This window comes from Anopheles gambiae, chromosome X (assembly GCF_943734735.2).
Source record: "Anopheles gambiae chromosome X, idAnoGambNW_F1_1, whole genome shotgun sequence".
In the NCBI taxonomy this organism is placed as follows: domain Eukaryota; kingdom Metazoa; phylum Arthropoda; class Insecta; order Diptera; family Culicidae; genus Anopheles; species Anopheles gambiae.
In genome coordinates, this window is record NC_064600.1 from 11,968,749 (window position 1) to 12,090,644 (window position 121,896).

The 121,896-nt window shown below is 47.5% G+C and overlaps 1 protein-coding gene across 9 annotated transcripts; it reads right to left on the reverse strand.

Moving 5' to 3' along the window:
• Positions 1-33,907: 33,907 nt before the first annotated feature.
• LOC1272454 (transcription factor Sp9) lies at positions 33,908-121,687 on the reverse strand. Of its 9 annotated transcripts, none has more exons than XM_061646713.1 (5): positions 121,450-121,687; positions 120,827-121,091; positions 39,532-39,902; positions 37,324-38,213; positions 33,908-37,263 (listed from the first exon to the last, which is right to left on the reverse strand). In XM_061646713.1, exons 2-5 carry the CDS (start codon positions 120,893-120,895, stop codon positions 36,509-36,511), a joined length of 2,085 nt encoding a protein of 694 aa, XP_061502697.1. In that variant the 5' UTR covers positions 120,896-121,091; positions 121,450-121,687; the 3' UTR covers positions 33,908-36,508. The 9 variants fall into 9 exon arrangements, with proteins under 9 accessions (XP_061502697.1, XP_061502674.1, XP_061502642.1 ...); XM_061646690.1 differs by lacking the exons at positions 120,827-121,091; positions 121,450-121,687 and adding exons at positions 61,138-61,928; positions 63,307-63,439; XM_061646658.1 differs by lacking the exons at positions 120,827-121,091; positions 121,450-121,687 and adding exons at positions 61,138-61,928; positions 63,286-63,438.
• Positions 121,688-121,896: the final 209 nt, after the last annotated feature.

The following is a 121,896-nucleotide window of genomic DNA, read 5'->3' on the forward strand; positions in this document are numbered from 1 at the left end:
TTGAGTGTGTCGCGGGCCGTTTGACGCCCACCTCGGTTGTCGGTACGCGCGCCCTTGATCCACCTGGCCATACTTTGTTCGCGATCGTGTGGGCATCTTTTGTTGCGAGTCTATCCCAGCAATGAATGAAAAGGTTTGATTTGTATTGTGGAACAACAGTGCCTAGTCCCTCTTAGTCTCCTATATCTTAGTGATGTGACTAATGTACTTTTTGTAGACAACCATGTTCTTAACGCAGACGATAGTAAACTTTGCTATCCTATTTATTACCTCTACCTCTAATTGTTTGCCTTTTTAACTCAAGCAACTGTTGCATTCGTTGTTCCAGTGATGTGTATCAAATCTGCTATCTCTGTATTCAGATAAATGGTCATTATTCTCGTTTTCTTGTTCTTCTGTCATCGATTTCGATAACTCTTTACAAATGTTTAGACTTAACCGAGTGTCTTCTATTTGTAGTCTTGAAATACCTTTGGTAGTAAGCTTTCTTTTAATTCGCCCATAGAGAGGCTTGTTGGAAAGGCAATGAAGACCTTAGGCATTCTTCGTAACATCAGCAAAGATTTTTCTAATCGCTTATGCCTAAAGACGCTCTATTCCAGTTTAGTGCGCTCTACTCTCGACTATGCCAGCATGGTTTGACATCCCACTAGTAATATTCTGATAGACAGAATTAAAAGCGCTCAGGCAAAATTTGCAAGATGTACATTCAAATGTTTTCTTCGTGGATCTGCTACTTCTATGCCGTGTGCCAAAGCCTGCTGCATGACTTTCGAAGATACTATGATCAGGAGGACAACACTCCTCCTCAAAAATCAGCAGGCTCTAAATTCGTAGGCGCATCTTTTGCACCTTAACATGAGCCAACGGTTTTGTCACAACAACGGCCACTATTTGTTCGTTGCAACAGTAGCGAATGTCCATTACACTATTGTTTACTCCAACTTCTTTACACAATTGTACCGAGTGTCGATGTGTTTCGTCCTGTTACTACCACTGGCAGATTTTAGCATTCCTATGCAACTCTGAGTGTGTTCGTATCACTATTACTGGGGTCGGAACTAGTTCGCCGACGTCCTTCAATAGTTTCATTAATCACCATAACCCTATCAGCATGGACGTACGCCTCTAGTTGTTCCGGTGAACCTATTCGCAAACTCCAATCCACGGCTGACTGAAGATTTTTCTCCAGTCTAGTCAATCCAGCCTGCTTCCGTTTGAAGACTCACTTTGTGACCTAGGACCGAAGCACTGATGGCGATGTCCGGTCTCGTATTCACCACGACGTAAAAAAAAGTGCCTCTGGAGCTCGTTGCTTCTAGGCATGTCTTCCCCATAACCTGATGGAAACATTCTATTAGTACTGAAATAGAAAGCAGGCCTACTATGACTTTCTAACTTCAAATGTTTGATCCCCAAAAAAATGTTGGGTGTCATTTGCTGGACCATGACACATTAGAATGCCGACGTAATACAGTTGCAGCTGTTTTCATTGCTGGTCTGCTATCCCTACGCGAAATTGATTATCCCAACTTTTTAATCAATTTACCTCTCGTTCGTTGGTTTGAGAACACCCCGAAATCCCTTATTGATTCCCGCTCCAAGTGTTATGCTCAAAAAGATCCTTTTGCGTTGGATATTACGCATCCCTCTTTATTATAACAGTTTATCGTTTTTTTTTCTCTTAGTCTGTGACAGGGTCTACTGTCTTAGTTTTTAAGCTTTTATGTACGAATAACATTAAGAGTTTTTAACTAAGAATACATAATTCACTTTAATTATTCTAATAAATAAATGTGAAGTGTTTGATTGACTTTGAGCATGTCCATAGAGATCTTAAGCTTTTTTCCAAACTGCTACCTAGAGCAGGTCTCCATGTAAGGTCCAAACTATCAGAACTATGATTCCAAGAGCCTGTAACTTAAAAAAGACCTGAAATTGAGATTCGAACATAGCCAGAGTCTATATCCAGCTGTTCTTACATGCCAAGCTGTGTTGGACAGTACATACCGTGTGTCGGAGACGCACGGACCACGCAGCTTACGAAAATCGGCAACCTTTACCTGCGACACCCGGAAACACATTTCAACGCGCACACAATACTTGACATCTTACCTTACAGGATGTGACGGGGATACATCCTTGCTGACGGGGATTACCGATCAGCATTGTTCCAACTTTTGTGCAATACTCCGGGGCACACTTTCCGTCGCGCAACCGTCTCCGGCCTGTGCTGGGAAGGAGGATTAGTTTTCCAAACGCCTCCCAGCGCGCTGCCCGTTTGTTGAATAGTGCGTAGCACCTGCTCGGGTGATAGGAATAACACTCGAACGAGCGAGCTGTCGCGATTCACAGCAGCACCCACACCGGCCGGGTGAACGTTCCGTTTGGTCCTGGTACCACCCGAAATAAAGCACAGAAGAAAAAAAGCATAAAGACAAACCCACCGACACATTACACCCCGATAAATCATCCACCCAAGGGTTTTTGTGGCCAGTTTTCCGAACGATCCTTTTTTTTGCCTTCTTCCCTTCTTTCTCTCTTGGCCGGTCTTGCGGCTTTCTCGGTCGGCATGTTTGGTGTGTGACCGTGTGTGTGTGTGTCAGCATCGATTAGCTCTGTGCAGTGCGTTGTTTTTTTTGCGATCCCTTTACTGGAGGATTATTTTAGTTCCGGTCAATTAAAAATTTGTCCAAAGCGTTTTACCAAAACTGGTGCCGTGCCGGTCCTGCTGGCTGGAGTGCCCATGGCGAACGGGTCGTCCGTTTTGCCCCAGCGGTCGGCATCAATAATCGGGTCGATATTGGGTTTGCCACGTCGTCGTTGTTGTTGTTGTTGGTAGGTCGGTCGGTGTCCACTGGCGCCAGCGTTCGCTGCGTTCATCTGTCATCCGAACCCTGGAGGAAAATTGGGTCGTCTTACTGGCCGGCAGACTGATTTATCGCTTGGCAGCAAAGGCACCGAAAGGGAAAAATATGTAGAGAGAGAGCGAGAGAGAGAGAGAGAGAGATAGAGAGATAGATAGAGAGAGAGAGAGAGAGAGAGAGAGAGAGAGAGAGAGAGAGAGAGAAAGAGAGAGAGCGAAGAAAACACGCTCTTAAAACGCTCATCGACAGGCTCCGTGGTCCTTCCTGCCAGGCCCCGGGTACTAATAGGTCGCTCATAATTTTTCCACCCTTATTCCTTTCTTTTGCCCCCAGGATCACTATTAACAAATGTCTAGCAACAGTTCTTAGCTGTATACGTGGGTCTGTGTGTTACGTCCTTTGTGAAGGTTTAAAAAAATGCTACTACAATGGGGCACACGCTTCGTACGTGGAACAAAAGAAGACGACCAGACCAGAGCAGCGAGTGCAAACAAAATGTCCGTTAAAAGCGCACACCAAAGCCAACTCTTGGGTGCTGGCTGCGAACCACCCTGCACCGGAAGCTGCACCCCTTAGCGCTTAGCGATTGGAGATGTTGTTTTTGAAAAGGATTCTATGCCCACTTTTTTTGGCGCACCACAGGTGAACCATCCTCAGGCGAAAATGTCTGTGTTACTACTGCAAGGACCGCCCGGCTCTAGGACTCAGCCCACTCGGAAGCGCTGTAACAAAAAAAAAAAAAAAAAAAAACGGGCCCAGTGAACCGGCGTGCTATTTCCATTTTTCGCCGCCTTTTACCAGCAAATTCACCAAAGGAACGTGCCTGCGTGTGTCTGTGTATCAGCACTCCAGGGTCAACAATTATGGGTTCTGGGACGGGAGGGAGGAGATTTGCCATTTGCTCCCGTGTCGATGGGAGGGATGCGTCCGGGCGTCTAATCAGGGGGCTGGAAAACGCAAAATGAACGCTCCTGGAACGGAACGGGCAAGCAAACGCGTCGCTGTGTGTGACTTCGTTGGAAGTTACCGCTGTGTGCTGCCCCCTGTCGAGGCTTACAGAAGAGGGAGCTGCAAACACGCTACCGGATGCTGGAGAGCACGTGCTTCGTCGTGAAGATCGCGCGGGAAGAGTTGACGGTGATATTTTTTTCTTTTTTTTTCCTGGCAGAGAAAGAGAGAGAGAGCCCGCGGGTTGCGAAATAGTACAAAAAGAACCGATTTTTCGCGCTAAGCAGCGAGGACTTCCCCTAGCCCCAAGCCGGCCAGAGTACCGCCGTCAGCAGGAAAAACACATGACAACCAGGCCTGCTGAAATGGGTCGTAAAATGGGCGATTTCGCACGTGGTTTGCCTTTAATGTGTGCCGCCAAACCAAAGAGTGGCACGGCACAATCTTGCAAACGACATGCACCGCAACCACTACCGCACTGCTACCCGGGGCAACACCGGGCGGACACGCTAAAGAAGTGTCATAAGTGCCCGACCGATGCGTCCTATCAACGGCCCGTGACCGCGACAAACGGTGCCGCGCGCCCGAAGTAGCTCATTTGTCATTCGGAAAAAGCTTGGCTTGGCCGGAGGTGCCGACGCATTTGACAGTCTCGGTAAACCGACATGTGATGTGTCACCCCCTACGTTGGGGGATGATTGAGGTCAAACATTGGAGATGGTTTCGTTTTGCATTGTCGCTAGGACAACAAAGCTAGACAAAATGCCGAAACGCTGGCGCGAATTGTCACAACGCCCGTTTTGCGGTATGGGACGGACCGCCATATTGCTTTTACCTTCAAGCGCGCGCGATTGCAGCGTGCTTATCACGTGGCAACAAAGACCACTACTTTCTTCCATGCTAGAGCGGAGCTCATTTGTATTTCGTGCAAGCTCCAAACGCGTTTATGCGTTTCCGTTACAATGAATGCCTGTCATTTCGATTCGGTTCGACTCTTCTTTTCTAATCATTTTTAATCAAATGTAAAACATCGTAAAAGCAAACTATGACTCCCTCTCTCCCCCCCTCCCTCATCGAGCGTGTTGTAATGTTTTTTTTTCTTCTTTCTCTCTCTGCAGTTTGTAGTTTGTGAGCGGTAGCTTCCTCCCCTAGCATTGTGTACGCTTTTCCCCTTTTTCCTACTTGCGTAACACACACAAAACAAAACAAAAAAAAAACGCACAACAAAACATAGGCTCCTCCCTCTTTTTCGGAAACGGTTTTGGCGTGTTGTTTGCGCCGCTGTGCCTGTTTGTTGTTTTCCACGGGCTTTGTTTTGTTGTCGCTTCATCTCGCAACCGCGGGTGACACATTTCGTGCACGTTCGCTCGGTACCAAAGTTTCGTTCGAGGAGCGCTGTGCGCTCCTGCCCCTTTCTAAGCGGCCGGGGAGGCTGGAAAGATGCGCCTACGATTTTGTTCTTCTTCCGTGCTCTTCTCTTTGTTTGTTGCTAAATTATAATAATCCGATTCGAGTACAAAATTAAAAGCAACCAAATTTGCGAACCCCGGATGCGCCGAGCAGGGCCAGGGCTTAATTTAAGCTCATTTTTGCTGGAAATCATTTCCCAGCAAACACACACACACACACATCCAAAACACATTATTAAAGTAGGACAGGAATTTTGGCAAAAGGTATTTTTGTGATTGAGCTAACGGTGCATGGCGGTTGGCCAAGGATCGCTGGTACCGACAGCAACAAAAAGCACGAACGGCCATCGATCCTGGCGCCAACGATCAATTTTATCACCACATTCGGTTCTCGGCAGGCTGCACACAGGCTGCCCTAAATTATCCTAAATATCCTTCCAAAACGCTGAAATCGGTCACCCTTCGGTCACGGCCCGCCAGCCCAAACCCCTCACGCGGGACGGGCGGGCGTTGTTTACTCACAAATGTATTAGATTATTCATGAATCGCAACGCAAACAAACCGAAGCCCCGGGACGGGGCTAGCAATAACCGACATCGAAAAAGCCCATTAGCCCGATGGGTCATCATTAGGCGGGTTTTACGGGCAGCGTGCGGGGTGGGGGTGGGGAGACCAGCGGGACAGATTCTTTCAAGTCTAGCGCGACGATAATCGATTCGGGGTGCTCAATCATCGATATCGATAGGTTGAATTGTTGTGTTTTTGTTGTTGTTGTTGTTGTGGTTGTTGTTGTTGGGAGTGCTTTCGTTTTGTTTCGTTACCCTTTCGAACTCTGTGTTTGATTGTGGGGTACAGGCAAAGTTTGGAAGTTTTTTTTTATTTTCTGCTAGGACATATTTAAGCGAATCTTTTTGTTTTGTTTTGAGGAAAGAACATCATTTTCATTTGATTCGATTTGTCTCAACATTCTAGGCGCGGGAGTAAAAAAAAAGTCTCTTCTTTTAGCGCCCAAACGCGCGCCGAGCTCAATCTTAGCACGAGAATCGATCGGGCGAACCGTTGCCGGTGACCTGCGCGCCGAGAGCATGAGTCGACAGTTAATGCAACATCGCAGCGGCCTGCGATCTCCAGACCCCGCTCTTCGGCACGGCAGCCGGTAGCTTCTTCGCCCGGGCTCCAAACATTCCGTACCCGGTTTCCAGCGGCACAACAATACGGCGCTGGAATTATGATTTTGTGTAGGGCATCATAGATCTCGGGACCCGCCAGCGGAGGCAGGGCAGGCAGCAGCAGCAGCAGCAGCAGCAGCGGAGAAGCCAAAATGCTTAACCCTGGCTCCGGCACAGCTCCCTAATGAATGCCTTCGGGAGCCGCCGGATGAAAGTCTCCAACCTCATCATCGCGCCCGGAGTTTCGTCGGTCCCTACAAGCCCGCGGGTGAAAGAATCGAACCAAATCGATCGCAAAACGCAAATCACCCTCCATGTGTGTGTGTGTGTGTGTGCGTGTGTGTCTAAGACACCGTCCCCATGGCTCCCTGAGCCTCCACATCGCTCCCTACTGGGGGCTACAGCTTTACCGAACCAACAGCAATAATAACAATTTTGGGAAAATATGCGCACCAAGGAAAATGGGAGCGCCCGGCGTGGCGCGCTAGCGAAGGCTCCCTCTATTGTGGCCTTCTCTTTTTTTGCCCATCCTTTCTTCTTCTTTCCCTTTGGCGAGAGGTTTTGGCGGCGGCGGCGTCGGGTGAAATTGAGAAAATGTTGATGAGTGAAAATTAGAGTTCTTTTGAGTTTCCCAACGCGCCAAGTCTCTACTTTCCCCCCCCCCCCTCCCATTCGAGGTTTGGAGCTGGCTCCGGGTCGTGTGTGTGTGTGTGTGTGTGTGAATGTGCGCGTCACCTAGGCGCTGTCTACAATTTTGGAGCTCTCGTTCCCAATTCCCGGCAGCTGCGCGCTGCCCAACCGTTTCGGGCGACCTCTGGGCCCTTTTGTTTGTCCGAGTCCAAGTGGGGTGGGCGAGGGGGGTTTGGGGGTAGGCTCCCGGATCGTTAGGCAGATCAGAACGTGAGCAGCAGAATAATTTACCACACAGTGGAGGGTTTGAGTGGGGACTGGCAAAAGCGTCGCCGCGGTGCCGAGTGATACGCCGAAAAACCCTGGGCTGCGGCTGCCAATCGGGTGGACTACTGCGCGTAAATAATAATTGCGTGGGATCCTGGTGCGCTCTGCCGCGGGAATCGAGTGGCGCTGGCTATTTGAAAATTTGCCGCCGAATCAGTGGCGCTGGTGGCGCCGGGCAGCCCCGTCTCGCTGGTGCGCCTATTATTGGTGCGGCGCGCCTTTTGCAGCTACCAAAAATAGCGCAACCGGGTGGTGGGCATGCGAGCCGCGCTCTGGAAAGGGGGGAGGGGGTTGGGGGAGGGGGGTGGTTTGATTTTTATTTGACCACGGTGGGAAAGCCGCCAACGAGGGCAGACTTGGAATGTGTGTGTGTGTGTGTGTTTTTTTTTTGGGTTTTGTTTGCCATTAATTGAAGACATGTGTTCAGTTTGTATCGTTAGATTTATTAGAAATAAAATTATTTGCCATTCGCCAATAGCTGCTTTTCAACCTCAATGGGTATAATGTTTCAATGTTGTAACTGTTCTTGTCTGTAGCTCAGAATACAGAAAAGCTAGAAACAGTACGAGAATTAACATGTCAGTGTCATTCTAGCCAAATAGTGTAATTGGTACATGTACGGTTTCCACCCAGTCAGCAATGGATCAAATCTACAAAATGAATCCGAGAAACTTCTGGTGTGTGGTTGACTTCATTTATGACGCTAATTTGATTGTTGTAGATGGGTGTCATTTGATGCGCATTTCGTTTATTTGTAAAGTTGTTTGGCTTAAAAAAAGCCTGTTGGTGAAATGAAAGTTTGAAGCAAAAAGTTTGATTCAGGAAAAAAAAACAAAAATTAAACCGCCCCTCCGGATGATGGCTACATCTGTTGTTAGCTGCGATAAATTACATAATTACAATGCTTTTACCAATAAATAACTCAATGTAGAAAGCTGAAAAATTGAATTTCTTCATCCCTACGCTTGGCAGGATCTCTCTAAACCCGGCAGGATCCCGGCTCGCATCTCTCCACCCATCAATCAGAACCGTCAAAAAGTACGCACCGTTTGCCGGTTTGCCAAGCTCAGGTATATTGTTACCATTTCCCGCCCCTAACGACCGTATCCTCCCGGGGTCGCTGGCAAGGACTGTGAAAAAAGGGAAATGGCGAATGCGCGTTTCCAGCTGTAGAAAGCGTTTGCCTCATCTAGAGGGCGCGCGTGCCTACCGCCCGAAAGCACACCTAGCGAGCGCACAATTAGTATGTAATGCTGCTGCTGTATGGGTGTGTGTGTGTGTGTGTGTATCCTCCAAGCCGAAGGTAAAAACGGGAATGCTAATGAAAAATGGCATTTGAAGTAAAGCATTATTTAAAACCATAAAAGTAGCCACACATTAAGGAACGGAGACGCAATCAGAGGCATTTGTCAAAGTCATCAGTTTACCCCATTTTATAGCGCGAAGAGGTAGGGGTTTTTTGTTGTTTGGGAAAAAAAGGAAGTTAATAAGGTTGATCTAAGCCGAGCGATAGTTCCGGTAGCCGTAATCCTAACCATTGCTTACATGGCTTGCTGGTATAAAACAAAAGTTCCATTTTGTTTCACAACGAGGGAGAAAGGATATAAAAAAGGCGGTGGCGAGAGAGAGAAAGAATATAAAAAAGCCAACGGTTAACGCGATGTAAAACAATGCAATTGAACAAGGACTCCGGTCTGCCATACAGCTCAAACTCCGTTCGTGCGAAAAACCTCCAACCACGGCAGCGCCAATCGGGAAAAGTGTTTTCCAGAGTCCGCCCGCTGTTGGCCGATGCTGTCGGAGCACGATTTCCCACGATTCTACGAGATTTTTTTTTGTGTTGGTTTTTCCGGTGCCTGGACAGCCAAACGATGTGTGTTTATTCCGCCGTTACACTCTACGCTTCCTCGAAATCGGTTTCGGCGCTACAGCGTACACTCCACCCGGGGAGGTGAAGTGCATTTGTGTCCATCAGTTGTCAGTTCGGTTCGGAGAAGGGGCAGCAGCAGCAGCAGCAACACGACACCAGCAGTACATCGAATGTATGACAAATGACAGGGATAATAAATGTACTCGACGGGTGGGCCCTGCTGCTATTTTGCGCACACGGCATTTGGCGGAACTCCCGGTGTGGGAAAGCTCGTGTGGGACTGCACTCCATGCGCATCAACCAGCCCGGGATCATCATTCACTGCAACGATGGCCGTGCTTATTAAGGTTGTTGAGGCGACCGATAATCGGATAATTTGGCCGACAGGATAATGCTGTCGGGATCAGCGCGTAATCTGACTGTTCGCTGGGCGAAAAAGCGAGAGAGAGAGAGAGCGAGAGATCGATTGAGTGCTTCCGCATTGTTGAGCTGAATAGGTCCTGATGTACTGATTGACACTGTTAAAGGATGGATGTGTTTTTGGTGCGAGGACACAGCAAAGGACAATGTTTGTTGACACTGGATTACAAGTTTGTGTTTGGGATTTGGGCATTGAATAAAGGATACATAAAAGAGAGAGAGAGAAAAAAAAACTCCCAGTAAGCCAACAAGCAGCTTAAGCGAAATCTCACGTAGAGTTGAGTACTTAAAAAAAGTAAAAAAAAGGAACAAATAACAATCACCCAGCTACTAACTTTTGTTTGTGAGTGTGTGGTGTTTTTCGAGCCGTGACAAGCAAATGTCAATTCTCATTATGAGCAGAAAATTGAATTCTGTAATCAGTTACAATGATGATGGTCTGTCTTATTAAATTCGTAACTGACAACCGAAAACGACATGTTTTTAAAGAGTGCTCTAGTATCTGTCGTGCAACATTGTTTGTTAAAATTCTTAAAATAAAAGCTAAAAACACTTTTATAGTATGCACCAATACGTATTGTTCAGCGCATGAAATTGATTGCTCGATCGATTTTTGGAAGTTTTTAAATAATATTTTCATATCATATGTTGTAAAGATGCATAGATGTAAACATCCACATGTTTTACGAGGTGTATAGGATAAACACAAACTGATTTGTGCTAGAGCGCTCCCTAACCATATTTTGAAGAAATTATCAGTAAAATAATAAGCATTTGTACAAAACTGTTCATGTTATTATCATCCTTTCCTGCAGTATGTAGAAGATTTGAATTTCAAAATTCCTTCATAAAATTTTAAAACTAAATAATGTCGTAAGTGAATTGAATCAATGAAATTAATATTAGGACAACGCACAGCTAGTAAATTTCGATGGTTCGTTGCAGTTAATTAATGTTGAAGTACAGTCTACAGCTCAAATTTAAAGCCTGTGTGAATGGTTTAATCGTCAAGCTACACAATTAAGGATTATCCCACACTACACCCACGAGGCGCACAATAATTAGATGTCTATTCTTTATGCGACCGAATAAATATCACATTACCATCCTGAAGGTCGATCAAACCCACCCCTCCTATTGCTGTGATTGCGTTAGTACTCGCGTGAGGAGAGGAGTTCCTTACGAGCCTAATTTGATCATCGTTTCGAGCGTAATTGGAAGTAATTTTAAGGATGACATTTCACGCCACCATTAGCGCCCCCGTTACCGACGCAAGCCGAATTTAGCTGGCTGTTTCGGTTGATGTTTGCGAGGGTAAAACGAGAAGCCTATTTTCCGCAACCCGAAGACACTCCCGGTATCAGCGTTTCAAAGAGTTGCCCGTTACGTGCAGCAACCCTTTGCAGCAAATCGCCAGTAGTTTGACGATGGACACAACTGAGCGTCATGGAAAGCGAAACAATTTGCTCCAGAATTTTGCGAAAAAAAAAATAATGGCATAAAAGGGCAAAAGACTAACAGCGAACGGCCAAGCCAGCACCGTTGGTGGGATAGCGCACCGCATCAGGTGCCGGGACTCCGATCCCCGGAAATCGATGCCACCGCCGGACAGGGCAGCTGGGGGTTAGAGTTCGATCGCATAGAACAAAAAAAAAGCTAGATCATTTTACGTATAATTAAAGCAATAAATCTTTATCTCTTATTTTTCGGCGTCGTCTATATTGGGCATTCGGACTTTCAGGTCCCGGGCGGACCCCGCCGGAAAGAGTCGTTCGAAATGAAAGAAACCGAAACGGACATTAAACCTTCTTCCCCTAAACCCCCACCCACGTACACCGGGTCTTCGATTGTCTTGCCGACTTCCGCTCACGGGGGCCGGACCGATGGTCGGCTGGTTTTTGGGTTTGGCGTAGCGCGACCCGTCTTTTACCGTGTCCCCGTCCCGTTTCCCGGATTCGAGGAGACTGGTGGTTGTTTTTGCTACCCGCCACACACACACACACACGGTCAGTTTGGTTCCGCGGTCTGGTTTCCGACGATAAATTTCAATATTTTACAAATTAAGATAATTACACCCGGAGCTTTGTTCGGGCCTGGGGAGAGATGGTGGGCATATTTGCTCTCTCCGCCAGCGCCCTGCCCGGACACTAACAATGGAGTTTTCCATAAGAGAAGGAAGGGCTGAGAGGTGTGAGTGGGTTGCGGGTGGTAGCTATTTGGGATGAGTGTGCTGCATCATGGGAACAGGAGAAATAGAGTTATATACATATTTACTGCCACTGCTGTGCCATCTTCTCGGCCGCGTGTTCCGCTATGGTGGACCAGCATTGCGGGTGCCCAAATTTGACCGAGATAGAGGGAGCGAGAAAGGGGAAACGCGTGATCCTGCAGCAAGACGGCTATTCTTGAGGGGAACGGCTTATCACTCAACCAAACGCCACTGCAATTTGTAGAGCAGAGCAATTTGTATTCCAATGCAGGTTGTTTGCTGCGATCGAGCTCGGGGAAGCATGTTTAGCTCATCCCTGTGGTCCATACAACAGCAAACAAGGGCCGAACGTTCCGTGATAGTCACACTTTGCCATCTGTACGCACACAAAGGCTGCTACCTGGAGCATTTATCGGCGAGCGCGCCGGCAAACAGAAACAAAACCATTCGAAGCTGCTGGTGCCGTGACCAGGATATACTGTTGGGATTTAACGCCTGACGCGTTCATCAGATGTTACACCAACTCTTTTCTGGCGTGTCAAAGACACAAAAAAAACACACACACACACGTTTAAAAGCCTTTTACCTCATTGTCTGCCACATCATGCAACAGCACTCGTATTCCAGATGCTTTGCCGGTTTCGGTTTGCGGCGTCTTCGTCAACCCGTTGCACTTTGGGAGCGATTGGGAGCAACACCGTTGATCCCGATATTAATTAGCTTTTAATTAGCCCCGTCCTGCGGTGTTTGATAACTCCCGCTCCTGGACCCCATTTTGTTTGCCCTCATTATCTCGCTGCATCCTAGGACGGATGATGAAGGTCGGCTTTCCGATTCGGGTGTACCGAAACCCCCGGACCGAAGGGGTTTTGGGTTACCACGACACGGTGACACCTTGCACTTTGTTGGGTTTGCTGCATGTTACGTGCGCCAGTTGTGGCATTGTTGCTTTACTTCTGTATGTGTGTGTGTGTGTGTGTGTGTGTGTAAAACGCCTCCGACAAACCAGCGGAACGGACAATTTGCGCCTATAGTTGGTGGAGGAGCTCAAGAAGTAGAAGCAACCGTCACTAGGGAAGGGAATAAAACAAAAATGCTTCTGGCGGAGTGGAGTAATAACAATATTTGTCCACGGGCCGGCTTCCGGTTTCGCGTTTTATTTGTTGTTAATGCGGTCACGGATGATTTTAAAAACAGTCGTTTGCTTGTTCCCTTTTCACGTTCATAATGGTAGCCTTCTGCATATGTGTGTGACACCATGCGTGACAGGCGATTTGGTGTGTATGTGTGTATGCATTCCTTCTAACTACGCTCCCCATCGATAGAATTACGTGATTTATGCTCCGAAAAGAACTACAAATCACACAACAAAGCAGCATTTTATGTTATATCCTGTTGTTTGTTTTCAAGTGGCAATCTTAGACGAAGTATAGTAAATGAACTTAAATCGCCTTACGCTGCCGGGCAGTAGTTAACACATGACACTTCTTTTTTTTTTGTTCTACCCCCCAAGGACTCGCACCGTTTGCTTGCAGAAAGATTGCAGTTAGATGCGACCTCGTTAGGTATTCATTAAAATGTCATTAGCTAGCGAGTGAACGTCCCCGGTGCGCAAGGAGCAAACGGCCCACGCGGGATGTGCGGGGGCTTCAACTTTATTGTTTCCATTTACTTTTGTGTGAGCGAATGTTCCGGTTGTTGATTTTTCCGTACCAAATGGGAAAAGCGAAAATGAGAAATAAAAACCAAAAACCACAAACACTCCTCACTGCCTGCACGGCCACATGTCATGGAGAAGGGAAAGGTTTGCCGTTGGGTGAGTGTGTGCGGTTTTGCTATGCTAAACATAAAGACCTGTTCCGCTCGAACGCTCTCGAAGGATGTCCTTTCCGGTCACAGTTTCTTCGGACGAGGCGAAAACTGCTCAAATCGAATCGTTTCCGAAACGTTCCGTAAGCGGGGTACAGTAAAGCTACCTATATTCGGCTGGCTGGAGGCATTCCGTTTCGGCCACTACATTGTTGTGGGAGTCCATCGGGGGATGACTTCCAAAAAGGTGCCAAACCCCTTTTCCCCTGCCTTTGCTTCGCTGTGGAAAACGGGCCATTTACGAGCGAACAATCAGTTTTCCATTTTTTCAATCGAGCAACACATGCACACAAAAAGTTGAAATCGGTGAACAAGCGCCAGCTGAATGTTTATGGTAATTTATGGTTCCACCCCCAACCTCCACCTGCGCTCGATTGCCAGCGCTCGGTGAGAAACTCTTTTTCCCTGTACACACACATACGGAGGTCCTGACACAGGACACACGCCGGACATCAAACAAAATATCAGTGCAGCTAGGCCGGGACATGACAATAAGTGACGATAACTCTCGCTGTCTATCTTTCTCTCTCACTATCTCGCTCTCTCTCTCTCTCTCTCCCTCTTACTCCATCTGTCATTCGAACGGCACGGTTGGTCTCCTGGACCGGCAAAAACGGTGCCGCCTGATTTGAATAAGAGCAATTTGTGCTGTGTCGCCTCATTGTTGTTGCGGCATCATGCTCCACTTCTCTCCTCCAGCAGCTCTGCAGTGATTGCTCCGCTGCTGCTGACTGATTGTTGTGCCCAGCATGATTATCACTAACCAACCCGGTCACACTCCCGGTCTGTGAATTGCAGTGTGCCTGCAGACTCCTGTTGATTGTGCCAACGATTGCGATCCGGTAATGGGTGGTGGGAAAAATATACCCATTTACAGAAATAGTTCATTCCGACAGCATCAAACCAACTTCCTTCCGACGCCGAATTGCAGGACACCGCTTCCCCCAGTGTGGGGGTGCAATCACTGCCTCGGGCCAAAGAGTGTCCTGGTGGATTATTGGATTTTAGAGAGGCAGGCAGGGAGTGAGGGCAGTCAGGTGATCAATTGACGGGGATGAATGCAACCGAAAGTGGATCGGTTATTATGTGGTTTGTGCTGGCTGGCCTGACGGTCACGGTCGTGTTGGAGGTGGAAGGTCCTTTTTTGTAGTCACTTTTTTGCATCCTCCTCCAAAAAGAAAAAAAAAACCCTAGTGCCAAGTGGAGTAGAGTTGAATTATGACCATTTTGGTGGCCCTTTTTTGCACCACCCGAAACCGCTGGGTGTTTGTGGGAAAGGGCGGTTACTGCTCCAGCTGTGCTTGATACTGTGCCGGACGAGTATGATAGCGACTCATCAAACTGCCTTAGCTACAGTATCAATTGACAGTCATCTTTTGTGCCGCTGTTTGTCCGTTTGCATTATTCATTTGGTTTGTAAATTTAGTGTTTTATTATTGCTCCTCTTGCTCCGATCATGGAAAGAACTACTATGCATCGAGAGGATAGCATAACGGTAGTACACAAACGAACGCTATGATTACTCACTTGCTAGTAAAGAGAGTACCTTTTTTATAGCATCATTCAGAGGATCGTATGAAGCGGGTTTTTGAAGCAATAAAATTGTGTGTGTTGAGTTTGGAGGTAATGTTTTCATTTTTCAATGCCAGCAAGTGTTATTGCCACTCATATTCTTCACAATAATTTGTTGACACATGCTAAAAATGGCATCATAAAAATGTACTTTAATTACCATTCCATTGCCAATGGCAGACTCGTACGACTTACCCAAACTTAACCAATTTGCAAATACACCTGAATGCTTTTAAAGCGTGCTAATCGACCACACCAACCGGGATTACGGTCCAGAGGAAGAAACGTTCGGTCCAATAGCAAAAGAAAATTAATTATCCACCAGAAGCAATAAAAAAAGGCAGCTATAGATAATAAAGCCGTTCAGTTATCTACTCTTCGGTATCGTTTGTTGTTGTGTACCATCGCCATTAGTGTTTTTTGTTGTTGTTGTTGTTGTTGGAACAGTGCGCTGCTGCTTGCTTGGGGATCGGCCCCAATTAGCAGCTCAACAAGCGCTCCATTCCAAACCTTGGGAGGGATTCATCACCCCTCAGCAGCACAGCGCCTGACAGATGGTTGATCGAAAGCGATTATTTGCGGCCCGATGTATCGATGCAGTGCAAGGAAGGAGCTCACTTTATTGTTGAATTTTGGTTGACGGTTCACTCAACACATCTCCCAAGCAGCAACACTTGGGCAGCTGAGCGTCCCTCTGGAGCTGGTCAAATTCCGAAACACAAGCAGTGTAGAGCGTCACAGTCTTTACCACAGTGACGGTGGCGTTCGCCGGTCTCTCGTCGGGTGCTTTGTCTCCAATTTCCATAAGTCGGCCAACCAGTGGACGGTTGCGACCCGCTGCGGCGCTCAAAGACAACCGTGTGCGAGTCCGGCCAACGACACTGCCGAGTTCGGGTTTCCGGTTCGCCGGTCATTAGCAGGCTGATTATAGGTTTGCGGCAAAAGTTGCTCCCTACTGCTGCCCAGGAGTGGACAACTGTGACGTACACTCGCAGCGTGGACTGTCTTCATTTAAAGTAGTACTTTGTTGGCCGCCCCTAGCGGGCATTGTTGCAGTTTGGGAGCCAAGAAAGTCACCGCTGGGAAGACCCCGCGCGTAGAGCAATTTCTGTCCGCGGCGAACAGCAACAGGGCAGCAGTGCACCTGTGCGGGGGAGTTGAAACTCGTATCATTATAACGTCAGAGTCATGATTAGTCGTTGCTACGGCCGGACACACACACACACACACACACACACACACCGCCGCACAAATATACATGCAAATATAATTGACCGGAGACTGAAGCCGAATGCAGTTTTGCAAAGAGTGGGAACGTGACGTTTTGTAAAATTTATCAGATCGCGACTGGACAAACCGAACGGAGGGACAGGTTGGTGCATTGCCAATGCACCTACTCCCCCGCAGCAACATCGGACACCACATGCTCCGCTCTGTGGGTATGTGTATGAGCGCTTCGTTACGCCACTCCATCCAGGGGGCGCTTCACGCAACCAGCTGGGATCGTTCTCGTCCACCGGTTTAATGGCAAAAATGTCAACGCTGTCAATGCCGTATGAATTTTACATTGCACGCGAATTCATAGGCACACACACACACAGTAACCACAAAAACCTCAAACGATTCTTCCGGGGTTTCGGACCCTGGAAGAATGTACCGATTGCGCACGGCCGGAGGAAGAATCGCCACAGCGGTGATTTATCGATTGGGTCCCGTTCGGCGGTCGGGACACCGTCGGGTGACAATTACAAGACATCACCGATATCTACCGGGTCCACACACGCAGCAAAAACCCAGGGACACACACACTCACTGCCTGGGCCGACTGACTGTTTCGAGCAGTTTTGCCAATGATTTATGGTTTGGTTCCGTTGGTATAACACTCGCACGGTACGGGTCCACGCAGGTATTGCCGGATTGGCGCGTTCAACAAAAGGGAAGCGAAGAACACTGAAAAAAGCAGCAAACGAACAAAGCTCCAAAGGATGTGTCGAGGCGTACGCACGGAAGAGTAGCGAGCACAATAAGCATGAATCGGTCACTTTTCGAGCCTCAAAGAAAGGAAAGGAAAGAAAGAAAAACATCATCGAAACGGACTCATTGACGGTAAGATTAAAATTATGCTCGGTCTCTGGGAGTGCGGGACCAACAGGGAACGACGAGCCGTAGATCGGCATGCCCCGGTACATGCCCAGTGCAACATAGCGGCTCCCTGTGCCAGTGGTCGGCAAGGTTGTGCTACTTTCGTCCTTCAGCTTTAACATTGCTACTTCATTCGTATGCATTTCAACAACCGTACAGAATTTTCCTCATTTCACAGAAACCGAACTTACCAGAGCTCGTGTCAAAGGCACTCAAAGGTAGGAGCTGCCTACCCCTGGCCACGCTAGAACCACTTCTCCGCAATGCCACGCGCGTCCCGAAGGCTGGACAAAAAGTTGAGAGTCATGCCTTTAACTGACTTCCCACCATTTCCCACCCCTATTCCCTATTCCCCTCGGTGCCCATGCCGCAACCCTCCGTCCCCTACTCTCGGACGGGTCACCCATTTCACGCCCATTCTACCGCAGTTTCATGCTGCCTTTTTAGAAAGATACCGTGTGCCGTGTATGTGATTATTAATTTACGACACAGTTTTGCTTTCATCTTTTACAACTTTACGGATTTGTAGTTCTGTTATTTGGTTGCGCTCTGCCCCCGTGCCCCTGGCCCGCCCGACAACTGTTGTACCTTCGCGCGCATGATGGATGAGGTTTTGTGTGCGTTTAGTTCTGTTGTTTCGTTGCTGTTAAACTTTTATTGGTCTCGGTACTTCCGCGCCGGGTACGGAAGCGGCCAAGGAGCGCATTTTTATTGTCCTGTTTTCCGTGTTCCTTGTGTGTGTGTGTGTTTTTGTATGTGTGTGTGCAGATGTCTATTTGTGCCGATTTGTCGTGCGGCGTTATGTAATGCGAATCCGATGCACTGCCGCCAATCGAGTACGACCCTTTCGCCCGTGTGCGCGTTGTTTGCAGTACACTTCTCTCTTGTGTCCTCTGGGAGGTTTTTTTCTGTTGTTTGTTTTGTTTTCTTCCGACTGCGACGAGTCCCTTGGTCTGGGAAGGCAAGTGATCTATCAGCTGGCGTGATCGATCTCCCCTCGCCGGTTCCCGGGGGGGTGGAGGAGAATGGCAGGATCGTTTTCAATTTTTCCCGCACTTATGCGAAACGATCAATAGCGTAAGGGGGAATAAACCGCACGCGGGTTCTCTTGTTTGCAGATCCTTAAGAGATCTTCCTTTGCTCTTCCGTTTGTGCTGCTGTTGTCGGGGAGATGACTTTTCTGTGGGCTATTAGGGCTGTTAGAATGGAGGACCGGAGCGCATTGGTGAATGGTGCGCCTTTTTGTGCGGTGCAGCTGATGTGTCAAGGGTAGTGCGATTCCGGTAGGTGCGAGGTAGGTGTGAGATGATGAATAACATATTGCGTTGCCATTCTACCTAGGGCCACAGACAGGAAGGGTGCGTGGCCTGCAGAGCTGATCGAACTGACACATTGTCACCGTTGGACAACTTTGTGTGATCCGCGCTTGCTTTCCGTTCGGGGATATCTCTCCAATGAGCTCCAACGACACACCAGGAGCAATTACAGTATATCCATTCTTTATAGTCATGTCGAAATTTCTTCCTGCTTCAATGATAAAACAAAATATTAGCAAAATGCAATATCGACCCATTTTAAGAGCAATTTTTGACAGCATAGAACAGTTTCTTTAGATAGATAAATAGCGAAACATGGCTTTGAGGCATCAGTACTAGCATGGATTGATTATTATGTGAAGGCTAGTGACTTCAAAGTAAATCTTAACTCGAACTTTTCCTTATTTTCTCTGTTCCTTGAGGTGTCATTTATTCTCGGGAAAACCGTGTATCCCACCGCAACCCAAGGTAGTGTAATTAGTCATTTACTGTTAAGACTTGTTTTACAACGATGCTTGTGACGTATTGCTTCCTATTGGTCTTCTTCTGTATAGGAATGATATCATTTTTTAAATCTATTTCTATATCTACTGATCATAACACACTTCATCATTACCTGAATTTCTCCTGTGTCCGTCTAGTATCGAGAGATGCACTAGAATTGCGAATGTCCATATACACTTTATAAGGTTTGTTTTTCGATACATGTTTCGTTTGAACTTCGTCCCAACGAAAAGCAATTCCAACTGTTTGGTTTACAAAGTTGAAGCGTGAGTTAAGCTTATTTTGATGGCAAGTTACTAGATCTCTGTATGGATGTTCCTAATATGCGTACCTTTATTTAATTGCATGCATCCTCTCACTGTCTCCGTTGACGTCATCTTTTAGCTGGTGAGGTACGACTTACCTGTTTCAAATGGTTTGAATACTTCAAACATTTGGTTTCTAATAAATTGTTAGCTCTCTTTCGCTCTTGCTGATTGCTTAAGTTTCCTTACTGTCATCATAAAGATTCCATTTTGTTTGTTTAGTTGAATTTTCGGCTTTTCCTATTCCTATGTCATTATTATTGTAACTTATTTTGAGCATCTATAGTTAAGCCTGGTGGCGGTCCCGTGGTACAGTCGTCAACTCGCACGACTCAACAACATGCCCGTCATAGGTTCAAGCCTACCACCCGTCCCCCCGTAGCAAGGACTGACTAGCCGGCTGCGTGGTGATGAATTAAGTCTAGAAAACCTGTTGTATAGGCCGGCATGTCCTCGTAAGACGTTACGCCAAATAGAAGAAGTTAAGCCTTAATGGCCGACTTTGGGATTGATTCAACTCGCCAATAAGAAATAAAACGAAGAGAGGATACTAGTCGAAACAGAAATAACTTCCAGCACTGGTAAAAGGATGTAGCATTTCTTCACCGATCGTTCCTTTTATTATTTCGATTTGTCCGCACAGCTCCTTCCTGATTACGCCTGTTGCTAGTTAATTAAATGCAATTACGTGCATTATTGCAGCAGCGGTCGCCTGTCCTGTCTCACCAGAAACCCCTTTCCGCAAGTGTTGTACGGCGCTTCCGATTGTGGCCTCCAAACAATGGCCAGGACGCTAACTGATACGCCCGATCGGTACGTGTCGCTTGTGGTCCAAACCTCCGGGGGAGACAGTTGGTCAACCAGCGTCCGAGAAGGCAGCAGCGGAGTACCACGCATTGGTACCGTCTTTTAAACAGCAAAACAAAAACGATTATGAGCGACTTTCTTCTGTCATCTGCTATCATCGAAGCAGGCGGGCAGGGAACAAATGGTTTGGCCGTATAATGGTTAAAGTCCTGCCTGGGGAGGTGAAAACGGTTTTCAATTTCGCTTTTTGTGGCCCAGGTTTGTGTTCGTTTTGGGGGCTTTCTGTGTAGTGGTTGCTGAAAAAAAAACACTCACTCATCCTTTGTATGGGATAGAGGAACTGTTCGACCATATGCCGCTGGCCCCGGACAGAGGTCGTTGGACGGCATCCATCTGTGGAGGGGGAGTTTTCTTTTATTTTTAACAGAAATTACATTATTTGTCTTTGGTGGTAAGGTGGTTTTAATAAAATGATTGGTTTGAACCGGCCCAAGTAGGAGCAACGGATGACTTAAGACCCTTTGTACTGCTACCGGTCCTAACCGCACGCTTGTTGTGGTTGACATACGGCCAGACAAGACAAGTGTGACGGTGGGACAGAGAAGCTTCTTGTTTGTAATATTCTAAAGCCTGTGGAGTGATGTCTCCCGATTGAAACAGCATGGTTGGGTAATATCTTTATTGTATTAAATTAAAGTTTCTTCAAATTAGCACGTATTAGGAGAAAAAAATCGCTTCATTAACGTAATTTATCAATCGTTAATAATTCACCAATGATTGCAATCGTTGCTAGAATTTGTACAGTATTTTTCGATGCCTAGGTACTCGAGATACTTGAGCACTGTTGCGATTTTCAAAACGGCTTTGATCAGTCTCTTTGATCGGTCTGTACAAATCTGCTGGAATACTGCACATTGTGTAATCAGGCGTTGGCAAAGGATGTCAGGTGAATACCATGTACCATGTACTGGATATTAAAGATGACATATTGAGATTTCATGCTGTACGAGTACCTTTGCATTTTATGCGAGAACTGATTGATAGATTTAGTGTTTTTTATCAGAAAAATTGGTTGACTTTATTAAAAAATACCGTGATTTCTTTTAATCGTTAACCGTTGAAAAATTCCTGTTCATTTTGACTACAAGCTGACAGATGCTTCACGATAACGCTTGCTTGTATAACATGGTTTAGGAGTGCAACATAGATCTTAGTGACACCTTAATCTATATAGATTTTTTAAAGACAGCAAAACAGATTTTTGTGGTCAATATGAGACGATCGTGAGCAAAGTCCACAGAATGCTAGGTTTCGTTAACCTTTTCTCAGAAACTATTGCATCCTCAAGGCCCTCTACTAATCGTTTGTCCGGGCTGTACTATAGTTTTTTTTGTATTAAAATGAGTCCCTGTTCCACTAGTTGGGTTTATAATCTAGAGTCAGTATAAAGAAAATATATTACGAAAATCCGCTACAGCATAAAGTGGAATATAAATAAAACCATCTCCGATTATGACAGTTCAGATTCGTTTGGATCGGGCGTACGTTACGCTTCTTGAAAATCACATCTAGAACTTCTCATTTCATTAGCTTGGAAATGTCCTCCTACCCAAGGTAAGGTCTCTAAGCTCCAACGTTTCCAGTAAGGAAAAGCCCTACCTGTACCTCTATCCCTTGGTCGATCAAAAGCCGGGTTTCACCGGGGTTTGAAAATAAGTTGGGTTAGATATTCTTCAGGACGAATAATTTGTTTAAATAATGCGATGAGTTCATTGGTTATTAGTATCTAGCATCGAACTTCTCATTTGCCTGAGTGATAATCAAAATTAAGGAAATGCTCAATGTTACCCGATCGCGATGTTGATTTCCCAACGGCACTGAACAATTTATGAGAAACACTTGTGTATTAAGATTTGCACATTTTGCGAAAAACTCGTAATACAGGGGTACTCGTTATGATGGGTTCCACTATACTCGTTTACTATTAAACAAGAACACTCCCTGACGTGATGCTCCTTATCACACAAGGTGCTTGAATCCAGACCTGCAAAAATCGAAGAGTTGCCTAAAGTGTACAGGCGGCAAACAATATTGAACATTATTGACTCCTTAGATCTCTTGGCTAGACTTCTTAATAATTTACCAACACTACGAATACACTAAGAAATCAGGAATTATTAAGTGTTGACTTTAGAATGCAACCGGTAGGACATATGGCCTTTGATGCCGTCCAAAAACAACAGAGGTTGTGTTTAACACAATAGCGGACTAGTACTGAAGGGCCCAGGAAGCTGTATTTTAGTTCCGAACCGTCAAACGACCTCGACAAACTGAAGAAGAAGAATGCAACCGGTTAGTTTTAATGAACCTTGGTTATCCATAACTCGTGGTTTTCAATTCTCCAATGATGTGATTTTAATATCTCTGTTTCTTTCAAAATTGCCTACTAGTTTTTTGATGTTCTGACGCCAGCCCTTAATAGGTCTTTAGCTTTTAAAAAGTGTAAAATAGTTGCTTAGGCCCCTTCCAGTACTTTGGTATTGCCTTAGAATTGGAAATCACTTTCCTTAATACATAGTTAGATACCTGATTATTCTTGGTTATCTAGAACTCTAAATTCCAGTATAAAGGTGTTAAAATCAAGCCACTCAACGGTAGTGCAACAACTACAGCGCATCGGTTCGTTTTTCCTGTTTCGGTGCGTAAATCGTAAATCAATAGCTCACACGGCGATCAAAACCCTTGCCACCCTTTTTCTCCCACACACACACACACATAAAGCTACCGAGATGGTATGTGATTTACGACACAGCCCGTCCTCGTATTCCGTCCCCGTAGTCGATCGCAGCTTCCCTGAATTCCGGTGGCACCGTTTGGGAGAAAGCAGCCGCCGAGATTTGCCTAATGAGCCGCCCGCAAACTGCCGTGCTGCCCCCGCTGGGTCTAAGGGGCAATAAATCTTCACCCGAACGAGACACCGAACGGGGTGTAAAAATGTTTGTGTGCCCCCCCCCCCTCCTCCGAGTTAGCCCGGCTACAAAAACGGGGGTGTCGGGGCCTGTGATAAGGCAGGCGCTTAAACCTGCGCTCGCTTCCATCAAACCGGCGCTCGGTGAGTGTCGTGCCAAGATTTATGCTGACCGGGGCAATCAAATTGTTTTCTTCGAAACGAATAAAACCACACGCACACACACATATACCTACACACACGAATAGGCACGTTTGATTTACGGTCTGAGTGGAGTATCAGGTGGGGCGTAATTTTAACTGCGATCCACCCTCTCCTTCCATCGGCCGACCTTATTTAGCTCATTATTCAATTTTAATAATCAGCTCATCTGCCTGCTTCTCGTGCATGAAAACATGTATGCTCTTGTGTTTAGTTGCATTACTTTTTTTTGTCTGTGCGGGTTCGTTTTTTCTCTCTGTTTGGTGCTGCTGTTTTTTGCTGCCGGCTGATTGAAGTGTGCTGCTGTGAATTAATTAATATTGGAATGCTCTTACCCGTGCCGTGGGTGGCTTCCGCCTAGCGAGAGAAAGGCGTGCGGAAGGTTTCTTATCCACACACAATGTCCGCACCTCAGCTTCCCTTCCCGATCCGCCCAAGCTGGCTGGTGAAATGGGAATGCATTATTTCCGAGCGTATGCGTTTTTAATCGTCGCGGTGGTCTAGGCTTTAACTGCGCACGCGATTTGATGGGCACACACAAACTATGCATTTAATAGAAGAAAAAAAGAGAGCAGCTCCAGCAGGGCTAATCTGGCAAAAGTGCGTGCAAATCGCATCGGGAGTCTAGCCCGTTTTCATTTATATTTAAATTTGATTTGCTGCCTGTTTTAATACAAGCTGTGCATGCGATCGGGCTTTGGTGCACCGATTTCGTGCCCTTAATTTAGCGCCGCTGCGGCGCAAACAGAATCAAACGCTATCAGCGCGATGAATAATTACTCGGGCTGCGGGCTAGACCTAGAAACCGTGGCGTGGCGTTGCGATTGGCGGGAGGAATCCGATCCCAAAGAACAGTTGCTTTTTTATATATAAAATGCTGTCTTTGTTGTTGGTTGTGATGAAAGATGCGTCAAATTACTGTCGCTCATTATCGGAATGAGGCAAACCCGGAGACCACGGTGTCTCGCAACAAGATGCCAAAAAGATCAAACGAATACATGAGCGAAATCCGTGTGACAGGATTTAGTTTACAAACGTTCCACCATTTGCCACGTGCCGCAACGACCCGGACGGACGCTTCACTACATGCACACACACATATAAATATACAGGCCAGTTTGCGCTCGCATTTAGAATACAATATCATTTTAATGGCGACAGCGGCAAACGATCCGAATCGCTATTTGTCGCCTAGGACAACGGGCGAGCGCGCGCGCGCGCGTTTGTGTGGCTGTGAGCCGAATTTGAATGCGCTCAATCACCTATTTTCTTTAAAAAGCAGCCCAATTTCAACGCTACTGTTTAAATTAGTCGTCCTATTATTTATTGACGCCGGTTTGACGCGTGTCAACACGACGCCTCCCCCACCCTTCCCGGGGGCCGACCATTGTGTTTGTCGGTGTAACGGTGCAAGCAAGGAACATGCAATGGGAACGATTAGGATTCGCCCTGACGGGACGGGAATACAAAAAAAAGAAGGGCTCCAGTCGTAAAATGTTGCTTTGCACTGTTTGCTTGCCGTGGCTCGTGTGTGACACGTCACACAACAAAGAAACACAATGAATAATTTGTCCGTATTTGTGCGTGTGTGTGTGTGTGTGTACGCGGTTGAATGGAAAATTAAATTTGGGCTAAATCTCACTATTGATTATAAAACGAAAACAAGCGCCACGGTTTCATGCGAGCAGTGCCCGGAAGCGATCGGACACTAAAGGGCGCACACACAAGAAAGGGTGATGCGAGCAGGAGATTAGCATCACTGTTGCTGTTTCGCATCTGTCATACTGCGTGCTACCCGCCGCCGCTTCCGTTGGTGTGGTCCGTGCAATTAATTACAGGGTTTTGCAGCTCACCTGCGCTCACAAGTGCTCATTTGCCGTCATATGGTGAAATTGTCGTCAATTAAACGTCAATATTGCGCGGGCACGGCAGCTCAATCAGCGCTGTTCGTTTACGTTTAATGATGCAGAATGTCAAATTCGTTTTTAACCAAATTAGCGCCTCCCCGCGGTGTATCAAAAGTAGGCTGCTAAAAAACCGCCCATCACTAGACGTATGAACGACCATCATCTGTATATTAAAATTCTAGTAAAGCCTGATCAGCGTTACTTTCCAACGGTTGCTTGGGTGCTTTTTGTTGAGTTTACATTCATACAATGGCAATCGCTTTGACTGTGGGAAACGCAACGCTAACTAGGGTTAGAGTGTTTCGAGAAGTAAGGAAAAAACGACACAAATTACAGTCAGAATGCAATAGATGAACGTGGTTTTGTGTGGTTTTTCGAGAATGGCACCTACGACGTGTGAGGAAAGGTTTCCATTAAGTGGTTCGGGTAACTGTCCAGGAAGACTCAAAGATAAAAGCAGTGCTGCAAAATGTTACTGTCAATGTCATACAAAAATCTGACTGAAACAAAATCTATGTCAGCATCACGTACTCAATTGTGATGATCAAAAGGTGATACTCAAAACGATTGGTGCGACCATAACATGCTTGGTGGCAGTTTGTGCTACCAACTCTTGGTCAGTCACTTGGTCGAGACATTTTCTGTCAGTGATCATCGTGATGATGGGTCATGGGAGATATGCGGTGCTTGCGAGTGGTTCGAACAAAAAATGCTCTGTTTGACCCGACAGACAATCAAAGCAGACAGAACGAGAAAGAATGCTTATTTTGTTGCTTGGGACCACAGGCCAGGTATATTCCAAGAATGTCGTGATAATCACCGACACAAAATGTCGTGACCAAGTGAGTGACCAAAAGTTGGATGCTAAACAAAATGTTGCCAAGCACGTGATTGGCCAACTGTTTGAGTCTCACCCAAGGACTGTATAGGAACGAGGTTCCGTATTGTAGAACGATTTGACAAGTAGCCAAAGATTCGTTAAGGCAGTTTGGCATCTAAGAGTCCTTTTCGATTCAAATTTTAATTGTGATTAAAATGATAAGTCGGTCTGGTCATTGCAAGAAAAATGTTGATTGGTTCATAAATTTTACAGGAAGAGCATGTAGCGGAATTTGGGGCAAGTGTGCCAAAGGGGCAAGAGTGCCACCAAGCATTTTTCCTTAAAAACTTTAGTTAAATGATCAATTTTGTATACAGTTGGTTGCGTTCCAATGACTAGGTATACTGAGCCGAATTTCATATAGATCAATCGATATTTCCAATTGTTTTGAACTAATTTATGTTGCGTTTCAAAATTGAGCAGAATATTATAATTTTTTAATCAAACCAAATAAGCTCTCAAAAATCACTCTTGCTCCATAGCCCAAAAAACAACGTCTGTTTAGACCCTTTTTAAAACGCTTCGAAAACAGTTTTGTTTGCACTTTTTTCAAGAGAAACTCATTTATATTTATAAGGAAATAGATGTAAAATGGTTATGAGATTTAAATCGGATTTTGACAAACATGTTTTAGTGAGTTAAAACATGAAATGCCCCAAATTCCGCTATGCCTGTAGTAATAGTAAATGTTTGAGGGAATGATGAATGTTCAACGGTTTTCTGCTGTCTAATGGCATCCAAGATGGCATATCCGATTGTGGCTAATATTTGACCTCGTTCGTACACAGTCTTTGGTCTCAACTCATCACAGTTGTTTACGTGAACTGATTCATTCAGTCATTCGTTTCGTTTCAGTCACGAGTGTTGATGACAGAAACAGTGGCATTTGGCACCCCTGTTCACAGTCAGAAAACATCAGTTATTCATTGCGTGCAACATGGTAATCCACATCGATCTGACATTTCATTTCCATCACAATAATTTTTAATTTCTACACCATGATTTTCAACACTACTCAAGCTGGATTGAGTTTGACAGTTCTTTTTTATGTGTTGAAAATCATGTGTTGAAACTAAAAACTTATTTTGAAGCAAATAAACCATTTAACAGCTGTTGAAAAACATCTTGGATGCGATGAATAACAATGTTTACAACAAACTGACTTGGAAACCCCTGTAAGCTGAGCTTGTCAGTCATGACGCACTTTCATTGAGTATCAGCAATGAGCATCAAGCTTTCACGGATATGTTCATTGTTTTCGTTGGTGAAGATCTCGTGATGATCATGATATTTTGCAGCACTGGTCAGAAGATCGTGTCATAATTTATGTGGCCGTTACTGTAGGTCCGAATGTATAAAAATGTAGCGGCAATATTTCTACAAAAAAAATGCTTCAAATTACCTTCTTTAAGGGGTAACAGGTCATGCTGGCTTATACAGGCTTTAGAGACTTATTAAGTACCACGCAGTCGGATAGTAAATGCTTGTTTAGAGCGATGGTTCGTGCGAGACAAGGCGCCTGTTGTTAAGTCATCCGAATTGGCGTTAGTACCGCAGGACCTGCCGAGGAACAAACAAAACAAACAGGAAACCCATCCTGCAATGCATGTTACCAGATTTGAATGAGATCAGGATCAGTTACAGGACCTGTATGGGTTCAGATGATGTTCTGGTTTGGGTTCAGAATCAATTCCAGGGTCGGTACGGCTTTGGGATCAGTGCCAGGACCGATATAGGCTCAAGATGAATTCCAGGTCTCCCATGAGATCAATTTCCCGATCGGTATGCTGTCCAGAGCCAGAGTAGATTCATGACTTATTCAAACACCTGTGTGGGATTGGAATCAGTTCCAGCAACAGTATGAATTCTGTAAAATTTAAGAATCCACAGGGTTTCGGAATCAGTCCTAGGAACGGTATGGGTTCTGATTGAGTTTCTCTTAATGTGTCTCTTACATAAAAATCCGTTGCACGCATCCTAAAGTTATTAAATACCCCAGAAATTATCTTGCATAACCCTGCAAACGGGAAAAAATAACTAGTGCAATACACACAAAAATTTAATAAAACACGCACGTAGAATGCTAGCCAAAAGCTGCGGCAGAGATTAACAAAAGCAACTACTACACAAAAACACATACTCACCCATACCCACATACTGTTTGCATGCTTTTTAATTTGTACCGCTTGGTGGATGCTTTCGGTCGAGAAAAAAATAGACCTTCTAACCACACCGGGGCGCTTCACGGCCCTGGGGACGGGTTAGCGGCTGTTCCGCATGGGAGCAATCGTGTCATAAATATTTAATGTTTCCGCCTCATTCAGTAGACAATCTGTACACATCTGCACTGGGCGGGGTGGACATGGGGGGAAGCAGGAGAAAGGGCAGCTATGTACAAAGTAAAGAGCGAACCCCCGAAGGTGGAGCTCATGCGGATTGCGCTGGCAAGCAAATAAAGCGAACCAACCGTCACCATCGGCATCAATGGTTGGAAGGTAAGACTGTTGGCATTAGAGCAGAAGTTTGTACAGAACCAAGCCCACGACCACTCTGGCACGTAGCAGTGGTAGAAAGGCAAAGGCCGGTTTATTGTTCCGATTGGTCTGATTTTGGTGTTGGTGTGGCAGTGCAGGGTCTAGATCGGCAGTGCAGTGGAAGAACGATTACCATTTTGAAAAAACAAAGCACTGTAAATAAACAATTAATTGGAGCGGACATGGAGTACAGATGGAAATCATATTTGTGGGTTCGAATGAAATTACAGGCAATCAGATGCTGCAGCTACAATTTAAAAGATAACAACAAAACATACAAAATGCAATCAAAATAATAAAATAAGAAAAACAGTTCCCATATTTTTCATGCGAAATAAAAAAAAAGCATCACTCCTCTTGCAATTTGTCATCCTGTGACAAGTTTCTTTCTGAATTCCATCGTTGTGTGGCACAAGTACCGCGCTCGGCAATGGAGACGTAGATTGAAGCTTCTTATGATGGCATGTCCTCCTACCCCAAGCGACCCTGTCAACAGCACACGTACGCCTTTGTGTGCCGCTCTAATCGTAGCTGCCACCAGTTAGCTGTATTGGCGAGAAAGGAAAGGCGAGAGAAAAAAAAACGCCGGACAGCGAAATTTGCATAATTTCACAATCTGCCACAGATCGCTGAGTTTGACGAGCACGTACCGACAGCCGAAGGAAAAGCTGTAAAGCCGTTGTATTTTCCCGGGTTAAACGTTAAAGCCGTTCCCCTTCGTTTTATTTTTTTTTGTTGTGCACACATTTTCGGGTGCATTATGAGCTCAGCCTACCAACTCGAACCCGCTTAAAGGATCACCAAAGCACAGCCCGTCACATTTCGTCGACAAACGAGCCGCCTCTGCCCATCTTCACTCCCGATCCCAGCGCAAATGCGTTGCGGTTTTCCAACAACCAGTCCCCGTGCCGGTAAGTCAGCGTCTGCTTACTACATCGTGTGCATTAGCGGCATTATTGAATAATCTTCAACATTACACCCCGCTCCGACCTAATGAAATCAACACGGGCCTGTTTTCACGAACGCCACGTTAACGAGGCACCGCACCCCCGGGGGAAGGGCGCTCGGGGCCGGCGTGATTGTTCACCAAAATTGCCCCTGCTGCCGCCGTTTGTCTAGGGCGCAAAACAGGGAAGCACCACCAGCGCCACTCTCGCATTATCTATCACAGATTTTTCAATCAGGACCGTTCAGCTTTATTTTTCCCCCAGTTTTGTCCGAACGCCGCGATTGCGGCACGATTGTGAGGAAAGAGGAAAGGCAAGAAGGAAAACATTGTTCAATTGGATTTTTCACAGCGAGAGGGTAGGAGTCGTTTTGGAGTCGTGCCCTCCCTGCCACCGGCGCGCAGTCCCACGTGGCCAATTGAAGAATAAACTGCACGACTACATTTTAGGCGCTCGTTTCGAAATTAGCATAATCGTGCGAAATGTGTGACTTTAATTTCTCCCGCTAGCAACCCCTTTTTTTGCGATGCGAATTTCCCTGGGCTATTTTTCCACCCCGTGTGCCGTTTTGCTCGCCCTCAAAGCGGCACGGATCTGTTTCGGTTTGAGGCGCAGCGCACAGTATTGTTGGTGGAGTAGCTGTTTTCGGAGCATTTCTGAAATGAATAAACGTATTCCGCAAACGCACCGTGAAAGTGTACCCCAAATCTGAAGGTCTCAAGCGATGCGCTCTGTCAAATGAAATTAAATAGCAAATGTTCCTTACCTGTTAACGTTGCAGGCTGTTGGGATGCTAAAGAAGGTTGAGCAGTTGAGTTTGATTTGTGTTGCTGTTGAACCTTGTTGCTAGTTTACCTTACACCGTGCCACTAACTAGCACACTAATAAAAGCTATCTACAGGATCAAACAATATGAGATAAAAAAAAAACTTCAAAATAACACCAACCGACAACCAGCCATCAAACTCAGCTCAGGCTCGTGAAGCGACTGATTGATTAATGATTTCGAGATTCGGTCCTTTGTCGTGGCGCTGCTTTCGCACCCCCTTCTCCAAACCAGCACTCCAGAGCATCGGTGACGCTGTCAAGCGGCGGGTGAAGTTGCTGCGGCCAAACATGAAACCAAATTGTTTGGTTTTGTTCGGCGAAGCTAATACCGACACGCGCGAAAGACAAGCGTTAATGTTCAAACGCAAACGCAGAGAAAGTGGGTAAGTAAGGTGGGGAGGAGTAGTGGCTATTTTTCTCACATCGTGCGTTTTCCCTTTGCCGTTCTGGCAGCGTGAGACACTCGGCAACCCGCATTAGGATTTCGTGCAGCTTGTGATGAGCGAAAGAGTTCGTTTTCGCCGACCGGCTCGGCTCATCGTTAGCACGTGTGCAAGCGGGGAAGTGAGTTGCAGGGAGGGAGAGAGAGAGAGAGTGGCGAAGAGATTTTTATCATTCCTCGGATTCATTGAAGCCACAAACCACAACCCTCGCGGCCCTGCCGCTGCTACTTCTTCCCCCATTGCACGCCGAAGGGAAGTGAAGAAGACTGGTGATTATAATGTTGCCGCATTTACACCGCACTGCACTTAATTTATTAGTTTTTGACACTTCGGCCCAACACGTCACCGCCAACCCCTGCAATATGCCTCTGTGTATGTGTGTGTGCGTGCGTTAGTGCAAGAGGCACGACAGATAGATATGGGTTAAAGCCGAGCGGTTCTTTCTAACGAGCCGCGCGCGTCCCCAAAGACCCTCCCGTGATCAAGAGATGCCGCCACAGTTGCCTCTTTGCCCTTCCTTTGCCCCACCGGCTGACTACTTTGCCGGTGCCGCCGGACGGTAAGTGTTTATTTTATGAAGACACGGCACGTCAAACACACAGAGCCGGTCGAGCGTGCGAGCCATGCGGTCGTGGACGATCGTGTATGCAGTTCACTGCTGCCGCCGCGCTGCAACACTGTGTAAGTTTATAGGTTCGCCAAATTTTACACGCATTAGCATTTGGCAGTACACATGCTGCACACAAGCACTGCTGATGGCAACGTTTGTTTACCGTTTGGTGTCGACTGGTGTTGCGTTTCATGTATCTTTCGTTGAGATGCATTCACACGAATCTTCAGCGAATCAATTTCGATTCGAATCGCCATTGATTTATGAATCTATAAAGATGAATGCAAAGATTCCTAAATCTCCAAATATTAACGATTCTGTAAAGATTTATGAATGTCCAATGATTTAGGAATCTCTGAAGATTCGCGAATCTCCAAAGATCCATGATTTTATAATGAATCATGAATCTCAAAAGTTTTATGAATCTTTGAAGATAGTTGAATCGTAACAAGGACTGATTATCCGACGGCATGGTATTTGCTATGAAGTCTCAAGAGCCTATTTAAGTTGGCATGACCACGTAGGATGTTACGCCGAGAAGAAGAATAACAATAAGCTAAATCGCTAGTAATTTTTTGGGAGTCATTAATCCTTAGAGATTTATGAATCTTATGAGATTCATATATTTTTTAAGATTCACGAATCTCATGAATAAATAACAAGAAGCTCAATTTCTAGACATCTTTTGAGATTCCTGAATTCCTAGAGATTCTTGAATCTGCATATATTCATATATCTTTTGAGATTCATGAATCTTACAATACGCGAATCTTTGAAATTAATGCATCTTATCAACCGAAATTCAGAATCATTGAATCTTTAGAAAGAATGATTCAGATTCATGAATCTGAATGAATCTTTGAAATAATGAATCTGCATCTCGGTTGGAAAGATTTATGACTCTCAAAAAAATCATATTTTTTAAAGATTCATGAATCTGCAGGGATTTATACATCTTTAAAGATTCATATAGCTTGAGTTTCTTACTATTCTTCTTGACGTAACAACCTACGTGGTCATGCAAGCCTATACAGGCTTTTGAGACTTCTTGGCAAGTACCACGAAGCCTGATAGTTTGTTTTGCTTCTGGGGAGACGGTCCATGCGAGGCTTGAACCCACGACGGGTATGTGGTTAATCACTGTACCATGTGATCGTGCAAATTAAATATTTTAAAAATTCAACTTATCTAAAGACTCATGAATCCTTGGAGATGTATAAATCCTCAGGGTTTCATAAATCCTTGGAGATACATCATTCTTTAGAGATTTTTAAATCCTTGGAGATTCATCAATCTTCATAGATGCATGAATCTTTAGATATTTTTGATTTTTTGGAGATTCGATTCGAGATTCAAATCACTCATCGCTCAACGAAAGATCCATAAAATCCAACACTAGTGTGGAGCGTGTGACAAGTTCGGGCGAGACTTCAGTGAGGCATGTACCCGTTCGCTGCTTAGCATTTCATTGCCAAACGAAGAATGTAATGATCTTTGAAGTTTTGTGTGTGCGTATGTTGATTTGGGTCTTATCTATCCACTTTAAGCTGTGGGATGCGAAACGAGGTAGGTTCATTTTTCATCCGTGTCAACAACACACTTTTCCTACATTTCAAAGCAGGAGGGGAGGGGGGGGAGCTCTACGGTTTAACGGGGCATCAATTTGCATAAAAGAAAAGCTAGCACATACGCACGCATGTCAAACAAAAGCAGCTTTTCGAGCAGCAAACGCAAACGAGGATGATGATTGATGCGACGACGAAGGTCTCCGTATTTTTCGCATCGCGACGACGGAAAATACGACCCCGGGCCCGTTGCAAATCGAACGCGCGGTACATCATCGCGAGAAGTAATTGATTACGAGCGTTGTGTCTTCAACATGCCCTGGTCCAATTAGCTCATCAACTAGCGCCCCGCATTGCATTGATTCGAGAATGGGGCAAATAAGGGATTCGCTCCGTGCGATGGGCGGGTTTTCCTTGCCTCGGTTAATGGTCGGCCAAGATTGATGGGTTCGGGAGTGCCCGCGTGCGCCTTTGATTGTGCGCCAGCTCGTTGGATGTCGCTTCCGAGCTTGGAGCAACGTCCAACACCAGTACTCGCCCTAACTAACTCACCTGTGCTGGGAAAACCGGCCACTTTCCATTCGGTGCTACTTAATCCACAGTGATATTGGAACGCATTTCTCGACGAAGGAAATAAAACCAACTCCAACGCCAAGCAGCTGGGTGTCATTTACGTGTATATTTACGATCCATCGATAGGTTTGTTTTTACGTGAAATGTACTCATTCCCGTCGAGAAAATGTTTTTTTTTGTGTTGTTGCTGCGCGCCTCCCTTCTCCATAATTAATTAAACGAACTGATGCAACTGTGGGAACTGTGGGAGGGGACAGCTCAGGATCAATGACGGTTAGACGAATGGGAGGGACGGGGGAATGGGAGTGATAATAATAATAATAATGGTAATAAAATAGTACCTACAAATAATAATAATAATAATAATAATAAAAAGAGAGATAGCAATCTGGGCGCCAGCGTTGTGACCGGTTGTGACGTAGTCACATTGATCCCCCTGGAGGACTCCATAACGTCCGCCCCAACTGTGTATCTCAATACGCACACACACACACACATAAACTGCCGCGCAACAGTGGCAGATAATTTTATAATAGTGCTTACATATGTTGTGTGTGTGTGTGTGTTTGTTTTTTACAATATTTTTTTTCGCTTCCGCTATCGTCTCGTCGAATTTTGTAATTTAAGTTGTTTAAGTTAAAGTTAGTTCAAATACATTACACCCTTTAATGCTCGCCTGCTCCGTAACGCCGTACTCGCGTTGCCTTTTTTTCTGTTTTGTTGTTTTTTTTTAACACATTTTTGTTTGTTTGTTTTTGTTCTGTTTCTGCACGACGGACTTCACCCACCCGACACTCCCGACCTGTCCCGTAAAATCGTTTGTTTTGTGTTTGTTAAAGTAGTTGGGTAGTACAGTCCTCCCACCCTTCACAGCGTTTCTTCGATCGTGTCGATCCACACAGCGCTAAAATCTTCCCCCTTTCCCCTGGCGGCTCACCGGTGAAGCCCTGCACGTACAAACAACTCGGCACGCCAAACGAACAAGACTTACATCGACCATCGTGAGATTATAGTTAAATTAGTAACGGATAACTTTACTGCCACTTCTGTTCGTTATTTTGTTCCTCTACTTCTTCTTCTTCTTCTTCTACATCCAGCACAAATGTGGGAGTCGCAAACACTTTGTCTCCTTTCCCACCGCTTTTTTTTTGTTTTGTTAAATGGTTATGTTTTGCTGCTATTTAGTTTGCATATAATATTCAATAACATCCCTTCGCCTGCTTAAGTGGTATCGCGCCGCATTCCATCGCATGTAGTTTGGCGTTACATTGTTCAGAGTGTGTGGGGAGGGAGGGGGTGATGTACGTAAGTACCAACCGCCCCAGAAAACAGGAAAGGAAAGATAGAAACACACGCACACAGTATCACGTAAATTTAGGTAACGGCTAGGTAACGGCCTACGTGTAACGCTACTCAGCGCTGCAAAGTGTCATGATCATCACGAGATGTTCACCAACGAAAACAATGAACATATCCGTGGTAGTTTGATGTTCATTGCTGATACTCATTGCACTCATTGCTGAAAGTGCGTCATGGCATGCCGAATGGGACGTACGAGTGCTTGAGTCAAACCCGATACACAGACTGACAAGCTGAGTCTGGCTGTGAACAGGGCTGCCAAATGCCACTGTTTCAGTCACCAACACTCATGACTGAAACGAAGCTCAAATCCGCTCATGTACACAACTGTGATGATCAGGGGTGAGACTCAAACAGTTGATGGACCAATCAAATGCTTGGTGACTTTTTGTTTAGCACCCAATTCTTGGACACTCACTTGGTCACGACATGTTCTGCGAAACGCTTGTGGTTTCAAAAAACAAAATGAACATGCTTTCTCGCTCTGTCTACTTTGATTGTCTGTTTGGTCAAACAGTGCGAGAAAACATGATCATTTTGTTTTTTCGAACCCCTCGCACGTACCGCATATCTCCCATGACAATGGTGATAATCACTGACAGAAAATGTCGCGACCAAGCGACAGACCAAGAGTTGGTTGCACAAACTGTCACCAAGCATGTGATGGTCGCACCAACTGGTTGAGTCTCACCTCTGATCATCTCTGATCTCTGATGTCACGAAGCATGCATTGGTCACACCAATCGAGTTTTGAGTATCACCTCTGATTTTGAATATTGAGTACGTGACGCTGACATATGTTTTGATTCTGTCAGATTTTTTTATGACATTGATAATGACATTTTGCAGCACTGACGATACCTTTCGCACTGGACATTACGCTTTGGCGACAGCGGTGCGGTGACCATTTCACCTTTCTGCCGTCCTGCTGTGTTGCATGCTGTACAAGGCCTGTAGGACAAATGTCGTAGACAAAAAAAAAAAAAAACAAGTGTAGGCGAGCCTCCTCTTGCCGAAGGTCCTCAAGAAATCGCGCGTCCTTACTCTTGAGGATAAAATAACAATGAGTTTACTTTTTCTTTTGCGCGCGCCTGTGTGTTTAAGTTAAGTAAACATGTTTACAGGTTCACCTGTGTACTTGTCTCCCCTCCCTCCCCCTACCCCTGATTTGCTCCCCGTCTCGCCTGTTTTGGGGCCGTGAACAGTCCGCATTATTTCCTAGACATTAGACATTAAGCTAGTTTCGAAGGGTGTGTATGTGTGGGAGCTACCTTCAGCGCCTCCGTCCCGCCGGCTCTGCCGTGGCCAGTGCCACTCCGCCGCACTCCCTCAGACGATGCCCGGCTTCACGTCCATCTGCTGCTGCTGCTGCTGGCTGACGTGCTCCAGGCCCGGGCTGGGCGTGTGCGCGTGGTGCTGCTGCTGCTGATGATGATGGTGATGATGCTGCTGCTGCTGTTGCTGCTGATGATGATGATGTGCGTGATGTGGATGATGCGAATGCGGGTGATGGTGATGTGTGCCGGTGCCTGGTTGATGGTGTTGCTGCTGCTGATGGGACAGTCCGGGCGAGCCCATCGAGTGGCAGGAGCCACCGCCGAGCATACCGGGCGGACCACCGCCCATCACGCCGTGCGCTCCGGCCAGCCCGCCCAGCGGTCCGCCGTGTAGATGGTCAGCGACCGAGCCGCCGGTGACGCCACCCGCGCCACCCTCCTCCCCATCGCTGCAGTGCGCGTCCATCGGTTGCTGTTGGGCCTGTGAGGTAGTGCCTTTTTTGGTGCTCTCGTTCCCGTTGCCGCTGGACCGGCCGCTCGTACTGTTGCCCTCGCTGGCCGCACTGTTTCCGCCGCCTCCGCCGGCACTGGCCGAGCTGGCCGCTCCGGAACCGCTGCCTCCACCACCACTGCTCGTGCCCGATCCAGGTCCAGCATTACCTGCACCTCCACTACCACCACCACCACCACCACCACCACTACCACCACCACTAGCACCGCCGCCAGCACCGCTAGCACCACCGCCGCCGCCGCCGCCGCTGCCACCGCCGCTCGCGCCGCCGCCGTTGTGGGTTTTGACGTGTTTCGCTAAATGATCACTTCGCATGAATCGTTTGTTACAAACCGGGCAAGCAAATCGTTTCTCACCTGTGTGCGTGCGCAGATGCCGCTGCAGCTCGTCGGAGCGCGTGAAGCGCTTGCCGCAGAACAGCCAGTTGCAGACGAACGGCCGCTCGCCGGTATGCCACCGGAGGTGCGCCTTCAGGTGGCTCGTCTTCCCGTACACCTTGCCGCAGCCGGGTATGTGGCAGCTGTGGATGTTCTTCTTGCGCAGGTGCACGCCGGCGGGCCCGAGCCGCTCCGCCTCCTGACAGTTGGGGCAGTCGCAGGTCGCCCGGCCGGAGTAGCGCCGCTGGCTGCGCGGCGACGGTGCCTGCGGGGCGCTCGGTGGCGGTGCCGGCGAACCTCCCGCGTGCGGGCCGAGCCCGAACCCGCCGGCCGCGGACTGGCCGACGCTCACGCCGCCCGGCTGCAGCATGCTCTTGTAGCAGCTGTCCTGCAGCAGGTGCTGGCCGGAGCCGAGCAGATGGGCGGTGTTGGTGAGGGACGCGTGCGTCAGCGTCGAGGCGTAATGCTCCGAGCCGCTCACCGAGGCGGCCGCCGCCGACGCGGCATAGTTCGCCATCGTGGCCGCGTGCATGCCGGCGGCCGCGCTCGTGCCGATGTCCAGCCAGCTGCCGGCCGCCCCGTGCATGTCCCACCAGCCGGTCGGCGTGCCGTGGCCCCCGTTGCTGCCCAGCCCGTTCGCGTCCGGCTTGCCGACCGCGTTGAACGGATGCCAGTCGTACGGGTGGCGGCCGTACACCGAGCCGAGCTGGGCGGCGGCGGCCGCCGCCGCCGCTGCCGACGAGCTCGCCTGGCCCGGGCCGCCCCCGTCGCCGCCGACCTTGCCGCCGAGCGCGTGCTGCAGGCTGTGGTGGGCGTTGTCCGCCCCGCAGCCACCCGGCGATCCGGACGCGCCGGAAAAGTAAAGATCACTGGGTTTTTTTTGGTTGTTTTTTTTTGTTGGCGAGCGGGATGAGAGAGAGAGAGAGAAAGAGGGAGAGAGGGAGATAGGGGAGTGAGGTCCCGAAGAAGAAACCAAAAATAAGGAAAAATCAATCGTAGATGAGTTTGGAAGAAAAAAGAGTGCAACAGAAAGGGATAGATATATAGAGAGATGGAGAGATACATTGAGAGAGAAATATATACAGAGAGAGAGAGAGAGAGAGAAATAGAGGGAAAAGTGTAGATGCACATGTGTAAAGGTTGACACATTTGGCAGAACGTTCGATGGCACAGGGAAGAAACAGAGAGAAAGAGAGAAAAAGAGAAAAAGAGAGAGAGAGAAAGAGAGATAAGAAAAACGAGAAAAGAGAATTAACATGCATCGATCAGCAAACCTTTGTGTATGTGTGTAATAGTGTGGGTTTGAGGTTGTGTGTGCGTCAAAAGCCATTTTACTAAAAGTCTATCCAGTGATGACAGAAGTATAGCTGATTCTGTTTGTCTGCCCTTCTGTTGACACTAATCTTCCTGTTTGACAGGTGGAACCATCTTTCCTCCACTACAACAAAACCAAAAAGGAACTAATTTAAATTGGTTCCGGAGAAATATTCCTCAGCTCAGAATTGGGGATCATCCCAATTCTTGAGATAACTTGAGACGACCTTTGTTACTGCCATAGGATACCGTCCCAAGATACTTCAATACTCCTCAACTTGTGCTCTAATCAAAAATACTTCATTCAGTTATTCTCTGGACAAGGCTTTCAGTATACAACATTTCTTGGGATCTTGGGATCTAACCCTAGAGGTAGCCTGCGAATAAGGAGCCAAAGCTTGCCAAGCACATTGATTCTAGAACATAGCTCTTCCTGTGAGTGGAGCTTAAGCGTAGAACAAGATAACATTGACGCCTCTTTTACATTTGTCTTGCATTGGATGTGTTGGATCTAGTCCACAGGACGATAGAAGGATCTAAAACCTCGTATAGACCTAAAACCTGCCCTAGAGGAATCGTCTCTGGATCAAAATCAAAGAACTGGAAAGAACTACTAGATCCAATTGATAGATCATCTTGAACAAACATACTATCTACCTTGACTGACATATTGAAACTTTCACTGTCTTTCTCTCTCTCTCTCTCTCCATATTTCATACTTTAAAATTCTACTCAACAAACAAAATTTGTAAATTCTCGTTTCCAATCTCTCTTTCGACATGCACACATACACACACACACACTAAAACAACACGCACACTAAAACAAACGACACAAACGAAAGTACGATTAACATTGGGAAGTGGCCCTTACCTGGACGTCAGATTCGCCATCGGGCTGATGGTGGACGAGCTTCCGGACGACGAGAGCCGCCCAAGCGACGACTGCAGCACAGAATTGCCACCCAGCCCTCCCCCACCGCCTCCTCCACCGCCACCTCCTCCGCCGCCGCCGCCGCCTCCACCGCCAGCGCTGCTAACGCCCGAGCCGTTGCCACCGCCGCCCAGCCCGACCGACTGTGTGTTCGAGGGTGAGTGGGGCCCGGACGAGATCGGGCTCTTCTTCCACGGGTGGAACCCTTTGCCGACGGCCGCGTCCGCCAACGGTGGCGGCGACTTGCTGGACAGTTTGTTGCACTGTGCCGCCAGCATCGCTAGCGGTGTGCCGCGCAATCCCGGATGTTCCTGCAGGCGCGCACAGAGCGCACGGAGAGAAGAAATAGAAGAAGGACAAGACACAAATTAAAGATTAGTTGACGGTGGCGGAATTTAAGCAAATAGTTGCTTGCAAAAATTAAAGGACAAGGGTAAGGTTTGACTTTTTTTCTCGCGTTGCAGTTACATACGTTGCGGGCGCCCAAGCTGTACTGCGGACACTATTCAGCTTGTAACGAAGTTAAACAAAGTACTCATTCAAACGCTACCCCACCATTTACAGGCTCCTTCTCGCTCACTCACGCTCGGCACAGATTGTCGGAAACTATCAAGATCACAAAAGGATATCTCGCATACGTTCGGGCCACGTTCTTACACTCTGGGGGTACCTTCTTGGGGTGCTTTCGGGCGTTGGGCCCTCGCTTTGTGTTTGGGGTTTCAATCCTAAAAGAGCTCCGTTGAAAAAAAAAAATAAGAAACACAAAAATGAAGGCCCCGTGAGACCCGGCGCTGGCCCCGGCCGTCCATCATAATTCGTCGGCTGATTATAATTCGTTTCCGACGACGGGCCCTAATTCACAACTTCCTTGGGCGGTGGCGGCCGGCGTCAAGCGGCGGGCTCGTCGTCTTTGTTTTTACGAACCCACCCGTAGCATGACGGTGCCCGAAAACAGGTGATTTAATGGGCTCCCCGTGATCACCGTGGACGCGGGACACCCGTTCCGCTGCCTGCCGCGCCCTTTCCTACGCTTCCGTCGCATCTGACACCGGCCCCGCCGCCACAATGAGCATTGAGTTTATGGGGATTTCGTGTCGTTTCTTTGTCAGTGTGTGTGTGTGTCTGTTTTTTCTTCATTCTACTCACTTCTTTCTCTTCTCTAGGAACCTTTTCTTTTGGTGTGGTGTGGTGTGTGCTGTTGTTGTTGTTTTCCTACTTCCTTCCCTGCCCAAAACGGAACGGGGCGAGAGAAAATTTGGCTCCGGAGCCGCTCAGTCCGGTTCGGATCCTTTTTCCCCCGCAGTTCTTCCTCCGCTCCGGGAGGATGTGTTAGCTGGTATTTCTCGCCCCTGCGCCGACCAACCGACCGGCAAACCAACGCTAACCGGCCCGCTTGCTTTGTGCACCGTCTTCGCGGCACTATTAAAGGATGCCGGTGGGGTATGATGCTGCGGCCGGGGCACAGGTATTCGATTTTTATGGTCCAATTTGGTTTATTTGGGCTCATTTCGTCCCCGTCAAAATCAAACCCCGTTTCTGCCGCTCCCCGCGCCCCTCCCGGTGCGTCGGTTTTGGGTGAGCCGTCGCCGTCGTCGGAACTCATTTACAGCTTCCAAACGGTCGTAAAACTAAACGGTCTAACCAAACCGTCGCACCCAATCAGGCGCGGATCACCCGCGTCATTGAGCCCCTATCCCCGGCCCGGTTGACGGTTTGCTTGAGGAGGCTGGGAGGCTGGTTTTTTTTTTCTTTCTTCAAACCAACCACCAACCAACCGGACTCTATAAATCGGTGCACCGGTGGAGAAAATTGATCCACCGGCTTGCACAAACACTCATAATAAACACCAAACCATCGTCGCATCGGACGAGGGGCGAAGGGAGCACGCGTCCCCTGCCCATCACGGGAAGGAGACGGGCAGGATTTTTCCCAACATTTTGACACCATCCCGGAGCGGAATTGATGAGGCACAGAAATTGATTTAATTGCTTCCCCTGAGTTTATTTTGTTTTCGTTTGCGTTTTTTTTTATTTGGTTGATAGTTAGGTTTGGGGATCCTTATAACAAAACAAGCAAAACACAAATATTATGTGAAGCCCTCCGTTTAATGGCGAGCGAACAAAGCCCCTTCCGGGGCAACCGGACGTCGTGTGTCCAAAATGGTACAATGGTATCAATATTTGGAAAAGGTTTTTCAGGTTTTGGTTAATTTTTCGTTCGCTGGCTCATGGGGCGCATCAGGCGGCCGTTTGGCACCATCATATGGTCACGTTGAAGTCCCTCCCTTAAACACACACACACACACACACACACACACACACACACACACACACACACACACACACACACACACACACACACACACACTAAGGTACACTGGCATACCAACAGGGTTGCCCCCATTACACATCAATCGCCGAAGATTACCCGGAGGGCTCGGAGCTTGAATGGCGCGCAAACGCCTTGCTTTATCCGCTCGCTGCACAAGATTCCTCCATACGAACGGGGCTCCGGTAGTGTACGGAGCGTGTGGGTAGGGCCCCCTCCTCTCCCCCGCACCCCCCCCCCCCCCTTGGCATCGCTGATCCGTGTGCCGAGCCTGGCGGGGGCAAAATGGGCAACAAACAACCCGGTCAAACCGGTCCTTTCCATGCACAGCTTTCCCCCCCCCCCCGTTTTCCTCCCGGCACCGTCGAGATGCCGCCAATGATGGGGAAGGGGCCCCGGGCAGGGCCAGGCCAGCCGGCCGCGCACCGCCTGTGACGAATGATGAATGTATTTCTAATTGCAAAAATGGTAAATCGCTAGAAGGTGGATGAGAATATTAATACCGCGCGATAATTGCATTAGTGGTGCGCACTGCGACCTCCCCCCGCGTAGGGGAAGGGGGCTCGAATCAGTGTTGCGGGTTGCTGCGGTGGCGGGGGTGACGATTAAACCCCCCCTTCCCCTCCACCTCCCACCCACCCTTGCGCGCTAGATTGCAACATGCAAGATAAAAAGGTACGATATTCAAACGTATGGAGCACGGGCAGCCTGCAGGCGGAACAGTCGCCGACTCCCGGGCTCTGGTTTTGTAGTTAGCCTTGAATAGTACACGGAGGTACATGGGAGACCTCGAAGGGAAGGGGGATGGGTAGGGGATGGAGGCAAAAGGGCTTATCGTGCGCAACAAAGCCGCCCGAACGGGTCGGTGGGTCACGGAAGGAATGTTAAAGGTTAGGCACAACGTGTAACTGCGCCGCGTATCTAGGAGGACATCTGATTACGGGGCGCTGGTTGGAGTTGTTTGTCCGATACTAACTACCTTTCGTGCTCAGTATCGATGTCAGCTACTGTTGGTGGCTCAATATCAATGTCTGGGAGCAACCATTGCAAAGATCGTACGACAAGGATAGCCCACCGCGAAGATGCCTCGATATCTCTGCAGCGCGTCCTGGCACTCGGCGACCTTTACCTCCCCCTGAAGTGCGCATCAAAAAAGAGTTGATGAGAAGCGAGCACACATTCTGGAAATCGTTTCCGAAAAGTGACACCGCCAATACATCGCCCCGCTGCGAAGATGCCGGCAAGTAGCGTGAGGCCCCCGTCGGACGCTTTGGATATCCGCTACCAAGAATTACCGCATCATCAAACGCATCCGCATTCGCGATAGGATCTCGCTTTCGACAGCCCGGCGACATGCCCGGGCTAATCATGGCTCCGTCACACAATCGTCCAATTAATTAATTTCACTCTTCATTAAAACAATGCCCAAGCGCCACCGTTTGGCGGTGTTGCAAGGGCAGAGCGGCCGTCATCTTCTCTAGCAGTTTCCAGCTCCATCAGCACATCAACACACACACTGCTGCCGTCACTTGTGCCGTGTTGCATACCGTTTTTCTGTCTTCCTCTCCTTGCATACCCGTTATCCCTTTGCTCTCCGCTTCTCGGCCCCCGCTGAACTCCTCAATCGACTCGAACTGCGCATGCACATTAGCGTTAGCGCTAAGGCCCTTTCATGCTTTCGAGGGATAAACCTGAACCTTGTGCGTGTAACAAGCAACAAACGCTGAAGCGCAGAAGCTTGTGGGCCAACTTGTGGGCTGGACGGAGTAGGCCCTTAGCAAAAACGACGCCAGGAAACATTATCAAAACAACCGATCAATCAATGCGATTACCAGTCTGAGTGTGTGTGTGTGTGTGCCAAGCTCTAGGTAGGCAGGGAATGTAAAACCCCGGTACCGCGGAAACCCTTTGCCGCCATCAGCGGGCAGCGCCGATCGGAAAATCGGTACCATCGATCGCGCCAAGATCGTGCACCTCGGTACTGTACATGTTGGTACTTCAACACACCATCACACACACACACACACACACACACACGAGGAAGAAAACAACCTTCAAGGGTTCGGGGCGCGCTCGTTAAACGTGCAATTTGCCCGCGCACTCCGCGCGCACGGTACCATTTAGGGTCTTGAAACTTGCAGCTAGTGTGAGTTTGCCGGTTTACCGCCCGAACTGGTTTAACCACGCGGGGAGAGAGAACCGCCGGGCGATATCGGTGGATTGTAATCTTACGCTACATCGTTGCGCGGTTTGTTGTTGCCGTTTGCTATCGTTGCCGAGCGATTACGGAACTTCAGCATTGCCACCGAAACGGTGGTTCTGAGGTTGAGGCTGGAGCCGCAGGATTACTATGATCGGCAGCCGGTAGAGTGGTTTGGGGATGATGGGTTTTGGATATCGGTGACAAGTACCCCAAGAACCATTGAAGTTCCTGATGATTTTAAAGATCTTTCAAGATCCATTGAAGTTTGGAGTTTTTGGATTGGAGATTGTAGTTTGAAGTCTGAAATTTTGAGCTAAAATTTCTTCTAAAATACGCATCAGCTCAAATCCCACTGATGAGGTCACCAACCGCAAAAGGGAAGGTAATGCCCTAACGGTTCATCCAGAAACAGGGATTCTCCAAAGTTTATGTCTTAATTTGTAACTAAAATTTAATATTCTAATCCTACGCTACGGTCATATGGCGCACGGATGAGACAATCAACAAGCAACAGAGAAGGAACCGTTTGAGAAGAATTGTCCTGAATAGTCCACAGCAACCAAAACAAAACCATCACCAGCCCACAAATCGAGGTTTCCAGTCAGCTTCAGGGAACTGGTGCTACAAAATTGGGCGCTGCTGCTTTCTACAGCGAAACCCTGTTCCACGAATGCGTCGGCAAGGGTTCGCACGGCGATTGACGTGCCGGTGCCCGGGTGGAAAACAATAAAACGAACCCGCCATTATTCGCAACAAAACAGCAAAACAGGCACGGGAAAGGAAACCATCGCTCGTTGCCACCCGCCCCAAAAAAAATAAATAAAAAAAATTAAAAAAAAGGAAAAGGAAAGAAAAAAATCCCGCACCGTGGTTTTTTCGTTGTTGTTGGTGCTGCCTTTGCGCTTGATCTTTTAACAATTAATTTCTTTTACTGCGAACGATGCATTAATCACCCGCTGACTGGCGCCTGGCGCGGGGTTCTATCTCGGGCGAGCGGGTTCCACTGTTACAACACGCGCGCGCGTTCGTGTGTGTTTCGGTCGTAAAGGGTTCGTTTTAGGCGAATAAGTCGGCGTGCACTGGAGGGAAGGGCAAGAAACGGAACCCAGTTTGGGAATGTTAAAACGTTTGCCGCCTTTACTGCTCCCCCCACCCCCCCTTCCGCCCCCTGGCGCTGTGCGTGGAGTGTGTTTAATTTGTTTATGGTAGTAAAACTTTCCAAGCGCACGGTCTGCGTTTTGGTCCAAATTACCCGCGGATGCGTTTACGACTGAATGGAAATTTATTTGTGCAAAACACCACCATTAGCATGCGAATAAAAAAAACAAGTTAGTTTTGAAGTGCTGCTGTGTGGGTACCGGGTTTGGAGCGAGAAACTTTCGATGACTTTCGAGCAAGTTTCAAGGGTGCTAGGATAAGTAAGAACATGTCGATGAGTCCTGCACGAGTATCAGTGGCATTTCCCAACGATTGAAGTTGGAGAGCAGTTACTGAACCAGAAGCTAGTTCGGCGGTAGGTGAACTGCCACTTACGTCTGAAGGACATTGCGGTCGTTTCGGTTCGGAATTGGGTTCAATACTCAGACATTTAATTGGAACGATGTAATTTCCTTTGGAGGTTTATGTACAACGGATAAGGTTGATGTATAACGGATGTAACGACTACGGGATCTGTGCTCTAGATATAGAATTTTTGATGTTGGTACTTTTATCCTCAAATTTGATTTAGTAACTCTTCAGTATTATCACAACAAGCATCAACTTCAATATCCAACTTGTTTGGAGAACTTTGGAGGAACTTCAAGAAGAAATATCCTAACTTCCGGAAGTTTGAAAAATTTGGGGTAATTCTTCAAAGATAATACAGAATAGTTGAAATAACTCCCAACTTTTGAGGATCTTATTGGTAATATCACTGCCCCAACTATCAACGCGGTAATTCCCCCAACAACTAGCTAACTGCCACTGGTAAAGATGATTCAATTTACCAGCCAGTACTAGGGTGTCATGGGAAATTGCTTCAACAAAACAACTTCACGTTCGCCCCGTTTTCCTTGATGGCTTGCTGGTGAAGCGAGCGGGTGCTAGAAAATCGATAAGAAGAGTTCGGACAATCTTACCGGTATACCCGCAGCCCGGTAACTCGCCCCCGCACACTCAAATGTCCATTCCACACTCCCCGCGTATCCCAAGCGCTAGCTGTCGGCGGTGCATCTGTTTTTGATGTATTTATTAGCACAAAACCTAAAATTGAACCAATTTGAGGTTTTCTCGCACCCTGAGCACGCGTCTACAAATGTGTGGTTTTGTGTGTGTGTGTGTCAGTAGTTAGAATCCATTTGCCTACTGGTCGCTTTTTCCTGCCATTTTTCACCCGCTCCGCTCCCGCTTTTGCGGACAACGGACGCACCGGCGAAGCGATCGCTAATGGCTTTCGACTGTTTTACGCTGCACTTCCAAACACTCTCTATCGCTCCCCTCATCCTCCACATCACGGGGCTCCATTTTCCTGCAACGCTTTTCACTAGCCGTACCCCGAAAAAAAAACCCTTTTTGCTGCTCTCTCCCACCCGCTAGCGAGCTGTTTGTGACGCGGGTTTTTACGAGGTGAATCCTGGACCCCGTTGCGCTGTTGCCGAAGTGGTAGAATGACTTGCACGTCCTGTTTGCTGTCTGTATGTGTGTGTGATTGTGGGAGAGAGAGAGGGAGAGCGGTTTTATTTGTTTTAGGCGCACGTACGGGCGGGCGGGAAAATCGCGCACTGGGTTTGCTCCCTTTCGCTTCCTTCGCCTGCCTCCCCGTAACTCATCTACTCATTAAAATGTTGCTCCCGACGTTACCAAGAAAGGTGTTGCGGCCAATAGAAGGGTGGCTACCGGGTAGAAGGGGGTGAGTGAACGATGGGGGGGGGGGGGGGGGTGAGTTAAAGGGTTGAACGCATTTGGTGCTGTTTTTTTTGTTATATTCGCCTCATTTCGGGGGAGTTGCTGTTGATGGACTTTCTGGTTGAATGAGTCCTCTCTCTCTCTCTCTCTCCAACTTCTAACTCTCTCCCCCCACCTTCCCTTATTCATCACTTCTTTTCGGCACTTTCATCAGCGATCCCGATTGTCGTTTCACTGGTCGGGGTTCAACGGTGGCACACAGCGCGATCCTTTTCCCCCTTTTCCCTTTTCCCCATGGCCTTTGCCGCCAAGCGCCCACTACTTGCTCCCTTTCTCTAGGTCTTCGTTCCGCCTACCCTCCCGGCGTTAATCCCCCTTGCGTTGCTCACCCGCACAAACACTCACACATACACACTATTACTTAAACCCATATTAACGATGCTCTATAATTATGTTGTCTTGAGGGTTTCAAATTTATGTATTCTTTCGTCCGCCACGCCGTGCGCCCTCCCAGCCTGCTTGATGCTCGGGTCGATTTGGCCAGTTCGTTGGCTGCTTGTTTGTTGTTGTTGTTGTTTTGTTGCCCGTTCGACTTCCCTTGCTGTTCTTAGGCGCTGGCGCTCCGGGATTTCTTGCCGGGATCGTCGCGCCAATGCGAGGGAACGGAGAGTGTGCGGCGCTGCGGGCCGGTCGCGTGAGACCGAGGAACAGCGGCAGCAGCAACGCAATGCTACAAACGATCGATTGACTCGTAATTTTCAGGTCGTCTTTTGCATTAGTCCGGCCCGGTACCCATTAGAGAGGATCGATGGACGGGCTACACGGTGAGATTCGTGTGTGTGTGTGTGTGTGTGCGTTCGCGCCGAAAGGGATGTACGCGCTTTCGTCATTATGCCGCCGCCACAACTGTACGTTCCCCTTGCGCTCCTTACCGCATCCGAACCGGTGACGGATTTTGCCCATTTGCATGAGCCCAACCAACGACCGATCACTCGGTTAGTTGAAGCGCAAAATTTGACTCTAACACTAGCGTTCGTTCTCGCTGACGTATCAATCATACAGCAAAAAACAAAAAGACCTTCACCCCTCAGAAGCAACTGCATTTGATTAATTGACCAGCAGGGTTTTTTGTAGTTGTTGTCGTTGTTGATTTGTGTGCGGTCTAACTGACGACTTATTTGCGTGCGATCGCATCATTGTGGTTACAGCTTAGCAGCAAATTAAAATGTGCCCTTGATCACATGCTGGCGTCGGAAAGGGGATGTTGTTTTTACCAGAATAGATCCAAGAACTCTATCTGAGGGTGCTTTAGACGTTGATGTCTTATTCGAGCACATGGTTGTTGCCTTTGACTCATTTGTAGCATCAATCGCCAATTCCAAAATATCCGATTCTTTTGGAGTTCAAGTTGTGAAACAATTCTGTGGTGAATTCTTGATTCTTGAGGTTCTAAGATGTTCTGTACTGGAGTTCAAGTGTAATCCAAAAGGCCTCTGTTTAGAGCTTAAAAAAGCCTGGCTTTGAATCATTTGTAGCATCAATCGTCAATTCGAAAATATCCGAATCTTTTGGAGTTCTAGTTGTGAGACAACTCTGTGGTGAATTCTTGATGTATTTTCAATATATATATGTAATCCACAGTGGTCCAAAATGTTAGCAGATGTCATCAATTCCAGTACATTTTAGAATAGATTCCTACAGAATTCTTGGTAGGAATAACCTGCATTGTTATTGACGAAATCATAATGAGACATTGACATCAAGCTTTGACATCAGAGCTCTAATAGGTTCTATAGGCCTCTGTTTAGAGCTTATAAGGGTATTTTGTAACTGGTTACATGCGCATTCCAGGCAACTGATCAAGTCCATTTAATAGCCAACAGCTCCAGCTAGGCTCGGTACTGACAACTTACCCCAAAACCTGCTCTGTACTATGTCCCATCGGGATAACTGGCAAAATCATTATTTCCATTTAGTAACTGATGGCACATTCGTGACTAGAACGCTTCCCACCTTAGACTTTGATTTAAACCCGCCGGGACCTGTTTGCACTGTGCTGCGCTAATTTGTGCGCCACCTAAATGGCTCTTCGTGAGATAATCAACAGCAAGCACACGCTTCCCGTCCCGTTGGTGTTTAGGCCAGCCAAGACCAGTTTTGATTGATCACGTCAACTCCCAGGTCTAGAGATCCACATACTAACTGTCACAATGTAATGCCGCTTCGCGGAAAATCGGTTGTCATGCGTGTTCGTTTCCCGGTTTGTTGAGCTATTTTGCTGCAAAAATGGAAGCCATCTTAGCTAACCTTCAGCGTGTACAGATGTGATTGCAAGAAATTAGCATTCTGCGGACGGTTGCCAAACGATCAGTGCGAGAGAGAGAAAGAGAGAGAGAGAGTGGAGGTGACGCACCACAGCATCCGCAAAGCGAAGGAATCATTAAGCCGGGAACACTGGAAGCGATTTTGTGAGCGAAGCAATTTTCCTTCTCGCCAGTACGACGACGCCGAGTTGGATAGGAAATGCATAAATAAATAGCACCACCTCGTACGGCCTGGGTTCGGTTTCGGTTGCGTGTGCGCAGTGAAGGAGCCCGGTCCGCCTCCGGCACTGCAGTCTGGCACACAATCATTTCGAACTGCAAACAGCTCCCTACCCCAGCTGCCCCGCAACTGAACGGCGAAACAATGTTTCGGGGCCGAGATTCTGCAACAAAGTAGAGCAGGCAGAAACACACACACGTGGACAGGTGGAGGACAGCGGGGCGAAGATGCATCGCAAACCTATCGATGGCTCGCGAAGGTGCCACAGCCATAGGTGTACGGTAGCATGCCAATTTTCGTTATTGTTGTCCTAGTGATCGGTGTGCGGGAAGCTGTGCATCGAGGGCCACACGCCCCATATGCCAATCAGCCGCATCCGCAGTCTCCGGCAGACGGTGAAGCCTTCCTCAACCCGCCTCAAGTCAAAGTCCGTCCGGTGCGTGCGCTGCGTTTTTTTTTTGTTTTTTTTGGTGCGTGAGGTCGCGCACCCGCATGATGATGGGGAAGAGAGGGAAGAGCGAGGTAAGCCAGCAGTGTGGTGACGTGTGTGTGTGTGTGTGCAAAGCAAAAGAAAACTCAATCATTATGCAGCGTACCTCAGCCCTTCCTCCCCCAGAGTGCGGAGTGCTAAGACAAACGAGCCACCAGCTTCGTCGTGGCGTGTCCAATCCCGGTCACGGCACCGGGCAGGCGATCCGCAACCGTCAAGCTGATAAGCGCGTGTGTGTGTGTGTGTGAGCGCGCGTCGCCCGGTCCCGTCGACGTGCTTCTTACATTTTAAAAGAGGCACAACCGGAGCTCATTACCGTGGACCCTTGTGTCCCGGGGTCGGTACGGGAAGGTCTCGTCGACGTCGTCGTCGGTCGCCACCGCCCAGAAACATTGTAGCGTTTCCGATCGCAGCTCGCTCCGTTGCTCCAAGGTTGCTTGTGGCCGATCGTACCAATCGCTGGCGAGTAAAGGGATCGCGTGCTTCGCAAGACGATAATAGCTCGAAATCTGTACCAGTTGTCTGGCCCTCCCCCAGCGCCCGCTCGCCTCGCCTCGTTGGCGGAGCACAGATCTTCCGAAAGCCTCACACACCACCGCCGGGACCCATTTATTTACCCTCAGGAACGATTTTTCCCATCGATTGAAGCGAGTGGTGGATGAGGAGCTGAGGATGAGGGAGTTGAGAGGGCGAAAAATCCTTTCCTCGGCGATCCTGCCGCGCATGTCCGCTAATGACATTTGGCTTCCAGGAATGCCCGTTGTGCCACCCCATAATTGATTCTCGATTGCCTGGCCCGGGTCCCGGGGGTACCGGGCAATTAAGATCTCTAAACCCCGGGGTTGAAGGTTGTGGCAGCGGGGCCAGTTTTTTTATTTTCGGTTGGCGAGTGCGAGACGCAACCGGGACACTGCAGGGACGGCTCCGGCCCAATCAAACACCGACCGAGCCGAGGGAATCTATCTCACGCACCTAGCTGTTTCGGCTCGCCAACCACTCGACCCCGCAAACAGTGTGATAATCAGCACACAAATGAAAGTGAAGCAAACGCGTGAGCGAAGGGAAGACACTGACACGGCGGTGCTGGGGAAAAAAATGACACAAGGAAACCGGGAGACGGGAGGGAATAAAGGGAAAAAAATATGATGCACGCAATAAAAAAAAGGGCAACACGTTTTTCAGCACATCTCGCACCACCACATTACCGGCTAATGATTCACGCGACGCCTTGACATTTGTCCGTGGCGCGGCTGCGACCGAATCGTTTGTTGTTTTTTTTTTCGACAGCCGCCGCGGTGTGTCTATTGTCAATTGCGGCTTTTGTGGCCAGCAGAGTGCGCGCGCGCTCTCAGTTGGCGGTCCCTTGCGCCACCGAAACGCTACCACTGTTGCGCATCGCAAACATTCAATCCAAACCAATCGTACTCTAAAAAAAAAGGTAGCACACGGGAAGGAAACAAATGGAACATCAAGGACTTCCCAACGATGTAGCTATGTTGCAAATGCGTTAAAAAGATCAGCTCATAGTGTGTGTTTGTGGGTCGTTATAATCTCCAACCGTGCAGCAACACTCGCAGCAGGCTGACAAATACACACACACACACACACGCACCGGGGCACTTGGCACTTGGTGTCGCTACCGGTGTACGATGGGCCGATGGGGCGCCCGCTGTCCAGCTGTGCCTGGCGCAGCAGGAGCTCCCGCTGGGAGTCATTTGTGTGCTGTTACAGGCTGCGAGAGAGAGAGAGAGAGAGAGAGAGAGAGAGAGAGAGGGCGCATGCGAGTGCAGTTGCTGTGACTGCAACAGTTTCGGTGTTGGCAAGAAGCGCCACCGCACCCTGGGCGTCCGAGTGGTCTTTTAACGGTCTAATCAACGCGCCATAATCGAATTGAAAGGGACGGCACAGCGACGCGCGGCGACAATCTAATAACCTCTCGCTGCCAAACAGGTCCGGCCTGCTGTGCCAAGGGCGATGAAGGATTTGTTTATTGCACTTTTTTTATGCTTTTGTTGTTGTTATTGTTGTTGTTTGCTGGGATGCTGCCGCTGCCAACCCCCCCCCCCCCCCCCCTTCAAGGCGTCCTCCTGGGACGGACGTTCGTCGCTTAGCGCTTTTCGGGGGAAAAAATGTTCCCAATAAAGTTTTGCAATTGTGTTTCTCTCTCTCTCTCTCTCTCTCTCTCTCTCTCTCTCTCTCTCTCTCTCTCTCTAGAGTCCTGTTGCCATTTCAATCTTTCTGCTGCTTCACCGCCAATAAGCTTCACAAATTAGCTCAGGGCCATTTCTTCCCTTCCCTCACCCCGTGCGACTGTACCACGCTGAGATGTACCTTTTCCGCACTTTTGTGCCAAGAGTTTTGCCCAGTTTCTTGCGATTATGTGTGTGTGTGTGTGTGTGGTTTTTGATACTCGTATCGAATTTTTGTTTGCTACGGTTAAGTATTCCGCTGCATTTCGCAGCATAAATTATGCGCGCCTTTCTCGCGCAGAGCGCGCGCTCGTACGCGCACCGGAATGTCGAACGCTTTGACGAGCTGTTGTCGGTCGGTGCATTATGGGCGCACTGTGAGCAGAGCGAGAGAGAGAGAGAGAGAGAGAGAGGGGGAGGGTAAGGGAGTAGGTGGGGGTGCGTTTTTGAGTGTTCTTGTAGCGCTTTTGAGTTTGGCCCGCTCGATCAGCTCGATTTGATAAGTGTTAGTGGCGTACACGCTCGTGTGGAACGAACGCTGAATGGCGAAGCAGAATTTTTTGGAACGTTTTGATTTTCCTCTTTTTTGTTGCTGTTTTTCCTTCTTCACATTTTTTTCTCCTTGTGTTTTCTTTACATCACTGTGGCTGTTTTTTTGTTGTTGTTGTTGTTGCTGCGCGCCATACGCAATAGATAAGCATCGGGATAACAAAAAAAAGGCAACATAAATATGGGAGGGGAAGGTTAAACAGAGCACCCACGGTGCAGCGAGATAATAAATCACTGCCCGTGTGAGCCGTCGAGTTGTGACCGTATCCGTGGTGCCGTGATCTTGATCGAAGATTATGCAGATGCATGCACGGCAAGACAGCAACCCCTTTCCCCCTTGCCAGCGCGTAGGTAAGTGCGCGCGCGAATCCACCGCTGGCGGGATCCTTTTTGGAGACAAAGCAGCAGCAGGCTCTCGGTGCAGGATGGCCTTGGCGGTGCCACACCGAGCGCAGGAAAAGCTAGCGTATCAGCGCGGACACCGCTGGCCGTACCGTGAAAATGTGTGCAATCAAAACCACAAAACCGTTGAGGTGGTTCCGTTTTACTTGTGCTTTTTTTTTATTGCCCGCTGCCCTCAACACATGCTCCCACCCCGCCTTGGAAGGGTGCGACAGCAAGGCAAGGCTGACAAGTGGGGCCGAGGAAAAAGGGCACTACCACGGTGCAGCAGCATGCACTCGCGGGCACCGTCGCCGGTGCACCCCGGATGCACGGATGGATTAATAATAAATCGTGAATAATTTATAATTAATGGCTGCCCGCACCGGTTCTTTTTTTCTTTTTTTTTTCTCTTGCGCTCGCGCTCTCCAAGCTTGTGCTTGTACTTGTACGGCTGGGAGAGCAGTTTGTTGTTGTTGTTGTATTTTTTTTTGTACTTCGATTTTGATGCTCGCCTAGAGCGTGGACAGCGTGTGATACGTGATTTGAATTTTATTCAAATTGATTGTACTTCCACACCCAGTGCGGAGCGCGGGGAGTGAGTGTGGTGCTGATGGAAGGAGAAGAGTGTGAGGAGGAGGAGGTGAGGGACACGAGCAACCAGTACACACGAGCTCAACAGCTCGATAGCGAAAAAAAAAGTGCAACCCACAACAACGCCTCACACGACGGGTTGGAAAAGGTTGAATGGGTTCCGCCTTGCTTAGAGAGCTCGAAGGGCAAGGGACTGGGTGCGACGGGGGCAAAGGTGAAAGGTGAGCGCTTAAATGTCACAGTCACAGTGCGCTAAAACCTACCTTTCGTCCCGGAGGATGTGGTACTCTTGACAGAGATGCCATTCTAAAGCTGGAAGTAAGATGAAGCATAATGTTCTGCTCGCTCGGTGGAAACAATTGGATTAGTTTGTTTTGCTGCTTGCATGTGTACTATACACTCAATTTGACAGCTGTCAAACGCTTAGTACTAGGTAGATTTTGACGGATGACATCAAACTCCATATAGGATACAGGTCGATGCAAAGATCTTTTTGCACTTATACAAAGATCTTGGATTTGACAGTTGGCTCGTTCATTTCTTCTTATCTTCTACATACTTGCATTTGTCAATTCCTTAGGCATGCATAGACCCGTATCCTATATGGACTTTGGATAACATTTACATGCTGTAAACAAATCGTGCTTAAGTAAACATAGTCTTTTGCACCAGATTCTTCAGAATATCAAAACTTGGGTTTGGATGTTTTTTAGGCGTGGTACTCATAGATATCACTTGAATTACCACCAAACAATATCGTTTAAACAGATTATTTAGGAAACAAATCCAACATTTATACATGTGAGGCAGCATCCGATACAAATTAGAATCAAACAAACTGGACTAGGCAACTGTCAAACCGAGACTTCTTCTACATACTTTCATTTGTCAATTCCTTAGGCATGCATCGTCCTGTATCCTATATGAACTTTGGATGACATTGAGATGCTGTAAACAAATCGTGCCTAATTGAACAGAGTCTCTTGTAGATCTTTCGACAAGAGTCTAGCATGAGTTAGACAAACGTTGACAGTTGGCATTTGTAGATGCTGTCAAAAATTCTAACCATCAAAATGCTCTCCCTTTCCCGTGGTGTTCGGACCGCTCGGAAATGTTTATTCAAACACGACTGCAAACACTTTCCTATTAGCCAGACACCTTCTACACACAATCTAGAATTCCTATTCTATTCCGCATGTCCTCCAGAATGGCAGGGACGCTCACGCTCGATGCTCCTTTCAAACGCAACCGAGCGCCCAGCAGCTCGTAATGGTTCCATACCAAACGGCGAATGTGTGTGTGTGTGCAAATGCTTGGTTCAAGCGCACCTTCCATTAATCATAGCCATTAACAGGTTTCGTGCCCGGCAGGGGTACTTGGGGTGTAAAATTTCCAAATTTCCCACTACACTTCAAACAGATGCCCCCGGTTCTGCTAGCGAAGGGGAATGGTGTGGTTAGGGGACGCCCTTTTCCTAGCGCATTGCGAATGAGGCGCATCATAATTAGCCGTGAAATTGGTAAAATCCACAACGGCGTCCACTACGCGCCAGGGTACTGTGTGTGCGCGCGTGTGTGTGTGTGTGTGAATATTGTGTGCGTGCGTTAGACGCCTTTTCGGGGTATATCTTTTTGGAGTTAAAATTTTCCACCCGATTTCACGCACATCCCTTTTTCTCATTCAGACACTTTCGGGCACTCGCTGTGTTGTGTGATGCGGCGATGATTTGGATTTTTTTCTTATTGTCTTCTCGGTTTCCTATTTAGAGAAGAGATTCCCCTGTTCATTTGTCTAGCCTGGTAGCTGGCAGTCACGCACGCAAACACTGAGCACAGACACACACACACGTAAACACAATTGAAACACCCTTTCGCACAGAACGGTGGCCTTGCGTTTCCCTTTTCAAGTGGGCAGGACGAATCGGGAAGAATGACGATCGGAGGATTCAATTCGGTGGTGCGCCACCGGCTGAGGTTGCATTGTTTAGCAGCCGCAACGGAAACGCGTCACGTCAAATCGATTAATCCACTATAAATCACACAAAAAGGCACTCTGAGAGCGGTTGCGAACGGTTTCCTTCACTCACCGGCTGTCTTTTGGTTTTTATTGCTCGTTTGAAGAAGCGCGGCGGGACGTAGCGCCGCAGAACAACTGTCCAGGCACTGGAGACTGGGTCCTGTAGTTTGTTCTCACCATAGATTTTTAACGAAAAATTTGCAAGCTTGGCTAGTGATGTAAGTAGTTCCGGTTTTCCTTGGGAGTACTAGCCACTGAGCAACTTGGTGTCGGGCAACTTGGGCGAATCTTCGCACCGAAGCGCATCAGGTGTGCGGGCATGCACTTTGTACGTCCGGCAAAACCCAACTGCTCCCGGCACCCGGAGGGACCTACCGCTGGACGGGCCAGGCGACAGCAGACCTTGGAAAGAACGAGAAGCTTCCTCGCAGATCACCGGCCCCCACCCGTTACAGCACCTTTAAACACTTGGAAGCGGCCAAGACCCAGTGCCCGCGACAAACCTTCGGTAACGTTCTAGAAAACCCGATGCCCCGGTCACTGACTGCGATTTTACATTCAAATCGCATGCAGCAGTCGCCCACCCGCCACGCTCCCGTTGGCCCGGAGACGTTATTATCCTTTCTATGGTGATTTCATTTGATTGCCACAAACTCATATTTCGCCCCGTGGTATTGCGCACACACACGTGCGTACCCGGTGCTGGCCCGGGACAAGACCCGGTCCGAACAGGGAGAGTTCCGAAATCGGATGCAGCTGATTAGCGGACCGCTGGACCACGGCAAGACGAGCTGCAGCGCCCGGTGTGTGTGTGTCGGTTGTTTGTTTGCCGAAGAAGCGCTCGATCTATGCCTACCCGAGGCTGGAATTGAATTTGCATTATGGAACACACCGCCCGTTGTTGGCGTCATGATCGCCGTCGTCTTAGGTCATCACCGGGCGCTAATGCCATACGGAGTGAAGGAGAGCGAGAGCGGCCGTTGGAATTGGAAATTGGGGTGTCTCTTGCTGGGAGTTTTTAAAATTTTTATTCTGATTTGAATTGCCGCGACCATGGGCCCGGCGGTTGGCCGATGGGTTCGTGCGGATGGGACGTTCAGGTTGTTGTGCTCCTGTTGGGAAGGTTTCTTCACGTGCCCGACACCTCCGTGAGATGGGGCCGGTGGACGTGCGAGAACGTTCTGGAAACCGACTTCCAGCCAGATGGTGCTGAGGCAAAGGGCGGCTTTCGGTTGTTTGGAGCAATGTGGAAGAGTCTGATCACTTAGAATTCAGTGTGATGTCACTTACTTCGGACTTGCTGATTGCCGTTCAACTGCACCAATGTGTTAAAGATCAGGCTGGTCCGAGATTGTTGAAGGTCAACTGTCGAAAAACTCGTAATAAATGTTTTACATCTTCGACGTCATTGGAAGCATATCTTTACTAGCGAATCTTCAACACCTGTACGTCCAGTACCGTCATTTCAAAACGCTAAAAGTTCCTCAAGAATTGAAAATTACTGTAGGAACCAATTCGGAAAGATGCCATTTGATTCAGTTGCGATTACATTCCGATCTATACACTCTAAGTTAGGAAAGCTGCCCAGATCCAAGATAAGGTAAAACCTCCCAAACCAAATCTACTGGAAAATGTGTCTTCTGATGTTGCTTGTCTGACACTGCATGTCAAAGCCGAAGCTGCTGCAGCTACCTCAGTTTCACTGTCATGGAAATGTAACAGCCGCTACCACCGAGCGCTATTTAAACGCTCCCGTCAGCTCACCGCGATCACAGCTCACTTCCGATTCTGATGCAACCAAACATAAATAAACAAAATACTTTAAGCGCATTCCCGCTCGTTATTCCAACGCAGTCAATCAACCGGCCAGGCGAGCAGCGGCGGCGGCTCGGGGTATCAATTTGTCAATGGAAAACATGCAAAACATTCCATCCACTACGCGCGCGGTGCCAAAACAAAAGCACATCAAACGCGCCCAGCAGCCAACAGTACCTGGTTGAAGAAATGCAAACCCGAAAACACGGTGCTGGCGAAGCAAAAGAGCAAGAACGCAAAGCCAGCACACACCCCTGGCTGGCCCGGCCCAATAGCAGGCGAACATCCGCGTCTCCTAAATCCAGTCGCCCAGCAAATACCGACGGGTCGTGCGAGAATAAACCTTTTTTTTTTTTAAATCCAGAACCGCGTGCTCGGTTGCACAGCATTGTTTGATTATTTGGTTTGTACGGCTCACCAACCGATACGCCATGCGTTCTGCCAATGCGTCTAGGATGAACTGGATGAGCGAAGGGATCTGGCCAGGGGGGAGCACACACACACACACTACGGGCACAGCGTGAGGCATATTTTTAGCGACATTTAGCATGGCCCGCCGGGAGGGAAAAATGTGAACCAAACAGCTCGCGCAGATTGAATAAATTCCCCCCGTGTGTGTGTGTGTGTGTGTGTGTGTGTGTGTGTGTGTGTGTGTGTGTGTGTGTGTGTGTGTTCCGTACCCCAGCTATTATAGAAACATTCCAGCATGCCGCGGTTTGGCAGTGTTCTTTATTCGGGGCGAACAATTTGTCTTGCTGGCGCGCGGGCTTTTCTTTTCGCGGGAAGTAACCTTTACACTTTCCAGCAAAGATCGTCACGCGGCGGCACGGCAGACAAACAGACTGTTGGGGGTGACTGATGATTCCAGCGGCGAAGCGTTCCTTTCGCGTGGGGCGAGAATGAAGACGCAAATGAAACGTAGCCAAAATGTTGCTTTTGATTTAGTGTTGGCGGGGCGCGGTGCGGCTGCTTAGCGTTTCAAGTCGTTCGTCACAGTTCAGTTACCGAGATGTGTCAGCAATATCGTTATAACATTTAGGGGTGTGTGTGTGTGTGTGGTGTTAACATAAACAAAATTGTGGTGCCATTTAACAGGATTGATATTTACACGTCTTGTAAAGTGTGCAGGAAAAAGGGCTTTTTTAGCAAATGCTCTTTGAGTGTTTTGAGAATAGATCCGTGACGCGCGACGTGCCTGTACGTTCCACTTACCGATTACACAACTCTATCAGGATGCAAAGGCGCGCGTTTAAACGTGTACACATTCGTCGCACCGAAAGCCTGCCACCACAAACAAACTATTTTAAATGCATGTTTTCAAAAGCACACCTTTTCACACACTTCTATTCACGTAAAAAAAAGATACGACAAAAAAGATTCCACTTCAGATTTTAGGCCCGCTTTTTCCCTTCGCCTTTCCTAGCATTTGCTACGGCGTGTACCATTTTGCTCTAAATAAACCGCACCCCAAAAAACCCGAAGGGTCTCGTTGTTGCTATTTTGCCAGCTCATGCCCTTTCCCTTCTCTTGGTTCTCCCCATATCTCCACAAATCCCCGTAGCTTGACTTCATTTCCAAACACTGCGCTGCAGCATAAAGCCAAGCTAAATAGATTAAGTCCGGCCAAAATTCGGTACGGTTCGGAGGGAACCCACCCCCCTGTGCGCTGGTGCTTCTTTCTTGCCCGGGGCTGCCAGGAGCTCTACACTGTCACAGCGGCCTGACTGCAAACTGTAAGCCAGCAGTGCACGGTTCCTGCGTGTGTCCTGCTGCGCGAAAGGTCAGCGGGTGATCGGTACCGTTTCGACGGTGTGCACTCGAAACACACTGCCTATATTTTACGCACGGCAATAAGCAGCGGCACGTAGAAAGTCGAGCAGGAAGAAAAACATTCAGCTAATCCGCCGTCAATCTCCTGTGAAACGGTCGCCCGTCGATGCTGTGTGCAGGGAAAGGTAGGGGGCCACAAATGGGCCTTTTTTTTTTTTGGCCGTGCCTATGAGATCCGATGCGCTACAAGTGGAAGGACAAAACAAAAACACCGCAGCCCTCCCGAGTACCGGAGCGAAAACCGGCCGGAGGTCAAGAGGATTTTCGGAGGATCAACGGTAAGCCGCTAGGAAGGGGCCCGCTTTTAACGCGCCCTGTTGAGGTGGAAAGCGGACGGGAATGTAGATCAAGAACCTAAAACTGGCAAGTAATTGTGTGAACATGATGACAATTCATCTAAACTTTTTTTTGTTGTTGTTTTGCGTGTTGTTGCTGGTTTTGCGCCTTTGCGCGTTGCAATTATTGCAATTATCGCTTGCTAAGAGAGCTCAACGTAGACAAAGGCAGGCAGCAGAGTAGGTTTGAAATGGTACGGCGCAACGGGGCAAATGGTTCTAAATGCTGTTATTTTTGCGCCCAACAATAGTGAAGCGAATACCGTCCGAACCGTGCTGCCTTGTTCGCCTGTGTTCGGCTTATTGTGCGGCTGGCACAATGTAGCTTGAGCTTCCAAACTGTAATCTCGCATCCCAATTGGATGGCATTAATTGCAGCCGGGACACATCGTCATGTGAACACTGTCATCGTACACACACACACACACACACACACACAAAGAAAAGAAAAGAAAACTATCCCTCATTCATGCAACAAAGGCAGCGGACATCCAAGAAGCCGCACCCGCGTGGTAGGGTCATAAAATTGGATCACCGGTCGGATCGGGCTCGTTATCATTTACAACCTCATTTACACAGCCTCACACGATCGTGCCGCGGCGATAGTGTCAACGGACCGATCCGGCCTAATGTGACTAATTTTATTTACCTATTTCCTTCGTGTACGTACATTCCGCCCTAGTGCTCTGTCTTCAGGAAGGGCGCATCGCCGTGTGGTTCGGGTGTGACGCTATAAACGCGTCGGAGGTGTCTTTTTTTCGAGCTGATGAGCGTTATCCACGCTTCCGATCAGCAAGCTGATCAACGGCCGGGCTCGCGCTAATGATGGTTTGATATATTTTTAAACATCAAACACATCGCGATAAAGCCGTGAGCGCTAGCACACGATCGAGGCCTAGGTGGCAACGAACCAAAATATAAAAAACATGAAGGACCCAGTGTGTGTCGCAAGGTGGACGCCTATCGACGCTTGCCTATCGTATTAGGGAAGTTGTCGACAGAGTGAAAGACGCGCGGTGCGATGGTGTCGAGCGATAACGAGCCTGCCCGAGCTGAGCTGACGACGGTAACGCCAGGAAGTCGTTAGCGCCTAGCGAGCAGTTTAATGGGGCAAGGGTTGTTGGGTACAGAACACGCGGAGAGGTAGGCGCAGACGGTGACGGTTGGCGGAACCTTTGGAAAGCAGTGGAAATGGATCCGTGGCGTTACAGATCATCCCCTGAATGCTCCGATAGAAATGCAGTTACCGGGTTTCCTAATTAATTTTTTAACACCCCATCGTGGCGTACCGCAACAAATCGAGCACACACACACTAACACACACAGAGAAACACAAATAGGGCCAAGCTGGGCCGCCTGGGAACGGTTCGCCGGGTGTACACTTACCGATGGTTTCTGCATGTGGGTGGCAATGTTGGTGATGTTCATGCCCATCGCCGGTATCTGGGTGCTGTAGAACTGTGCCCCGGCCGATGGGCTCATGTCGGTCAACATGCTGAACACGGGATCGAAACCGGCTCCCCTCGGATGGTCCGTGGTGATGGCGGCAGCACCTGACGGGCGGTTCGAAGATGAATCTCTACCTCGCTCGCTCGCCTGCCCGGGTGGCGGGTGCCGTGGTGCACCGGGAGCCTCGGGTGGGGACCACCTGCGCTGCGGCCTGGGACCTCTCGCGCACCTTTCGCCTTTACCCCGAAGGTGGCGTAAAAAGCCCCCTTTCGAAAAGCTGGCTGTTTGATCGTAGCGCGCTGAAACACCTTCTGCGTTTGATTGTAGAAGTGCAGCTTTCCGGCTCCTTCGCTAGCAGTTAGAAGATCCTTCGAAGTGAAAAACACACACACACACACATACACACTAAAACACTCTAAACACTCTCGCTTCTAGAATGAGTGTTGGTGTGTGCTAATTGTTTTGCTGTCACTGATCTGGCTGCTGTTAGATTGTTTCGTTGCGCGCCGGGCTTATCGCACTGCAAGTGTCATTTTGTCATCTCGAACGTACACACACACACACAAACACGAAACAAAAAATATGCACACACACAAGCACTTGCTGTATTCACATCCAAACTTGTATTGGGAACACATCCAAACACTTGCAGAAAATTCACGTGTACTGCGGGCAGAAAACAACAAAATCGTACCGCGAACAGTGTCAACGCCTTGTTGGGAATGGATCTGAAAAATGGGAATCAACGGATATTAGGATGGCTGGGACACGCAACCCCGCTACGGCCTCCTACGGCTGGGCTCATCTTAAACACGAAGAAAAACGGCCGGGCCAAGGATGCAGCTCCTTGCGGGGTTGATTGTAGAATGCGAGTTTGAGGCGAGCCGTCCGCTCAAGCGCGAATGTCTTTTTTGGCTGGTCTGTATTTGTCCGTTTTGATTGAGTATGTGTGTATGTGTCTGATTTACACATCCAAGCACAGCACAGGATCACACGAGGTTCGCACTTGGAAGCGGAAATCAAGCTACCTAGCACCGCGAAGCGCTCTAACTGATAGCTGGGGTTGCAAGTGTTCCGAGCAGCAATAGGGAGTTACATTTTCACACACAAAAGGAAACTTAATCTACACACAAACACACACACACACAGAGACGCACCCAGCACACAATGCAGATTTCGTGGTGGAAGCCACAAAAAAAAACGTAAACCCTTTCCGCAAAGCTGGTAAAAATCGGCAAAATAAAGACCCCTCGAGTGGACACGGCGTTACCACAGAAGAGATCTAACCACAGTAAACCTGTCCGTTTGTCCAGAAAGCAGCCGCCGCAGCAGCAGCACGGGTGTACGGTGCAGAGCAAAGTGCCGAGCGCAAAAAACCACCGTAGAGCCAGTAGAGCGCGCGCGAGCGTTGTGTGTGCGGTTAGGGCCTCGGGAACACACTCGCGCACCAGCACAGCCCTCAGCGAGGGCCAGCATGGGGGGCTGTGTTGTGTTGTTTTTTTTTGTTGCTGTTGTTGTGGAGCACACACACACACACACACACACGAGCGAGGGCGAGCGTGCGCGCGCGCGCGCAAGGGAAGCAAACTTGTTCCGATTGATGAATTGTATAGTGGGTCCCACTCCCGCACAGCAATAGGCGATGGCTCCACGGGGCAGAGGAGAGGGGATGGCAGGGGGGGGGGTGGGCGAGTGGGGGAAGGGGTTTACCCATCGCATGTTTTGACAAGGGTTGCAGAGGGGAGGGGTTAAAGCGGAGAGAGTCACGCACACGAACGTCACGCGATGCACGGGTGCGGGTACCTAGTCGCTTCAAAAAATACTACTATTACTACTACAACTACTACTGCTGGCTACTACTACTACTACTATTGCTACTGTCCTGGGCGCTGTCCTATCACAACTCTTTCCTTTGTATCACACACACACACACACACATACCAATAAAACACTCGTATACACAAACAGACACACACACACGCGCGCAACTACATCAAACAACGAAGCCGAAAAGGGATTCGCTTCTAAGCAGGCACGTTTGCTAGCGGAGGGGACCACGGCAACCGTTGCGGAGTGCCTACTAACCCTGGCAAGTGACGCTGTTACTTTTGCAAGGCTGCAGCCCTTCAAACTGGTGCGAGATCTTGTGTGCGCCGCTGAGAGACACGCTGTGCGTCTCCGAGAATCGCCGGCAGTCGTCAAACTGGAGCACTGCCAGCCCGAGCACGGCAAACCCAGCGCCCGGCACGGAACCCCTTAACGCACACACAGGCGCGCGCGTGCAGGCTGTGCAAGGCAGAAACAAAAGCGGCGCTGAAAAGGGACGACGCCATTCGCCGCAGTCGAGAGCGACCGCGCGGCGAAACGGTGTCCCGAGCGTTCGAGAAAGGGAGAGAGAGAAAGAGATGGAGAGAGAAACAGCGCCCGAACGATGCTTTTGATGGCGCTCCTTGGATGGCACCGTTGCGCGGTTCGTGCGAGCGGTGCGAGCGAGTACGAACGCTACGCCACCGCACCCGACCGCTTCCGATCTCGCTCTAGCGTCTCCCGCGCTGCAAGGGAAAACGCCGGGCTTTGCATGCTCGGGAAGGAGAACAGCACGGCACAGCACGCGCGTACCACGGCTCGGTAACGCCCTCTTTCCCTTCGGGCCTGTGCTGGCCGGAGGGTTTCCCGGAACGCACGGGTACGCCCACTTTTCTGCCGGCCGACTGCGCCAATTGGAAAACGATGGCGGCGCTTGTGCATGCGTGTGTGCTTATGTGTGTGTGTGTGTGTGAATGGAAAATGAAGCACAGGGCAGATTTTGCTTTTGCAACGGCAGTAAAAAGAAGAAGAAAAAAAACAGAGCAAAACAAAACAACTCCCAAGAGAAAGGGCATCTCCGGCCTGCCTTATTGTCTATTGACTAATTTCTACAAATATAATCATTATACACGGGGCACGCAGCTCGGAACCGTTGGGCTACCGGAATCCGAGGGAACGACGCTGCCGCCACATGCGGTGTGCGTCCTGCTGCTTTCTGCGGCGTGCCGCGCGGCATTAAAGGAACAAGGAGCGAAAACCAATTTAATCAAAGGAACAGCGGCGAGATGAAATCCTTGCAGCCGTTGAAGCCGTTTTTCGCCATCGGGGGCAAATGCTGCATTTATCGACTGCTTAACAAGGGAAGGACCTCACCGTACCGTGTGCTGAAATGTGAAACTAGTGGTTCGAAATTATGTTACAGGAATGGGCAATCGAAATCCATAAGCTTTATTATTGCAACAGTTGTTGCAACAGTGTTTGATTTTCCGAAAAGAGTTTAATATCTAAAAGGATATTGAAGAATTCACATATATTTCAAAATTTGTATTTGTTTGTTTGACATGAACTATTGGATATTGTTGAGTAGCATGTTATTTGCTTTATAGATCAAAACCGGAATATCTCACAGGATCAAAAAGATCAAAAAAGTATTCTCAATTATGAAGAAAACATAGAGTCCCGAAATCCACGTAAACTTCAGCGTGAATACAAGTGCCATACAACGACCCTCTATTGACAAAGTCTACACTTTGTCGAATTCAATATTCGTTTCGAAATATTTTCCTTCATTTTGACGGCACATAACTTTAAAGCTAGGATTTTACAGTCTTACGCACTTGCAAAGGCGAGGCTAGGCTTCAATACAAACCATTAAGTGGTAAGGGTCATAGTCAATGTCCTTCAATAGAACACACTCAGCAAATCAGATCACATCAGATCACAATATCACGACTGAGGAAGAATTTAGGTCGCATCATTCACACAAAAAACAATTGAGACTTATAGCAACGTATGGTGCATTGTGAACGCTTAGCAACTTGCAGGGTTTATCTAGCCAATCCGGCATCGGAAAAGCGTTATCGAGCGACGAAAACCCTCAATTGGACACTGTCATTTCTATTCGCGATTTGTGAAGCATGAATCGAACAAGGTAAAGAATGAAAGCGGCCTACTCTTGAAAGTGTCCAATCGGTGGCTCTGGTGTGTTTGATCCATTAGGTTGTTTAAAAATTTATGTTTTAATTTAAAATTTAATCTTCAGTTCAAACCATCAAAAATATTATACTATGTCAACAATATAAAAGCATACTATATGGGCATAACGTTTTTAAATAAGGTATTTCAATAAGGTAGGTCATTTTGATTTGTAGTGTAACTTTAAAATAGTAAATTTTCATACATATCAGTTAAACTACACTCAAAAAAAGCTTTGATTTAAAACTATAAAACAAGAAATTCCAGAGTAGTTACGTTAGCCACAAGCGCAGCATATGGAAATATAGAGAAACACTAAACAACTGGAACAGTGTAGACATCGCAACGCAAAACAGGAGCAGCTCTTGTTAACATTATAACCCACAACAGCTTCAAAGCGACAAGAACCAACGTTCTTGTGAACAAAAGATGACAAACTATGTGAAAACAATAACTTTCAATACGAACAAAAACACAACCCAAAATCAAATGTACTAAATCCATAACATCCATTTTGGGTACAAAAAAATAAAACAAACAAACAACTCCGACCATGGCAAGTTAGATTCGCTCGGACTGTCAGGATAGGACTATGCCCCTTCCTATGCCCATCTATCGACTTCTCATTCAAAGAGTTTAGTTATGCCCCCTTACACAAGGTAAGGCCTCTAAACTCCAGTAAGGGAAACCTCTTAAGGGTTTCTATGATCGCCTGAACGATCAAGTGTCGATAGGTCCGCTTCGCAGCAGTATCCACCGCAGTTCTGCCTATTTCGCCTTAACGATGTTTGATTCGATGGCCACCCTGAACAGCGCGTGTTCAAAGTTAGTACATGGCGACCGTATCCGTAATCAAACTAACTAGTTGTAGGTATTACACTAACTTCTAAGCCAAACCTAGCAACCATCGTAATACCAATGCTAGAACAACTTCACTTTATTTCGATACTCTATACTCCAAAACTGTAAAGATAAGAACAGGATTGATTTCAACTGCCTGCCCCATTGTATTCTGTGCTCTCGACAATTCAAAGCACAACTCACAACTGATTTGCGATCAACAGCAACAGCACAAAAAGAGCACACTGTTGAACTCAATTTTAAAATCTTATCTTCTTTAAAATGGCAACAAACCTACCCTCCCCTCTCCACTGCCATTTAAGCCGAGTGACATTTATTGGAAAAGTTTGATCAACGGGGGAAAAGATGCGGAACAAACGCACGTTTCGCACTCCACTGGCACTGGCTGGCTGCACAGCAATACGTTCCACCGTTTGGCACCTGTTTCCGTTTGGCACCACGTTCCGCATCCCTTACGCACATCTAGTGCGGTTTGCGTCGTATCTGTAGGTTCGTGAAAGAGGATGCGAAAAAAGGGTTCACCCGTTCGCAGGGACCGTACAGCAGGCGGACCGGTAATGGGTGGCGCGGACACGGCTGTGGCAGGAACAAAACAATAAGGGTGTATACTTTTCACACTCACCCCCGCACACACGCACACGCACAGGCTGCTCAAAAAAAAAACACCACCCACACAGCACATCGTGCTTGTGACCGAAGTGTGCCATCCAACATCAAAGAGCGGGCAATTGTAAATATTTAGACACAGTGTCAATGAGTGCCAATATAGGTTTGCAGAAGCTCGTCGTTTTTTTTTTCGGCTTTCCGTTTGAATGTTCCAATAAAGCAGTGAAGCAGTGAGCAGTCGGAGACGGGCAGCGGACGGCACAGGACGCGCCAATTTACGGTAGGGAATAATGGGACGAGCCTTGACGAGCGCCTATTCAAACCCTTCAATGGGAAGTTTGAGCTCTTCGGTCCACTTATTTACTGCACGGTCTAAGGACACGGTCTAATGTAAGCGATGGCAAAGTGAAACTGCGTCACTGTTGTGGTGCAATTTGGTTACAATTTAAAAGCTATAATTTTTCCAGCCATTACACTCACAGATAAAATGGGGTTTTTTTTTTGTGTGTGTGTGCTGAGTACACAAAATGATACCGAGCTTAATCAACTGAAATGAAACCGTTCCACATTTACCGACAGTGACGCCATGCGGTTTTTATGCTTTCTTTCTTATCCTGCGCTTAATAATAATGTACACTACTCTAAACTAAGTGCGTCAAATAGGAATCCTTTACATTCGCAGAGGCAGCGCATCGCTGCACATCACCGACACAGCAAATGTGTGTGTGTGTTTGATGTGCTTCTTTTCTTTTTTTTATTGCATTTCTATTCAAATGCAACCAATGATCGAGCGATCGGGAGGAAAGTGAGTGCGTTTCCGGTGCGTCTTTTGTGCGTGCGTGTACACTGCGGGACGGGGAAAAGGATGCAATACGAGGGTAGTACCGGGTGCCACAAACCGGAAGGGGGCGTACAGCTTCCCGTTTTATGTTATGCATTTCGTGTGTGTGTGTGTTTTTTTCCCTTCCTTCTCCAGCTATTTAAAGTGGGGTCGATTTTTTTTAATAATATTGTCGTTTCAGTTCTATTTTATTACACACACACACACACACACACACACACACACACAGCTGAATATAATCCGGTCGTTGTCCATAGGAAATGCTTTCTCCTTTCGCTTTGTGTCGCTTTGTCTGAACTGCGCTCGGTAGAGTGTGTGTGTGTGTGCATTTCGTTATCCTTTAACAGTGACGCAAACAGCAGAACGCGTCGTTTCTGTCGTCGTAATATGTCCGTGTGGATCGAATATTTTATGCCTTATAAGCTATACAGCCATTGCCGCTAAATTTTGACACCCACTCACCTATGTTTGTCTCGAATGCCCCAATGTTTGACAGCGTGTCACACTGTTTGCCTCGAAGGCATCAATTTTTCAACGGGTCGCGTCTATTTTTGTCTCTAAGGCCTCACTTTTTGACAGTGAATATTTAGCAAATATAGCGCAATTACTGAAACTGTGTGCCCTGAAATTATTTAAACTAAGTTAAGAAGTGAAAACCTTCATTGCGCGAATTTAAAATAACACAATTATGATGCCAATTTTGGAACTTCAAATGAAGCGAAAAGATTAGTATGTGATTTTCAAGTGTACACGATGGCTTTAAAAATTATAAAATTTATTTTTTTTCTCAAAAAAAATAATCAATTTATTCGGTTTTTGTATTGTTTATGTGATTTAAAATTGCAATTGACAAAAATATTCTAAAATACCTTTAAATATTAGCATGATTCCTGCAAGAGTCAAAAACTGGCGACTTACAGACAAAAATAGGTGCGTTAGAGTCAAAATATGATCAAAAATTGATGTCTTAGAGCCAAAAGTAAGTGACAATAACATTAAGTTAACAAATCAACAAAGCAAATGGTTGCTTTTTAGGTAAATGCTATTGCTTTTCGGAATGTATTTCAAACACCATTATGCAACACAATAAACGCAACAAAAAATCTATTTTATTTTAAATCCATTTGTCTTCAAAGAATTGAAACAAACGCCAAATCGTTTTATCGTAGCAAAAAAAACCTTACTACCGCACCAGTGCAACGTCAGCTCCAGTAATTGAACGTTAATGAAAGGATAAATGTGTCTCGATAAAGAAAGACATCGAATTAGATTAAATTTTAATTTCCCGCTCCAAACTGCCGGCAGTTTGTGGGGCTTTACGGAGGCCGCCACCAAAAGCCGGTGATTGAAATTTAAATATTTACGGACTGCGGAGAAATCCCCATGCTCCCTTCAGCTGCGAACAATCTACTTCCGGCAAGGCACCTCTAATGAGCACAACTAATAGGTAGTTTAATATAGTACATTTGGTATGTGTTCTTTTGGTTGGGTCCTCTACGACACAAAGTCAATAAATCCTTCCAAATAAATATGGAACAAAATTTCAATTAACTGGGTGGGAGAATCGAGAGAACAAAACACGACTATATAACCGCTTTATAATGTCCTGCAGGCTGGATGGAGAAAACTGTCCCAAAAAAAAGGCAATTATTGTTAATAATAATGATACCCACCGGTCGAAAACCGATGACAAGCACCGTATAGAGACGTATACTTACCCCGAGTGCGAGGATTTACCATCGCCTTCCTGTCATCGAACCGCCAAGGACCATAACCCATAACCCGTTCGACAATTTCTCTTCGACGAGCGGTTACGGTAGCGTTTGTTGGCTTCATTTTTTTTGTTTCAAACTCCCAACCCCTCCAACTTCAAAAAAGCAGACCTGACTTTTGTTTTAATATTTCACCGCCGGAACCGCCGGTTCCTGCCTTCCTGCTTTTTACGTTGTAAAAGCGGAATAATCTAAAATTTAAGTCATTCCCGTTTCCTCACCCACACTAAGCAGACGAGTGGGTTGGGGCGGGGGGGGGGGGGGCACAAGCTGGTGAATATCACAATAGAGCCATAAAATGATAATGAACGGTGTGAATCGATTTGAACCTGGCCCGAACTGCGGAACGAACCGTTCCGGTGAGGAAAATGGAAAATTCGCCTCCCCTTGCCCCAAAGCCCCGCGTTCTGTGAACAACATGCCCGGTTCGGCGGTGTGCGTGCGCTGGCGAGCGGTGGAAGAAAATGAAGTTACAATTGAGTTAAATGACACGTTACCAGTTACTCCCTTTCGGTGGCGCTAGCTGGGCCGGCGATAGCTCGGCGATCTCTCTGTACCGAGGTAACAAATGTTTAAAATCTCAGCACGTTTTCCCCTTTGCGTTTTTCTTCTTCTTCTTCCTCCGCTTCTCCGTCCTGTAGCGCTTGCTCTTCCTCCCACAACCGGTTTGATAGCATGGCCAGAATCAACCTGTCACAGTTTGCACTAATCGTTGAATGTGCATGTGTGTGTGTGTGTGCTAAATAATGAAAACGGTGCCGTAATGATGGGAAAAATAAAAATTCCTTGTCAGTTGTGGATAAATAGTGGAACAGCAATGGGAGCAAACCTGGGGTGTGGGTGTGTGGATGTTTGTGTGTGTGTGTGTGTGTGTGTGTGTGTGTGTGTGTGTGAGTGTATGTGCGTGCATCTACACGATCGCTCAGGTCTGTGGGCATTGTATTACATTTTTGCGGCATCACAAGATGGCAAAGTGAACGACAGGCGAGCAATCGGCGGAAAGCTGCGGTGAGTTTTCGCAGTGGAAAATGCTACACTGGGAAACAGGGTTAGATGGAATGGAAATGACAGACATGACAGCATGGCGTTCCCAGCAGAAATGGATCACAAATATTATATAAATTTTGAAGACTTATGATAGTTTAACCACGTGGCATTTATGGTCCTTCGAACCGGATCACAATAAACTTCTAGTTAACAACACACGTACTGGACATGTTTCGTGCGTAATACACGTACCTTGGAGTGTTATGGACCCATTTCACCGTACAGGCATGCCTCCTGCCAGGTAAAATGTCTTAGTAAAATATATTATTCCAAGGTTTAACATTTTTTTAAAATGATATTACACAATACCACTATAAATACAATGAATGGCTGTTTTGCTGAACCAAGCATTGGACGCTCTCTGTTTGTCACGAAAATTGACATTAAATTATTCTTCTTCACCGAGCGTCAGAGCAACACACACACACACACACATACACACACACACACGCCCGCGTACACAAATCGGGTGCATCCTGCACCAGAAGACAATCAAAAGGCACGTGAAAGGCAAACAAATTGCGGCAATGCACACAAACGTTCACACACACACACACACAGCCCGGGGCCCGGGGCGAGGGATGGCAATGGACGAAATCATAATAAAAACAATGAAATGCCTCGAAATCAATGGCCGAGCGCAGAGAGGCTACAGCCAGGAAAGGGGGTGGGTGGTTTGGCCGGGGGAAGGTACGGGTGGGAGCAGGGAAAGCTGCGGCTGGGAAAAAAGCGGGGCAGCAAATTGTTTATAATTGTACATGATTGAATAATTCATTCGAGTTTTTGGTATTCCATTTCTCGTTTTGTGTTTGTAACTTCATTCCGTATCGTCCTTCAATTAAATCATTGCCGGAGCGGAAAAAGGGAAGCACCGCGGTGTGGTGGTGGTTGGGGTGGCTTTGGAAAACGTGAAGGTACACCGATCGTCGGCTCCAATCCCGTGCAACCAAGCCTGAACTTACTACCCCCCTCCCCCCCCCGCACCACCCCTCCCCCAGCTGGTCGAGCTGGTGCGCGAGCGAAAGGAAATTGTAAGTGGAAGTTGTAATCTGGAGCTGGACAAAAAGTGACCTCCACGGGAACAGCTTCAATACCAATGCTAGCTACGGTGAATGGGAGGCGGTGGTGCGCGTGAATAACTGGAAAAACGGAAAAACAACTGAACCAACACTAGCACCGCTCTTGTGACTGCCACCCGCGCGCCGCACTGCGTTGCTGCGCTATTTTATAACTAAATTTATTTTGCTGTTCCTTTCATTTCCACGAAAATGTAACAAAAGCAACTGGAAAACCACACACACACACACACAGTTTCCAGTTCCCATTCGTTAGGCAGCACTCCCCCTCCCCCCTTCCTCTCCACACGGACTGTACAATTATCGTCGTCTAGCAAAACATCGCGGAGCGAATGGGGAAAAACAATGAAAAAACGGGCAAGCAACGAGCACCACTTTCGAAAGCGCAAAAAAAAACATCGGCCCAATGTCGCTTAGCGGCCGATCCGTGCCTATAAACACGATAACACTTATCGCTTTGACAGCTGGCAAGCGATGACGCTTCAATTAGCGTTTGATGTGCCGATCGTTTGATCGATTAATTTGGGGACCGGGTAATTTGCCATCCTGGTGCTTTAAGGATCGTGTTTCATCGTGCCCCCCTTACGCGCACATACACACACACACACACACACACACATACACCTGCCTTTCATCTTTTTCGCTTTCCGTTCCGCCGGGCTGGCACATTCCAGTCCGGTCAAATTTGATGCCATGTTTTCTTCTTCCCTTCCTTTGCTGAGATTTGTTTACCCGAAACAAAAAAAAAACCAGCAACGGAAAACCTTTCCCAACAGAGTCGCTTCAATGAAACTACCACCAGGCACCATTTTTCCAACCGCCGCCTCCCACACGGCCGGTGCGGATTTTGCGCGTTCCATTCCTCCAGCGGAATCTTTTATTTATTCAAATGGACCATAATTATGTAAATGCGAACACACGAGCACATTTGAATAATTTGATGCAAACTTGCACACCTTAGCGCACAACGTGCGCGGCGGTTTTGGGGCGGAAACGGAGGACCGAAGAAAACAGAAACGAACGCAAGAACTTTCGGCCCCAGCGCCTTGGCCTATCTTGGGCAAACGCGACTGTCTACGTGTGTGTGTATGCGCCCTTCGTTTGGGGAGGTCCTCGTACGTGTTTCACACATTTCGTATCGATTGTAAATTTCTCCATGATTAGCGTCACTCCGCTGCTCCATCTCGTGACGTTATGACACACTTTGGGGGTCGCGATTGACAGCGGACGGTAGCCGGCATCGTGACGCTCGGAGCGCATCCGAGGGCCGCCGGAGCAACACACTTACACGCGCGAATCAATTTAATTCGCACTGGGATGCAGATGCTGAACGACTGGGGGAGAGCAAATTGCGCACGATCAAGGACCGGGTCTATGAACATGTTGCGGAAACATTTGTAAAAAAAATCTATATTTTGTTAAATTGAAATTGTGCTGGTGTTTGCTAAAAACAATATTTTAAAATTTAGTCAACATTATTTTGTATCCGTTGTGCTGTGCAAATGTGGCCGGAAAAGTTCCTGAAGCCAATCAATCGATTTGTTTCTCTTGCAACACAACTGTTCCCGCAAAGTGAGTGTTCTCGCAACACTATCATAGACCTGAACCTAAGGGACTCATCGACCAAGTTATCATAGACCAGGGAGTTTGAGCTCACGAGATGTTTTCCTCAGCAGTATTTCAGATGATGGAAGATAGTTCGTTTGATCAGACGATTTGGCAACAAATGTTCTCGCAACACTATCATACACCTGGACCTATGGGACTCATCGACCAGGATATCTTGGACCTGGGAGTTTGAGCTCACGAGATGTTTTCCTCAGCAGTATTTCAGATGTTGGAAGATAGTTCGTTTGATCAGACGATTTGGCAACAAATGTTCTCGCAACACTATCATAGACCTGGGAGTTTGAGCTCACGAGATGTTTACCACAGCAGTATGTCAAATGTTGGAAGTTGTTGGAAGGTCGAGGTCAGGAATAGATATTTAGGTCAAAACATGCTTTCAGGAATACATATTTTGGCATTGAATTGATATTAATTCCAAGAGCAAATGTATTCCAGTTAAAATTTCTGAAATTTATTGGACATTTGCAAAGAATTTCTGAAATGATGAGTTGTAAACGATATCATAAGATTTTATCGAGGCTAATTTTGTGTACTCAGAATCTTTGAATTAATCTCATCTCTTATCCACTAGCAGATGTGCTATAGTATCTTTTGCTACTGCCTTGGAGCCTAATTGTATGTCAAGGTGTGTTATTTCCAGCAATTCTAGATATCTGAATCTGAATCTGAATTGTGCTACTCTGAATGATATTGTATCGATATATAAATCAAGGATACCACGGTTACGTTGAATTCATTGCAGTTCGTATCAGAAATTTTCAAAGCCGTTGTCAAATACTGCTATGGCATTTTTCCAACGAGTTTTTTTTTCTCATTTCATATATGTTGTTCCTAAAGGTTGGATGAATTCTTGATGCTGTGTTTTCGCTTTCCACGCACATACAAACTTACAACGACCCCATTATGTGCAACATTATACACTGGCCTAGCAATAAAGTTTTATTAATTCCACGTTTGTTTAAACTATGTGTTCTGTGTATGTGTGTGTATGTATGCTTGTGCGCCCGCGCGCAAGTCCGAGCAGTGTATTCTAATAAATAACCATGAATAATGCGCAAGTTGTTACCCCAAACGTAGGGCCTTTTAGCGTTGGCTGCTTTAATCACATCAACAGATGTTATCCCCCTCCGGGGGCGAATGAATGCAGCTCACTGCAGCAGTGCCAAGGCAAGCGAAGCGCACTGATTCATCCCCAGCCCCGCGTGCATACTCGGCGTGCTTAGCCTGTGGTCGCCCATCCGACGACATCCGCGAACGCTCACCGCGGAACAATTCAATAAGTCGTCGACGATCGGATATGGAACGCTACGGCAAAGCAAGGACTCGCGCTCTCTCTGTGTATGTATATATGTATATGTGTGTGTGTGTGTGTGCACACCCTTAAAGCGATGGGAGTATAGGGTAAAGCAAACGGACAGACGACAAACAGGCACAGAGCAAAATATCTCTCTCGCGCGCTCGGTGCATTCCAGTGCGCATAAATTCAGGCGATTTGACAGGAAAATTACACCACATTCGCACACGGCGCACCGGCCCGGGGAACGGTGAACGGGAATGCGATGCCATGGGGGGTTGCTGTTGCCCAGCGAATCGCTAACCGATGCGATTCCCCCATATTTATTAAATCCACTTAGACGCTATAAGTCTATGTCAGGGCGAGCAATTGCAAGCTCTGGCGCTCTCGGGCCGGCCCAGCCCGGGCGGGCGGGAAAACTTTTTGTCGGTGTGTACGGGCGGGCATTGGTCCGAAGGTGCGTCCCAGGCCAGTGGTCATATTTTATGCCTTCAAAATCGAGGAGCCGGGTAGCGAACGTGGTGTGGGGAGGGCTGTGTATGACTCATGTCCTTGACGGGCGGGCCGTGGGAACCGGAGACCACTACGAGCTCCAGCGACGCATTCCGACGAAAAATGATGCCCCGCTCGGTTCGCTGGGCCTTTTCCAAACAAACAGCAATTCTTATAGACTAGTTCGGTGCCTGAGCCATGGCCCTCGGAGGCCAAACAACGTTTGACGATCATTTAAAATATCATTAGTAGTGCTGCAGGGCGCTATAGCGCTTGGAGCGATGTTTTGGGGAAAAATAGCCCCCACACACTTCCCTCCCCGTGCACTTTCCAGGGCTAGGTTGGCCAGTGTTCTAGACCAGCTCTCCAGCCCATCAGCAACACACACACACACACACACACACACACACACACACACACACACACACACACACACACACACATCAAACGATCTGCGCCGAGAGCGCGCGCGCGCGGTGGCGTACTTAGGCAATCGATCATTCCATCCTCAACACCTCGTAGCACCGGAGGCATCGGCCGGAAGGGTATGGGAGGTGGGGGGGGGGGTATCCGTGCGTGCCGTGGACGGTCGAATTCGAGCATATGTACCGATCATGTTTTGCACGCACTCCACTCGCCCGGTTGATAACACACACCACTTGAGCGCACCGTGAAAAAGAGAGCCAAGAGTGTGGAGGGCACGCAACTGGCCCCCAAACAGACGAAACAGGTGCGTGCGTCAGTGTGTGTGTACTTATGTTTTGCATATTTGACGGCGCATCATCTCCAACCACCCAGCCCTCCCCCCCCCCCCCCCATTAATGCCCCATAATTGGTGAAGACAAGCGCGCAGACAGCGAAACAGGCAACAATTAGCGTCGATACTTCCTTTCCTCGTTTATTACCCCCTCCTGTTGTCTGTCATTACACTATCGAAGAAGCATCAAACCCTCTCCCCTCTTACCCGTCCCCTGGGATAGTCAGAAAGAGCGGGGTTTAATTTAATTCACCGCGTCAGCAGCTAATCAGGCCAAGGCGGCTGGGCGAATCGGGAAGATTTGGGTTGAAATTAAAATCGACACATTCTGGCGCACACCAAGGACCATACTGGAACTGGGGGAGGTCCGGTGCGAGGCGCTTATTTGCATTGTCCGTCTCCGGGGATGGAATGCTACAAAGGGAAAGGAAATGGGGAGCGGCGTTAAACCTTGTCGAGACTTCTACCGTTTGACGTGCGGGAGAGTAATTTAAGAGTGCCTGTGAGGGAATGTGAATATTCAATAGTGCTGCTTGCGCCCGGACACGCTCTCTTCATGCACACCGTTGATGCCAATGAACTGCGTTCTAGGTAATGGTGCTGTGCTTCCGGAGCTTTTCACTGGAAAGAATCGGATTTGAGATACTATCTTTACTGACGCTTTATAAACTAGTATTTTTGAACAGATCTCAAATCATGTCCAACAATTGCTCAGAAGATGTATGGAGGAGACTGAGAGGCTATAGAACTGCCAAGAGATGTTCAATTATACTTTCAGATCTTGGGTTTTTTTGGAACCGAACGCACCAAAAAGCTTGTTACGTGCTTGCAGATTTGGAACTTATTGGATGTTCTTTCGTTAGACCTTCGGATGAAGCTTTCGGGACTCTCAATTTTGTCAGAACAAATATCCTGCAAAGCAGAATAAGTAAAACTTTAAGAAACAGAGATGATCAAAAAGATCTAAGATCATAACGCATGCTCCAGTACCTCAGGAGCTTGCAATTGAACTCAAATCGAGAAAGATCGAAAGCAGCAAATGAAGCTCAGCTAAAGAGTCTTCCACAATTTGCACACAATCAAACCTGATTGAATAAAAACAATCGACATGGAGTTCAGACCGTAGCCTACGCAGTGCGAGGAATCCTTTATCGGCGATCTTGCCCTTAAAAAAACCTTCCCTGCAACCACCCGCACGGCCATATCGTCTAGTATCTCCGATCTTTACACATTCCACAGATAATAAACCAAAGATAGCGCAGTCGCACTCACGTACCCGGAGCACTTTCGGCCAGGATGCGAGGCGGATGAGCGATCAGTCCCGCCGCATCATATCTGCGCGACTGCGTCCCTGTACAGCAAAACATTTACCAGCCATTAGCATTCCTAATGAGAGTGATCCCTTCACTTCAGAATCGCGGCACTGAGCGGGAAGCGCCTCGACCAAGTCGGGCTGGTGCGATTGATCGCAGCCGAACGAATCCGGCCATCAACGCGCAAGGCCATCAGCGATTACGCACCGTACCGAGGCGACGAACTGTGCCGCGCTCCAACCGCGCTGCCCAGCTTCCAAGGTGCAAAACCTAAAATCAATCGACCAACGAAAACGTGTGCGGATGGGGCGCTGGGAGAGGTGAAAGAAAGAAAGGAGGTAAGGGATGTGTGCATATTTACTGCAGCAACACAGCAAGTGAGCATCAACAACAACAACAACAACAACAAATGGGAAAGATTTTAATTAATTGATAAGACGGCTCCACTCACGCGGTTCGCGGTGGTCGTAGAAAGATTGGAAACGGGCGCGATATTTTTTTTTGCCTTTTTTTGTTTCGTTGCTATAACTTCTTCATCTCTTCTGCTTGCTCGTTGCCCATTTTATGACTGTCGAGATGCGTTTTTCCTTGCCTGCTCTGCTTGCGGGACGGCTTTCGAGCCCCGCCGCCGCCGCACACACGGATTCGATTAGGGAAAAACATCGAAAGATCGATAATGCATGTACGTACGTGGGGTGGTGTAGGGCGACAGGGAGTTGCAAGAGGGGGGGAGACCCATTGCAAAAACCGGTGCATAATTGCACCAGCAAAAGAAGCACCAAAGGTAAATACTTTACCGTGTATATCGTTTCTAATTTAACTTCGAACGTACGCTTACGCACGGTGCGGACCGCGACGGGCCGGGCAAGACTCGCGGACCCGGTGCGTGGCTTAATGCGTTATGTGTCCATACATATATATATATTTTTTCTTGCGCTGACCAAACTGCCGGACAACAGCGGCGGGCGGGACTGGCCGGCTTTAACCGGAAAACGAAGCACTTCTGTGCTGAGAATCAACCCGTGCAAGGAAAACCTGGGAACGAGACCAATCGCCTGCCGCCGCCAGTTCGTCGTCGTCGTATTTTTGTTACTGCGCGCGCGTTTTTGTTGTTGTTGTTGTTGTTATTGCTGCGTTTGGTTCAATTCATTCTTCCATCCCAGCCACTCAGAATGATGCAGACGCAACAACAAAAACAACAGCTAGAAAGAAAAAGAAAAACCCCCTTTTCCGAACACTGATTCTGCTGCTGCACCGCTAAGCGATTTAATTACAAGATGCTGCATTTATTAATTTAATTTCATCTGCTTGCAGTTTCCAGCTTCCTTTACCCTGCTCGAATCCCTTTATTTCCCTCCGGTTTTGGTCCCGATTAGGAAGCGGTTAGTCGGTTGCAAAATTTCGTCCGATGACAGCGTTTATAGCCTGATGCTTTATATTCCTCACGGTTTTGGGTTTTACTGCCCTATGGCTTTGCCGTTTGGCTTTTCGGCGCAGCTTTTATTGTGGTTTTATTTATGCAATTTAGGCCGCTCAGTGAGGCGTTTGTTTCCCATCTTCCGCTTTTCTGGCGCGGTAGAATGTGAACTTTCATTATTTTAATTTAGATGTCTTTTCGGGCCGCCAGTTTTAATGAGGCACGCACTCACGCATACCCCACGTTCGCACCTTTCGGTTCGATTCCGCTTTCGCGGGCGGTTCCCTATTAAATGCAAGCTTTTATTTTTATTGTCGTAGTTTCTCTGCCGCCGTCGCCACCGCCACCGCCGGAACAACAAGGGTGTTGAGTTTGGTCCCCCAACTCCCCTCCCAAAGTTGCCAATAGCGCGCACTAAAGCACTAATGAAACGCGAACCGTATTATTAAAAGTAAATCAATTTTTCTTCACCAGGAAAGCATCTACCACCTCCATCCAGCGGACCCTTCTGCTCTCGATGTCGTGGTTGTTTTTTTTCCTGTTACGGTCGGTCAAGTTGGTGCCGGAATTTCCCGGAATCAAATCCCGCGCGCATCGAACGAAAGTGAAACCGCCCGAAAAGCGCGCACACTCATTGTCAGCTTCCCGGCCAGACGAGATGCGCCAAGCGCCTAATGGTTTTAAGATTGCCGAACAGGACCGTTTTCCTGTTCGCTTCCTTCAGCCCAGTGTGTGTGTGTGTGTGATTCGCGAAAGCCGTTTTTGCACGAGTCCGAACACTCTGACAATGTGAGGTGGGAGTAGCAGCAACCCAGCCCCGGCAGAAGGATTGGGGTGTAAACGGCGAGACAGAGTGTGTAGAAAAAGTTAATTTAAAAGTTCTCACGATCTTCGCGTTTTCCCCCACCCAAAACCGCCATCCCGATTCGTTTGGTTTAGTTCTACCATCTTTGGCGTATGTTTGTTCCTTGTTACCCCAGCCGCTGTTTGCCCTCGGACACCTTGGTTGCTGGTGCAGGCTGGTGTGGCTGGCGCCGAAATTGCAGCCATCGTTCATTTCCAGCGGTTGGTGGCGCACGAGTTTTCATTTAAGCTAACCAGTGTGGCCGTCCTTCAGATATGAAAGCGCAAGCGAAGAGCGGGGCCCTTGATGCACTTTTCTACGTCGTACTGGGGATGAGAGATTTCGTAATCAACGAAGTAGCATTCGTTAACGGGTTGTAGGGGAAGGGCGAGCGAGTGGTAGGGTTGGAAGATGACAGATCATCTGTACAAGATAAAGCTTTGATTAGCCGTAGAAACTACATTCTCAGTACAACGTTCCTACGTGGTGCTAAATGTTATTTGCTAGAGAGGCATTTTAATGTCTCATCAAAGACGAATAACTTTGGTTTCAATTTAAGATCTCTAGTCTCTCTGTGAATGGTCATATCGTGCCACTGCTATGCTCATCTTCCGCTCTAGTACGATCGTTCTCTTTCAGGCAGAAGGCAGAGAGATGTATGGTGTAGTAGGGTAGTGTAATAAAAACGGAGCATGTCAGAGTTTAAGAATAATAATCTACCAAATGTCCTGAAAAAATATCCAAATATCGAAATGTTCTACTCCTTGCTACAAATTTCGTCGGCAGCTACCAAACTGAGTTTGTTAGGCAAACTCACCAACGATCAAATTTATACTTCTCGGCAGATACTTCCGAAGTGCCGGGAGCGCGAGATCCTTTCGCACCACCTGTGCATCGACTTCAAGGCGACCTACGACACCATAGACCGGAATGAGCTATGGAACATCACCCAGGAACTTCCCTGGGTAGTTGATCCAGCTGTTAGAGGCCTCCATAAACGGTGAAACAAGGTGAGAGTGTCGAACTTGATGTCGGAATCATTCAAATCTCAGACGAATCAGGGGTCTGGGGTACTGGTGACGGACTCTTCAACATCGCCCTGGAAGATATCGTTTGAAGCGCGGGGCTAGACGAGGAAATCCGTGACACGATCCTCTACCAATATCTCCAGTTTCTTGGTTTCGCGGATGACATCGACAACAGCGAAGGTGTGTGAGGCACACCCGATGTGTACACCCGACTTAAACGCGAGGCAGCAAGAATTGGATTCAGAATCAATGCGACGAAGACGAAGGACCTACTTGCCGAAATCTCAGCCGTGATAGAGCCTAACTAAGAGGCAGTGTATTATTTGATTTCGGACAAAAACATCAGCAGCGAAATCCGAAGACGCATTATGCAGGGGAATCGTGCATACTATGGGCTTCACCGACTGCTGAGTTCCAGAAGACTTAGAGACCTCACGAAATGTGAGATGTATCGGACATTGATTTGTCCGGTGGTCCTCTATAGATATGGGTCTTGGACCATCCGAGGGCAGGATTCAAACGCTCTGGGCGTGTTTGAGCGACGCATCCTCCGGACCATCTTTTGCGATTTGTTCGAGCATGAAGTTTGAAGGAGAAGGATGAACCACGAGCCTGCTGAGCTGTTTGGAAGAACGTTTGGAATCCTGGTGAGCTGGGCACCAATCAAGAAATATAAGGTATCGTTTTGTGCACATATACTAAGAGTGCTTGTTGGTAACATCCATTTGTTTTCTGCAAATATGTCTTTTGATGACGTCATTATAGTGGCATTTATTCTCAACTAACTGATCGAATGTAGGCCCTAACAGTACATCGCTGTTTTCGAGATGTAATAGGTTTGTTGTATAAGATAACAAGACGCATCAATCATCGATCAAAACCCTCCGCTAATGCTCCGAAGTACATGTCCAGTGAATCTTTCCTTTATTTCAGTTTGTATCATACCTACTCTTCAAACAGATCTTCCACCAATCAAGCACTCACCTCCAGCCCCGTTTCAAGAACTCCAGAGCCTTTCCAACTTTTGAAAAAAAAGTACGATACAAAACCATCCATTCATCTTCCCCTACTTTGACATCCTATTGCTCGACTAGTCAGACAGCGTCTTCGCCACACTCGAAATAATGGCGCTAATAAGATCATCATAATGAGCTTATAATCTCTATTTAATTTTGCTCGCGCTCCACGGCACCACCCCGGCTTGGCAATGCTCCAATGGCCAGCAGACCTCAGTCCACAAATCTCAGACCCACGAAACTTTGCTCCGGTCGTACCCTTTCCGGAGTTTTTTTTTGTTTGTTTGAGCGCCACAGGCAAAGCTGTACCGTCCTATCCTGCGTTCTGCTCCGCACTAATATCTTCTGTGTATCGAGCCACAAACCCGATCAACTTCCGCTCGTTTGTTTGTAATTAATCCTAACCCGGTAACAGTTCTAGCATTTGCTGGAAGCTAGATGATCGCGCGCGCGCACACACACACACACACACAGACACTCCGAAATTCTAGAACCAGTTCAATGTCGAAGGTTGGACGTCACAGCGCACCGAAGAACCGATTAGCTTTTAATGGTGTTTTAATAGAATGCACAGAGCGAGGCGAGGGAATTTCGGGCAGTCGGTGACGTTTACCCCAAGACTGTGGAATGTTTTGTAATTGATCTACGGGAAGTTACGGCGGTCGATTGCTAGGATCGAAATTACCACCGCGTATCCGTTCCCGATCATCTGGCAGATCAGGAGCGTCATTGGCGTGTATGATGCTTGTCTCCATTTCAAACCGACAGCACCAGAACACACACACACACATGCACAAAAACGATGCACAGACCAAGTGATGTGAAGTTGGCAGCAACGGTCAGCTACATTTGAGAAGGGTCTACGCGTCTGTGCACTTTTATCCTCCAGATTTTGTTTTGCGTTGTTGAATTGGGCTATTCTGCACGCAATAGCAGACTTTTTGATTCTCCCTTTCTCTCTCTATCTCTCTCCCCTGCTGTCTCTCTGCCCCCCAGGCCCGTCGAACAAGTCTAGTAACGCGAATCAAGAAAAGAAGGTGTGCTGTCTATCTCAATTTCTGCGCTCGCAAAACATTCACGCAACAACAGCCGAAGAAACAAAGAAAAAAAAATATCACAAATCCCCACGGTGAGTGGAAATCCAAAAACTCCAACATCCAACAACATTTAAAAAAAAAGGTTCACCCAAAACCCTCTCCGCCCCTTGTTCTTCCCCTAGCCGCGAGGAGATTTGTGGCGATGGGGCAAAAGGAATGGAAAGTCTTGGTCCGGCACTAGGTTTCGCGTCCGCGTCCTCGCACCAAATTTACGGCTCAAGCGTCAGGACACGTAAGGGCAATCCCGCAACGAGGGCCCCATGCATTTAAATCCATTAGTGTTTCGTGGAAAACAAAGCGATTCGATGCGTTAGCCGTTTCCTTCCTCCTATATCTTTCCGCGAATCCATCATATCGCGAAAGGGGTTCCCCGCTTGCGGCCCCACATCCGCATACACATACATACACAGACACACTGACACAGGTCGATGCAATAGGGCGCCCAGGTTATGGCCGTTTTTGTTGGTTTGGGTTTGGTTCGTGGTTCGTACTGCACACCTTCACCCCAGCGTCATCATTGTTTTTGGATTGCTGGATTTCTCGGGACCTTCGCCGGGGCTTAGATCGGCCGATTTACATGCACTTCCTCGGGCTGCTTCTTACGTCTGTGTGTGTGTGTGTGTGCGCCAATTCGGGACTCTATAATTATACCCGTGCAGAACGTTGTGCGTAATGAGAACCAAAGCCCAAGGAGAGCTTGAAGTTTATTTATAAGCCACAACTCCGTACCGATGAGCACAGTGGATCACGCAAGATGTAGGACCGGGACTGTGGGACCGGTGTACGGAATATCTTCCGAAACATCCAATGTTCAGCGTTTCTCATCTTTTGCTGTCGCATTTGTTTTCGATAACATTTACCTAAACACATCAAACTCTACTGTTCGCTATCCTCTGCCACGCACTGTAGTGCACTATCGGGCTTAGGATTGCCCCAAAACTAAGAGTAAACTGTGTTCAACGGGCCCGCACGTTGCACCGCTCGAAAGCTTCAACGCGCACGAAAACGCCCTAATCGAACAGCGGTTGACGAAGTTGCCAATCACCAAACAACCACTGGCTACTTCACAATTAGCCAGCCGCTGGTCCCAGTATGCTTCCGAAAGTATGCTAATGATCACCGAAGGGCAAATCGGCAGCGGCAGCGGCACGGCATAGAAGAAAAGAATGAGGGAAAAAACGTGTTATAATTTTCACATTCGAACAACCGATATTGACAACCGGTCATCAACGCCGCTGCTAAACAAAATGTAATAATTTAAGCGAGCCATCGTCGAGAGATCCATCGTCCGCCCAGCAAGCCGGGGCTTGAAGGGGGTTGCCACCCCGAAGCTGCACTCAATAATTTATCCCGCACAAAGCGGGAGGAGAATAGGCAGAAGAAGAAGAAGAAATTGTGTTGTTTTGTCGCTGTGCGTTTGGTGTGCCTGGCTGCCACGAAAGTCGATTGTTTGGCTGTTTGCGAGTTTCCGAGGACGCCACACTCGCAGGATTCTCCCCTGCCTTCCTAGGGACTGGGAGGTACCCAAGAGGAAGCGCCAGTTCGACGTGAAGAGCGGTAACAGCTGGGCCAAAGCGTCCGGGATCCTGTTGGGGCGGGCAAGGCTGGTAACGCAAGGTTGCGAAAAATGTGGGGAGGGGGGAAATAATCGGCTAAACACTATAATCAGGTGGCGTATTTAGGCAAAGTATGTAGCGTACCGACCCGGCAGCCTGGCCTGGGAGTTTAGCGGGCGCCACCAATATCGGCCGCGTGTGAACGACTTGTGCCCTGGATTACAAGCGTGCGAATTCGCCACCGGTGTTGTTGGCCGTGCTCCAGCTGGCTAAATCGGGGCAAGCTTAATCGGTGCTTCAGCTCAACTCCAGGAAGTTGCTTCGGACATTCCCAGGCCGGAACGCGCCTAGCAAATCCGCCATTTCTCACACGGATTTTTGTAGTTTTTTTGTTGTTGTTTTTTCGTTTGTGTTCTTATCACAGATTGCATACGAGCGCCATACGCCCACGCGTACGGTATGTCGTGAAGCGGCACACTAAATCAACGCCACCGCTCATACACGTCGGAGCGATCTGACCAGCCCGAGACGGGAAAGTACGCTTTTCTTCGGTGCGTTCTGCCGGCAACGCCCGAGAAGTGGGCGAGATAATTCATTGGGCACTTCATTAGCTACGGACTGTTACGCACAACTGTTCCTTCCAGCTCCCGGTTCACATAAATACTGCCCGCAGGTTCCCTGCCCTTCCGGACGGGGCCTGGAAGGTAACGCTCGACCGGAAGTGACTGGGATTTTCGCTTTCGGCGCGAGAAACCAGCGAACCCTCGCGATGACCGCTTCAGAAACGGCGTGTAGTACACCCTCGAGGAACGGCATCCTGCGTGCATGCAACACTCCCCATCCCCTTTTCTTCTTCCACGTCCGCTGCCGAGGGGATCGTAAGGGCTCTATTTTTGGAACCAACAATTCTTCGGATCCAATCACAAAGGGAGACACGGCACTCCTAAGGGAGATGGCGCTCTTGAGCCGCTCTTTCTAAATGCCTACCGGGAAGTCCTCGAGGACAAAACTAACGGGACGAAGGTGTGTGTGTGTGTATGTCCGGTGAAAATCGTGGACCAACTGCCACAGATTAGCAGTTGCGCCTAATGGCGTGTGTTTTGGTACGCGAGAGTGAGTGCTCTGGAGCGATGGGTGACTCTTGGCCGGCGACGTGGAACGGGGAGGCAAATACCCACGACCTTGTCGACCTGTACCCTACTCCACTCGAGAAGTCACTTCTCGGTCTGATTTATGAGCCCGAACCACGCCCTGGAGCCAGTGGTGGTGTGTGGGATAGGTGGGGGGGGGGGGGGTAGTTGAGTTGAGTTGAGGGGGGGTAGAACAGAGTGAAATTACACTCACGAAACGAAAGCGAGCAGCAAATTCCAAACCTCAAAATAGAAGTACGCAGGAGAAGAAAATGGAAAACCAAATAGGAAAGGGGTCAAGGGAGAAGACAGACCCTCACACACACACACACACTGTTTACGAGCGTTCAAGAATAAACCCGAGTGTTAGCGAAAATGGGTAACAATAGAGACATCTTCGTACGCAACGGTGCGGTGCGGGGTCCACCAGGACGGAGGTCGGGGAAAGTTTGCCGCCAAAGTGGACGTACGATAGCCATTTTGCTTCTAGCGCCAACCGCTGCGCGAGGATAATGTACTAATGAATTCAGTCGCAACACATTGCATACATACAGGGTGATATGAGAGGGAGGGGGGGGGGAGGGGGAGGTCGATCAAGGACTATTCTACAGCGCGAGAAAGAAAGAGAGCGCGTGCAAACAAAAATCGATTCTAATTAAAATGGAACAAGAAAGCGGAATGACTCACCTTTTTTTTGTTTGTTTGTTTTAGGATCGAAGCGGGCGTGTGTGTGTGTGTCAATGCGGGTCCACCCCAGGTTAGTGTCCAGTTGGTAGCAGAACCATCGCGTAGTGGCAGAAAACACGAGAACGAAACGAAAATGAAAAGAAACGAAAACGCTTTCATTATTGTCAGCCATTTTGAATACAATCGCGAGAGGTTAAATGTAGTCCTTGATGGTGGAAAACAAATCTTTGAACCGGGCGCTGTCTCTTTCAGAGAACTAAAGATTTTTCACTGAAAGGCTAATTAGAAGAAGGAAAATACTGTCGCCTTTGTTTGGTATTGTTCTGTCACATCACGATTGACTGGTCTGGAAATCAGTATTTGACACGGAAAGGATTTTGTCCTGTCAAAGTCTAAAGATTCTAAAGAGGGATTCTAAATTATTGCTGGTGTTTGATGAAACCCAGCAGAAAGAATTAACAACACTTGGATGCTTGTGGTAAAGCTTAGTAATGCTGCTGCCCAGAAATTTAATGAAAAATGTGCAAATTTTCAGCAAAATTATCTTGTCTTGACTTACACGTACTTGGTTGAGTAATTCTTCAACCAAAGCCTGGTTTGACAGAAAAATACTGAGCGATAGTTTATAGTTTAGTTCAAATACTAACGTTAACTTTATTTGTTATTTTATTATACTTTATCTTGCTTTGTTGATTGTGATGATTGTTTTATCTATTCATTGTATTTAATGGACATAACATCTAGTTCACCATCCATTACCTTAATCGTACTTTAGGGTTTTATCACCATCTCATACACTACTAATTATTATTATTATTATTATTATTATTTATTGTTTAATCTTCAACGAGTCGTATGGCCTAATGAAGATAAGTAACAGTACATAAAAAATACCTAGCAAAAACAAGATTTGTATCGGAATTCACAGCGGCCACGGCAGAAGTCGGAGACGTTCCTTGAAGCATTGAGTTGAAATGTTGAAGTCGAAGCATAGGGTCAAACCGACCAGCGCTGGAACGAGGTTGAGCGAGCCGTAGAGTCTCTCTAGGCCTAAGTGTTCGGGGTGGTGCATAGATTTGTTTCCTAATTTACCCTCAAAGTCTCAGACTATAATAATTCACTTTTAAATAATGATGAACTAGCATTGTGGTTATTAAACTTGTTACATTCATTGAATTCGTTTTGCTCATTGCAGTCGTCGGGACATTGCTAGACATGAACACTGGTACTGTGCGGTATTCTCGGTGGTATTCTCGATGCTTCTCTAGATCTGAGTGTCCTGGTGCAAAACCAAAATGAACATTTCTAACAAATAAGGAGCGTGTCAATCTCGTTAGCTAGGTGCTTAGCAATAAAAGGATCTTGGGCTACTTGTCTCCTAGTGTGTAAGGGTTGTTACCCTAATTAAGAGCAACGGTCGCATAACTGCCCTTATATAGTAGGGCCAAACCGTGGCAGATTATCGCTGTGACGGCTCAAGTACATATATCAAAAACTGTAGAGTGGGGCGTTCAGATTACAGAGTCAAACTCCAGGATTGAGCGAACTAGCGAGGAGTAGACCGCGTTTAGGAACATCGGATCCCTAGAGCCTCTAGCCTTCCTCATTACGAAACCAAGCATTCGATTCGCCTTGTCTATCAAAGATTTGTAGTGGTCATGAAAGGTAAGATTACTATCAAGAATGATGCCAAGATCCTGGCTCTCATATTTACGTGCTAGAAGGTAGTTGTAAAATCTATAAATAACAACGCCACATTTGTTGCCATAGAATCTGTTTCCGAGTTACGCAGTTCTCGCCTTACGCGGATGCGAAGATACGCGGTTTTCTAATTTTGACAGATCAAATGTCGAATCAGTATGCTTCAAGAATTGTCCAATGCAGTTTAAATTGCATTTTCTATAAAAAAAAGCAATCGTATAAAAGTGTATAAAATAACTAAATTAAATCAAAATATCAAGCAATCATTTGTATTTGTAGCCAACAAAAAAAACGTGAAATTTGACTTACGCGAAAATTCCTCGGGAAGGCACAAACCGCGTATCTCTGAAAACAGTGTGTATAGTTTTCGCAGATTAGCCGCGCACCACTTAGCAAAGACATTTAATGAATCTGCATTCATTCATTGCAGTCGTTAATATTGTTTACCCCAAAATAGATGTTGATATCATCACCGTAAATAATCATGTTTTGGTCTGGTATAAGTAGTCGAATGTCCGTGATAAATAATATAAACAACAAGGGATCCAAATCACTGCCCTGTGGGACACCGGAAGAGCTATAAATTTCGTCAGCCATGACACTGTCTAGTTTTGCACGGTATCCACTTTTAAAGCCACTTTTACACGACTGTTGATATACCTAGGCGAACAAATATAGCTTAGATGGTATGTTTTGTTTTCACTAATAATTGCGTCACTTCGAGGCAAATTAATCCCTCGTTTATATGAGCGAGCTATGCATTCTGGCAATCACTATTGATAAGGCTCATTTTCATTACCACACATTGGGCTTAATTCCTTACCACACAGCCAGAAAGTCGATCCTTGCTACGACCGCCCAGACTCTATATCATGAACTAATAATGCGAGATTTAACGAGGTCAGTTTTTTATATGGAGTTTGACAATCGGTAACTGGAATCATGTCAATATTCCGCACAAAACCTCACGCCACACTAGCGTCAGATTTTCAGTCTACCAAATGTAAACACATGCCGATTCGTCGCAAGCTCGATCCGGTTAGCTCATCAGTGGTTGAATTTTTCTACTGTAATCAAAGTGATTACAAAATGCATGTTTGTTTCTCTGTAAATAATTAAATCCAATGTGGTGCAATGTAACAACCCGGATGAAGGGTATTGTTCCGCTAACAGACGGAAATTTCAGCTTTCTGACGTAAAATATAAAAGGAGTTACTGTCATAATTAAAAATATAATGCCTATAAAACATTTTAAAAAATCATTCTAAAGCTTGCAAGGCGGAAAATACGGCTGCAGCTGTAATGATATTATTTTAATTTAAAAAAAGCTTACTATAAAGCTGGAAATAAATGTGGCAAGCTTTCATTACAATCGATCCATCCGTTCGGCTTAAGTAAACCTTCATAAATACATACGCCTATCAAAAAGAGGATACATTTGTTGACAACTCGATCTCATGCTGACTGTATCTTCAAATTCTCCCACCTCCCCTTTCTCCACTCGCCCTTTGAGTACTTGACTCATCCAAATGCAACGTGAGCCGGCACTCGAATTTACCGAAACTCCAGCTTCTTCTTCACATCCAGCCTCTAAGCTCCCCCTATTCAGAGTAGATCTTATGCGCCGTTTGTATGTGCCTTAGCTTATGTTTTTTTTTTTTTGTTCGTGCCGCTGTGTCTGTCTGTGGGTCTGTTTTCCCTCTCAAGCAAGGGAGTGGCCGCACGAACTGTGCACGAGGTGCACATATGCATGCATTGTCTGGCCCCTGCTGCGGGTGCATTGCAAATGCAATATCCCCCGGGTTGCAGCAGCAGTACATTGGGTGGATGGATGGTGGGGGCGGGAGGGGGTGGGGGGTATTGGTTGGGATGGATCGCGCGGTACAAAAATTTATTTCCTTCTTTGCTTCGGAATTTGGGAACACAATTGAACTGGCTCGTTTGTTGCCGTGCCAAGCGCGCCAAACACTGCCGTGGTCCTTTGGCTTACACACACACACACGCCACAACACTGTGGGGGAAGAGCGGAGTGGGTGCGGTTCCGGTATTGAAAGTGGCCGGGTGATTCCGGACCAGGCTCGGAGAGTGTATGAAAAATGGCTTCACCCGTAGCCTATAATTAGCGCCAAGTCGAAAAATATAAATATTGTTTTAAATTTATATCCTTCATTTCTTTCCGGCTATTTCGCCCGTTCTCGGGTCCGCTGTGACGACTCTTGCCGGCACCGTGCCAACGGGATGGGAAGGGGTGGCAAGGTGACCCCGTCTACGCAGGGTTTTCTCTTTCCGTTGCGTTTCCGCCTCGCCACCTACACACACACACACACTGCTCGTTCCCCGTTCGGGCCAATCCAATGCACTTCCCAGACCGGATCATTTCCATTTGATGCAGCCAGAAGGGGAAGATTTGGCGGAGGCCAGGAGAATGGTTTGCTCCGTTTTGTTGTTGCGAAAAGTATTTTCTTGAAAAGCTGAGAAAATGAAGCGTTACAAATCTTCCCCCACCTGCCGGCCCCGTGATTGCCGGCACCGAACAGAATAGAAAAGATGTTGCCAGGCTCCAAAGTCGTATTTTTCTCCACTCTTCCCGAATTGCATTGGATGCATGTTTGTTCGCGGGCAACACAAACCACTGACCCCCATCTTGTTGTGTGGATGAGTGCAACAGTATCCCAAAAATGAAGGTCCAAACAGCAAACAGCAAAAATACAAAAACGAGCCACATAATCACAACCCTTCTTTCCTGCACCAAGCAAGCGCGTTCTTATATAGTTCGTACGTTCGTTTCTTACGCTGCATCAAACGCACGATCATGATAAAATTCTTATCTTGTGAAGCAACTGGACAGAGTGTGTGTGTGTGTGTCTGATACACCCGGACCCGGTTCCCGGTGTGGGAGGAGCAGCGCCGAAGATGCAGAGCGCGAGATTAGCCGCTGCTCCATCGTTGCGCAGCGCACTTGGCAAATAATTCATACGATCGATATCGCGCCAATCGGCATTATTCGGCTGTCATATATATATATATACACATATACATATATTTAGGAGCGCGCCGTTGTGGCAAATGCCATTTTGTGCGCAATTTATTGTTTGGTTGGTTCGCTGCTACAAAGCACACACAAAACAAGAAACAACAAAAAATGAACGCAAAGGACGCGCAAGGATGGCGGATTTTGCTTCGTTGTTGCGTTTCATCGCTTCTGCTCCGTGCGGAACATTGCGGAACTAGAGTGTGCTTGCGGAATGGTCATACTTTGACCATTCCGCCTGTGTGTGTGTGTTTATAGGTATTTTGCCGTTCGATGCCATCGTTACCGGGCAGAAGTTCCACACGCACGAAGAATGCAAGGCTGCCCTTAGCCCCAAACAGTGCGGCAAGAGGAATGCATTTCGAAAGGGGGCAAAACAGCAAAAAGGAAGGTGTAATTGACAGGTTTATCACCACCAACTTGCAAGTGTGTGTAAATATGTGTGTGCAGCGCTAGGATGAACGGGCAGAAAAGAGGGGTAAGGGGACGCAGTGGGAGGGTTCGCCGATATTCCACGCCGATTGTTGGCAGGGCCCAATTGGCCCCGCCAGCAACCAAGCTGGTAGTTTGCGTTGAATGTTTATCGAATTCATTATTCAGCCGGGCAAAATGCAAATTTGCACCGCGCATTCTGTCCGTCCGTGGGGCTACTTTTCTTTTCGTCTCGCACCCGCCCGCACTCGCCCCGGACCGGTTTCGCTGGCTGCATGGCCAGAAACGCGCCAGGCCCTATTTGCGCGGGGCGATAATTTGTGTTATCTAATGCCCGCTAAGCAGCGAACAGAAAGCAGAAATCGTTCTATCGCGCGCGCCCGCGCCCCCCTTCTTCAGTGCTTGCGGCAGAACCGATGGCTAGCGGCAGTGTGTTGGTTACCTAGGATGTGGGTGCGAGGAGGGCAGGGGGAAATTGTTGACGGTATGCCGTGGGGTCTAAATTATTGGTTACTGTATCGGCTTGGCAAAAAAAAACGGGCTGTGGCCACTACGGGACTCCACCGCAGGGCTGCGTTTTTCCAATCCACACAGCACCGTAGCACCTTCTACTATTGTGCGTGTTTGTTTGTGTGTGTGTGTGTGTGTGTGTGAGTACCTTTGTGCTAATTGACAAGTGTCAACATTGGGTAGATGTTTTGAGAGTGTTAAGCAACCACTGCCAAGCTCACCGCGATGATGTTTGTTTGGCGATCCGGTTCGAAGGACCAAAATATGATTTGCACAGGCAAAGCCAACCCTAACGGAGCCAACCGAAAGTGGACTTTTCTACGCACGTAGTGGAAAATAAGCTGCCGGGAACTCTTTCGCCACCCAATCTTCGAGGTTGGCACTTGCCCACTGCCGGAAAAATGCTATTTTTCTGCAGCGTTTAGCCACCGGTTGTGCATCGCTTCTTCCGGTGGCAAACAACAGCCCCAATGGTAATTAGAATGCTGCCCTAAACGATCGCAAACGATCCGAGTCTCGAGCTCCATCCCGCTAGCAGTTGGCCCCGGAGACTTGCCCCGATGTTGGTTTATGCTCCCGAAAGATCCTCCTCGGGCACTCTGGCGTCACTGCTAAGTGACATGTTCCGACCCGGGTGTCCTATCATTACCCCCCCCCCCCTCCCTTACTCCCCCTTCGGCACAACACGGTTAGGGATTCATGGTTGCACGCGGCCAGCTGGCAAGACCCAAGTACACCAGCTTCTCATGCACAACGGAGCCGATCTTCCACCAACCCCCCCCCCTCCTCCTCCTCCTCCTCCTCCTCCTCCTCCCCTCTAAACTCTTCGGCTGTGTCTGTCGCAGCCGATGCGAAAGCAGGCGAAACGAACCGCCAAACCGAAACTATCATTAAAAAAGCCTACATTTCTGCGGTTCTGCCGCAGGAACCCACCGGATTGCAAAACGACCCCCTTCCGGGTCGGAGAGAGGAGCGGGAAAGGAGAGAGAGAGAGAGAGCGAGAGACAGGGCAAGCATTATGAAACGATTGTTTGTTTTGTAATTTGTAATTACATTATCTAAATATCATAATCATGCGATGCCATACCGGCAATCAAGCCCAGCGCCGGGAGAGTGCGCGCCGGTACTGGAAGTCACTCTTTTTTTTTTATTTTTTCGTTACTTATTTTCCAGTGCTCACCCCCCAACCTCCTCCCGGCACATGGTTTGGGTGTACGTTTAGTTGGCTTCTTTCAATGTCTTTAAACACGTGCTAGGGATTTGTAATAGCTGTAACGGTAGCGCATGTAATGAGGACTGCCGAAGAGGTTTTGGCCGCACACAACCATTACTACCACTATTAATACTACTACTACTACTACTACTAGCGGGACGCCGACCAATTCCGTCACGCTTTTACCTCGGCAAACCCATCATCAGGTCGCATCATTATCAAAGTCCAATGATGACAGCGTTGGACTGCCATGTGGCTATTAGCATTACCTAATGGTTTTGTGGCTGCTACTTGCGACTTTGCCTGCGTCTACAACCGACTGCGTCCGGGACCTTGAGGGAGTTATCTGTCTTCCGTTGTTTGTTAAACGACACTGTTTGATGCTCACGAATAAGAGCTAGCTTCATTATATCTATACCGGATTCTATCTAAAAATAACTTCAGTCCATCGCAAAAGATGGTCTAAAATTTAAAATTTAAAAAAAAAAAATTTAAAATTAAAATTTTGAGATTTCCTTTCAAACAGTTTCCCATTTGCTTCCAATATTCCCTCTGATCAATAGTGGGATTCTTTCATCTACTCCAGTACGATGCGGAATTCCCTTCCCCTCCGGACTGCATGTTGGCGCGAGTTCCAAATGGGCTATCAGCGCTATCCTCTTCTCCCCCCCCCCCCCCCCCTCCATCCAGTGCGAACTCTCCAATGCACGCTGGATTGGATTACGCTGCTCGAAAAGGTAAATGGTGTTGGACATTGGAAAAATTACCACCACGCATCGCGCTACAGCAACCTGTTATTAGTGATAATAATTATAATTAAAAAAGATAATAACTTTTCCCACCCAGCCCATGCACACGTACGCACGCATGCACACCCCCCTTGGATTGTGTGTGCGTTGGTAAATGCAGCAGCAGCAGCAGCAGCAGCAGCAGCAGCAAAAAAAGGAAGCTTAAACAAAAACGCACCAACCTTCCTGGGAGGACACGCACGGCGAGGGCCTGGGCAGGGCGGGCAATGTAATCGTGTGATCGCAAAGATTTGCCACCGAGCGGCCAGGTCGGAAGGGCTGCTGCCGTAGCCGTTTGCGAGTTTAATTTTTTGCCAATATGCTTGTGCGCGCAGGGAACGTTCGCTTTTCCATCTTGCTGCGATAAACAATCGCCGTGTGTGTGCGCGAGCTCGCGCACTTGGCCGCGGACCGCTTATCAAACCCCGAAAAAAACCGATGCGACCCCCGACGGCCGGATGCGGCGCAGCGAGAAGCAGTTGGGCCGATTTGGAGCGTGATTAATCGGAAAAGAGGGAATGCTACCGTGCTTTTGTTTGTGGGGAGGGAACAAGGCGCTGGTAAGCGACCATGTTGCTGCTGCGCGGAATATGAGGAAAATAATTTATTTTACCGAAAAAAAAAGACAATTTGATCCTTTGAAATTGGTAGCCGAAGCATGTTTTGAAGGAAAAGAGCTCAGATAAAGGAAAAATATGTACCAAGTACCTGCAAGATCCGAAACAGCCGTGCAACCCAAAGCAATAGGTGGACATTGCTATGTTCTTCCAGTGATTTATCTTTTTTAGTATTTTAGCGATACAAATTAACAGTCATTTCTTGTATTACTCGATTTTTTATTCACCTGTGGTTACATATTTGCATTACCTAATAGACGTTAAAGGTTTTGATTATAGATGTTAATACTCTTGAACAATAATTAATTCGATGAAACCCAAATTAACATTTAACGACTGCTAAAATGGTTCATTACTTTGCGCTACCAAATAGTGACTATAGTTTTATCTCTAGTATTACTGCTCAGAATAATCTTCCTTGTTCGACATTCAAAATGTCATTTTGTTCTTAGTCTTTAGATTTTTTTCTTAATAAAGAGTTATTCTTGTATTTTTATTAGATAAGATTAGAAATAAATATCATATCTATTATTAAAATGTTGGAATTCGCTATCCTACCTATCTTAATTGCTGGATACCTAGATAGCTATTAGAGAAGATCTAAGGGGAATTATTTTTTTCACCTAAGCATAAAGAACAGCTTAAATAATTGCACCTAAGTATTAAATTTAGCTTCGAAGAAGGAACAACAAGAAGTTCAAGGAAAAAATGGTGCACTAAAATTCAATCGACAATCGTTAAAATAATTTCAAAATGTTTTTTTTAATGTTTATTTTTTTCAAGCAAAACTTTGGAACTAGTGATGGGAAAAGTTGGAAAACATGGAAGTGGACTCCGATCCGACCCCGAAAATTCCAGTACTGACACTGGAAGGTTCGCCCCGCATTATCCAGAGTCGTTTGGAATCGTCTGAAGCTGTCCGGAGTCGTCATCCGGAAACATTTGAAGTCATCCGGAGTCGTTCGGAGTCTTCTGGATCCATCCGGAGTTGTTCAGAATCGTCCAGGGATGGAGTCATCCGGAGTTGGAGTTGTTCTGAGCTGTCCAGAGCCTTCCAGAGTCATCCAACGTTGGATTCATTCAGAATTAGTAAGAATCATCCGGAGTCGGAGTCGAATGACTCCAGACGACTCCATTTCCGGTCGACTCCAGACGACTCCTCCGGATGCATTCGGATAACTCCGGATGACTCCACCCGACTTCAAATAACTCGGGATGACTCGAAATCACATTCCTAAACATATGAATAGAGTTGTAATAAAAAATGGATAATTTGACAAGACTTTCATGTTACAAGCTTGGTATCTTTTGTAAATACCAATGAAATTACCATACTATACTAGTAACCATTCTAGTTTAAGGTAAAATTATAATAGTAATAATAAATCAACTTTTTCTCCACGGACCACCTACGAAATTGTGCGTCACTGGCACCATCCGGTTCGAAGGACCAAGTTCTGTACGCTGCTGTATACTGCGGAACTTCGGGATGCTTCGGCAAACTAAAGAAAATAAAGTGGTGTGGGTGTTATAAATGTACATCAGCGACTCCTTTCAACGGAAAAGTACGATCTGTCGAAAAGTATGTGTATGATTAGAGGACAACATCTGTCAACTTTCTGTGATTTTCTTTGTACTGAAGGAATGAAAACAAGTTATGAAATATTCTGTAAAAAAAATATGTTTGCGAGTTAATCAAAACGGTTTGTTGTAATGACATGAATACTTTAGCAATAAACACGAGTTCTAGACCATGTATTTGTAATGTGTAAACAATTAAGTAAGAAATTGAAACCAAAAAAATCCCCTCCAAACAATCTTCCCAAAGCGAATCAATTGATACGGTTGCTGGATAACTCGAGCTAGTTTGTCAGGTAGGATCGACAAAAAAAGGAAAAAAACTACAACCGTATAACAGCAAATAACGAGAGATCGAAAAAAAAGATCCAAGCACACACACACACACACACGGCACAGTTAATTGTAATTAGGAAGCGCCCCCTGTGATTGTGCGGCTTGCCCCCTGGCCTGCCCGGAGATATGCGCTTGGATGCAGCGACGCGGCGCACTGGCTGAATCTATTTTTAAACCTAACCCATGCCCGCACATCCTCCCCCCCCCCCTCTTCCAACAGCCCAATTCTAGCCTTATTTACTCGCCTAATTCTATCCCCTCCTTCCCCCCCCCCCCCCTGTCTTTCTACCCTAAACTCTCTTTTCGCTTTCCCACACGGGCACATCGCGAACGTCGAACGCCACTTGACTCTTTATACCTTCTCTGCCCTTTCTCGCCTTCAACCCCCCCGTGCACCAGCCAGCCAGCCACTCCGCTCCAACTCCTTTAACGATCATATTAATTTCTTATACGCCATTTGAAGCGTTGCGTCATCGGAAGCGTTTGTAAAGGCTCTTTAAAAAATGAGAAAATCATCGACGCCCTTCCCACCTCTCCACCACCCGCGCGCACACACACACACACGCGCGCGCGAAGAAGTCGGCGGGGCTGCGAGAAAGAGCCAAAGAGCGCAAAACTGCGCCGTCATGGCACAGCGTTTCCAGCCTTCATGCACCCAAACGGGGTGTGGCGTGTACAAACGGGAGGAAAAGAGCGAAAAATACACACACACACACCAAGACGCCACGGTAAAGGCGCTAAAGGTTGGTTGGGTCCCAAAAACCGACCGATCGCTCGAAACAGTTAATGGAAGGATGGGGGAGAAGAGCAAGAGGGTATGAGGAGGCACATTAGGGTGTGGAGAACAGAGAAGCGGGGAAGGAGGGGGGGGGTGGAGGGGGGTATAATAGGGGGCAGCGATAGGTGCTTCGATTGATTTCACTAGATTAAATCTAATTAATTTGTGGCAATTTTGCGGCTATTGTTGACCACTCTGCGCACAGGGGGGGCGCAGTGGAGTGGAGTGATAGTGGATGTACAGTTGCCGCGAGCCTATCCCGAACTCCAAAGACCTTTGGCGCACACACACAACCTTTACCAGCCGTGTCGTAGCCTTTTTTTTTTTCTTCGCAAAGCGAGGTGAATGTTTGTTTTTTCTCTCTATCTATCTCTCTTTTAAGGTCCTCTACCTAGACTCTTGCTTAACTTTCTCCCTCCATCCCCCTCCCCGCTGGCTTCACAGCACATAGCACAGTGCTAGACGAGCGTGGTCGGCGCTTTTCGCCCAATTATTCCATTTTCCTTTGCCCAATTTACAGCGTTCGGCTGAGGTCAGGCGGGCCATTTTTTTTTAATCTGTTTGCTTACTTCTTCTGTTCCCGCTTTGTTCCCAAAGCAGGCCAGCGGCCGGCTAAACCAGCAGCAATGGCAAGGTACAGGTTCATCCACGCCGGATTGCCTGGGACTGATGGCCGGCCCATCCACCACGGCCACTTTGCGCGAAAACCCCGACCGCTTATCGATTGCGATCGATCGATATCCTTTTTTGCTCGGCCCTCCTTGCTTGGGCCTGGCTAGAAGAAGGGCCACCACGCTGTACGCTGTATTCATTGATGCCCGCTGCACGGTGTATTCTTCCCTCTCTCGCGCTGTGCGTTGCTCCGCTTTTCATTTCGTAGACCTGCCAAATTAAGCGATGGCGCCAACCAGCGTTTCGTCGTCGGGCTTGGCACTTCCCCAAAAACCTGGGCAGCGGGCACTCGATCTGGATCTTTCAAGCGGCTCTCTTGTTTGATTCAAAGGCCGTCCAAGCGGTGTCGGCACTTCACAATGACCCCGAAACGGGCTTACGTGGTCCTCGAGCGAAAATCAATGCCCATCAGCATATGCCGCCTCAGTCAACGGTCACAACTTCGCTGCAACTTCAAGGACGCGTGCCTGTCACCACGTGCTTCCCCTTAGCCCAACCATTCCTGTCACACACACACACACAAACACAAACACTTTAACACAAATGTGCTCAGATGCAGTATCAGGGCGACACGTGCCGCAACCGGCCGCCCCGACGCTCCTCGATAATGGTTGCGCGGAAAATTCATTAGCGCCCCGCTGTTCACGTGCCGCCAAAAGTTTAAAGCCAAACACATTGTCGCCAGCCGGCGGCGGGGCCGTGTCCCGCTACCCCCTCCCCTAATGCAGCAGGATGCATTCGGGCCAGCATGTTGTTTGGCTGCGAAAGCATTAAAACTGGAGCAAACGCTGCCAACGCCTCGTGGACCGAACGGCGTGGTCGACGGGGAAATGAGTCGACACAAACAGAGGAACTGGGTGCACAGAGACACAGAGTGATAGAGAAAGGGAGAGAGAGAGAGAGAGAGCGGGAGAAGCTAAGTAAACTGACAAATTGATTTTAAATCTCCTCATTACTATAATCAGGGCTCATCATTTACTTTACCAAAATAGGAGGGTGGGTTTCGGACTTTTCCTTCTCTTTTCTTTTTCTTTTTTTTGTTGTTGTTGTTAGTTGGTCGTTCCGTAGTGACGTCTCATGTCGAACGCTGTGTGTGTGTGTGTGTACTTCTTCCGCCGTTGCGACCAGCAGCAAACGGAGCGGGCAAGGAAAGGATAATAATGGACCGTGGCAGCACGGTGCGGCCCAGGCAGGCAGGAGCACATCACCCAAGCGCGAAATTATGTGCCCCTGTTGTGGGAAACCGAGCGGCAGTGGAAAGCCTGGAATTTTCCCGACCAGTTCCGCACCCGCGTAGTCCGAGTTTGATAGTTTGCGGCAGCATTCCGGGCAGCAGCGGCCCTACTAAACGAGCAGAAAATCGCTTAATAGCGCGCACAGCGCTTTCCATGCACAAAACATCCCTCCTTTTTTCCGCGCTTCCCGTTGTGTCCGGGGACGCTTTTCGATGCTTCCGTTCGCGGGGTGGTGCGTTTGCCCACTTGGAAGCCGCGCTGGCGATCCCTACAGGGGAGATCTCGATCTCGGAATCGATCGCGAAACGGGACGGGAGTGTTGGATGTGGGCCGCCACAGACACACATAATCGGTGCCGATTATCCGCCACTTTATTGCGAGTTGCCCGTTTGCGCTCATTTCACGTCCAAACCTTGGGGCAAAAAACAAAAAAGAAAAGAAAAAGCCTGCAATGAGGCTGAGGCCTACCCTCCTGGAGAACAGTGGAGAAACGTCTCGCCCCAGACCAGGATGCGGCTCACGACGACCCCATTGCTGCTGCACGTTATCTGCCATTTGATAATAGTCATTTGCACGTCACTACTAGTGTGCCCCGCGTCTCTCTGTGTGTGTGTGTGTCGTGAGGGGAAAAGCGCAAGATGAAACCACAGTGGGGCAAGGGCGGTTGGAAGTCCAAAAGATTATCTCGGATTGCAAAAATATCGTGTTTATTACAAAGCTAAATAGTTAGTTCAGAAAAATCTGTATTATTATAACTTTATCATTTCAACTTCAGAAGTTATGACTGGTCAAAATGGAAAAATCTTTCCAAACTACTTTTTCCCCCCAACTGATGTCCTATTTTCATATAATAAGTTTAGGTGTGAATTTGTAGAAGGTGAACAAATAATACATCATTGGAAAGGAAATTTTATTCACTTTTTATGAAAAATACAGGGTTTCGAATCATATAAGGGAATAGTTCAACCACTTAGGGGAATGTTTCACATCGGTAGGGGAATGTTGCAAGCAAGCTGTGGATGTTTGCAATCACTTAGGGGAGTTTTGCAATCGATTAGGGGAATGTTGCAAGCGTACTGTGGAGCTGTCGTCAGACAGTGGGTGCCGGTGTAAAAGGCTACGTATTGATACCGATGTCGTTTTTTTTAACATAATTTGGAGTTGTTTTCGAGTGGGATTCAGTTGTACACATGATAAACTAAATAAATCCTGCTGCGGAGCCATAATTAAACATGATGAGTTAGTAAGATTGACGAAAATATTTTGAGGTATTTACAGCGGCACCCACAGTCTGATGACAGCTCCACAGTACGCTTGCAAAATTCCCCTAATCGATTGCAACACTCCCCTATATGATTGCAAACATCCACAGCTTGCATGCAACATTCCCCTACCGATTTGCAACATTCCCCTAAGTGATTGAACTATTCCCTAATATGATTCAAAACCCTGTAAAACAAAAATATTCCTTTCTTGTTCTTGCACCTTTTTTTTTATTTTGTCTTATTTGTCCACCAAGATGAAGTAGTTGCCCAAATAATAATTTTTTTTTACTTTTAAAATAACGGATTGACTATTGTAGGGTGCTATGAGCACCTGGGAAATTGATGATAGCTATTTATTTTTAAATACTTGTTTATAAATATATATTTTTAAAATTTTGTATTTGTTATTTTAAACGTTTTATTATTAAAACCAGTGCAATGATTCTCAAATATCCAACTAAGTTGATGACGATTGTATTCACGGATTGAAGTATGTGTCTGTGGCGATGTACAGCAAAGGGATACAGGGTTTTGCACTCGTTAGAAAGACTTTGGCACCAAATATAAAGACTTTCTCTGGTATATGAAGACCAACACTTAGAGTATGTGAGTGTACAGTGGCGCCATCTGGATTCCAACAGCTTAAAATCGTGTTTTACAAGTAAATTGGCCATTTTAAACAGGATTCGATATGATAAATATATCGTAAATCGTAAAAAAAAACTTACTTATGACCGCGGTTTCTTCGAGGCCGCCCCATAGTGGCATCGCCAGTCCAGTTTTTGGTGCGCAGGGATGTTCCAAGGGGCAAGCGGTGCCTGAGAGGAATTGATTTGTTTCATTCCGGTGTGCCCGCTTGTCTGTGTGTGTGTGTGTGCACCTGAAGCAAACCGATCGGGCCGGTCTTTGGATGGATTGGAATTTAAATAAATAATCCGCTCGCGGAATGCAACACCCAGGCCCTCGCCGATTACGGGCGATGGGCGATTGTTTGTGCTTCCGAGAGTGAGATGCACGTCGATCTTTCACGGGTTCACGGGGGTGCCTGTTCTGTTTCTCTCCCTGCCGATGCACCCGTGCGACGCCTGTCTCCTCGCAGCTCTCGCTCTCTCTGCCCAGGAACATTAAACCTTCAACTTGCCACCGCTGGTGAGCCTGCGCCTGCTACTACGCAACTATTGGGCCCTGGCACAGCTGGCTCGATCGCTAGCGGCCACGACCCTTCCCCTTCCCCTCCACCGCAAAACGCGTGCTGCAGGATCGTTCGCAAAAATAGGGGCGAAGACGCGGTGCGCGAAGACGAAACTACCGTTTCAGCAATCACGGGGCCACACCAACCATTGATTGTGGAGCAATTTGTAATATTCTTTACGTCACTCCGGCGCAGGGCTCGCTGCGCGTCTCGCTTTCTCCCGCAGCAGGGTGTAGGGGCAAGGGTGAGTGCGCGCGCCAACCGAAATAAAGGCACCGCAAAGCAGCACCAACCGACCGGACAGCACCGACAATTTTGCTGCCAACTCGGCGTAGCGGCTGTGTGTAGCAGCCGGCACTAGATCTACACTCCTAGCTGTGTGGGTGTGTGTGTGTGTGCGCGCTCTCTGTACAACACGCGCTCGCACATAGCTGGCTGTACGAAGCAGAAGGTAGAAAGGGACTGTGATCGGGGCTGTAAGCGTAAGCAGCAAACGAGAGCAAATTATCCTCCGAAACTGATTACAGACTATTACACGGCCAGTAATCAATTGCTGCGGATTGAATTAATTGTACTGCAAACCAGCAGCAGCAACAGCAGCAGCAGCTGGTGATGGTGTGGGTGCTCCGAGCGGTTTGTGAGTGCGCGCGCGCGCGCCCTCTGTGTGTGAGCGAGACTGAGACGGAGCGACGCGCGCACGGCCCGCAAGTAAACCAGGCGCAGGATCGTGTTTGGCGCTCGCTGTGTGTGCGAGACCTTTTTATTACGGATCCGGATACCATTGCCCGTGCACCTCACACATGCCTTCCCACTCCTCCGGTGCAGGGGTTGCGGGTGGAATCGACTTTAAACTCAGCACGTTCGTGCGGCCAACGGAAAACGAGGTACCCGCCCGTGCCCGTCCCGCTACTCCGCCTGTTTGATCGTGCGGTAGCGCATTTTAATGATTACACTTGCGGATTTCTGCCTTCTTCTTTGCAGTGGCGGCACGCAGCAGCGAGTAAGGGTAGGGTGCGCCTTGCTACCGGGTACGGTGGCCTTAGCTTCTGTTACGGGGCTGCACGGAATGGCTCTGACCGGGCTCCCTATTTGTACAACAACTGGTGGTGATCGTTCGATCGTGTGCTGCCCCCGTTGCCAACAACCTGTGTTGTTGTTGTACGGGGCAGTTTTGGAAGATGAATGGCAAAGGGAAAGGGGAGAAGGGGGTACTGATGGAATGGGAATGAACTTATGGAAGGCTTACTGCATGCGGTAGTGTGCATGGTCGTCTTTTACAGGTGATTTTTTTAGCAAATCAGATCAGAGTATCCGTAGCACATTGGCACTCTAGAAAGCTGAGATTTTCCTGGCAGAATGACAGATGACAGATGGGTGGTTACAACCTGCTACAATGCAACATATTGTGGCTAGAAGATGAATTTAAATTCTGAGATATTACACAATATGCAAAGAAACGAAAAGAATTGGAATTATCAAATTAGCAAACTTCTGAGTTATTTTCTAGCCCCAAAAACGTATTGTTCTGAGATATTGCAAAGAAACATTACAAACTAAAAGATCTAGAATGTTCAAATCAGCCATCTTCTGAAGTCCGGCTTCCGGTAACTAAAGGAAGACCAAATTCTTGGGAACGGATTGGGACATGGTCGCGGCTCTTTGCTGTTTAAGTGTTCATGCCAGATCCCTAATACGAACCAAGTCACAGATTCTCAATATCCCTTCAAACTCCTCAGACTTGGAATCTCTGAAAAAGTACAAACAATAGATTGATATGTGGTCATAGATGTTCGCGAGCATCTTCCGTGTGATTTAAATATCCTCTACAGATTTCTCTATCGCAAAGCTTCTATTTCTGTTAATATCTTCATCAAATGAGTGAGAGCTCAAATGAAATCGTAAAGTGCACCTCTATTGTTCCTGTATTCCACGTAAAGATATAACTCTTAAGCTAATAAACTGAAGCTAAGGAAACATATCAGAAGTGGCCGTCTGTTGGATATTCTAGTCATTTGCTACAACATTAAACCAGTTTCAAATTTGAATTTTAAACGGATTGGACCCTATGTGGTAGCGAATCTTCGCTGTGCGACTCTTCAAGTCAGATGATTATTACGACCCTAGTCGAAGATCCTCAAAATTCTGTATAGCTGTTCAGCCTTAGGCTTTCTGAACAGATATCAAAAACAGACTCTTTGACAAGTTGTTTTAGATGTTCATCATAAATTTCCATTTCGCTTGAATTCCTTAAAATAAAACTTTTAAAACGTAGAACTCCAAGCAATACGGAAATGCCATCCCTCCTGAATAAAAAAACGTAGAACTCCTATTTCTTTTAGTATTTCCAAGGAAATGTGAGAGTTGCAATGGCCTAATTGTAAGATGCAATTATACCTGTATTCTACTTAACGATGTAACTCTAAAAGTAATAAAGTGGAGTTAAAGAAACACAATGGTAGGGACCGTCTGTTAAATATCCTAACCATTCCTATAGCATTAAACCAGTTTCAATAAATGATGGGAACCTGTTCGCTCGTGAGTCTTTGATGTTAGAGTCTTCAAGTCAGACAAGTATTACAAAACTAATCAATGATCCTTAAAAATCTGTAAAGCCCTTCGGCCTTGGGATCTCTGAATATGTACCAAAATATAATGAATATGTCGCTTGTATTTCCACCAGAAAAAAAAGAATTGTAGAGCTTCTATTTTTCTTATGATCTTCAAGGAGATGAAATGCTCACCTAATCGTAGGATGCATTTATACCTGTATTTCAAGTACCGATGTAACTCTTAAGCTAATAGACTGAAGCTAAAGAAGGCACAATAGTAGTAACCGTCTGTTAGGGCTGCTTGTCATTTCCTACAACATTACACCAGCTCCAATAGACACAACCGGACAACCAATGAGAACAAAACACCCTCAACGCGTGGCTACGACCCTAAAGCGGACGCACAAAACACTTCCCCACGGTGCCGACAAACGACCGGGAATATACCAAACTATTAAACCACGGCAGCATCAGCAGCAGCAGAATGCCACTCCGTAAGTACAACCTCATTGTGTTCGCCATAAAATCGGATGACTTCGCTTCCGAAACCCCATTTCACGGCAGCAAACGAACAAAGATAAAGAACCAGCACCGCACTCTAATGTCCCGGCCGGCATGGCCCACTGCCACGGGCTACTTCGCTTTGGCAGGGGCAACAACATCAAACCAAAAAAAACATTAACTAAGAAGACGACACTAACTTCTGCCCACGTCTCGGTTTTCTCTCACCTCTCACCCCGCGGCTACTCCAGGATTCCTGTTGCCGAACAGATTCGCTTTCAGTTTCTTCCTGGTGGTGTGTTCGGGTCCGTTTTTTTGCTATGCAGCTGTTTTATTGCCCGCACGGTGTCCCACTGTGTGTTCACGGTTTCGGGGCACTAAAGATGACGCTGTCAACGCACGGCCGCTTTCCCGCCAATCCCGGCGCACCCCTCCCCCCCCCACCCTTCGTCCATTCGAAGAAGTTTTATTTTTTCACTTTACGTCTTGTTTGCCAATCTCATAAACACAACACACACAGAGCGACGGGCAGCACCCTACCGAACCTTCGCTCGTAAACAGGGACACTTAACAGGGCCCGGCCGGCGAAGCGGCCAAGAGGGGACCCGAAACCGTTTGTGCACTCATTGTCGTAATAGCCAGCAAATGGGATAGATCGCAATGAGGTGCGCGGCTGGTAAGGTTAACATAAAAAGGGACAGGCGGAAAGAAGAAAAGATACATCGTTTCCATCTCCATTACCCCCTGCGCGAACCTTTGCAAAATAATGGCAAAATAAATCCCGGCGTATCGTATCGTTCTCCTGGTTACTTTTTTCCTTCTTCCTTTCCAGATTTCTTTGTAGGCTTTCTTAGAACAGTTTTTTTTTGTTGTTGTTGCTATTATTATAGTTGTAGCTTCGTCCATCCCTGCCGCCTCACCGACGACGTCGAGTCTCGTGTGACAACCGGGAAGCATTACTTCCGGTATTAACGGGTCAGAGCGTCCTAGCTGCCGAAGCGGGGACGCATTTGATGACTTCCGTTCCGGCGCTGCACAGAAGCTATTTTTTATCATCAAGCCATTATTCCTGTTTGGTTTTTTTGTTTGGTCCTGTATGTGTGTGTGTGTGTGTGTGCTATCTCTCTTTCTCTCTTGTACGCGATTCCAGAATTTGCAAAATCAACTACAACCGGTGGGGTGGAAGGTTGAGTTATTTATACGCCCAACGGTACATCCTGCAATGTCATGAATATGTGTGTTTCGAGCGAGTGTGCGTACGCTGGCAGCTACTTGACGTTCCAGCGGGACCGTAAGGCTGTAAGCAAACCGGAGCGGACCCGGTGGCACTCGGAACCGGAGTGAGAGATTTCGGAAATCCGATACACTTCCGGCACGGCACGACGACGGGACGACAGGGCGAAGCGTGTAAGCGTACGCTAGATGCGTCACACGTCGGAGGATAGGCTGTACCTGCCGCCCGGGCGCTACCAGCCTTCCGAGCAGTGTTTTACGAGTGCCTGGGAAAAATATGTTGCTAGTGCCAGCTACTAGCGGCCCCCGGGAGCAAACCTTTTTCCTTCCTAGCGGGCGACATATGGGACACGACCCCACCCCGGGAAGGGGTGGGAGACGGTCGCGTAGAGCGTGATTTACGATGCTGGAAAATTGATTTTACACTGCCGTGGAAATGGCAGCACTCGAGCCGTCAGTGCGCTCGTCAATAGTCCCCCATGAGGTTGACCGCTTAAAAGCGGGGCCACGTTTGATGGGGTCGGTTTTCCAATTTTCCTTACAATTCGTTATGCTTTCCCCCGCTCGTACTCGAACTCGGGCCTTTCGAACGTAACCCGCAGCAAACAAAAACGCGCGTTAAATTCATCCCATTACGTCACGCAACTGTTCCAAGGACCAAAAGGAGCAACAATAACAAACATAACAAAACACTCTCTCTCTCTCTCTCCCTACCATCAAAAGTTTCCACTCGCTCAAGATGTGTCCTTTGTTTACGTTAAATGCCTTTTTATGCGTTCTTGCGGACGTAGATGATGATGATGATGAGATCCGCAGCCAAGCTGTTCCGCAACCAAATCCAATAGCCCTTCTAATCTCATCAGCCTGGAAGCGGTAAATCTAGGCACTTCACAAAACTCCCTCGCGTTACGGTTAGACGGATAGAGGAACTGCTACTGCAAAAACACACACACACACACACGCACAGGGAAACAACTGGTAGAAAGCCGGTGCTCACTTCATCAACTTCATCAACCTCAAAAGTGGAGGGCGGTACCCTCTCAATCGTGCAATATGCGGTTGCGCCGCGAGACCGTAGTGCGGGTGCGGGGCTGTGCGAGGGAAAAACATTCCCTTTGCTCCCGAACCGCACACACACACACAATTTCGTCCCTCGTGCTTGCCCCTAAAACCACCCACTCGCACAGGTTTAAAAGCCGAAAAAAGAGGGACATGCACGCACGCACGCAAAACGATCCCCGGAAAGGTAACTGCCAAACGGGTAGGGATGAGAGTGTAGTGGTAGAGACGGAGAGAGAGAGAGAGATCAAAACAGACCGCCCCCGGGTTTGCGATTTATTTATTGCTTTTCATTTGTTACATTAAAATAAATAAAGCAAACTTCACGGTTCAACCCCCCCACCCTCAACCGGGCGTTGATGCGGCGGGTGGTGAGGGTGAGGCAGCAATTCGGTTGCAGGTTTTTCCCTCGCCGTGATTTGGCCGTGTTTTTCCGTGAGGATTCACCCTCACTGCCAATTGCGTGTGGGTGTGGCCCGGCCCGTCGTCTAGCGGCGGAGAGTAATTTTTAAATTTATTACCATTCTTGCACAACTCCGAGTGCCGGTGAGGCCGCAGCAGGAAGAGAGTGGTAGGGGAGGGGGGGGGGGGGGAGGAGGATGAAGACACCATGCAAAGGTAGGGCCCATTGATTTTGCTCCGCCAAGCTTTTCCCGGGCTCAACCATCATTAGACGTCCTCGATAAAAGTCGTTCGTCTTATCATTTGCGCTGTGCGCATCCGCACCGCAGGAGGTACTGTGCTGGCGTGGCATGGCACGGCTGGGACGCGGGGACGGTAATGAGATAAAAATTTCATTTCAATTTTCCCAAACCGAAATGCCGGACCCGAAACGCGACCGGGGGGTGCGGGCCAGGGAAAGTCAATTGCGGATTGGAAGTCGTTATCAAATTCATTAGTGTGAAATGGCAGTAAATTTAATTATAACGTACAACGCCGCTACACTGTTGCGAACGGTACGCCGTGCGCGTACAGTAAATCTGAATTACACTTTCCACTGCCACCCTCCTCTCCCCCTGAACTTACCCGGACAACCGACCAATTGATTTTTGGTGATGTTTGGATTATGGTCGTGAATGAAGTGAGATTATATTGAGCAAAAGCAAAGAATAAGAACAAGCCGTATTGCCTGAAATCTAAATCGCAACAATCACCGTACAAGCCCGTGGAAATTAATAGCCAAACAGTGTGTGTATGTTGGTGTCCTTCGAGACATTTCAACTCGGCAGAAGAGTTTCCTTTTGGTCGCTTTAAAATCCCCCCACCAACAGCAGCAGAGATAATTAAATTAAGTAGCACAAAATGGGCGGCCACGGCTGGCGACGCCCCAACATCGGGACGACGCATCGTGGGGTTTTTTTTGCCTGCTTTACCAATATCCTTTCCCACTTTTTGTAACATCGCGGGTGGCATTCGGACGTCTAAGAGAGCGTGGTCTTTTGCATGGTAGAAAAAAAACAAAAAAAGAACACACACACACAACATGTTACACACAGAAAAAAAGGAAAAAGAACCCAGGAACAACTTGCATCAGCTCCAGCAACGGACGCTTCTTCCACCATAAAACAAAAAACGGGGAGCCCGTTCATTTGATATGGAAATTGATTAACTTAACCCGGCACGGCGCATCGAAACTGTGCCCTCAGGGGGGGAGCGATAGGGTGTGGCCTCTCGTGCGAGTGTGACAACTTCATCAGGCATTCATGCGCAGGTGCCCATTGTGTCTGTGTGTGTGTGTGTGTGTGTGTCGAGATATTGTGCCGGTTGCGTGTCAAACACTTTTTGGGAAAGTTTGGAGGATCAGAAATCAACGAAGAATGCATGTGGTGTTTGTTTTAGATATCCACAGGCAAAGCAATCTCACATCCATGGCATGGCAGACTTCAGACTTTTGGATTTGCTAATTCACTTTGGAGAACCATCTTTCGATAAACAGCAGGATATAGCTGATATCGTGATCATAGTCTTCTTGCTTTGTTGCCGAAATTTGTCATGGCCACTTTTCCCAGTCGCTCGCCGATGAGCTCTCCAAGTGCACACCGATTTCTTTCACCAGTCCGAGAAGGAAGAGAAAAACAAACGTACGGCACCATCAAAAGGCTCTGCTCTAACGCGAAATAAATCAAAAACTCAATCATTCTCCCCGATTGCGCAGGCCTCTTCCGCTGCGAGCCGTCCATTGCACCGTCAGTCACTTTGCTGCTGATGTTGCTGCCTGCTCCGTTTCGTCAAATATCCTGGAAACGTTCGTCATCGTGCCCCGTCTCTGCCGGCGTTGGCGTCGGCGTTAAAGACTCGGCAGACAGAAGTAAATTAGATCGTTCACAAGACATTAAAACAATTCTCATCATCAATCTACTTTAATAAATGTTTCTGTTCCCGTCGGTCCTGTGCGTGGCTGCGGGACCCAGGGGTTATGGGTTTTTTTTTTCGTTGTTGCTGTTGTTGGTTTCATTTCCTCTGCGCACTTCTCCGCACTACCAGCATGCCCTTGTTGGTGGGTTTCGGTTTCGGCAAACGCGCCTGAGTCGATTTTCGCTCATTTCGGGACTCCCATCAAGGCCAGAAAGGAGCCGAAAGGACGGAAGAGCAGCAATACACACGAGCAGGAGAAAAAGAAACTACAACAACAACAAAAAACGGCTACAAAAGCAACAAACAAACCATCCAGTACCAGGGCCATCCATCCATCTTTTGGCTGCGCCCGGCAAACGAAAGAGTAACGACACGTCCGAAGATGAAAATCTGACAGGAAAGAGAAGCAAGAGCAAAAGGCGAGCGCTCACACGCATTGGAAGCGGGAGGCTTGAATGCTTTTCTGGGCCTTGCCGAAAACTTCCCCGACGCTCTGCCCCGGAGCCTGGGCCTGCGGGGTTTGCTTCTTTTCCTCGTCGTTTCGGGGGACCATTAATCAAACGGCTGATATTGCAGCTCCTCTTCATTTCGGCGCTTTGGTGGCCATTTATCGGGAACGGGTGAACCGCAAAATGACCCCGGCGCGCACCCCGTGTGTGCCCTGTGCGTGGAATTGACTTTGGCCATTTTCCCTCGTCTAACCTTTTCTCATCAGTTTTCGGCACAGGTTAGACGGCGGCGGCGGCGGCGGCGACGACGTTCCAGTTTGCAAGCCCCTTGCTCCGGACTATGAAGATGACCGGTACGAACGTGCAGCGCGATATCGAGAGGGCCGCACATTAGCGTGGTGGTAATTATGTCTTGATGTCGGGAAGCGGCGATTGAATGCAACGGAGCTGATTGCCAAACTACACCAAAAATCAAAAGGCGAAATAACGCGTGCAAACGCTAGGTCTCTTGGGTCGTCGCAGGTGTCGCGTTGTACTTCTTGTTGGGAGTGACTGGAAAGCCTTAGAGTACTTCAAGCTCGGTCTTACGGCAAATAGCAGGTACAGATAAGGTGCTAACCTTTTAAACCACTTCTGTAGATCTTCTATGAGGACATATTACCAAGATGTAGACGAAAATGTTGCCCAAGATGTTGATTATTAAGCCGCAACTACCCAGGTCCATCAAAACCAACAACTAAACCAAAAATTCGTAACAATGCTCATAGATATCCAAGCTCATTTGTAACTTAGACAGGCCGTAAACCGACTAAAGTTATTGCATCAACCAAAAAGAAAAAGTAAAACATCCAAAAACATCTTAGAGCTGTCATCCTAATTCCTAGAAATTTTCACTTCTAGACATCTACGGAATCAAAATACTTGAGAATTTAATTTACCTATATACCTAGAATACCTAATATCCTGAATATGCCTTGAATATACCTATCCTATACCAATGTCCAGCCATAAAATGACTTATTTTAGTATTCTGGATGTGAATTCAACTCCATTACGAATTTGGATGTGATTATTAAACCTAGATTACATGGAACATCCAAGTACTCCCAATAAAAACTTGTTGTTTCTAAACACTCTGCATTTGTTACATCTTTTGAGCCTTTTTTCGAATTAGTGCTTGCTAATTTCAAATTTCACCAATCTAGCCCGACACTAAGCGTTCCAGGCACCAAATTATACGCCCTAATGAGCTGACGGTGAGTTGCTGCTCCGGGTGGCTACATCCTAATGATATCCATCGCGAAGGTGTCGCGGTATCTTCACAACCGCAAACGACAAACCCATCACCATCCCCTAATGACCCCTGTGCAGTTTGCTCTTTCACGAAGCGAATTCCCCCAGCGAAGATGCAATCATCCAATATGACAGGATATACTTTCAAAGACCCTCCCGTCAGCGGCAGGATTCGATCGGCGCCTCCGACCAATTCTCCAACGGACTGTCGCACACGCACGCCTCGACTGACGTAAGTGGGATCGGCGCGCATGGCCCGCTGGCGAGGCGATGAAAAGAGGAGCGTAAAGTAAACACAGAATCCGACCTGCTCGCATACACACACACACACTGCACGCACAGACGCACACAGAAAAGATGGAGTTAAAACAGACCGCAGGACAACTACCGAGCATGACTCGGCAAACTAGCCAAACTGGTGTGCCTTTGCGGTCCACCAAAAGTTCGGAGGTTAAGCTACCAGAATGGGTCTGTGTGCGCCCGCGCGTACGCTGTGTGACTTTTCTTGCTTGTGAAGTGAAGTTCCAAGCCTCCCTCTGCAGCTTCTTCTCCCTCCTGGTCCTCACCCTCTCCCTTCGCTCCCATTCATCCGCCTTTTCCTTTGCACACTTCTATCACATCCACTTCATCTCACACACCAACCAAAAAAAAAACCCCTTCAATAAAGGCCATTACGCATATATGCGAAAGCAACCCGTCCACTTTTCCCTCCCTCTCTCCTTCTCTTCCCCCACCACCACCATCCCCTCAGCCTTCCTTTGCGGATGGCTCTTACGGGCGCTCGTGTAATCTCATCCGATGAATCTTCAGAAATTGATCGGCGCTCCATCGATACCCCGGGACCAGGGAGCAGCAGGAGAGCCTCTTCCCCCGTTGGGCAAGGCGGTCGGGGACGCGGGCCGCCGCACATGGGCAAAGGGCCGCCGCACCGGGATGCCGACGATGATGACCGCGCTAGAGATGACCAAGCTGATTCCCAAAGTGAACGCGGGCCGGCCGCGCGGGCTTTTCCCTGGGCACACCGATACCATGCACTTACTTGACAGGTTAGCGAAAAAGGGCATCGAACTGCTCTCGGCACCCCTGGACGGTAGGTGCGAGGGAGTGGATGGCGGGGTGCAGAAAAAAGAAAAGCGGAAGAAAGCAAACGGGCGGCAAATCAAGGCAGCGGTCGCTGGGCCGCGGGCCATGCCCGGACCGTGGCGCTTAGGCCCGAAAAAAAGGCCCGCCGGGCGCCCTCCGGCATCCCCGCTAGATGCACAGACACACACACACACGTACCGGCCCCGGAGGCCCTGTAATTATTTATCAATTTGCTAGACCTAGATCCCAAAGACCCCTTCGGTGTATCTTCCTAGCGGCCTTTCGAGTCCTTTCCCGGCTCGCCAAAGCGCATTGTCTGTGTTTGGTGCTCCGATTTTTGGGAGAGTTTTTGGGAACAGTTGTGACCGTGTCTGTCTGTGTGTGTGTGTGTGCGCGCCTAGAGAGCGGGCACCGACGCGATGAACTGGCAGTTTTTCTTTCCATCTTTCTCCCAACGGCGGGCTGGCTCGGTGGCTCGGTGTAGGTAGGGAAGCCTAGGCTGCCGTCGTGCCGCCGCTAGGAAGCTGCTGCCTTCTAGCCGTGGGGTTGAGAGGCCTCGTTTAGGCGGCACACGATGGGAAGCAGAAGACCGGACCGTCCTACGCGGGGCCACATGGGCCTGCTGCCGACTCGTTCGCATTTCTATCCTAATTACGGGCTTGCCCGGGCCAGTGCGCTTCGGCTCCCCGATGTTCGTGACTGCGCCTTCTTAGATCAGCACTTCCCAAACCCCTTCCCTGCCCTGTCCCCCAAACCGCCACAACCATCGGGCCCCGGACGGACGCATTTGAAGCAGCAGTTTTCGCCCATCGGAATTACACACTGTCGGCCAAAAACCGCAGCAGCAGCAACGATGACGACGACGCCGCTGTGTGTGTGTGTGTGTGCTGGGCAGGCTGTTTAAGTGCTGCTCCACATTGAACACCCCTTGTCTGCTTCCCTGCAACGGCTCTAACGGCTCTCCGAGCGGGGGGGGGGGGCGATCGCAATCGCGCACTATCGATCGTTTGATCGGATCCATTTGCGCACGGCTCCGTCGTGCACTTTGTGTGGTGGACCCACTTAAGCGCAGCCGCCGCGCGCATCCTCGCGTACCCGGCTACCGAACCGAGCGAAGGCCTATAACCACATTCTCTCCCTTTCCACCCCCCCCTCCCCCCCATTCCTCCCTTCACCATCCCATACCGTCCCAACTGGGCTTGCACTAATCCATTAAACCCATATCGCGGTGCGCCGCGGACGTGGATGATGATGATGATGCCCCCGAAACTGGTAGCCAACCGCTCGTTCGCTTCAACAACAACATCGATCTAGCGATATTTCATAATGCGAAAATGAATCGGGAGCGATCCGGGCCGCTGGTGAGCGCTGGTGTGTGCTTTTACCTCCTTTTTATTTTGTGTCTGGCGCCAGCCCGGTTTGTCCGCCGCTAGAATAGTGGGCACAAACCCTTGGTGTTGTTTTCTTTTTCTTCTCTTCCTCAACTGGGGTGAAAATTGTACTGTGATGAGCTGAAGTTGATAAAAAGGCTACTGTTAGAGGTAATGTATGTACGTTTTGCTTTGAGAAACAGTCCTACAGAGGAACTGCTGAATCAGGAAGGAACATTTTGTTTTTGAATTTTTCGAACGAGCTTACTATATTCTGACTAATATCAGCACTAAATTAGAAAAAGAACCTTTTGCAACTATCCGCATCCTTATTCATTTATTAAGGTATCGAGCCTCCGTGGCCTACATACACAATTGCAACTGACGCATTAGAAACTATGGGCTCCTAAAATTAGACGGTAAGTGTCAACCTCGTATGGCACTTGTACATTTCGGGACACTAACAAACAATTCAATTATATTTTTAAAAAATCTTGGACATCAATAATTCAGGATAAAATATGCGGATCTCTTTAAATACGTTGGTCGTTTAATTAAAATCAAAGTGATTAGACCATGTATTGAATTGCCTTGTCATAGCTAGTAACGGCTCATTGTATCCATATAAGGTACGCCTGCTCTCGCCGACAAGTAAATTACGAGAGCGAAAAGGTCTCGAAGGCGCATAGATGTTGCTCTGTTCTAATAAACAACGTCTAATTCGTTTTTTTTTAATTTTAGCAACAAATACACATTGGTTTACCTTAAAACGGTGTTCGAGTGTCTGTAGACCAAGCAGAAGGCAACGCGAACGATAACCTAGCATGGTTGAAAGTCCTCTGAATTGATCGCCTTTGAAAGCAAGTACTTGCTCTTGTAAACTTGCGTTGTATTCCGTCTATTGTGTTAATCATCGTAGTGCAATTCGGGCACCAAAGACTTCACCCACCAGCGCACAAGACTAGTAAACAACGACATAAGACTTAAGACATGACTAAATTATCGGAATCGTAGAAAGATAAAACCTAGCATCTTGTATGCCTTGTTAACGGTGTTGTCAATGTGTAAACGGAAATTTAAACTAGAGTACAGTTTAACACCTTACCACCTTACACCTTAGCCGGTCTTGTGGTACAGTCGTCAACTCGTACGACTTAACAACATGCCCGTCATGGGTTTCAAGCCCCAATTAGACCGTGCCGCCATACGTAGGACTGACTATCCTACTATGGGGGGTAATCTATAAGTCACTGAAAGCCAAGCCCACAAGTGTGGTACAGGCAGGCCTTGACCGACAACGGTTGTTGAGCCAAAAAGAAAAAAAAACAGTTTAACACCTAGATCACAAACTTCCTGATGACGATCTAAGACACTGCCTAACTACGAATAATTATACTTGATTGTTTTTTCAAGTCTATGTAACGATTTAATACAAAAGGGCTTGCTCTAGATAATTTTTAGACACCAAGTATCAAACACCAATTATGAATCTCTGCGTCCGTGGGGCTCCTATTGGGCACAGAAGTTCTCAATGAGACTACTGTATATAGTGTTGTATATGCTGGAATTACCTTAAATTGACGGGGCCCCCCGCGGCCGCTTAGTCCGCGTACCGTTAAATCCTATCCTAGGCTATTAGCCCCAGCCATCTAGGGGAGAGATCTCGGGGTTTGGTCCCTTGGTTATCAAAAAATCATCTATGGATACCACATAGTAGCCACATAATATCACATAGTTAGGACAAATATTGTTGAAAGATAACGACAGCAATTCGGCAGCTTGCTAAACAAATTTTAACAAATTGTCAGACCTTTCTGAATTATTTATTTAATATTGCTAGCTACATTAAGTAACAGGCCGGAATTGAAAACAAACATCTTTTGAATGTTATATGGAACTTCAGACAGACAACTAACATTAAGGCTTGATACGGATGCTCTTTCTAATTCAGACAGGCTTTTTCCATACAAGCATGACAAAGTTGCAGACGAGTTGAACATAAAATGTGCTATCTTTGAGCAGTCTTTGAACAAAAACTCATGAAAAATAATCAATATTTATACTGAGGGTTTTAACCCACATGTACTACTGTCACATGTAACCTACTGTCTAATTAATTGGACCCAAATATAGTTAAATCTCTCTAAGGTCAATTCTCAATGGACCTCCCGTTTAGTCACAGAAGGTTAACAAAATGCACGTATTTCTATGGAGTGTCCATGGCAGTAACTGTCAAATTCTTCGTCGCAAAGACTTCAATAGACATCATTTTAGAGAGATTTCACTGAAGATAGTGTTGAGCACAACATTGGTACTAGGTCACATTTGAATTTTTGGTAAAATGGCACCACTCTCTCATCACAAAAAATAAATAAAACAGAATCAATTAATCGATGTATGACGATGTTGTACACCGAGGTACAATTACACCGCAATGTTTCCCCCGATCTTCAAAATATATTTAGTGATTGCGAATACCTTCACTATGAGAAATGTACATCACACGGAAAGCTTCAAAGCATTGCGTATGTTAGGTCAAATTTTCGATATAGATTGTAGTTGTAGTTAAACCCGGATCCGGTTTGGCTGGTCCCATGGTACAGTCGACGACTTGCACGACTCAACAACACGTATGGCTTTGTACGACACATTCTCCGTATGGACCAACTTGCTATCGGTAATCAATAAGTCAATTAGTGGTACAGGCAGGCCTAAAACCGACGACGGTTGTTGCGCCAAACAAGAATTAACCTTACCTCTCAACATGACTTTCCCTGAACAAACCAACAAAACAAACGCTTCAGTGCCAACACCAACCACTGAACCACTATTGCTGCTATAAAATTAGAATACGCACTGGAACAACACATCGAGAGACAAGTAGGATTCCCCTGCTAAAACATCACTATATATTGGCTCTGCCCATCAGTGGAAAAACAGACCGACTGTTCGTCTCTCTTTACTAATCACATCATTATTATATATGTAGCTGTCTTTCATCTGTCAGCATCAATTTAATTATCCCATGTGAAGCCAACTACTAATAGCTTACAACCCCACAACTAACAAATACACACACGAGCGCTCATTCATACTCATTTTCTCTCGAGATTTGAACCACATACAGAGGGGGCGCCGGTGGAACGGTAACGCACCGCTCGCTCACAGCACGTTTGCAAAGCAGGTGCATTTACCAATCACTCTACCGAACCGTCGCACCGATCGGTACGTTAGCAAGCAAACAAGTATCGCATGTACCGGCGCAATATTAATCGAAGCGCTGCGCGCGCGCACCGGTCGGTCGGAGAAAAGATAAAATTATCCTGCACCATTTGTTACGGTTAGCCGGGCTGAATGGTTAATAAACAGCAGCATTTAGCCATCGACCCGTGGCTACGCAACGCAGGCCGAGCATTATAAAGGCATTGTAGTTAAATTAAAATGAAATTAATATTTCGTACAAAATTAGTTCAAACGCCGCGGCAGCGACCGTGGGGCGTAACAGCCGTGCGCGCGCAGCACTGTCCCGGAGCGGTTGACGTTAAGCACGCAAAGATGATCCGTACCCCGATCCCAACACGCAATCTGCCGCCCTCGCGCTCCCCAACCCCATCCGCCCTCTTTTGAGGGGTGGTTTGGGGCTTATGCTTTGGTTGAAGTGTTTTATTTTTTTTTATTTTTCAACCCCATCTTTTCCATTATTTATTGCACATTTTTTGGTTTTTGCTTTATTTTTACCCTGCAACTGCAGTCTCACAACGCGCGCACACACACACACAATCAATCCGGTAACGCCAAGACCCTTTCCCCTCGTCAGCAACCACTTAATTTTTATCATCACTTTCATTTCGTCACTTCGGTCGAAATTGTACCCTATTGAATGATGCGCACCCCATGTCCACCCCTCCACCCAGCAAGATGTTGATTACTATACCCGAAAGCCCGATCATGTTATTGATGATGATGATGATCACGCTGATGATAGTGATACTGACGGGATGATTGTTATGTTTTTCCACAACATAAAGTAAAACAAAATAAACCATAAACGCTTTTGTCGAGGTGATGATGAGGTGGCTTCGCTGCCACACAGCCTTAACCAACACGATCGGGACATGGTGCCAAGGGTAGAAGGGGGTGGAAGGGGATGGGGGGGGCAAAGAGGATGGTTCAGCGCATATGAATGAATCGCACCGCGTTGAACGCCGGCGCAATGCACTTGCACTTGCCTTTGCAGGCGAGCGAGCGCGCGCGCGCGCGTGTGTGTGTGTGTGTGCCTTTTTTTTATAAATTTATTTTATTTTACTTTCTTTCTTTCCCCCTTTCTGCGCTTCCTACATTGTTTAGCCCTCATTATCGATGTTGGCCCGGGCGTTCGGCGTTTGCGGGCTCTTGCTGCCCCTTCCTTTTTAATCAAGCCATCCATCTTCCGGCTCAATCAACACACGCGCTCTCCTAGCGATCGTACCCGGAGCGTAATTGCTGTTAAAACTAATCGAGTAACTAGTGTTTTGTTATTGCTTTTCTTCTTTTTATCTTGCCGGTTTTGTTTCCTTTTTGTGAACACTTTGAAAAGAATCAGCATCGATAGAAACAGTTGTCAATCGTGAGTCTTGCTCGCAAAGTGGTTGCTCTTGGCGTTTGCCACAGTTTGCAAGCAATTTAAGATGAGCTTCACGTGCTCTTTATCATACCGCAAGCGTCCCCGAAAAGCGCTGAAAGCAACGGCAGCAAACGGCAGTGCTATGACAGTTGCTTTTACCGCGCGATAACAATCTGTTTCTTTTTCCAATCATCCTCATCATCATCATCATCATCCGACACAACACGCCGTTTCACCCTTCGCCACAGCTCCTCCCCATTGCAACCCCATCTCTAATTTTCACCAAAGCAGCGCGCAAATCGTGTTGGAAATGTTGGACATCTACCCCCCCCCCCCGGCCACTCCCCAACCCCGTTCTCAAAACTCATGTAAACCGCGACAACACACCCCACCAGGACGGTGAAAAGGCGGCAGGAGCAACAGCAGAGAGCAAAGAAAGAAAGAGCACACACAACAAAAAAAAAGCGGGGAGTGAATTTAATTTCATTCGGTACATCGGGGTGTTTTCCACTTTTTATGGCCTTTTTATCTCCCCATTTGCGATGAGGTTGTCCCGATGAGGTTTGGGGTGCCTTTTGGAGAGCAGACAGGGGAATCGTTGCGGGGTGTGTGCGGTAAGTTCGGAACCCAAACCCGAGATGCGCCGATCGATGTCGCGTTCTTACGCGGGTTTCTGTTGTTTTGAGTTCGATGCTGCTGGTGCGCGAATGCGACTAATTTTCACATGCCTTGCGCAATTACAGTCGAGCCGACATACATAATGGGGTACACCTTCGAGAGTGAAAACTCCTCGGACGGGTGGGACGGGGGTTCATTTTTCAGGCCACCTTTAGGAAGCGTAATCAGATACTGGGGGCGCGCGCTACAACACTTCTTTCTTATGACACTTCCGCAAGATCGGGGCAAGATGCTGCTGCTGGAGTGTCGAGGAATTAATCACGCTCGCGGACCACACAGCGGCCACCAGCGGGCAAAGATCACGCACGATCGCGTGGCTGCCGGAAATGACTGGTCGAGAAACATGGAACTAGGCGAAACTTAAACCTTGGAGGAAAGTTGGGGCAAAACCATCGTGCTCGTTTATCGAATTTTACGGTCTCGGTGGTGCGAAACGGTTAGCAGTTTCGGGCCGACTTGGGTGGCCCGGAGATGTCACAGTGCCGGGAGACATCCGACGCTGAGATGAAACAACTCTTAACGTCTGTACCAGTGAGCAGAACCTCGCGGGACTTCGTGGGCCAAAGAGTAACTTAAAACTGTAGTTAACGTACTACTTTTAGAAATCCTCAATAGACCACAAGTTATTCATCTTGCCATTTGGATTACAATTTTTGTGCGAAGATTAAAATTTTCAAAGATTAAAACTATTAAAATTTTCCTGTTTGTCTAATTTGCGCGCAGCTGCGCGACAGGCTACCGTCTCGGTCTGTCTTAATAATTATTAAGAGAAATAATGTGACTCGAGCGTTGACTCGTCAACAATGCTGAATTTACATTATGATGCGTATTTAATTTTTTTTTTGTCTCTAGTTTGACATCTCTAACTGTACGAAGCATTTTGTCAAACATCCGCATAAGCTGACTCCTTCGGACAACGGTGTTTTGTCAAACAGCTTTCCGTCCGACCAGAGATACAGAAAGAATTATATTTATTGTTCGAATATAACAAAATGCACAAGGAGTAATAGACACATTATATAACCGTTTCACTTGAAGATGGACCGTTGGATAAACTGATGCTCTGATGTTCTGATAGAAAAGATTTTTCCAATGTCCCCCAAATAAAATAATTAATAAATAACAATAGTACACAAAACCAGATAACCGTTTAACAGATTTATAATGCTTCTTGGGCTTGAAGTTAGCGTTTTGTTAAAAAAAAAAACAAGATTATTGAGACAGAGCAGTATCTTGGACGGGCAACGAAAAATGAAACGACTTTAACAACCTTCCATTATACGGAATTTTCCGTTCGTTTGGAGTGAATTTTTGGTTGGCATTGGTCCATTTGATGCAGATAATTGCCCGGAAAATACCACCGATAAAATGTATGGTTGTTACAGAGTTCGGCAGAGTTTGTTCAGAGAATTTAGTTCAGTCAGTTGAGGTACATTTGTTATTAATATATGTGTTATTTTAATACCAAATCTATTTGAGTAGGCTTGTGAACGGCAATTATGTGCACTCTACACGGAACTAGTGTTGGGTTTCATAAAATCTTGCATTGAGATTCATTCGTATGAATCTTCAGTGATGAGTGATTCGAATCTCGAATCGACTCTTCAAAGATTCATGAATCTCAAAAAACTCATGAATCTTCAAGGTTTCATGAACCCCAAACGATTCATAATTCTTCAAGGATTCATGAATTTCGAAAGATTCTTTGTAGATTCATGAATCTTACCAACCAAAATTCAGATTTATTGATCGTATTCAGATCATTTTAAAACTTCATTCTGAATCAGATTTACTCAGCACTACATGGAACACTGTAAATGCTCATCTTCCGCCTTCTGTATCGAAAGCTTGAAAGCGGTATCAAGAGTGTTTAAGCTTATTTGTACATTACATTTCAGCTGCCTTCCAATCGTATAGTACTATTAGATTAATTCTAATCCATATTACACCTAACCACACCCAAAGAAGTTATGGTATGGGTATAGGTATGGTGTTTTTTATCTTTGTTGGATGAGTAGTTGTGTGCATTTTTCGAAGATTTGGTCTTTTTTGCAAAAATTGATCTTTTGCTCATCTACTACCCTGATTGGCGACTGATTTACACTGTCCCACGGGTTAGTTTCCAATGTTTACAACACCGTTATTCATGAGTAGTACCTCAACAGCACAACTGTCACAAATGTATGACGGCTGTTGAAAAACATCGCGCTAGTGTTGAACAAGTAAGTAAGTAAGTGAACTGTAGTAGCCAAAGAAAACTGTAAACAAACGCCGATTCGTCGATCAAGTTAGATCATGAGCGATTTAATGTTTGTACTGCAGCAAACATATTTTCGCACGAAAGGTTAAACATCTGTTTGAATTGATACTTTTTAATGTATGAAAAGTATTAAAGCTCAGTTACAATAGGAATAAAAAGAAAACAACATTTTAAAATGCATCATTGTTCCTCAGCAAATAATGAAACACAATATGGTGGAATGTAACCGTCCAATTGTTCTGCTGGCAGGCTGAAGATACTAAAAGGGTCTACAAAAGGGAAACTGACTCGAAACACAGAGTGAGATAACCATAAACAAAATCCAATTCTCCAAAACTACATAGAACCAGAAAATAGCTAGATGTCAACAGTGCACTTACCGTGAGCAGCTCCTCGTTGTAGTAGAAGTGGCGTGGATCGTGTCGCTCCATGCCTGATCCCCTTCGCATGCAACAGAAAAAGGGAAACACGCTCTACAAAACCGGGTGTCCCGTATCTGCTATCACTTATCACTATCTCACACACGCACGAGCAGTGCAACAGACCTGTGCAGGCAACAAAGCACAGAGCAAACCGGGCTCGATGACAGTTTGTAATGGTCGCGCTTAAACGGATAAGCTCCAAACAGGTCCAGAGTGTACGGCTCTATTGTTTGGCGAGTCGAAAATCATTTTCATTCAATCTCAGAACGTTCTATATGATTGTGTGTGTGTGTAGGTGTCTGTGTATGCTACTCCTAATTAAACTACCATACTGACACGAGCACTGACATGAGCAGCCGCTTCAACAGGTCTCTTCTCCTGTGCAGTGACAGGGAGGAAGAGAGAGGGAATTGATAGAGGGATCGACTCTTTTGTTAAAGTGTTCCGCTGCGCACGTTGCTCCGCTTATTTAGCAGCATGAGTCTTCAAAAGTCTTGACTACTTTACTCGAACGGACGTGTAACAGACACATACACACACACTCAGATGTTGAGGATCCCAAAGTCCCCACCTTCCCCTACCGGTTGACCCGCGCCGCTGCTCCGGTTTGATGGACGAGCTCCAGACTTTGGGGTTGGTTGGTGTTTCAGGATCAGCGCGTCAGCTTCAAGGATTCTCTAGCCTACCTTCGAAAAATAGAAGGTCCACCAACAACAACGCTGACGACGACAACGCACAAAGCAAATCCAACCGCGTTGCAAACACACACACACACACACCGGCACCGTGCGCGCCCGTTGGTTTTTGTATCTGAGCGCCAACTAATGGTTGCTTTTTGTTTCGCCCGGCGGGCCACCGGTGTGCCGTGCCGGTGCCGCGAGAGCCCGAAACCGCGTGACCGCGCGAACATCAGCATCCGTACGGTGGGGGAGAGGAGGATCGGTACCTTAGGCAGGGCGCCTAGGAGCGGGCTCCCGTGTAGGCGTGGTAGAGAACGTTGCCTATGCCCCCGGCACAATCGATCGATC

What these genes read in the sequence shown, in the direction of transcription:
- LOC1272454 (XM_061646690.1), bottom strand. Translation starts at nt 61,245, where the DNA reads ATGTTGACCGACATGAGCCCATCGGCCGGGGCACAGTTCTACAGCACC. An exon ending in CCCACATGCAGAAACCATCG is followed by an intron (nt 39,903 to 61,137) that starts GTAAGTGTACAC and finishes GCGCGCCTGCAG; the next exon opens with GAACATCCGGGATTGCGCGG. An exon ending in GCATCTGCGCACGCACACAG is followed by an intron (nt 37,264 to 37,323) that starts GTGAGAAACGAT and finishes GTGATCATTTAG; the next exon opens with CGAAACACGTCAAAACCCAC.